A 144,179-nucleotide genomic window follows, 5' to 3' on the forward strand; every position below is an offset into this window, starting at 1 on the left:
TGGCCCTTGGTCTTCTCTCCCCCCCTCCCCAGGGTCTGCCCAGGGCCTGGTCACAGATAAGGTCACAGGGTTGGTGAGGGGTAGGGACCAGCTGCAGGTCTATCTGATACCAAGGCCCCTGCTTTCCTACCAGCCAACACAGCCCTCATCAAGGCTGTCCCCCTGCCCCCCCCCCTCCACTCCGCTCCTTCACTGACGGGAAGGGACATCACCTTTCTTATTCCAAGTGCAAAGGCCCCAGGGAGCTGCCGCACCACAGCCAGGGGAAGGAGGGCTGTTGGGGAGGGCATGAGAAATGGCATTCTTTATTCATAAATAAAAACATAAAATTACCAGAAATAGTTTACATGGCCAAAAGGGGGCATCAAAAATAAGATAACTCAAAGCTGTGAAAAGCAGAGCAAACCAAACAAGACCCGACCAAGAGAAAAAGAACTCTTATACGTATTCTTCCAAACGCCAGTCCGTCCACAGCCAGCCCGGCCCGGGGCTCCACAGAAGGGGTAAGGAGGGCAGCGCATCCGAGTGCACAGGTGCACGGCCTCCTGCCACAGCAGCTGCCGTTCCAACAGCCCAGGCTGCCTTCTCCCTGGGACCCCTCTCTCCCAAGAGATGGCCCAGCCTGGGCCGGGGCGAGAGCAGGGGCAGAGGCTCAGCAGGTGCTTCTGAGGGGAGAGGTATCCCCCTCCCAGTCCCCACGGAGCTCAGTGCCCCTGGGGGTGGGGCGTGCTCGGCAGGGGTTACCCGAATACAGAGGCCAGAGGAGAAACCCAGGGTGGGCGCCGCATTGAGAGTCCGGTCACTCCGAGGCCCAGAGGCAGAGTCTCCTCTTGGTGAGGTGGTGCCGGTGTCGCTGTCTTGCTGCAGACAGCGGAGCATTTCATCACCCTGTGGGGAGCAGCAGGGGTGACCCTGCGGCTCTGACCCTGCGAGCAGGTGTGTCAGCAGCCGTGCTCAGAGGGAGGGGCGGCGAGCTCCCACCGGCCCCGGGCCAGGCAGCGGGGTTGACTTTACCCGTCCCCGCTCAGCCTCTGCAGCTCAGAGCCTTCTTCCAGAGAGGCTAGGCGGGGCAAGGTCCAGAAATAGCAGGGAGCTTTTTGCACAGGGAAGGGAAGGGAAACCACACTGCAGTGAGGTCGCTATAGTACACAACACTCGCACTCTGGTGCAACTGGTGCCACTGTGGACCACCCTGCGGTCTTGGGCTGGTGGCAGCCCAGGGAGGGCTCCGCGAGTTGGCCTGGGGCGGGGATGCGGGGTGCAGGGCACGGTCACACCGCAGTGGAGCCCCTTGGCCTCCTTCCCCGGGCTTAGCACCCACCTCTTCACAGCGTGGTCTTGAGGGCACAGCGACGGGCTTTTGGCTGTTCTTTGTGGAGGGAGGGGTCCTCCAGCCTGGGGAGGGGCAGCAGCCCCTTTCTCTATCCCGTGGGGCAGACTCACTGGGAAGGACTCAAACAAGGCACAGGCTGGTGGAGATGGAGGGACCAAGGGCCGTGGCACACGGGGACGGACATCTTTGACTTGGGGGTTTGCATGTGCCCAGTGGAGGGGACTGGCCCCCAGGCAGGGAGAGGGCTCTTGGCCTGTCGATTCCAGGTTTAAATCTAGCCTAAGACTAAGAGTAACGGCTTGAAATTCCAGAAAACCTCCTCTGTTACCTGAAGGCAGGACAGACACAGCTTAACGCAGGGACTGGAAGGCAGAGCCAGCAGCAGGGAAGGTGGCCCTGCCCTCAGCCCAGACTCAGGGAAGGAATGGTGGCCCTGGAAGGATGGGGGGACAGCAGGAGAAGCAGCTTCCCACTCCCACCCCGGGGCTGGAAGGGCCAGGAGTCGGGGACAGAACTGGGGGCACCGGTCTGGGACTGCTGACTACCCAGACGTCCTGGTCCCTCCTGCCTCAGTGAACCCCTCAGCATGCAGGAGTGAGGCCCAGGAATCCGGCGACGGCTGGCTGTCCCAAGAACAGCAGCTGCGGCTAGAGGCAAAAATAGAACGTGGAACAGCCTGGCTGCCTGCGAGATCGGGCTTGCTTCTGAAAAGAGAAGAAAGGAAAAAAGAAGAAGAAAAGAAAATTCCCTGAACCAAGCAACTGAGGAACCACCTTTTCTCTGCACATCTTCAGAAGAGAAGCCCAGCCTCCTGCAGGGCCTGGGTCCTTGACTACGGGGCTCAGGTAGGGCTGCAGGTGGAGAGGGCCAGCTGGTACCCCCCGGGGCTGTTCGGAGGCTGTGTTGGCACCTCTTACTCTCTTTGGCCACTGGCACTCTGGGGCCCCTCCCTGACCTGTACAGACTCTGCACGTAGCCCTGGAGGTGAGAAGGGGAACGGCGGGCAGTGGGAGGGAGCTGCAGGTGAAGGGGGGAATGCCCAGCCCAGACGACCCTGCGCCATCTCAGGGGACACAGGTTATTCTGCATCCAAGCAAAGGCTTGGCTCTTGGGAAAGAAAAGCAGCTCAAGGTAGCTGCTGGCCAACTTGAAGCAGGTGGGGGAATCCCTACCTCTGGTCCCATGATGAAAGATCTGGAGGCTCCCCTGGGAACAGCTCCAAGTCACACCCTCCCTGTGTGAGGGACAGGGACGTCCTCAATCTTTCCCTCCCAGCACCCACCCCGGGGCCTCGGGTCTATGGCTTTAAGAAGAGTAGTCACAGAGGTCAAAGGCCACCAGCCATCCAGCGGCTGCTTATTTCTGGTCAGCAGGGTCAACAGGGTCTGGCCATTACTACCTAGCTTCTCTCTCGGACCCACTCTGGGTCTTGCTGAGTCTAGATAATCCTGGGCTGGCCCAGCTCTCCCCTCCTTTCTGTGGCCTGCCAGCGTCGGGAAGCTCTGATGTTGCGAAGTCACGTTCTCCACACCTCACTCCAACCCCTACCCCTCCGTGGCCAGGGGAAGACAGCTCAGGTTACGACCAGGTCAGATTCCAAAGCTTCTGGTCACCAATGCTTGTGTTCTATTCCCAAGGCATCCCGATGTGCTGGGGACCAGGGGGGCAGGGGGGCGGTTCGGGGAGGGGGGGGCGAGAAAAGAAGTTGTGGGAAGAGAGGTGGAAGGGAGCTTCCATCCTGGGGAGGCCACTGGCCTTCATGGTAGTCACCACCCTCGCGGGGAGAGGGTATCTCTAAGTAGTTTGAACAAAGGCCAAGGTTTAGGGAGCCCTTAACCAAATGATGGAGATCCGGGGACTCATCTCTTGGCAAAGCTAGAGGTCTGGCAGGCTGCAGGGATGCTAAGCATTGGAATGTGGGCAAGGCGGGGAGAGGCCGTGTAGCAGCCCCTCCCCTCCCCCCCTCCCCTCGAGGTCTGTGCTTCTCTCAGAGGCCTGAGCAGGGGAGATGGGGAGGGGGACCCCCACTCACGGGCTCAGCACCCCTGTCTCCCAATGCCAGGTCCCCGGCTCCCTCCCGGGAGGCCCCTCAGATCTCAGTGGCGATGATGTCCTCATAAGGGATGTCAGCCCCTTCGAGGTCAATCTCAAAGGGCTCCCCTGCACCATCGGCGCGGGCCAGCTGCTGCAGCGTCTTTTCCAGGCGCTGGTTCCGCTGGTACATGGCCAGGTAGCTCTGCTGCAGCTGCTTCTGGTACTGGATCACCTTCTCCTTCTCCTCCTTCCACAGCAGCCGCTCATGCTGGAAGCCCGAGGACATCTGGTCATGGCCCTGCCGCTCCTCCCTGAGCTCGGCCCGCAGCCGTTCCAGCTCCCGCTGCAGGGCGGGCACGTCCTCGGCGGAGGCAGGCCCCAGGGCGGCCGTGTCCCGGCCCCGCGGCAGGGCGGCCTGGGCCTGTAGCTCCAGCAGGTTCACCTTCTCCCGCAGGAGCTCCGCCTCGTTCTTCTTGCGCTGCAGCTCGTTCTCGCAGACCTCCAGCTCCAGGCCCTTGGTGCGCAGCGCGCTCTCCAGGTCCTGCGTCTTCAGCTCCAGGCCCTCCAGCCTGCCCCGCGTATCCTTCAGCTGCGCCTTCAGGTTGAGGATCTCACTGGCCTTAGCGTTGATCTCCGTCTGGGACTCCTTCAGCTGCTGCTTCAGGAGAGAGATCTCGCCAGACTTCTGGCACACCTGCCGCGGGGCGGGGACAAGAGAGAGAGCCAAGGAGTGAGAGGTGGCACCTGGGTGTTGTGTCCTTACTTGTAAACTGAGGATCAGTCATAGTACCTATTTCTTAGGGTTGCTGTAGAGATGAAATGAAAGAACCTAGGGCCTGGCATTAATAACCACTCTGTGAATTATTATTATAAATATGTTTGCAATATATTTCTGTGTTATTGTGAATGTTTAATTTATTTTATTTATTGTTTTACCATACAGCCTGACTGGATAACCTGGGAGTGAGGTCACAGCAATGGCCAGCTTGGTTCCGGATTAGACAAACAAGGATGGATGCGTTGTGAAGCCAGCACTGGCTGATGCCTCTGACATGCCCTGAAGTGTCCCAAGTCCTGGCTGAGAAACCATGGCTGGGGTAGGGTCTGCTGTGCCAACACTGACGGGAAAGAGGAGAGGGAGTGGTTCCATGGCTAAGGTCCTGTCCTCTTCGGGAAACCCAGCAAACAGAAAGCGACACTCCCTTCCCACCCGTCTAGTGCCTCCATCCGTCACTTCCACCGAAATGATCCTTTCCTTCTACCCCTGATAACACCTGTTGCTCTGATTTCCAGGATGAGCACAGGCAGCTCAGTGCAAACAGATGCTGTGTGGCCAAGGGTGTGTCACCTCGACCTCGGGGGGTGATGCTGGTCTAACCAGACCCAAGGAGCCCTTAGCCCCTTCCCAGGGCAGGAGTCTTTGGGGTGAATGCCGTGCACACCCCCTCCCGGTCCCCTGCACCACCTCTCAGGTGAGAAAAGAGAGCAGGGGTTAGGCTGTTCTCCAGCGAGGCCAGGCCCAGGCGCTCCACTTGCAGGTGTGCCTGAGTGGGTGCATGTGTATGTGAGCCCCTTTCTTCCTGTTCTACGTTTCCATCTCAGCTCACCAAACAGAAGCCCTTCTCGCACTTCTGTGAGGAATTCTGTCCCTGAGACCTGCACAGATGCGGCCACTCCTACCAATGGGTGGAGTCCCTTGCCTCAAAAGTCACAGAGGATAACTGTGCTCTCTCGTGGCTCTGGGGCCAGCATGAATGCAGGATGGCCTGTGGTCCTCCTGGGCCTCTGTGAGCAGACGCAGTGAGTTGGCCCTCAGACAGTCCAGCTGGGACTCGGCTCTCTCGCTCCAGCTTCTCTGCCGACGACTCGGTTAGTAAGTTCAATTCTGGCCACGAGGCACCGGGGTGGGGAGAGGAGGAAGCCCGGACTAAGAGCACCCCCAACTTGGTTTACCATGGAGCCCCTCATCTGGGTCATGAAATGGGTACTTCAGCCCAGTTTTCCCGGGCAGTTGTGTTCCCCCCCATTGTCTAGAGCCTGGAGGAGACCTGGAGAAGGCTGGGGGGTGGGGGGCGCTGGCACCGAACCCCTGCCCGCCCACGCCCACATCCTCACCTCCCACTGCGTCTCCTCCAGCGCGGGGACGAAGCTGGTCTTCTCCTTCTCATAGGACCTGAGCTTGGTCTCCAGCAGGTCCTGCTCCTTCATGAGGCTTTCGAGCTCCTGCCGCAGCTGCCGCTTCTCCTGCTGGAGTTGGAGCACCTGCAGGTGCAGCACCTGCTGGGCGCGCTGGCTCTTCTGTGCCGCGGGCTTCAGCTTGCCCTTGGGCTCCAGCCCCTCTGGCTCGTCCTTGCAGCGCCGCGGTCGCTCCTCGTAGGCCTGGCTGGCGGCCAGCCCCTTCTCCTCAAAGCTGCGGTGCAGCTTCTGGAGCTCACCCTCCCTCTCCAGCAGTTTCTGCTCCAGGTCCTGGACGGTGCACTGGTCCGTGGAGATGGGGGAGCGGATGGAGCCCTTGTCCGCCCTGCTCGGGTGGGCCAGCTTGCTGCCCCCGTCGGAGAAAGACAGGGCCTTCAGGCTCATCATGTTGCTGTCCTGGAGGAGGATGCCCTGAGTGATGTTGTGGGCTGAGCCCCCAAAGCGGCTGGCGGGCCCCACCGGTGTGACCAGCGGGTCCAGCTGGTAGCTGCTGGTGGTGCTGTGAGTAGGCAGGCTGGACATGGAGTTCCGGCCGGAGTCGGACAGCGCCCCGGAGCACAGGCCGGGCTTCAGCCCCTGCTCCTCGGGCTTGTCTGGAGGCGCAGGGTGCAGCTGGTGGCTGGCGCTCTCGGGGGACGAGTGGAGGATGGCGCCCGACCGTGGCAGCACCGGCTTGAAGGCCGTGGGTCTCACAGCACCCTTCTCCAAGTCCTGGGGAGGAAAACAGGCATATGGATCCCGCGGCTTCCCCTGATGCACCCCCAGCCGGGTAGGCGTGCCGGCCACGTGGCACCTTCCCGGTAGGGAGCCATAGGTGGCCTCACCTGTTGCTCTGAAGGAGCCAAAGGTGGTGAATCTCTCCCGAGGAGGAGAAATTCCTCTGTGCCTGGGGACGTCCTGAAGGGTCATGAGGCACTCTGTATGGTGAACTACAAACCTGTCACCACCTTGACCCACCTTCCGCCCCAAGATACCAAACGACTCTTAGATTCACTGGCTGAGACCCCCGTGCCAGGGCTCTGGGGCTCTGTGTGGTGCACGTAAGGACACTGGACGTGTGTCCTTGCCCCTCGCAGTCAGCCAGGAGCTGGAACACTGGCCGTGACCTGCCCCGGAGGCTGGGGGAATCGCTTGAAATAATCATCCTTTCCCTAAAGCCGTCATTTTCATTATTAGAGGACTTCACAGTTCACAGGCTCTTTACTTTCAAAAGCTTAAAGCTCTATGCAAACATACGGGGCCATTTCCTAGCACATCAACACCAAAGATTCATCTTCCCAGGTGAGGCCAGGGCACTGAATAGGAACAATGTTTTCAGTGTCCACTGGCGGGACCCATGAGAGCTTGAGCCAGCATGAGGGCTGGACCTCTGAGTACGTGGGACTCTTTGCCCTCATCCCTGCTAGACTGATGATGAGAACAAACCCACAGGCCTTAACCGGTCAAAGATGCTTTGGGGCCAGCTGGAGCTGGAGCTGCTGCCCAAGCAGGGCAGAAAAGGAGGGAAAAGCCCACCTCCATGAATCCTCTAAGGAGCGAAGCTGCCAGCTCTCTCCAAGTGCCCTCTCTACCTGTTCCTCCACACGGTCAGCGAGCCCCCTCTCTTTCCCATGCGCTTGAACATGTTGCTGTCGTCCTACCCTGGCAGTCCTGAGTTATAGCCCAGCAGAGCTCAGGAAGGCTTTCATTTCCCCTTTGCTGTCTACTGAAAGCTCACCCAGGACTTCTGCATCAGAGGACTGACCAACGTGCCCATTCCTTTGTCCAGTCTTGCTCTCTGCTGTGGCTGAGCACTCCTGCCCTCTCTGCATCACTCGGCCTCTTGGAGATGTATGCGTTTAGACCTCCACTGCCACCCCTCCCAGCCCCAGGCCTCTCTCCTGCCTTTCCAGCCCAGCCACCCACACCAGAGACCCCACTTACCATTTCTAGCTGGTTGGAGAAGGGCATGAGCTTGGGTGGGGTGGATGGGCCAAAGTCCACCCCGGCCTGGCCCCCTAGGTCCCCACTGGACAGTGCAGTGTAATCGGGGCGGTGGGAGCCCCGGGCCTTCTGGCTGACCTTGATATAGAAGAAGTCTTCACTCTTGCCCATTTTGGAGCTGGACTTGCCATGACCCGAGTCCTGGGAGAAGCCAAATCTCAGCAGGCCGTCTGAATACCGATTGAGCTTCTTGAGGTGGGAGGACTTGCGCAGTTTGTACTGGGAGGCCCGGCAGTGCTTACTGTGGAAGCCATGGCCGGAGATGAGGCTGCTGACGCTGCCCATGGTGACGTGGGGCCGGGGACAGGCAGGGCAGAGCGGGGGACCTGGCGTGGCTGTGGCAGTCCTGGCTCCGCCAAGAGGCTGCGGTCATAGCAGAAGCCTCACAGAGCCTGGGAGAGCCGAGACCTGGAAGGAGACACAAGCGGGAATCAGCCTGGGATGGGGCCGGTCACTGCACAGTCCCCGCCGGTGACTTACAGAGGAGGCATTCGGACAGTGAGATCTGGGCAACAGAGAAGTGCATGTTTCTCCTAACAGAAGCTCAGCCCTGTCTCTGTTATTGTCTCTGTTATCTCATTCTTCCTTTGTCCTCTACTTCAGCAAACATCCACTGGGAGCCTACATCGGGAAGGCCCTGTTCTCAGCACTGGGATGCAGAGGTGACTAGAACAGTCCCAGTCCCTGCACTCATGGGGCTTGTGTGTAGCCTAGTGTGGACTGGCCACAAACAGATCAATGTGTCCAACCTCAAGTGATCTAGGTGCTACGGGGAAAATAAAGCGGAGTGAACGGGATGGCATTCTGGGAGGTGGTTATTTTATGCAGACGGTACGAGGGAGGCCTCTCTGTTGAGCATCATTTGGAGAGACCTCAAGAAAATGAGGGAGCAAGGCACATGGAGATCTGGGAGGAGAAGGAAGAAGCTCAGCGGCAGCCCCAAGGGCAAAGCCCTGAGTTCCTGTGTGGAGTATGCTGGGCATTTGTGAGATTAGCAAGGAGACCAGTCTGGCTGGAGGGTGGTTAGCAAGGGGGGCGCAGGGGATGTAGACGTCAGAGAGCTAGCAGGTGTCAGGCAACAGAGAACCTGGCTGGCCATAAGGGCTTTGGCTTTTAGTCTAATGAGCTGAGGAGCCCCCAGATGGCTTTAAGCAGCGGACAACCTGATCTGACTTCGGCTGTGGAGGGTCACCCTGGTTGCTGAACGGAGAAGAGGCCATTGAAGGGACTGGGTGGAAAGTGGTGGGCCAGTTAGGGCAGATGAGGGACTCACATGGCTGGGCCAAGGGCGGTAGTTATGGATTCAAGTTTAGATGTAATTTTAAGGTTGAGCTGATAGGATTAGTTAAAAGATTGGCTGCAGAGAGTGAACGAGTGGAGTCTAGGATGACTCTAATAATTTTGTCTAAGCAACTAGAAAAAGTAAGTTGCCATTTATTGAGATGCAAAAGACCACAGAAGGAGCCAGTCTGGGATGAAGTCGGGGTGGAAAATAGGAGTTTGGTTTAAGACATTAAGTTTGCAAAGCCCATTAGACATCCAAGGAGTGATGTGCAGTAGGGAACAGGATGGCTGTGGAGCGGGGGAAGCTGCAGATTTCCATGTACAAGGCGTTTGTGCGGAGAAGCCAGGTTTGAGACTAGATGAAAAAGCAAAGGCAGGAAGACAAGAGAAATGTGAGGACTGGTTCACGGAGGCCATGAAGGTGAGGGGGAATGAGAAGGCTGTGAGACAGATGCAGGAGACCCACGAAAAGCAAGGATGAGGATGGTGTCAAGTGCTGCTGAAATAAGATGGTGACTGAGAATCGGTCAATGGATTTGGCCATGTGGAGGCCACCAGTGACCTTGACAAGAGCAGTTTTGGTGGAGTGGCGGGAAGAAAGGCCTGAGTGGAGAGCGTTCAGGAGTAAAAGAGGGGAGAAATAATTGTATCCGTGGACACTGAAAAGTACGTGATAGACTTGGCTTGCATTCCCAGTTATGCTCCCTGCCAGCTATGACTCAGGAGGTAAACACTTTCACATCTTTAACCTTCAGTTTCACAGACACTTAAAAAATTCTTTTAAAGTAATAGGACTGCATCTTCTAATCAATGCTGAAAACAGTAACAACGACCTTGCCAGTCACCAGACAGAGGAATGCACTGGAAGGCAACGCGGGCACTCTCGCAGACACAGGCAAATCACGAAGCGTCGGTCACGTGATTTTCAGCGCTCGGAAAGGCTGTGTGGCTGTCATGCATTGGGAAGGGGTATTTCTCAGTCAGTCAAAAGACAGATGATCCAATTAAATGGGGGGACTACAAGTTTAATAAAATAGGAAATGCAGAAGGAACCCTGCATTCTTTATTATGCTCTAAATTACCCTGTCAATCCGAAAGGGGCGAGAGACAGCCCAGGTGGGTGATGAGGGTGTATGGGCACAGCTGAGGGAGCCAGAAGGTGAAGGCTCAGATTCAAACGTGCATTGTCATCTTGAAGAATAAAGTGGTTATGTTATGAATGAATACATTCTATATTCCAATCCTAAAAGTACAACACAACAAAACAGCATTGTGTAAGCGTAATGTATTTTTTCCTATGAAAAGCTTTTATTAAACTGATGGCCTCTTAGAATCAGGGAACCACGGTGATGCCTCATGCGGTCATTACGAGCAGTTTATTGGATCCCATCAGAAGCTAATAGGTCTGGTACATTTATTGAAAGCCTAGTACATAGTTGGTGCTCCATAAATGGGAGGTATTTTCATTGGTATCTATGATTTATATAACTATAATTGTTCTCTCCAGCATTCGTCATCCCTGTGTTGTCTTCAATGGCCATATCTCATTTTCCAGAACTAGTTCTCTTCCTTCCAAATGCAACTTTCCTGCATCTCATTCCCTGAGAGCACAATTTAGGAGTATGAAGTTACTCTGCTAATTTAACAGCTGACAATGACAAAATGTGTTTCTCATGCCCCAGGTCATCCGTCTCTTGCTTAGCTGAGGCCTCCAGGTCCTATGAGGCAAATATTCTGTTGCTGTCCATATGTAGGGAACCTATTTTTGGCCAAAGGACTCTCCTGCACTCTGCACATTCAACCAGTTGGGCAACCGGTGACTTACTTTTTGTCCATCCAATTACACATTTGTAAGCATCTACGTGGATAGTGTTGTAGAGATAAGGCCACTGGCTACGGCATCAGACAGATTTGGAGTGGAAAATTAACCTCTCTTGAGTTTTCTTTGCTTACAAAATAGAAATAGTCATTATTTCACAGGATCAGTATGAGGATGAAGCAAACTCACAGAAGTCAAGTGCAATGCTTGGCACATGGTGGGTGTGTGTGATCAATACAAGGACAGGACTAGGGTGCCATCTAGAAGCATGTAACAGTTGGAGCAGAACGATAACACTGGGAAGACATGTAAAATGAATCTGTCTGCAACTCATACAACTCAATAACAAAAAAACAACCCAGCTGAAAAATGGGCAGAAGACCTAAATAGACATTTCTCCAAAGAAGACATACAGATGGCCAATAGGCACACAAAAAGCTGCTCATCATCGCTAATTACCAGAGAAACGCAAATCAAAACTACAGTGAGGTACTGCCTCACACCAGTCACAATGGCCATGATTAAAAAGTCTACAAATAACAAATGCTGGAGAGGGTGTGGAGAAAAGGGAACCCTCTTGCACTGTTGGTGGGAATGTAAATTGGTGCAGCCACTATGGAGAACAGTATGGAGGTTCCTCAAAAATCTAAAAACAGAGTTGCCATATGATCCAGCAATCCCACTCCTGGGCATATATCCAGATAAAACTATAATTCCAAAAGATACATGCACTCCTATGTTCATAGCAGCACTATTTACAATAGCCAAGATTGACAGATGAATGGATAAAGAAGTTGTGGTGTGTGTGTGTATACACACACACACACACACACACACACACACACACAGTGGAATACTACTCAGCCATAAAAAGGAATGAAATAATGCCATTTGCAGCAACATGGATGGACCTAGAGATTATCATACTAAGTGAAGTAAGCCTGACAGAGAAAGACAAATATCACATACATACCACTTATATGTGGAATCTAAAATACGACACAAATGAACATATCTACGAAACAGACTCACAGACATAGAGGACAGACTTGTGGCTGCCAAGGTTGGGGGGGATGGGGAAGTGATGGATTGGAAGTGTGGGATTAGCAGATGCAAACTATTATATATATATAGGATGGATAAACAACAAGGTCCTACTGTATAGCATAGGGAACTATATTCAATAACCTGTGATGCACCATAATGGAAACAAAATGAAAACGAATATGTATATGTATAACTGAATCACTCTGCTGTACAGCAGAAATTAACACAACATGGTAAGTCAACTATACTTAAATAAAATTTTAAAAAATAAAACATATCTGTTTGCAGCTCTCCTGCTGCACCGCCATCTCCTCTCACTTGGGCCTTGAGTCAGCCTCCAAATTTGTCTTTTCCCAATCTGCTCATCCTAAGCATCTGGAGGGTCACAGTCCTCATGCTCCCTGCTGAAAACCTTTCAAGGTTTCCTACTGTTCTTAGAGTGAACAGGCACTTCACGAGTCCTGCAGGCCCCGGCAGGCCCCGGTTTTGCCCACCACTCCAGCCACCTCACTGCAATTACAGCCACACTCATTTCTTTCTGCTGGTAGAACACACCAAACCTTTTTCCAGAGAGGAGGTTTTGTGCTTGCTGTTGTCTCTGCCGACAATTCTCTTCCCTTAGCTCTTCCTCTTAGCACAGATCTCCCTTTCTCACCCCTTAGTTTTCAACTCAAATATCACCTCTGCCAGGTGGTTTTCTCTGGTTACCCTTGGAAAAATCCATCTCCCTCATTCCTCTCTGTTAAGCCAACCTGTTTATTTCCTTCGTAACACTTGCTTTAACCTATAATAATCTTCTTTTTAAATGTGTTTATGGTGTGTATCTCCACCAGAATTTCAGCTCTAGGAGAGCAGGGACTTTGTCTCTAGAGTCCTAGGACAAAAATGAGGGAAATGAGGTGAAAACTCAGAGAGGTTAGATGACTTGACCCTTGTCATTCAACTGGCCAGTGACCAAGGTGGGATTTGAACCCAGACCCAAATTCCATGATCTCCATGTGATAGCAGATTGCTAGGGACTGTAGGTGAGGCTCAGAGATATGAGGGGTCCTGTCCTGGAAACCAGGCCAGTTTCAATGGTTGGCAGAGAAAAAGCCTAGAGGGGAAATCAAGCTGTGGCCTCCAGCCATAGCTTCATTTCTCCTTTGGGCAGGTGACAAGGTCTCAGGTACAGGTGAGCTCCTTCGCTGACCTGAACGGCAGGCAGGATGATGTGCAAAGCACAAGTACTGTGCTGAGCCCTAGGGGACTGAGAGGAAGAAGACAAATGACGCTAGGGAGCAAAGGCGAGGCGTGGGTGAAGGATGCTGGCTGCGATCCTGAGTGCATTCCTGTCCCTTAGCCCCGGATCCCCTGCTCTCCACTCCCCAGGTCTTAACACACAGAGGCGCTTTGAAGTTTGAGATTATCCCCAGACACACTTGAAGCTAAACTAATTACCTTTAAGTGTCTAGACTTGTTTGGTTTTCAACTTGGAGAGAGCATCACAGAAAACTTGGCTGTGATCCATCCTAGTTCCCAAACCCTGGGTCTTCCCACCCCCACCCCACCGGACTTGCTGTCTCTGCTCAGACACAAGGGGAAAGGCACATTTTTATCCTTGGGAAAGAAATCCCCACTGGCCGGGAGGGCGTACCTGGGGTGAAAGTGAGCAATCAGGCTGATCTTGGAGATTCAAGAAGGGGAAAGGAAGAGGGAAGAAGGACTGGAGAGGAAAAAGTAAGGGAGCCACAGCACCTCAAGCGGAGCACGGCTCAGTAACCTTCTGCCTGGCCTCTGACTGATATTACGGAAGAAATCCAGCAAGAATTAGACTTTAGGTCTTAAGAGAAGAGAGCAAAGAGAACAGCCAAAAACAGCTGGTGGAGGGACTTCCCTGGAGGTCCAGGGGTTAAGACCCCGCACTTCTAATGCAGGGGGTGCGGGTTCGATCCCCGGTCGGGGAGCTAAGATCCCACATGCCTCACTGTGCAGCCAAAAAAAACCCCCACCACCAACAAAAAAAACCAGTTGGTGGAAGAGGACCCCCTAGGCTACACGTCTCAGAATCTGGCCCCAGGGAAGTCAGGAGACTTGCCCCCAGACCAGGGCCAGCCTCCCCCTTCCCCACATGACCTATCCCACTGAGTGTGGCTCCTGAACCAAGACAGGCAAGGACCACGGAAGCCTGGGAAGCCCTCGGCTGCGAGCTGCTGCTACTCCCACCGCAGCTGCCCTCTCCCCATCCATCCTGCACTCTCCTTCCCAAAGGGAACCAGGGCTCACACCAGGGTGACACATTCCTCTTCTGTCCCTTTCTGGAATATGGAGATTAGAGGCATGGAGTTGAAAAGGGATCTGTCTGGACTCAGGAAGGTGAGAAATACTACTACTCACCCTCCCATCACAGGCCAGAGGGGAAGCAGCTATGGCCTTGCCCACATCAAACCCCAAACCCACACTTCCGGGCTGGGGAGAGCAAGGATCCCTAGCTGCCCTCCTGTCCGCCCTCCCCGTCTGGAAAGGTCACCCACAAGATCAGGATGCCAGCCTCTGTGGGACTTCCCTGGCAGTCCAGTGGTTAAGACTCCACGCTTTCAGTGCAGGGGCATGGGTTTGATCCCTGGCCAGGGAACTAAGATCCCACATGCTGCGTGGTGAGGCCAAAAAAAAAAAAAAGGATGCTAGCCTCTAGCCTTCATGCCTCCCTCCTCAGCTTGGATCATTTCCCTTCCTGTTCCCGTTCCCTATCTTCTCTCCTTCCTTCCTTAAAGCCCTCCCCACCACCACCCAGGCCAGGCTGGGGGGCATCTCTACACTCTGCCTGGTACTCACCTGCCAGGGGCCTCCACCCAGGGCACCCACTGGGCATGGGCGGTGGTGCTGCCAGTGGAGCAGTGGGAGGGCTAGCTCGTACCCTGAGGGAGCCTCCTCCAGCACCCAGGGCTAGAGGGGCCGGTGCTGCCCACCCTAGAACACACCCAGCCAGGTGTGTCCTCTATAAGTGCCGAGTAATGTCCCCTGCAGGCTGAGCAGAGCTGATGAGGCTGCAGTGTCGGGGTTCATTTGGTCATTTATTCAACGAATATTTCTTCAGCATCTGACAAGTGCCAAGTACCCTGCAAAGTGCAGGTGGAGGGGCAAGGAAGGAAGGAGAGGAGTTAAGGGCATAGAAGAAAAAAAAGAAAAGCCAGACATTTTAAATATGCTTTTGTGTGTGTGTTGTACAGTAGTTAAATTTCTGTGCAGAAAAATAAATGTCCTGAATTCTTATATTGGTATTCTTTATTGGTTAATGAATATCATGCATGTAATTTATTTAGAAATGCAGAACATTCTATTAAATGTATATGCATGTTGTTAGGATTATACAAAGGTTTCTTTCATTAGGAGCAGATAGTTTTGGCATAACTGTAACTTATGAATGAATGTTAAATAAAATACACAGATTTATTTTCATTATAAAAAAAAAAAAAGAAAGAAAAGCCAGAGATAAAAGGGCCAGGTGTGTGTGTGTGTCCACTACTTCAGCTGCGGTGTCCAGGCAAGGCCTCTGAGAAGGTGGCTTTCAAGAAGAGCCAGCCAGTAGAATGGTCCCCTGAGGGCGAACCACAGGTACAGAGGCCCTGAGGTAGGAATGGGCTTGGGCTTGGGGGGTTTAGAGCAGGGGGTCTCCAGTGGGGTGACCTGGCAATATCTGGAGACAAGGCATTTTTGACTGTCACGATCGGGGGGTGTCACCGGCATCTGGTAGCTGGAGCACAGGACAGCTCCCACGACAAAGAATTATCTGACCTGAACTGTCAATAGTGCTGAAGTTGAGAAACCTGGCTTTAGAGAACAGAAAGAAAACATGAGTTTAGAGCCTCAGTTCTGCCACTGAGTGTGGCTTTGAGTAAGTGATTTCAGTTCTGTGCCTCTGTTTCCTCACTTGTAAAATGGAAGTAAACACACTTGCCCTGTCACAGGACTTTATTATGAACACAAAAAGAAGTGAGAGCTCAGAATATACTGGAAAAAATCACCAACGCTGTTATTGTGTTATGTCTCATTGTTCTCCAGGACAATTCTCTGAGCTATCTGATTACACAATGGGGTTTATCTGAGAAGAGAAGCACCCCGGGGCTGCACCCCCAGAACAGACCCTGGCCTGGCCACAGAGGTCTCAGCGTGAATGCCTACCCCCATTACACCCGTGAACTTGGGAGCAGGCACAGACTGGGCTGCAAGATGTAATCCTCCCCTCTGTTGGTGTAAAGCCTTGAGCCCTCTCTGGGCTCAGTTTCCAACCACAGCATGAGGGGCTAGATTCATTTCAGCTCCTTTTTGAGACCTAAGAATTTAATGAGAGTCATCGATCCCTTCCTCCCAAAAATGTACCCCCCCCCACCCTGCCCCAACTTTTTGGCTATAACTTCCTAGCATTCCTTGACCCCGAATACCCTTCGATGGACCCAGTTTAAAAAGAGATTAATACATCCTGCTCTGGGGGATCAAATGTGAGCTTTGGGGTTCCGGGGAGGAACGAATAACTTGGCCTTAGATTATTGACTTAACTAATGACTCCCTGCTTCCTTTCAGGGACCAGGGAGGTGGAAGCAAGGGGAGGAAGTGAACTAAAGAAATTGTGTGTCACCTCAGTGCAGCCCTACCTCCCACGCTCAGACCCCAGGGTCCTGCAGCCTATTTCCCAAGACTTGGACAGACCTCGGACCTACTTCAAAGGGAGTCAGAAGGTGGAAGGCTGGTCGGAGGAGGCAGCGACCTACCCTGGGATGAACCAGGCTCCCTCGGGCAAGGTTTTCACCAAAGCTCACCCCAGTTCCTGATGGGCCACTATTAGAGATTTCTCCTATTTCATTCTAATTTTAATCGATTTTTAAAATACCGAAATCCTATAAAAAATCACCTAAGTAACTCGTGCAGAACTGACAACTGTTAAAATGTTGCCATATTTGTTTCGGAAATAAAACATCTCCAAGTGGAAATCCCCCTTCCCCACTCCTTTTTCCTGCCCTACCTCTCCCTCCCCAAGGGGAATCCCGATCGTGAATTTTGTGGGTATATTTGTTTATCTTTAAATGTATTTTTAACATATAAGGATACTCTACCTATTGCTTTGGGTTTTGCTTTATAGAAATGGTATCCTGTTTTGTGTATCACTCTGCGACCTTGATTGCTTTATTCAACACTTTATATCCGGGGTCCATTCGTGTCCCTTCTTTGCCTGCAGGAGCAATGATCTGATCCTCACACTTCCTTCACCAGTCCCTACTCAGATGTTCCCATTTCATTGCAAGAACCCTCTGGTAGATGATTACTTCTCTACATACGTGGGAGATTTATTTTGAGTCTTGGAAGATGTCTAGTTTTTAGAGCACTCCCCCCTACCCCCTTAAGCTGAAACCCCTGAGGAGAGGAGGCATCTGAGTCCCTTATAGACCAGTACATCAGGGGGCACAAAGAGTGGGAGGAGAGGCCCCAAATCACATTTCACTATATTACCCGGGGGTGGGGGAGCCTTGGCCAAACAGAGAGGTCATCCAGCTGCAGGTGATGGAGGACTTCCTTGCTCTGAGGCAGCCTGGATGCTGAGGACAGCATCTTCCATGGCCGAATCCCAAACTCTGGAGCCATGCAAGGCCTCAGAGATCCTTTACCCCAATTCCTTCACTGCACAGAGGCGACACGGAGGTCCAGAGCAAGGAAGGGACTTGACCAGGTCACGTCACAACTTCTGGACCCGAAACTAGTATCCTTTCCATTTTATCAACAGCACAGGAACAACTGGGTTCCATTTTCCAGATTGGAGGGCTGGGGGCCGTTCCTGGCTCCATGTGGGGCATGTGTGTGAGGACGGGATGTGGGGAGTGTGTGTGAGGCTGCCTGATACACATGGGATTCCATCCTGTGGGCGGGCGGCACTGATCCATTCAGAGATGCTCAGCCGTGGGTGTGGTGCCTGAGAAGACAGAAGAAGCTGCCGCGGGCACTGCGTGGGCCCCAGCCGTGGGTGGCAGAGGTGGCCGGCCTCCAGGAATGGCTGGTGGCTGCTGGGCTGGGACCAGAGCTCTGAGTGCATCACTAGTCCAGGACAACTTCTAATCTTGGCCATGGCAACCACACCTTTGCATTCTCATGTTCAGTTCCATCTGTGGGACTTAGAGAACTTCACACTCACTATTATTCATCCACATGGTCCTCAGGGTAGACCACGTGCAAACATCAGGTGGCAAGAAGGAGAGGGGCAAGTCCTCTCACAGAGAACTTGAATGTGGACCTCAGCTTCCACGCATCATGCAGGATCTTAGTTCCCTGACCAGGGATCGAACCCGTGCCCCCTGTGGTGGAAGCTCGGAGTCTTAACCACTGGACCACCAGGAAATTCCCTCAGCTTCCTTTATTTTAAAAAATTTTTATTGGAGTACAGTTGATTTACAATACTGTGACCCTCAGCTTCCTAAAGGAAGAAAATGACCCTCTTCCAGACCTGCTCTTGTCTCCTTACTGAAGGAAGCCCCGCCTACCATGGGAAGCCCCTTCCTCTGGGCCCTCAGTTCCTCAGTTGCTACTCAGCTCACTTGGCACTCAGCCAGCACAGTCTGCAGACAGCTCTTGCATTACTGAGTTTTTCAGAAGTGAAGGGTTATCTCTCCAATGATCTTTAAACCGCCTTGAAGGCCAGGATGGCGCCAAAGCTTCCCAGTATCTGACATCGTATTGAGTATAGTGCTAAGAACACAATCGGTGCTAAATAGGTGTTTTTAATAAAATCAGCTCACAGGGAGCTCAGGCATTACTGGCCAAGCTCGTGGAAAGGAGGACATGTGACTTCAACTGGGGTCCCACACATGTGGATTGGAAGCCAAGTCTACAAAACTAGATTCCAAATCTGGTTTCAACCCAAACTTTCATCTCTTGGACTTCATTTGAGTCACCTGGTCACCTTGGGAAGAAGGAAATTTACCCTCTCCTTGACCTCCTACTCCTTTTCAAAGTTTTGGGCCAAGACAAAGAAATATCAGGCAGAGTCTCTGTTTTCAGTGGGTTGGTTGAAAGACAAGGCAGATACACTTAAAAAGAGTTTAAAAGGCAGCACCAGTATAACTAAAGATGCAAGATGAACTGGCAAGACTGTGCTGGATTAGAGCCAGCTCTCTGCCTCCAGCACGTGATAAGTTTTTAATTTTTTCTCTTGTTTAGAAGTGAGGTAAAGATTCTCACTCTACTTCCTGCCTGTTATGGACTAAATGTTTGTGGCCCCCTAAAATTCATATGTTGAAGCCCTAACCCCCAATGTGATGGTGTCAGGAGGTAATTAGTTTTAGATGAAACTGTGGGTGGGGTCCTCATGATGAGATTAGTGCCCGTATAAGAAGAGACTGGAGCGCTCTTGTCTTCTCTCTCCCTCTCTCCCCATGCCACTGCCCCCATCCTCCCCTCCTTGCTTCCTCCCTCTCCCTCTCCCCTCAGTGGGAGGACAAAGTAAAAAGACAGCCATCTACAAGCCAGGAAGAGAGGTCTCACCAGAGACAGAATCTGAAAGTGCCTTGATCTTGGTCTTCTCAACCTCCAGAACTGTGAGAAGTAAATGTCTATTGTTTAAGCCCTTCAGTCTGTGGTACTTTGTTATAGCAGCAGAGCCGACTAGGACACGGTGCCCCCCGCCCCCCCCCAGACACCTGGCAGAAGATGCTTATCTGGGCCGACAGGTCACCCTGTTTCTGGCATTGTCCTTTCCTTACATTCGTCCCTCCTGCTTCTCTGTCCACATGGTGCTGATAGCCCCAGAGTGTGCAGATCTGCCATTCTTTGTGGGGAGCTCTATAATGGATGGACACTCGGTGGGAAGTCAGGGACTCAGAGCTCTAATCCTGGTTCTGGGAGACCAGCAACCAGGTCTCTTTCTGGCTCCATCTGCTGTGACTTGCCTGCCCCTTCAGGTAAACTCCCTCGGGGCAGGGCCTGTGCCTGCACAGTTGTGGGTCCACAGGAGGGAACCGTCATGTACGATGCATTCATCAGGTCCCATCCATGGAGTGAGCTCTACCTGCATTATTGCATTAGGCCCTCGACAGAGAATCACAGATTGATGGATCTGTTTTGTCATCTGGCAGAAGAGATAACTTTTCAGCGTCTCAATTTCCTTCTGTGTTAGATAAGCACAGCTGATACCCACCTCACAGAGCAACTGTGAGGATTAAATGAAATCGTGTTTATGAAAATGCTTGACCACAATAAGAAGAACAGTACACGATGGATGAATTTAAACCAAAGTGCTTGTGAAATAATAAAGCAGTACAGAAAGGTGCTGAAACTAGATCCTCCTATATCATGAAGTTAAAAGAGCAGGTCTTTAGGGAAGGACTACATACCCCCGCCCCCCCCATCTCCCTGTGGTGGCAGGCTGGGACTTGGCAGCTGCCAGACGGGCCTCTCAGTCTCCAGGAGGGTAGCTGGGGCTTGCAGAGATGTGACAGCAGTCCCGTGGCATCTGCCAGCTGGGCTTGGGGTGGGGGGTGCTGGCTGTACTACGCTGGTGGGCAGGCCCCCAGCCAGCTCCCAAGCAGAGGTCTCTCTGGGGCTAAATGGGGCGCGTGCCCAGGATTAATTGACTCCCCTTTCAAGATGTCTCTCCCCCTGCCCCTCTGCCCCTCCCCTCAGCATGTTGCCTGATTCAGCTTTCCTTATCTGGAATTCCAGTGCTAGTATTCCTGTCCTTGACCTCTCCTCCCATTTGCTGTTCTAAAGGAGGGTCAGGGCAGGGGTGAGCCTGGGAGCTGGTTAATCATCTCAGCCTAGTCTGCAAACCTCCCAGCGCTTGGCTTGCTAATGCCTGGAGGGCTCCACTTGCAAAGCTCAGTACATTTTCTGTTTTTTTCTTTTTTTTTTTGGAGCGAATGGATGAATGAAAGAGAGGCGAGGATGGAGAAGGGAGAGGGTGGGGAGTGTGGGCAGCGTGAGGAGAGGTTGAGGGTGCGGAGGGGGGGCAGGGGCCCACGCGGCTCTCAATTAAGTGCACTTGGGTTCCGTGGAAAGGCAGAGTGAAAGGGAAATCGCTGGCAGGCTGAGTCATTCCACTGGGGTGAACAATCGGAAGCAATTCTGCTTCCCACTGCTGGGGAGGAATCAAAAGCCATTCTGCCCCGCAGCCTTTTGTGTGCAGGCCTTGGTGCTCAGCTGCTGGCGGAGCCTTCCTTCGACTCGGTGGGCAGCTTGTGTGCTAGCAGCGCTGATTGACAGTTCTCCGCAGGAACACTATTACCCACCGATCCCAACCTGCCCTTCTCCCTTCCAAAAATAAAGCCACAGTTACATGCAAAGCTCATGCAAATTTAACCCCACAGCTGCTAGTGCAGCGGCTGCTCCCACATGAGGGAGCAGAAGGCGAGCCTCATGCACATTCATGACTTGGGTACCACCAGGCACCAGGGCCCTATGAGCTGGGCAGCACCGGTGAGGGGAGCTGCTTCTCCTCCTAGCGAAGGGGGCAGCATCTAAAGAACCAGATCTTAAGTGGGGGAGTGGGTGAGACATCCAGGAGGTCTGGGAATCTGGCTGGACTCCTTCCCATCTCCCCTGGTCAGAGATAAGGAACCCAGGACCACTAGGACTTTGGAGGGCAGAATGCAGGGGACAGATGGACACCCTCTCTGCCTAACCCTTGCCACCCTAGAGTGCAGACTGAGTGGGTACCTTTTGGAAGGGCAATTTGTAGATACTAGGTCTGCATCAGAACCAACAGGGTCTCGGACAGGGATTCAAACTTAGGTTTGACCTATTTACCATCTTGGTGGCTCCCTAAAGGATTCCGAGTTCAGGTTCAGGTTCAGTAGGGACGAATCTGTATTAAATTAGCCATGTGGGCCCTGGGCTTAGGAAAGGGCAGTGGCGACCCACTGTTAGCTATGTGACATCCCTGCTCCAGGTACCAAAGTTGGTACCTGGTTAGCCTTTGGCAAATCCTATGACCCAGCATCTTAAATTCAGTGGGAGGTGTCTCAAGTTCCCTCAGGATCCCTGAGGCTGTGGAATGCCTTTGTGGCTCCACCTCTACAGAATTTTGACCCTTCCTTTCTCTGACCCAGCCCCACACTGTGGTCCTTTTCACTCTTCAAACCAGGTTCCTTGGTCTGAGGAAAACCCAGCAGGGGAGCGACCTCACGTTCCATATAATCACAGGAGCCAGGGAGAGGGAAAGGCAGGGATCCTCTCACTAATGCAGTGCCACTTGAGCAGAAAAAGGGCTCTAGACCCCTTCCATGGCATCACAGAGACACCCACCTAATTACTCCACCTGCGTATGAGGCCTGTCCTAAGGGGGCGGGAGCCCCCGGGCAATCTGCAGGATGGGAAATAAATTGGTACCAGATTACAGGTGGAAAAACAGAATGCAGAAAAGCTCTTAGAGCCCAGAGGTGCTGCTTCAATGTTCCATGATAAGAGGCCATGAGGCCCAAAGAGGTGGGGTGACTTGTCCAAGGCCACACAGCAAGGCAAGAGCAGAGATGGGGCTGGAAGCCTGGTCTCCTGGCTTCCTAGCCAGCTTTCTCCCCACTTACAACTTTCTTTAACAAGAGAGAAGGAAGGGCTGGAGTGAAAATATCATTCTATGCTGCGAGGTACTGCTTTAAAAATACTCAGATCAAAGGATCTGGACCAAAGATGAAATGAAGTCCCCCACCCCGCATCCCAGCAACCTGTGATGTGTTACCATCAGCCATAAACAGGGGCCGAGGGCAGGTGAGAAATGGTATCTTTCCACAAAAACATCAATGGCAAACTGGAGCTCATAAGTTTGGTTGGTGCAGGGGCATGTCAAGGGACAGAGGTAGCAAAACAGAGTAGAAAGAAGCAGGTAGAGTAGAAAGCCCTCAACCACCTACAACATCCCTGGGAGAGCTCTGCTTCAGGAATAGAAGAGGGAGATCTTACAGCAGAAGGCACTGAGTCTTCTAGAAGGCAGGTAGGTGTGGGAGAAGGATGGCGGGTAGGTGGAGGAGGGGAGTGCTTGTCCTAAAGAAGCTCCCCTTCCCTCCTCACTTCTGCCCTCATCCCCACCACAGACTGGCTTTTATACACACTGAGTGTATTCAGTATGTGTGAATGTGTACATGGGGTGCAGTGGAAGGGGGCGGGGGGAGTACCTGGTAGGTTTCAGAACTCAGAAGGGGATTGGAATTGGGGAAGCCCTTGCTCTGGATGCCGGAAATGACCTAGAATAGCTTGAAGAGCTTAAACTGGTCCCTTAGGGAGTGTGCCTTCGGTATTTGGAGTTGTCCATGTGCACCTGAGTGTGTTTTGTGCGCTCAAAGGCATGGCCTGTCTGTTGAGATCTCTGTGCACAGCAGGGGAACACGCCCCCCTCCCCGGCCCCGGCCGCCACCGTTCCTGATGAGTCTCCACATGTCCCGAGTTAATCCTCTCTTGATGCATCTGATGTGTCTAGCTGGGGAATTCTGACTTCTGTGTCACCTCTGCCCTGATTTCTCAGCCTCCTGCTTCCTCCTCCAGGGCGTGCTCCTGGCGGTGAACTGGAAGCCTCACATCCAGCAAAGGAGCCTCTGGTGAGCATCAAGCAGCCCCCCTACCTTCCCGGAGCCTGCGGCCCCCACTGGCCCTGACAGTGAGATAATTAACCTCTCTTCCAAGCCCAGGGATCCCACAGGGCTGGCCCATGGCTGCCCCTAAGTCCTCACTACTGTCCACTCCACATCTGTGACACTTTACCTGTTAGGGGTACTACCTGACAGAGCCACAGGTGTGTAAAGGGGCTCTGAAGTGCCACGTGGAGACGCTGGGCCTTGGAGGTCCCTCCAGCTGCGCTCCTATCCCTCTTTGCCCTTCATGTTCCAGTGATGCTGAAGAGCTCCTGGTTCCCTAACTTGCCTCTCAGTGCTTTCTATCACACTCCTCCCTCTGCCAGGATGACCTCCCTGACCTTGGCTGCTTCGCGGGGAAAGACGGACAAGTACCCTTCCTCCCCCGTTGCCTTCTTCAATGTGTCTGAAGGAAGCAAGGCCAGCTCTACACCCTGCTAGCAAATCAAATCCAAGACCAACAAATACCCACTCCCTGCACTCTGGGGGAGGAAGAGGGCTGGGCACACGGCAGCTGCTGCTGGAGATCTCAGAGCAGATGCTGAGATCTGGGCAGGAAGAGGGCACCTCCACCTGGGGGTTCTTAAAGAGCCCTCTGCAACATCTCCTGTGCTGTCGTTTTGAGCTGGTATAGCACATTGGGTCACCCAATCTCCCAATGCCTCTATGGACAAAAACCATATCTATTTCATTGGATTTCTATGAGGATTAAATGAGCAATGTCAGTAGAACCCTACACTCAGCACCCAGTACATCGTAAGCACTCAATAATTGTTAGCTATCATTGTTCAGTATCTCAAACACTATTCATCTTTCAAGGCCCACCTCAAGTGCCGCCTCCTTCCCAGATGAATTCAAGGCATGTCAATCTCCAGATTCTTTTGGACAATGGATCTCAAAGTGTGGTCCCCAGACCAGTAGCAGCAGCTTCACCAAGGACCTTGTTAGAAATGCACATTCTCAGGCCCACCCAACCCAGACTGCTGAGACCCAACAAACTGTGTTTTAATGGCCCTCCAGAGGATTCGGAGGCAGGCTGAAGTTTGAGAACCACTGTTCTGGTATTTTCTTTGTATTCTATGATCATACTGATTATAGCCTGGCTTGAATTACCCTCCTCGAGGGTAGGCATCATGTCTTATAGTCCAAGGAAGCTAGGGAAGTCCTTGTATTTTGAGTTCCATGAGCATTTTAATTAGATTTTACCTGAATAATTCCTAACCTTGCACCTCCTCCCCATCTTCCCCATCTGCTCAACCTTCCTATCCACCCGAGGCCCTAGGGAAAATATTACTCCACTCAGTAAAAGACTATCTCCCTCCCTTCCTCCCTCTCTCTCTTCCATCTTCCCAGGTGGCCACTTGGGGCTCATAAAATTGACAGTGAGTAGAGAGTAGGGGTGGAGCACACTTCTGGAGTGTCAGGAAACTCCAGATATTTCAGAGTTTGGACGAGGGGTATAAGACATTGTCCCTGCCCCGGGACTGTTATGAAGACTTCTTGGGCTGAGCTGTCCTCTCAAAATGCAAAACCAGGGCACAGGTTCTGGATCTCATTCCCTAGCACACAGATTCCTTCCAGGATACCCCTGAGTAGCTTGAGTATTGTGAGCCATTGCACTGTAGCCAGGTGGAAAAGAGCAGAGGGTACCAGGACTTCCCGATCACCATTGTATTGGCTATGGGGCTCCTTCCCGGGGCTTGTGGGCAGTGTCACTGAAAGACGGGGGTGACTACAGCCAAGGAGACATGCATGAAGCATCAACATGCCAGCCAGACTTGGTTCTCTCTCTGTCCAACTAAAGCCACTGATTCGCAAGCATAAGCTTTCCCAAGGACACAGAAGCTTTGAACACAGCACAGGCTGTAGGTAGGGTGACCATATAATTTAGACACTTTAAAAGCAAATAGGATCACTAGTATTAAATACACCAGGACAGCAGACATAAACTGGGTTGTGTGGTCACCTTACGTATCAGCCATATTTCCTCCCATGAGCACCAGGCCAGGGGTAAGGATGTCAAGGAGGGAGTCTGACATCTCTTGAGCCCTTGTCCCCTCCCCTCAGTCACTTAGCATTTCGTTGACTACACAAGGGACAAGGAATGGGAAGCAGCTAGGAAGTAGTGAGTCCCAGCCAAATGGACCACTTACCAGGTGCTTTGTGTACAGTGGTCCGTAGGGAGCTGTGGCACCATATACTTCAAGCACCTTTGCACTGGGTCCTGACCTCATCTGTCCTCACAGCAACCCTGGGCAGGTATTGAAAGCAGAGGGGTCACAGCTAGAAGAGCTGATTCTAGAACCCAGGACTTGCTGGTCGTGGGCCAGAGTTCATCCGCTGCCTCAGAAAGCCTAGTCACAGGCTAAGCAAGGTGAAGGCAGGATTGATACACCCGGCGGGGCAGGCCCACCTGCATGTCACCTCCCAGTACATGTGTCAGCAGACGCTGCTGGGAGCACCCCTGTCTTTGTTCGACGTTCCCAAGTATTTGGTGAGCACTTATTATGTGCGTATAATGATGATGATGGTGTGTCATCGTCAGGGCCCTGTAGATAAAGCAGTGAGCGAACAGAGTCTGCCCTTACCGACATGTAAAATCATGTCAGGAAGTAACAAATCCAGCTTGCCTTCAAGGCCCTGTACAGTCTAACCTCAATCTCCCTTTTCTCTTCAGCTCCCATTGTGGCACTTCCCAACTGGTCCCAATACACAGGGTCATTGACACTCAGGGGTGCACCTGACATCAAGAGTGACCTTGCCAGCATCCCTGAAGCCCTCGGGATTTTCCTGTCTCCATGCCTTTGCTCTTGGGGCTTCTTCCCATCTGAAGCACAGCCCCTTTCTCTCTCTCTCTCTCTCTGATCCAGCCCTCCCCAGTTTCTTCTGCTCAGCAGACTTTGTATTGTTGGGCAGTGCTTTTGTCAGCTAGATAGTGAACTCCTTTGAGGCCAGATTCTGAGGGACACAGCAAAGGATCAAGATCTCCTAGTAAGCCTGGGCTTTGACTACCGACTTTTGTACTTCTCAAGTCGTATCTATTAAACCTTCTTCACTCTAAGCCCTGTACCCACCTCTGCATCTCACCCCCTGCAGGTGACTTCATTTCTACAATACAGAGCTAAGTAGAAGCATTGGGAGGAAACGCCCTCAATTCCTTCAACTCCTAAACTTACCTCCAATTGACACGATTCCTGCCTCTTTTTGCCTGTCACAGTGAACTGTCCTCGCATCAGGCTAAGCCTTCCAGCCGTGGTATGATTCCATCAACTCCAACCTTCCTAGACGTCTGGTTCTAAGAATTATGTTCTTTTCCCTCTATTTCTTCAAGTTCTTGCTTTCTGTTATTCTCCCCCACGAGCACTTAAGCATGCACGAGTCTACCAACTCCAAAGAAACATACCAGCTCTTGAACTCCATTTTCCCTCCAGGAACCATCGTCTTTCCTCCTGTGCACAGCCAAGCTTCTTGAGAGAGAAGGCTATCCTCACCTTTGCCCCTTGCTCCTTCCCACTTGGCCTCAGTCTACAAACGCCTGGCTTCTGTCCCTACCAATCCACTAGAACTGCTCTCCAGGGATGTTGCTAAGCCAACGAATAACTTTTCAATAATTATCAAACTTGACTTCCCAGTCACTCCATATTTTTTTTTCCCCACTCCATCCTTTTGGAGATACTCTTTCCTTGGCTTACATGATATTACAATCTCTTGACTTTCCTCCTATCACCTTTGACCTCTCTCACTGTCACTTTTATTTCTTTCACCCTGAAATGCTGGTGTTCTTCAAGGGTCCATTGTGAACCCTGTTCTCTTCCCCTGGTTGGCCCATCTTTTCCCATGGCTTCAACTGCATCCACATGGTGATGAATTTTGGATCCAGGTCTGCAGCCCAAACCTTTCTCCCAAGCTCCTGACTTGAATATCCAACTGCCTGCTGGCCATCTTCACTGGGATGGGCTGACACATCTGAAACTAACATGTCCGAAATGGGATTCACCATTCTCTCCTCCCTGCCATTACCCACCTTCCCCCCACACGTCCCTCCTTCTGGGCTCCTAGGCTTGGAGAATGGCACAGCCCAGCCAAAAATCTTGATTCTGAGAAATCTGACCAAGCCAGGAACCCCTGATTCCTTCTTCTCTCTCACTCTTATATCTGATCAGTGACTAAGTCCTATCTTATTACTGATTTCCCTGCAAATCCACTGCACTGTCTTAGTCTAAGTTTCTATTCTAGTTCCCTTGGGATATTGACAGGCTTGTTTTTTGCTCTTTTCCAAGCTTGCCCAAGGATTCCCTAATGTGGCAGAGAAGGCCTTCGAGATTAGGACTGTTTATCTTGTATCTTCATATTATATGGTACTACAGCCCTCCCTTCCCTCACCTCCTCCCATTCTGACCGACTTGAGCTCTGTAATTGTATAGTATCTTCCACTGAGCTTCTCTCAGGTTTTCCCACACTGCTCCCTACACCTAAGTCCCCAGGACTTTGCTGAGACAGGGCTTCCAGTCTGAGGCCTTCCTACATGTCCTCAACATACCCTCTGCTTATTCTTATCACGGCCTCAATCACCCCACAGTGCAAGTCCTCTTCATTCATGTCTCTTTCTCCACAGACTATAAGACTGTTTTCTTCAGTGCTGTATTCCTAACTCCTAGCATCGTACATAGTCTACAGTTCCACAAACGTTTGCTGAATGAATGGAGAAGCATATGTTTAAAAATCGTACTCTATTTCAGGGTGCATGGGTTCTGTGAGCTGCGACACCACAAAACAGTTCACAGCGGTGTTTATGAAAATTTCATCCCTAAGCCCCACCCTGGGGGGGGGGGGTCCCTGGAATGCATTAGGCAACCTGGAGCACAGCTGTGACCATCCCAGCCCTGCCACGCTCTAGAGGAGGCTCCTTTGTGTGGCACTAGTGCCTCAGTGGCACCCTCGTCTGAGTGTCCGGACCAGGGCTAGGGGCGTGTTGGAGTTTGTAGGCCTGTGTGTTAGACCTTCGTCGTGCACTAAGTGAACAGCTTAATGATTTGACCTGCTAATTGTGTGTGTGCGTTGCATTCAGTGCCCCTATCAGTGTTGGGTTTTTCTAAGTCATCTATACTCTGAGCTCCACTTTGTGCAAAGAATCTGGGACTCACAGAGTGACCACCTGTCCTGTTGTGCTAGGAACTTTCCTAGGATGCGAGACTTCAGGCCTAGAACTGGGAAAGTCCCAGAAAAACTGGGATGAGTTGGTGGTCTTATCGAGTCTGGAAGTTGGGATTAGTACAAGAGAAGATTGAATTAGTCCTGGTGATACCCTGACCTGCCCCTTGGCCTCTGAGTCGCTGCCTGGGGTGATGTGATCAGAAACCAAGGTAGCGTGGCTGCCTCCATTACCTCTCAGGCTGTGATTTTGGGATCGTGGAGGGAGCTGTCTGTCGGGCTGTGTCATGAATTGGGGGGCAGGGGGCAAAGAAGAATGTGTATGGAGGGGATAGGTGAATCATTAAGTTGGGGGGGAGAAAGAAAGGGAAGAACTGAGCATATGGGTTGGCCCCCATCCCCATCCTTCCCACAGACACCAGAAAGACAGGTAAGCAGCAAGTGGGGGAAGGGCCTGAAAGAGGTGGAGGAGGTCTAAGAGGATCTGGGAGGGGAAGGGTCCAAAAGGCTGAGGGCAAATCTCAGGGGAGGGGAAGAGCATGGAAAGAAAAAGATGGAGAGGGAGGAAGATGGAAAGTGCCATTTGGTCCAGTCTGCTCTGGAGGGACCAGACAGGGATGCTGGGCTGGGGGTGGGGCTTCATTGTGATGTAAATGCAGTCATAGTGAGGAAGGGTGAGAGTTCACTGCAAAAACAGCAGTGGAGATGAATGTAGAGATTATATCAGAGCTGCTGGTTATGGAGATCTGATTTCTTTTGTGCAGATGTCACATTCCGGGTAAGCTGTTATTAACTAGAAGAAGTCAGGGCTTAGCAGAAGGGAGATGTGTGGTTGAGTGCATCTTAGCATGTCAGGAGAAATCACGTAGGCTGCAGAAATGAAGGCAGCTTTCAGGGACAGGGGCACATTTTAATAGGAAGAGACATCTGTAAAGCTAGTAGCTACTACTCTTTCTTCCATTACCAACAAAAAAAATTTTTTTAAATAGTAATATATAGATAGATAATGACAGCACAATTAAACGAATAAAAAACCAAAAATTAAAACAAAAAACAAATTTAATTAAAAAAATAAAATAATTTAAAATAAATAATGAAATCCTGGGATATAGTTGTTTTGGTTTATTCGTTTTTTTTAAAATTTTTAAATTTAATTTTATTTACTTTTTTATACAGTAGGCTCTTATCAGTCATCAATTTTATACACATCAGTGTATACATGTCAATCCGAATCACCCAAACTGTCCTAAAAGCACCTACCTTCTGCTCTGTTTCTACCCACCGCAGAGCCAAGAATCTCATGCAAGGTTCCCAATGACAGGATGTATCTGGGCCCTCTGTGTCTATTGCCAATCCTGGCTTAGCGCAGGGTTTGGGGCTTCTGGGACTGGAGGGAAGGGGGCAGTAAGAGATTGTGTGTGAGAGCCCCTCCATGCAACCAGGAGCAGCCCGTGCCTCAGCAAAGAAGGGTAGAAATAGCCCCACTGACTGTGAGTCCCTTGGAATGTCTCACCACGGTATCATTTAGCACAGTGCCTGGCACACAGTTGAGCTCAATAAATATTCAGTGAAGGTGTATATAAAATAGATACCCAACAAAGACTATAACACAGGGAACTATTCTCAATATTTTGTAATAACCTATAAGGGAAAAGAATCCGAAAAAGAATATATATACACACACACATATATATACACACATACATATATATATATATATATATCATAACTGAATCACTTTGCTGTACACCTAAAAGTAACAGAACATTGTAAATCAACTATACCTCAATAAACAAAGTTTAAAATAACATGTTTTTTAAAAGTTCAGTGAATGAACGAATGAACTTCCTGACTTAGGTCTCTCCTAGCGCAAATGGATCTTCCCCATTGCAGCAGCTGGAAGTTTCATTTCTAAAACACAGACCTGATTGCTTGAGGCTGAGATCCTTTACAGCCCTTGGCAACAATTGTCCTAATTTCCTTCCTCAGAGACCTGCACTCCCAGGGTGCTCATGATTCCACATGATCTGGTCCCAGCCCCCTTTTCCAGCTCTGTTCCGCCTTTCACCCTCCCCTGGCTGCTCACCATTTCCTCCAAATACCACTCAGCACATCCTGCCCTCAGAGCCTTGCTCAGGCTGTTGGCTTAACCTAGAATCTCTTTTACCACTTGTCCCTGTGACCCCAGCCTTCAGCCTGTGATAACCCACCCTTTAAAGTCCCACTCAAATATCATTTCCTCCGGGAAGCCTTCCTGTGTCTTCCTTGCTTCTTTGTGTGTCATTTCACAACAGGGGGCCTGGAGAGAGCTGATGCCCCACACTGATTTCACCTTCCCTTGCTAAGTCTCTCGTTCTTTACCTACATCCTACACTAGTTTTTGGGTTTCCTGAACACTAATGCTGTTTTCTGTGTCTCCACAAACTTGGCCAAACGACTCTTAAAGGAAGGAGGGAGGGAAGCCAAAGAGGTTGGAAGAAGAAATGTTAGTGGGTTGGTATTTAAAATGGCAGATCCCTAGCTTTTTGCCTCAGAAATTGCTGTTGTCGGCACTGAACTTCCTTCTCCTGATTCAGCTTCTACCCCAAGAAGTAGAATGGCTACTGAAAGAGTGGTGCTGAAGGAGCCCTGGACCACCCTCCTATCACGGCGGTAGTGAAGATGCACTCATTCCCTTAGGCCCACCCCCCCACCCCACCCCCACCCTGTTTCATCAGAGAAAAGAATTGGCCTTGACCCTCTTAGAGCATACCACAATCAGGCTGCGCCCTTCCTCCCGCCTTAATCTGCCCAGTAATAGTGCTAATTGGAGGGACTTGGGCTCCTTCTGCAGCCTTGTTTTGTCAGGCGTAAAAGTCCTCTCTAATTTTCTGGATGCAGATACTGTTCAGGCTGGCACCCTTCCTCGCGAGTTCCACTGTCATTCAGGCCTCATGAAAGGCCCCTGCAGCTCACTCATTCACTGTACTTCATTGTCCCCGACCGTTCATTGACATTCATTGGGATAATTCCTCCCCGGCGGCACATGCATGGAGGCGTGTGCACATGTGTTCAGACCCCATGTCCCATTAGCAGTGAGGACACTTGAAGTAAGAGGGCAGCGCCGCCTGAATGCAGAATCACCCTCCCCCTCTAATGGCTGGGGAGTCCACCGCACTAATGTGATTTCAAGAAGGACCAGGAGAATTGGTGGCCTCTGCGGAGCAGGCAGGGAGGAAGGGTCGGGGGTGTTCCTAGTCTAAAACACTGTCAGCTACATCACTCTGGACAGATGGCTTTCCCCTCCCGTTCCTCCCAGGACCAGCTGGTTCTGGAGACCCAATCTCCACCCTCCTTCTTGGCTGTTAGCCTGGCATTCAAGGCTCTTCAGAAGATGGCTCTCAAGTGCCTTCCAGGCATTTTTGCTGCCTCCTGCCTGCACTGAATTCTACTCCAACCAGCCAGGTCTGTCCCTATGATCCGTAGCTCACACTTGCTTATATATTCTCTCCAATCACTGCTTAGGGACTGCAGTAATTGGCAGAACACTGCCAAGTGTAATGGCAGAACAGTTGTTCCGTCTCCGCAACTCAATGAAAACAGTGTCTTTCAACATTTTTAAGGTAATAGTTAACAAGATGGTTGTTAGGACTATGGAGAAAGTCATTAGAGGCAGCAGAGCAAAAGTAAGTCCATGAAATAGATGATATAAGAAAAAACAATCAGTGGAACGGTGGTGTTTTCATCATGGCCTAATTCTATCACCTGCGCAGCAAACTACAGCCTCAGCCCCTTACCCACCTAGCCCCAGAATCCGGCTCATTTCTCCCTGATGTACTCTCTTGAGTAATGAAATCCCACCACCAGGCCTTCCAGGACCTACTCTAGCCCTGCCCTTCCGTGAAAGACACTCCCTGATTCCCACCAGGATTCACAGTCCTTCTGATGCCCATGGGCTTCTTGGCAGTACCCTCAACCGGCACTTAGAAGGCCTCTGCACGTGCACATATCATAACTACTCAGGTGAGAGCCCCGATTTCTGGAGGCAAGAAGCAGGGGCTCATACCTCTGTAACTCCCCAGAGCAAGCTGTGGGAAAAGTCTGCACAACCAGCAGCTGCTCCCTGGGCTTCTAGCTGGCGGTGCAGATCGGTGCTTGCTTGCCTTGTGAGAAACAATGACGTTTGTTCTGCCAGGACAGATAGGACCCGGTGGGCCATTGCTCTTGAATGGGAGCATCTTGTAAGCAAAAAAGCAGAGGCTTTCAGGTCAGACTGATGTTGACTGTACTGTCACTGGTCATTGACTACTAGCTGTAAGGCCTTGGGGAAGCTACTCAACTGCTTTGAACCCCCAGCTTTTCCTTTTGTGTTTGTAAATTGCAGTTGAATTTCCTGGGCTAAGAAATTCTTTATTATAATCAGTGGCCCTATGTATTGCAGGAAGTTTAGCAGAATCCCTGGCCTCTATATACTAGAGACCAATTGTACCCACTCTCTGCCTCCCTTCCCTGCAATTGTGACAATTAAAAATGTCTTAGATGTTGATGAATGTTTCCTGGGGGCACAAAATGGATCCCAGCTGAAAACCACTGATATGTATACCCTGGGGTGGTTCTGAAGATAAGATGATGTGATAGCAAATGTAAAATAAAGTATCTGCATATAATAGGTGCTCAATAAGTGCTAGTCCCATTTGAAATTTTAAGTAGAATTTGGCATTTCCGCTCCACCCTCTGGGGCTTCGGAAGTGGGTGGGGTGGGGATGGCTCTAGAGAAAAGCTCGGTAGAGGATGTCTGAGCCCAAGGACCTCTCCAGTCGCTTCCCTGGTCTCAGAGGAGAGATTTCATGGATGCTTAGGTGTCTTGGAAGTATCTGATGAGAAAGAGGTGGCGGGAGAACTCCCTGGTGGTCCAGCGGTTAGGACTCCACGCTTCCACTGCAGGGGTCATGGGTTCAATCCTTGGTCGGGGAACTAAGGATTTTTCGGCGGTGCAGCCAAAAAAATAAAAAATTAAAAATATAAGGAAAGGGGTGGTGGACCTGGAGGCCCAGAGGGGCATGCAGGTTCAGCAGTTTCCTTGAGAAGACTTTTCCAAGCAGGCAGCCCATTTCTGCTTCAATTTCTCCTCCCCACCTGGTTGTTCAGGGGAGACATATGGTCCATTCCAGACAAGGGACCATGGCTCACATAGAGAAGCAGTTCATACCAGGAAGGAGTGTAGAAGTACTGCTGAGATGCTAGCTTGGCTGGAGCATCCTGGCTGTACCGCAGGCCCCCGAGGACAGACTGCTGGCCTGCCTTGTCCCCAGCACATCTGGCCTGTGTAGCTGCCAAGTTCTGTCTGCCCAGCTCCAGGCCTTTCCACTGGGGTGGGAAGACGGAGGAGAGAGCTCTCCAGAGGCTGCACTTCCTTCTGGACTAGAATCCATGGAAATCTTCCAAGTGTACAGTTGGGCTTTCATGAGAGGTAAAACTGACCCAACATAGGGAATCTCGGAGTTGCTCAAGCTATAGCTACCCCCTAACTCCTGCATGGGCTTTTCGGTTTGGTTTTGTTTTTTAACAGTGGAATAGTAATGACAATGGACAAGAGGCTTGAACTTGCTCCTCTGGGCCATCGACTAGTGTGGTCTTATATGGTCTTGAGTGAGTCATTCTCTCCAGGGCTCCCCTCAGTCATCTGCTCGTGGCCAGTGTGGTAACTGCTCTCACCAATACAAACACTTTGAGAGGCTCTGGTGAGGTCAGTGACCAAACATGCTTTGAGTGGAAAGAAAGGATTGTTGGTGTACACCCACTGCCAAGTTCAGCCTCATGCTGAGGGAGCACAGGTCACAGCACAGCCATTTAGAGGGAGTCACTGGATGTAAGGACCGAGCTAAAAGGGTGAGCACAGACCAAAGTGGGCCGTCTCTGGGAGGCCGGAGAAGACTGTCCTCTGAAGATTAACGAGGTCACCGTGTTAGAAGCTGGGAGCCCGCAGCCCTCAGCTGGAGAAAGGGGTCCAGCAGAGCAGATTAGGGGGGCCAGCAGAGCAATGGATGAGGGGGAAAGAGTTTATTGTGTTTTGGTTTGGTTTTAATCATGAGAAAGGGTAAAAGATATGTACGTTTCACATTTTTTTAAATGGGAAGTTGAGATTCAGAAGCCCCAGAGGTGTGTTCTTCATGTGGATGTGTCCCATGCATACGGAGCTGTGGTCCTGACCGGGTGGGTACCTGGCGCATCTGGGGTTCCTCCCTCTGCACCCCCTGCTTTGTCCTCCCTGAGTGCCTGCATCATCTCTGCTTGGCATGTGGCAATAACCTTTAAGAGGGCCTGCACCTCTCTTCCCACTAACCCTTCTTCTGCACAAAGGTCTTCTAAACACAGATTTCAACACTCACATCACTTGTCTTCCTGATAACCTTTCCTGCTCCCAGGGCCTATCTCATCAAGACCCACAGCAGCATCTGATAGTGTCAGCAAACCTCTCTTTTAAGACGGGAAATCAAAAGGCTTGTGTTTGAAACCTATCTTACCATTGACTTCCTCATGGACAGAACTTGGCCAAGACTCTTAACTCTCTGAGCCCCCTTCTTATCTCTAAAAAGGGCATAAAGATCTTACATGTGACCTCATAGCTGTGCAGTGAGGATCAATGACACGGTGGATGTGAAATGGCTTTACAAACTGCAAAGTGCGGTACCAACATTCCATCCTATTCAGGTCTCCAGGACCTTTCTCAAGGTTGATTCAAGGTGGTTTTCTTATGGTTCTTGTGCTGTTTCTCTCCATCGGGATTCTCCCTCCTTTAATTGGCCCAGCAAATCCTGCCCTCGAGAGCTCACTGACTTTCCCAACCTGATGTTCTCCTTCCTTTACTAACTGCACCCTTAGTATCGAGTCCCTGCCGTGCCTCAGTTCTTCTGCACACAGGTAAGAGTTAGCAAGTCCCCAACAAGGTGCTTGGGGTTTACCCGTTATCTCAGCCCCCAGAACTGTGAGAAATGAATGTTTGTTGTTTAAGCCACCCAGACTACGGTATTTAGTTATAGCAGCCCAAGCTGACTGAGACACTCAGTGAGAAACTAAATCTATAAACTCGCCCACCTACTCTTTCTCTCCCTCCTTGTACTCTCCTTTCCTTCCTGGCTCTCGAGTGTTCCTGAGCTTGCCTGGTTCTTGACTCAGCCTCCCTATCTGGCGGAGTGATGTCACCTTTAGGACGAGGTTGGCAGTGAGGCCTCAGTAGTGCCCAGAGGTGGAATGGGAGGGAGAAGGGGGAGGGGGAATGCGGTCCTGGCTGTCTTCCTCTCCCTCAGGCTACCTGTGGCTAAGCCACCACCAGGCAGGGTAGGGTCTCCTCCACTCAGCTGCTCCCGGTGGGGTCCTCTGGGCCAGGGGGGGCTGCACTATCTTGCTCAGCTCCCCTCTCCCAGCCTCCAGGGCTTGGTCTTCCGCCTCCACTTCAGCTCTTTTCGTCCTTCCCAAAGAGAAGAGCGGGTGAAGCTGTCTGTGATGACAGAGCACTGAGCAGGGCTTCCTTCCCACTGTCTCCCTCCCTCCCCCATACAGCTGGGGAATTCTTGAGTCTCTGCCTTGCTGAACAATCAGGACCTGGATGCCGTTGGGAGCCTCCTCTGAACAGGCTGATGGCCAGCCTCCCACAGCTCAAGAAGGAGGTCACCGCTGCCCAGGAAAGGCTGGGTGGGGGTGGGGGACAGCTGCCCTCTCCTTTCACCTCCTCTGGCCAGAGGAGGATGCCCAAGCTGGACAGCAGAGTCCAGGGATGTCAAGCAGGGGGACAGAGCTTCCTCTTAAGCTCCCATCTGCTATTTCCTTAGGTACTGGACGGAGCGCTCTATACACAAGACTGGATGCAAGCTGCACCCCAAGGTGCCCTGAGAAGGAGCAATAATATTATCCCCATCTGACAGATGCAGAAAACGAGGCCTCAGGTTTTATACCTGGCGAGTGGCAGTGCTTGGCTTTGAATGTGGCTACAGTCAACAGCGCACTAGTCCTTTATCTCCAGTGGTGTCAGGGTCAGGCACGCAGCCATCTGCCCAAGGCAGACCTCACCACCAGCCGGGGACACCGGCTCCCACGCAGGCTTTGCCAGCTCCTCCAGATATCACCCTAACTCTGGTCCCTCCTTCACCAACCCTTGTGCTCTGGGTTAGGTCTGTAACCCCCTTTATCTCCTTTCAGCCCTAGTCTTGGGCCCCTGCCGCAGCCTCTCTAAGCTTCAGTTCCTTATCTGTAAATTGGGACTGACAGTAGTACCTACTTCATAGGGTTTCTGTACTTACTGAGTGAAGTTTTATTAGTAAAGGAATGAGGATATAATTAAGAGGTCAGTAAATGGCAGCTAGGTTTTGTTTTTTGTTTTTTTTAACATACGGGTCTTGAGATGCTACTGGGGTCTAACCCTAGGCTCAATCTCTTGATATGTTTTCCTCAACTTTGCAGGTCCCTAGGCTCTATTTCTTTTCTTCCATTATCTAAAGAAATGGGGACACTTCCATTTTGGGTCTTTAGAGATTAGATTAAAAAAAAAAAAAGATGAGTAATCACCTATCAATTGTTAGTCAGAATTGCTCTTAAAGTGCTCAGAAATCACCAATAGACAGTAAACTCCCGAGGACACTCTGATATCCCTGGGGACTAGCACAGAGCCTCCCAGGCAGGAAGAACTCAGCATATTCAAGGAGAGAAGATAGTCACAAACACGGTATGTCCAGCCTCTTGTCAGGGTAGTACAGAGGGTTAGAAGCTGGGGTGTAGCTAGAGCCACCTTCTCATGCCCGCCCACCCCCACCCCCAGCCCCAGGTGTGGATGAGATCAGACGCCTCTGTCTTCCCTGGAGGCATTTCTGTGAGTCTCTGGCCCTCGTGTCCATGCTGGCCTCCTCTTATCTCTTGCGTCTACTGTTCAGCCCACACTTTCTGCCACTACCTCCTTGAGGAAGACTGAACAGGACCTCCTGTGGGCATCCTTTTCACCTGAGTCCCGGGAGGAAAGAGGGGAGGACAGAGTGGGGGAATCCAGGGCACCACCTCCACTCAGTGGCTGGGGGCAGGGAGAGCCACTGAGTGGAGGAATGGCCCAGAGGCGAGTCCCATGCTTCCTTTGTTCTGGGCAGCTCACTTAGGTCTCTTCAAGCTCCCTGAGTCCTAGCATCTGACATCCCACAGCTGAGCTGGCATCCCCTCTCCCAGATGTTCCTAAAAGCCACGTGCCTTCTCCCCAACAGATCCCAACATGCTAGAATGGAGAAATTGCTGGACTCTGAAGATAGGATCTAATGTCAGATCAGGTAGAGGAAATCACCTCAGTTCTGTTTTCTGCACTAAACACACACACACACACACACACACACACACACACACACACACATCCACAGAGGAAGAGGAGAAAAAAGGCAATATTGAGCTCTCCTGGAAGGAGCATTAAACACCAGCTTGCTTGTTTCACTTGGGAGGATTCCGGTACGTGATCCTGGAGGGGAATGTGTGTCCCAAACAGGAGCAGCTTCTCCTGGGTCCCCCAGGTTGCCTGCTCCCGTCTTGTTTAAATGCCATTTAGGCAGAATAGATGTCCCTCTGATTTTCCAATGCAGCATTCGATCCCTCAGTCTTTTGCTTTCTCCTATAGGAGCGTCAGCCAGACCTGGGCCATCTCGCAGCTGTACATCTCCCATGAACACAATGCAGAGAGAAAAGTTTCATTTTATTTTTCTTTCTCCCCCTTTCCTGACCTTATGTGCTACCTAATCCAGAAAATGATCCAGATGGGAAAGACATTGGCTTTGAAGCAAGAGGCAGGAGGAAGGAAGAAAGGGGCGCAGGATAAACCCCTCCTATCCAGCCGTTCACCCTGGGGAGAAATCCTCCCCGCCTAAACTCTGTCCCACACGTGTGCTCAGGATGGTGTTGCAGGGTCTTCCTGAGGCAGAGGGAAACCCTGCTGACCGGCAGGACCCCTGAGCCCTCACCTCTCCCCCCTCCTCCCCTGCACACGCATTTGGCGTAAGCCAATGTGAGCCAGAGATCCACTTTCAGTGCTGAGTCTTGACATCAGGGCGTTCAGTGATGTCTTGCTCATCTGTTCTACATAATTTCATTAAGTCAATTTTAATTTAGTCAAATTGACAATGGGGATGGAGACCCAGAGTGACAGAGGTGTCAGGGATTCCCTCCCATATGTTTTTAGCTACAACTAGCCCACTTTGCCAGAGTAAGCAGATAAGGGAAGCTGTCACAGGTGGCATCGCCTGACCCCTTGGACATGTGCCTGGACCGAGGGCTCGTGACCCTCCTGCATAGACAACTCAGCCTCCTGCTGGGTTCCCTTCCATTAGAGCTGATGGAAAGTGGATGAGACTGACATAAATTGAGCTCCTAGTATGTTTCATGTGCTTTCACTTATACTGGCTCTTGTACTTTCCATAAAAATTCTATGTGGGACACAATACATTTTACAGATGAGACAACTGAGGCTCAGACAGGATAAGTGACTTGCCCAATGCCACACAGCTATTAGGTGGCAGAGCTGGGATCCGAACACTGGTCTGTCTGATTCCCAAATACACATTCTTTCTGCTGTCCCCTCGCAAACTTGCCCACAGGATTGGCAAGCATGAAAAAACCCATGTCTCAGCTTTAGGACTCACCTGCTCTCTCTACTAGGACTGTAGGTTGCATTCAGGTGAAGATGAACTGCTCTGGGAGCCTAAGGGCACAGGGCATGGGCTGGAGTGTTTCCTGGAGGAAGGGCCTGTCTCCAGGTATCACCTCACTGGAGACTTCACAGGACATTGCCACAGCTTTGCCCCTCCCTTGGCTAGCTGGGTTTTCAGCAGGCAAAAGGGAAGCTCTTGGGCAGGTACCTGGTTGAGGAAACTTCCAGAGGAAGGTGGGGAATGGTGTTCTGAGAGGTTCAGAGCTGTGGGCAGGGGATTCCTGGTACCCTGTTCTTCTGAGACTGAAGGAGGTCCCTGCTTGATGAGAGCTGCCTCTCCTGACACTGGGATGCACACCTGCCTCCTGTCTGGGAATCTCTCCTGATGTGGCATCAACGCGCTGGGTGGTCAGTGTGGCTGGGGGCACCTGCAACCCTCCCGTTCTGTCTGAGTTTGCTTTAAACTGAGTACACATGATACAGAGGCAAAGACCTTGTTTTTCATTTTTGAAAGGTTTTGAAAGGTGCCAACTGGTAGCAACAGCCACTGGCCTCGTAAACATTCACTGTCATGTCAGCCGGGAGCTCCTCAGAACACTTAGAACAAAGGAACCGGCAGAGGAACAGAAGGAAACAGAACATCTGAAGCACTCAGAGAAACAAGAAGGAAGACAAGAGAGGAAAACGGAGGCCGTGGGTATCAGCTGTCACTGGAGTGCAGGGAGAAACCCACAAAGATGACTGAGAGCATTCCACTACTGACAAGCTCTCATACGTCCCCTGGGGCAAACCTGCCTGACACCCCAGGTTTGAGGATCTGATGAATCCTACTGGCCCCCAGTCCTTGTCCACAATTAGCAGTGGGTGAGTGCAAGGTGTCTGAAGTGGGCACCAATCCTGGTTCTGCACTAACCAGCTGTGGGACCCTGAGCAATTAAGTCCCTCCCCAACCCAGGCCTCTGTCTCCATCCATTAAAACAAAAAAAGGTCCCCACCCCCTCCCTCCATGATTCCTTCCAGGTCCAAAGCTAGGAGGTGTTCCCTATGTCTCCTGTTATAAATAGGGCCTAGACGCAACACATCAACCTTTGATCTTGGACTAGGAGCTTCCCTCTCCTTGAAGCCTTGGCTACCCCACATTTCCAGGCTGCATGGGATCTCTGGGAATGTGTGCTATCAGCTAGGAGATGGGAGGAGGCTAGAAAGGTGTTCTAATAACTAATGGTACTCCTAGAAAGAAGCCTCTCCACCTGAAATCCATCCTACACTCCACTGACAGATGAACTTCCGAAAACAAAGGTCTGTTCCACACCACTCCTCTGCCTATGACTCCAGTGGCTCCCCACTGCCTACCAAGTCACATGCAAACTCACGAAAGGCCCTCCTCGACTTGACTCAACTTGCCTTTGTTTCCCTGCCACTTTCGGTCCCTTACCTGTGCCACCTACTCCTCCCATCTCTTCAAATCACACCCAGCCCACAGGGTCCTTCTCAAATTCTGTATCTTCCAAGAAGATGTTTTAGACCAACTGGGCTTTGTACTGTGATTTTTTAAAATGTGTCTGTCTCTTGTCCCAATACCAGGCCAGTGATGCCCCCCGGATTTCAGCAGAGTATTTGATGTGAACCTACCATTCTATGACTTTAAAAGAATTGAACTAAAAGAGAATTAAGTGGGTTCCTGGGGCCCAAAACGGCAGCTCTTAGAGCTAAGTAGAAAAAAGACTTGAGGAAGAAGATTTTGAGGGGTATAAAATGGTGTTTATGGGGATTCCCTGGTGGTCCAATGGTTAGGACTCTGCGCTTTCACTGTCGAGGGCCCAGGTTCGATCCCTGGTTAGGGAACTAAGATCCCTGCAAGCTGCATGGTGAGGCCCCCCCCAAAATGGTATTTAAGGGTCCTTTCCACCCTGAGATTTTGTGTTCTATGCAGAACAGGGGTGCATTGCTTCAAGGCAGGCTCTTTAGTTTCCCGATAAATCTTGGAACCCTGGCCTCGGAGGTCCTGATACAGCTCTAGCATAGAAATGAGTCCATCACCCAGAGAAGTTTCTAAGTCAACACTTGGCTGAGGCCCTGCTAGGAGGCCAGGGGAAGCTGAAAGCCTGGTGCTCCTGGTTATTCTGGTAGATGAGATGTCATCTCGGGAAAAGCCAAGCATCCTGCCCCTACCCGCCCACAGCCGGTGCAGAGCCTTTGAGCCGGGCAGCTGCAGGCCCTCCGAGGGGAGGAGTTCAGGCAGCTGGGACTGCTTCCTGGGCCCCTTGGGGTGGAGCCCTCCCTTCCCAGTGCAGGTGGAGGCTAGGGGCTCTGCCCAGCGGCTCTTGTTTTCCCCACCTGCCTGCAGTGCGGTTTGTCTACTGGCGCCGCTGAGGCGTAGGGGCTGGGGGAATTTGATCAGCCAGAAGGAGGAGGCTGTCTCCCCAGGATGTGAGCACAGCCTAATCCCTCCCCCCCTCCCTCCTCTGGGTGTACTGCTGAGATGCCCTGCCAGGCGGAGGAGCAGAAAGGAGCCGAGGCTGAAGTATCTGAAGGTTGCAATAAATCAGGGAGATGCCCCGAGTCCTTAAGTGTCCTTCTGAAACTCTGCCGCCCCTGACCCCGTCCCTGAGGTGGTGAGGCGGACACAACCCAGGCATCCTCCAGACACTCGGGACAGAGCTGCCCCTCGGCGACTGGCAGAAGGTCAAGGGTGGCCTCAGGGCTCCTTCGCCCAGACTTGTGCCCCTTGACATTCTCAGTGTGGTTCCCCGGTGTCCCTGCCTCCCTAGATGTGTGGAAGCTTCTGTTCTCAGGGTTTGCCCATTATCTTCCTTGAGAAAAGGGTGGGAGGGAAGGAAGCTGGGTTGGGGGGCCCACCGGGTTTCAGGGAAGCTTGGGTTGGCACTGAGTTCCCCTTCCAGCCTCTCCCTGGGAGACCAAACAAACGTTATCAGGGACTCAGAAAAGCTCCTGTCAAGGTCACTCTGCTCTGCCTGATGCTGTCGCTGCTGTCAGACATGAGAAGCGACTCTGTTGTCCACCCCCTGCCAGCCCCAGGGCACTGCCTGGGCTCTGGACAAGCTCTCCAAGACAGCCCCATCTCCTGGCTGGAGATCACTCCAGCCTTCAGCTCCAGGACGGAAGGCCTCCAAGTTTCTGCTTCCCTCTCTGGTCTGTCCTTCTGTGATATTAACCCTTTCCCTCCCTGAAGTTTCCTCACGCAGATAGTAGACCAAGCCATGAAAGCTCCCTTGTGATTCCTCCTCTTCTCGTGTGCCTGGGATCCCAGACCCCATGGCCACTGGGCAGCACAGGGAGATCTGAAATGGCTGGGTAGGAAGGGCCACCGTAGGCCTCACCCCCACCAGACTCAGCCATGTGGGGGGCTGAGCCCTGACTGTGTCCAGGGCCTGGTGCTACACACTGGAGGCATGACACACTTTCTCTTTCAAGAAGTTTATCATCGGGAATTCCCTGGCAGTCCAGTGGTTAGGACTCCACACTCTCATTGCTGAGGGTCCGGGTTCAATCCCTGGTCGGGGAACTAAAGATCTCACAAGCCACACGGCACGGCCAAAAAAAACCAGAGAAGTTTATCATCTAGGCAGGGAGGAAGGACAGAAGCTAAATTTTAATACATGGGAACAGATGCTCAAGGGGCGTGACAGTACCTATTGGAGAACTAAAGGACCAGACCAGGCAGGGGCAGCCCCAGTAGCGAGGGCTCCCCTCTCACCCTGAAATGCCTGGGTCTCCTCCTGGTCTCCTCCTCGCCACTGGGCCAGCACTCACTCACCTGTGGCCCACTGCCCCACCACCCAGGGTGACTGGGGTCACGGCAACAGGTGTTGGCAAGCCCCAGCTTTGTTTCCCTGCCTCCTTCGATTTCTCTTACTGCCTTCCCTCTCCCCTTTCCTTGCGTGCCTATGCTCAATTCTCTCTCTCTTCAGCAGGAATATAATGTTCGGCTGCTTTCCACCCACTCTCTGAATGCTGCCAGGGAATAATGACTAAGGTGGTGGGTGGAAGTACAGCAAGTTGAGACCAATTTAGCAATCCAGGGTGCCAGGAGGAGGGTGATTTAGCAGCAAATAGCTTTGCAAACAGCAAGGAGAGTGAAGATGCCCCCAGAGCCAACAGACCAGCGAGCCAAGTGCGCAGCCCTGCCCGGGTGCCCGGGGCCGGGATTGCCTCAGCCACCTGGCAGTCTGTGCATAAAGGTTAGGTCAGGCATGGAGCCGGGTTTGTCCTGAGACACGGACTGATTTTCAGAGCCATGTTCACCCCCAATCTCAGCTCTACTCTTGACACCTTTGAGAGAGGTGTGTCCTTGTACACCCCTGGGGCTGGGAGTTTCATCCAGATGGACCCCTCTTCTTCTAGTGGATGCTGGGGCCTGGGAGGATATGCAGCCCTGAAGCCCGAAAGACTGCTCTGGGCATGGCAGAAATGGAGGTTCTGTGGTCTTGGGGAGGGGGCTGCCCAAGCACACTGCCGATCGTGCCCCAGAGAGAGGCCAACCCAGTGGACCCAGGTGTGGAGCTTGCAGGGCCTGCCAGCCAGGAGTCTGAGGACTGGTGTTGTGGGATGTGACTGCGAGTGTGGGTATCAGAGGAGAGCTTCTCTGAGATGCAGAGATGATGAGAATGCAAGGGGTGTGTGTGTGTGTGCGTGTGTGTGCGCGCAGCCATGTTGAAGGCAGTTATCTTCTCCCACAGTGATTAGCTGACATGGAAGCAAATCTGTGGGTGATCTGGGGAGGGCAGCTCTTTACTGCCTTCGTTCCAGACACTGAAAGAAGCCTACATCATATCTGTTCAGACAACCATTTGGCCTGTCACTTAGTAAGAAAAATCACCTCTCTGTTGGATTGATTAGGACAATTAGTTTTAGTTGTTAGTGTGCACGCGCTCACACACACACACACACACACACACACACACACACTCTGTCCTCTGTCTCTTCTATCCTCCCTTCGATCCTCACTGCACCCTCTTGCCACCTTCCCTCCATCCAATTCTGTCCTCATCTGGGAGGCAGCCTCCATGTGTGATCACCTCCCAAATCTGGTTTCCACACTGCTGACATTACCAGCAAAGAGACTGCTAATCTCTTTTTAGTTTGGGACTTATTTGCATATGGATAAGGTGGAAACACTGAATTAGATTATGGAATAAAGTTTGGTATTCTAATGAAATGTCGTTAATTCAGATTCTGTGAAGACAAAATTTGCATAATTTCACTGTGGCGTGGACTAAACCTTGTGAGTTGGCTAGCTATAAAGAGAAAGAACCAACATAGGATACATTACATTCCTTAAAGTGAGTCTCAAGTAGAGACCCCATTATGCCAGATACTTCCTAGTTTATCACTTACTGAGCTTAACCTATATGCCTAACAAGTGCTTAGGGATAAGAAGTGGGGGGGCACAGAAAAAGGGAAGAAAACACTTTAAGACTCTCATCAAGCTTGAATGATAATAATTATGGAAGAAATCGAGTTCTTGTAATTTTAAAAATCTCTTTTCTTCTGCACTTTAGACACTTGTCAACAATTCATTGAACCTAAATCCATTTAATGAGGCCTAATGGTTGGGTGGTTACAGCCCTGACGGGGAGTCAGGATGGCCTGATTCAAATTCCAGCATTCCACTTAAAGTCTTGGGTGAACCCCCTGTACCTCTGACAGGCTCACTCAATTTTCTCATCTGTCAAATTGTTGAAGAAATCTGCGTTGTAAATAATAATATTGATAATAATAATATTCCTTTTAAGATTAAAAAGTGCTACTAAAATCACTACAACAGGAAGCCTAGGGATGGTTAGGCCGTCTTGTGGGAGTCTGTGTCCGGCAGGAAGCAAGCACGTGAGAGAAGCAGGATGGAGATCGCATATACAGCGGCAGCTTTGCCAATCAGCAGCTAGAAGCCCAACTCACCCCTGCCGAACTTTGGCTGACACATCCCTGCCCACTTTTCTGGACCCTGGGAGGGGGCCATCCATGGCCAAGCTGCACACTTGTTCGGCTGGAGGCAGTTATAAGAGGTGAGTGACCACCCACCCTGCATTCCCCAGCTCTGTCTGGTCCGGGTGGCTGGCCAAGCCGGGCAGAAGGAGGTAACAGGCTCCTTCTGGGGCTCCCCTTGGAGAGAGAGAGATCCATCTCCTAGGCTCTCAGCTTGCATCTGGGAGCTATGACCTTGCTGCTGCTACGCTTCCTCTCTAAAGGGAAGGTATAAATCCCTTCCTTAGGTTCAACTTCAAGGTTCCGTTCATGGCCACCTCCACCCTGGAGAGTTCTAGCTTACCTCCCCTCCCGGGGAGCAGCTGCTGTGTTCAAAGTTAGCATGATCCAGTTTTCAATGTACTTGTCACTGATTCATGGGGGCTGGTTCCTCTTCAATCCTCCTCACAAGTTTTAGTCTCAAACCATTACTTAGCCATTTTGTTTATCCCCCATCTCCCTGGCACCTCGCATGGCTAAGACCTTTAGTAAAGAGTGAAATGCGGAGCTTTTCAAACTTGAGCGATGATCTTTGAAAGGAAAACGAAAATTGTCATGGACCCCTGAGAAGGTATGTGAAATCCTGATATGAGAACTAATGGGGTGGTGCAAAGGGCATGGGAAGGGAGTCACCAGACTCTGAACCGTGTGACCTTGGGCAAATCACAAGCCAGATGACCTCCCCAAACATGGTAGCAACTCACACTCCCAACAGCACAGTGAGAATGTCCATTTCAGAACAGTGGTTTTCAAACTGCAGCAGCACAAAGATCTATTCAAAAGCAAACTCAAAGACTTAACCATGTAAATCTCCTAAAGATTCCTCAGGCAGTTGGACATTTTTTTATTGGCCAAACCCCAGAAACACCTCATCATTGCCCTGGAACCACTGCCCCCTGGGATTCCAAGTGCAGGATTTTAAAACCCCAAATCAACATCACATCTAGCACTTCCCACTTGTATAATTGTACTTCTCGGTCGATGGACCTGGAGATAGAGTGCGTAGGTTGGCAGGGTGGGTGAAGGCTGGGTTTTCTTTAGGCTCCTGAACTACTGGAGGCAGGAACCAGGATGGAGAAGGCCCATGTAGGCAGAGGCCCTGAAAGCGTTGGCCCAGTAATAGCAGCAGGAAGTCAGAGGTCACTCCAGCAAAGTGTCCCCAAGCAGAAATCTGCTGCTAGGAAAAGTGCTCTCACCAAGAGTCTCTGACAGCTCTTTTCTCTCCCATTACTTTATTAAACACTCATTTCCTATGGGATTCCTCCTAGCAGCCAAACACCACTCTGAGCTGGGAATTCACGACAAGATCTCTGCCTCTAGGAACTTTGGAGGCTCTTCAGGGGCCCGTGGGTAAATGCTAGGAGAGCAAGGAATGATGGACTCGGAGGAAGGCATGTGACCCAGACTTCAGGAGAGAAGAGGGGACAGGTTCTTGGAGGAGTCGATCCTCATGGTTAAAATCTGAAGTGCCAGCAGCGGCTGGCTGGGTGGAGGTAGAGGAACAGGGTAAGAATATTTTGCACAGAAGAAACATGTTCAAAAGTAGCAGAAGAGGGCTTTCCCTGGTGGCGCAGTGGTTGAGAGTCCGCCTGCCGATGCAGGGGACGCGGGTTCGTGCCCCGGTCCGGGAAGATCCCACCTGCCGCAGAGCGGCTTGGCCCGTGAGCCATGGCCGCTGAGCCTGCACGCCCGGAGCCTGTGCTCCGCAACGGGAGAGGCCACAACAAAAACAAACAAACAAACAAAAAAACAAAACAAACACTAAAACTAGCAGAAGAAAGTGGAAAGAGCCAGAGGCAAGGCTGAGCTGAGTTCAAACCCTTGCTCCCCTATTTCCTATCCTGGCAACGTTATTTAAGTCTCCTCCTCTAATAATCATACACACCCTGTGGGGCTGTGCTGAGCATTAAAGGAGATAATGAATAAAAAGTACTGGACACACAGGGTACTTAGTGAAGGGTATTAAATGTTGCTAAATATTCCCCATTACACTATTCTGTAAGCTGCATAACCACAGGTTTGCCATAATCACCTTCTTTGTCTTTGTAGACTCACTTTCTGCTCCAGAGCCTTGCATTTTGTAGGCATCCAATGAATATTTATTAAATGAATGTTGAAAAAGTGCAAAGGCATATACATACATTTTGGGGACTAGAAAGCCATTTTCCCGTAGCTGGAGCCCATCCACCTCTGTGCCCATACAGGCAGACACATGGTTTCTCGAAATGGCACGGCGCATCTTTCCCTCACACATTCCCAATGCACTGGCTCTCCCCAGCCTTCACTGCACAACAGCACCCCTTTGACGGCAGCCACCCTGACACACATCTACCTGGACACAGGGGCAGACCAGATGAGGGACTCCTCCTACAGACAGAGAGACACACAAGCTGAACTATTAAAACAGGTTCTACCTTGTGAATCGCAGAGACTGCCATAAATGTTAAAAAAAAAAAAAAAAACACCATCTCAAATGTCCCATCCTCCTTCTGGCTCACACACTGATACCTTCAAAGAGACACTCTGCTTTCTACACCTGAGTTTCTTCTCATTACCGGCAGAGCGAGTGTCCCACGTTCACATCTACCCAGCTGAACCCTCGTGCCTGGGGAGTCCACTTGCTACGCCTGACTTTGCTCCAATTAGCTGTGGACCTTGGGAAAGCCCTGCTGCTCTGGGGCCTCACTTTTTTCACTGGCAGAACACAGAGAGTCAGCCATGCTTCATGCTCACCTGGTAGTTATGTCACGAGAGTAAAGGAGATACCAAATGAGGTAACGTCTATGATGCGCAGAAAACACCTCAAGAAGAAAGGCGCTGGATAAATACAAGGTGTAAACCCCACACCTGATTAGTGTGTACGCTTCTGTCCACAGACTTCACCCACAGACTGTGCTCTCTTCAACCCTTGAACGCAAACAGCCTTCCTCCCCGTAAATGCTGTCTCAGATACCCATCTTCACATGCGTACATATATACATATACTTCCAACACCTGTATTTTCCTCAGCATGTCCAGGGAAAATTGTTTTTGAACTTAGAGGAAGCTCAGGTTACAGACGCTCTCCTGCCCCTACCTACAGGCTCTTTTGTAGGGTCTCTGGTGCAGACAGAAGTGCCAAGCAGACAACTCATCTCTCTGTGGCTGGGCGTCTCAGCTCCCATGATTAGGCTGCACTGCTGGCAGAGCAGAAGATCCTTACCTGGCACAGCTCCTCCCAAGGGCTCTGCAGAGCTTGGTACCTCCTCAAACTTGCCAGAACCCAAGACCAGAGCAGAGGGGCTGATGGCAGCGAGAGGATGTGCATGGAATGGAAGAGGAAGGACCCAGAAACTTCAGACGCTCAGCGCCCTAAGTACTCCTTGCTCCTGGGAAATTGAGGACCCTGAAGCTAACGAGTCTGGAGCACTTTCCTAGGCATGACACACCCATGGGCGAGCAGAATGCTCATGTCCTTCAGTTTAGTCCTTTCCACCTGGAGGAGGAAGGGGAAAGCCCTTGGTGTTGTGGTCCTATTGCTGCTGAGTTGTGTGCTCTAAAGGCTGGAGATAAGCATGTGGAAGGGTGTGTGTGTGTGTGTGTGTGTGTGTGTGTGTGTAGGGGTGGGGAGAGGGTGAGGGGCTGGCTGCCTGCGGTGGGTGAGAGAAAGAAATAAATGTGGTGTGTGTGTAGGTGTGAGACTGTGTGTGTGTGTTGCTTTGGCTGAATTGCTCCAGGGGGCCAGGTTCATCACCCCCGCTATCCACCTCATCCCCTGCGACCTACTCCTTCAGTGAAACAATCCAAACCTCTAACTGCATCCGTGTCCCCACCACCAGCGCGGACACAGCCCATCTTCAAAGTTCCAGACAGCAAAGTTCAGTGCCCAGGTCCCAGCTGTCAGACCCTCACGCACACCTCCTGCTTCCTCATCTCTGGACATTGGTGTCACCCAACACCTATGTCCCCCCAGATCAGATTCTGGGCTTGCAGTAGATAAACCCCGTCTGCAGGAGACGGAGACAAAGACGGAAGGACGGACGCACCCTCCTTTCTTCCGGGCTGGTACCAGACCCACCGCACGCGCCCAGGCAGAGGGGAGACCCTGACAGTTACATGCGGAGACAAAGACACCTGGACAGACGCCGGCACAGACAGACAAAGACCGACGGACGCGCTGGCACGCCGCGGGGAGCGCAATTTCCCCGGAGCTGGGGCGCCCTGTCGGGGCCGTAGACCCTCCTCTGGAGGGAGCGAGACCCTCGTCCACCGCACCTTACCTGCCCCTGCGCCTGGGGCTGACTTCAGTTTTTTTTTTTTCAGTGCGTTTTGCGATGTGCTCCCGTCTTTCTTCTCCCAGAACTGCCGGGCCTGGCGGATACCGCGGCTGCTCGCGGCTCCGGCTCGCTGGACTAGGCGGGCAGAGAAACTTTCGGCCTCGCCGCCCTCCCGGCGCCCGCCCGCTCCCGGCGTGCCGGCCTCCGCGCGGGTCCCGGAGCCGCGGGCTGGCGGGAGGGCAGGGCGGGCCGGGCGGGCCGGGGCGGGGTCGGCGCCGTTCATTGGCCAGGGCGGGCCGGGGCTGGGCTGGGCGGGGCCCGAGCCGGCGCCGCTCATTGGCCAGGCGCTGCCGGCGGCTGGTCCTTGCGGCTCGGCGGCCTTTGTTCCCAGCTGACAGCTGGGGCTGCTCTCGACCTCCGGCTCGCCTGCATCCGCCTCCCGCGCGGGGTCCCGGCTCCCCCAACTCTCCGATCTCAGCTTCAGCACATCGCTGCGGACAGACCCGTCTGCTCAGTCTTTTTCCTCCCCCTCTTTCTCTTTCCCCATTCCTTCTTTTTGTCCTTTTCTTCTTATTTCCCCACTTCTTTTTCACGTCCTTCCTTATCACCCCTTCTTCTTACAAGTTTCATTTTCTTAGCACCATCTCCCCACTCCAACCCCCAAACCCTGCAAAAAGGCTGGACTTCTAGGTTCAAAGACGGCACCAGCAGCCTAGTGAGGGGCATTGGTTCACCGTGCCAGGATTGCAGATTGGAGCCTAGACCACTGGCACTCCCACTCCGAAGACAATTCAAAGGCAAAGGTTTCCAACTCCTTCCCAGGGACTGAGTTTCAGGTGAAAGTTGAGGCCTGTTTACAGATTGTAATCTTACGCAGTACCTTTCTAACGCTATCATTTTCTCTACCACCCTCACTTTCAACTTCTAGCATTTGAGCTAGGAGGGGACCTAACCTTACAAGCTTTGGTTGGACAAAGGGTCAGTTAAGTGGGGTTCCAGGTGTTGCATGAAGTTCGGGTCCTGAGGGTGCACTAAGGCTAATGCGTTAAAACCAGGCATGGCTCTGCCCAGGGAGTGTCAGACGGGGGAAGACTGAGGTGGCTGACTTCTGATTATAACTGGAATGGGGGAAGACAGCCTGAAGGGAGGTACACCAGTTTGTTTCTGCCACTCCTCCACTCAAACCCTCTAGGGCAGCGGTCCCCAACCCCCAGGGCAGCACACATGTGCTGTGTGGATGGATGCAGCACAAGAGGCACGGATGGAGCTTTAGAGAAAGGAGCCGTCATTCTACCTGGGATGATCAGAGAAGGTGTGCGTAAGGATTGCATTTTAGGTCTCAAATTTTGGCAAAGAGAGAACGGCTTTTCGAATGAGGGATGAGTGCACAAAAAGGTGGGGAAGAAGTGCTGTTCAGAAGAGGCTGAGTAGCCTTGGGGTTGACACATAGAAATTGTAGTATTACTTGTAATAGCTACCATGTGTATGTATTGGGTTGGCCAAAAAGTTCGCTCGGGTTTTTCCGTAAGATTTTGGAAAAAAATAAACGAATTTTTTAGGCCTATTAGGAACCAGAACACAGAGCAGGAGGTGAGTGGCGTGCAAAGGAGCAAAGTTTCATCTGCTGCTCCCCGTCGCTCGTATTACCACCTGAACCATGCCCCCGCCACCACCCATCCGTGGAAAAATTATCTTCCACGAAACCGGTCCCTGGTGCCAAAAAGGTTGGGGACAGCTGCTCTAGGGGATCCTCACTATTTCCAGTTCTTGCACAGCACAGGCTCCGGACGCGCAGGCTCAGCAGCCATGGCTCACAGGCCTAGCTGCTCCGTGGCATGTGGGATCCTTCCGGACCGGGGCACGAACCCGTGTCCCCTGAATCGGCAGGCGGACTCTCAAGCACTGCGCCACCAGGGAAGCCCTGTCTCCAGTTCTTGACTGTGAAGACTCCATCTCTCAATTCCAGGCTTCCTGGGAGGCAGCAAACCATGAGATTTAAGAGGTCAAACAGGCTCTGCTACTTATCAACTGTATGACCCTGAGCCAGTGCCTTAACTTCCTTATATGTCAGTTTTTTCCTTTACAAAATGGGGGTAACAATTCCCGAATGTAAACTCCCTGAGGGCAGGGACTTTCTCTTTTGTTCATGGCCGAGACAGTTGGTGCATTTTGTTCACACATGTATCCCCAACACCCAGAACTTGGTTGGCACATAGTAGGCACTCGATAAATATTTGTTGAATAAATGAATTTCGTGTTTATAGATTTGTTGTGAGGCTTAAACAAGAATCCCTAGTAAGTATTGGGGTGGCCAAAAAGTTCGTTCGTTTCCCCCGAAGGATCTTACAAAAACTCGAACGAACTTTTTGGCCAACCCAATACATACACATGGTAGCTATTACAAGTAATACTACAATTTCTGTGTGTCAACCCCAAGGCTACTCAGTCTCCTCTGAACAGCACTTCTTCCCCACCTTTGTGTGCACTCATCCCTCATTCGAAAAGCCGTTCTCTCTTTGTCAAAATTTGAGACCTAAAATGCAATCCTTACTCACACCTTCTCTGATCATCCCAGGTAGAATGATGGCTCCTTTCTCTAAAGCTCCATGCATGCCTCTTGTGCTGCATCCATCCACACAGCACATGTGTGCTTGCTTGCATGGTGGTTGTGGCTATAGGGCTGGCATTCCCTGGAGCTTGAGCTATCTGGGGTCAGGTACTGGACTCTACATCTACCTCCAGGGATAGGTGTGGTTACCTCCACACATGAGAGTTTCTCAGTAATATTTGCTGAATGGGTTAATACAGATCAAACATCTCAGCACCTTCAAGAAAGGGTAGATTCTTGGAAGGCAGAGTAAGGGACCCAGGGGTCTTCAGACTTTGATCAAACTAATTTTTGTGTCTTCAGATGTGGAATTCCATGAAAGGGGCAGAAGGATTCTGGAGGCCTGCTTCTGGTTCTGGCCTTACCACTGACTATGTAAATGCTTTTGGACAAGCCATGCCCCTGGCTAGGCCTCAGTTTCCTCAGCTGCAAAGTGGACAGTTTGGATGAAACTCTTTAAGGGTCCTCCTCCAGCACTGATGTCCTGTGGCTCTGTCAGAGACATTCTAGGCAGACATTCTAGGGCTTGACACAGCCCTCTTAGAAGGAATGAGTTAGGCAAAGGGTCTGGGCAGAGTTTTGGTGTGTGTGTGAGGGGTGGAATCCAGAAACAGTTTGGAAGAATAGAAACACCCTGTGCAGGGGCTGCTTCAGAGATAAAGTGGGGTTTATGGACAGTGGGGGCGGAAGTAAGGAAGCAGAATGGGAGAGGTGAGCTGTGATGGTGAGCGTGTGTGTGTGTGTGTGTGTGTGTGGTCACAAGAGCCTCAGGAATGTGGACTCCAGGAGTACAAGGCCACAATTAGCTTCCTGATTCAGCTGTTGGGTATGGTAATGCAATGCCTGGGTGTGTCTGCCCCTAAAACTGCTGGTGGGATTCTCACTGTGGCTCCTCTTCCTTTGTCTAGTGAAAGAGTGCTGCCCTTCTAGGCCCTGGGTATCCCATTTGGCCCTCTGCATCACGCAGGCTCTCCCTTGCCTGAGCTGAGTCTAGAAAGCTGGGTCACAAAGTATGTTCTTATAAAAAATTCCCTGCCGGGAAGAGATATGGGAACACATGTATATGTATAACTGATTCACTTTCTTACAAAGCAGAAACTAACACATGATTGTAAAGCAATTATACTCCAATAAAGATATAAAAAAAAAATTCCCTGCCATCTTCATCTGCTCATTACCTGAGGGCCAAGTAGCTTACTGTTCTAGCTCATCACTCTGTTATCCATCTCTAGGACCTCAGATCGGCCACAGAGGACCAAGCCCACGGACCAGTTAACCCAGCAGCTCGTCTGAACTAGAAACACCTCTGCTTTTTTCAGTGTACTTTTTTTTTTTTTTTTGGCTGTGTTGGGTCTTCGATGCTGCACTCGGGCTTTCTCTAGTTGCAGCAAGCAGGGGTTACTCTTTGTTGCGGACCACGGGCTCTAGGGCATGCAGGCTTCAGTAGTTGTAGCACACAGACTTAGTTGCTCCGTGGCATGTGGGATCTTCTGGACCAGGGATCGAACCTGTGTCCCCTGCATTGGCAGGCAGATTCTTAACCACTGTGCCACCAGGGAAGTCCCTCAATGTACTTTCTCCTATCACAATTTAAATAATTGCCTGGCTTCTTGTTTGTCTTCAACTCTTCTGTAAGTTTCTTGTTCCAAGACCAACATCTTATTTGTTCAATATTGAATCCCCAGCACATTGTTGGTACACAGCAAGCACTCAAAAAGTACTTAAATAAATTCCATGGTGGAAGGCAGGATGATGTTGCAGAGAGAGCAATGAACTCATATACAAAAGATTCACACCTATTCCCACTTCTTCAAACTTGTGGTCTTGTCACAACCTGTTTGAGATTCAGTTTGCTCATCAGTGAAATGGGCATAATAACATTTGCCCTATCTGTCTTGTGGCAGTGACACAAATATGAAAAGAATTGCTGACGTCAAAGTTAGTAAGAAAAGTAAAAAATGTTAAATAATTGTTTAATATTATTTCAAGTCTAAAAATTCAGGGCCTTGGGTTGGGAGGTAAGAAAGGCTGACTATATTTAACTGAGGCTGGGTAATCTCCAAAAGTAGGCAAGAATCTATTATAATGCTAGAGAATTGAGAAAAGCTTTAAGGAATCAACAGGCTTCCACTACTTCTATCTTCCAGCTGCCCCAGGAAAGTAGAGGAAGGCTGGTTTTCGTGTAGGCCAAGCCAGTGCCTCCTGATCTTAGAGGATGCCTAACCAGTATCCTGTCTCCCTCCAGGGTAGAAAACAGTTGCCCTGGAGTTGCCCTGGAGGTTAAGCTCTTATAACCAGAATTTACGTTTCTTACCTGTATGTCCCTGGGCACCTTGCATCTCTTATCTCTGGATATCACTAAACTCCTTTGCTTTGGGAGGGACATCTCTTCCTTGACTTCTCTGGGTGTTAAGAAAACAAATTAGATAAAATGCAAGTAGTGTTTCTCCTTTCCTCGAAAGCACTTCATGACTTTCAGAAATTGTTTATCGTTATCATTATCGCCATCATTATCATCAGTGTCATTATTATCTATAACTTCATTCTGAGTACTTAACCTATGTTCAGGTTCAGGAGACCATGGAAGTTGTAGACAGAACAAACACCCCTTGATGCCCTGGGGAGAACTTGCTGACCTCAGAATTCCTATCCTGGGCTGACTCAACGCCACTAAGATGCTCAAGTTACCTTAAGAAGTATGTCCACACCACTCTTTCACTAAAAGGAAAACTGAGTCAAAGAGCAAGATAGGAAGTTGGCCCAGCCTCACTGGGACAACAAGGTCTTAAGGCATGGGTCCTGTACCTGCCTCAGCAACCGTGTGACTGATACAGTACGTGATGTGCTTTGGTTTGGGCAGTGTAGACCACAGGCAGGCAGCATTCCCCTGAGCAGAGAATAGTAAAGCAGCCACCTTAGCTAATGCAAAGGACTCAAGTGACACTAACTAGCTTCCAGTGCTAATAAGCTTTGTTCAGCCACCAGCTGACAAGGCTCATAAGATAACTGTTTAGCAAACCTTTCAATGTAAATGCAGGGTTAAACTAGATTATGGAAAAACAAGAAGGAAGTGTTCTGATTTGATTCCGCCCACCCCAATACCATTTTCAATAGTACACCATAGGCTGTTTCTAATTCAACATCCTTGCTCTGAAAGGTTCTGGGCTATCACCTGTTATGCAATCTATTTCTTCCAGGGTTTGGACTAGTTTGTCTAAAACTGTGAAGCCGGCGGATGTTTCCACTTACAAGTAATAGAAAAGCTTGAATCAAACTGGTTTAAAAAATAGGAAAAAAATCTCATGAATGAATAAATGAAGTGATCAGCTCCCTGGTTAGTTCATACCGTGGCTTCACAATGTCATCAGAGATCATGTCTCTCCATGTCCCGGTTTGCTATCCTCAGAGTAAGGGTTTTGCCCTTCAGGACTACAGGCTGGATCTATCAGTCTAGTTGTCACACCCAAAACCAGCAATGCTCTGAGGATTAAAGGACCTTTGTTTCTGCATCTCTTTCCTAGGATCAAGAAAACCTTTCCTGGAAGGCTCTCTGCTGATGCTGGACAGGCTTAGCCACAACGGCAAGCAATCATTGGCAAACTCAATGAGATTACTTTGACTGGCTTTGACCAAAGGGTTGCAAGTGGAATAGATATTGGGATATATCTGTATCTCTTGTCTTCAAGGGAGAAGGGGGAAGCTATGGAGAGAACTTACAATCACTGCTTGTCTGTTATGTACCTCAACTTTGCTGGACATTTTATCTACAGTATTAGATATTTAGTATTAGATATTTATCTACTTAATTGTGGAAATCATTATTTCTATTTTCCAAGTGAAAAAATTGCAGCTCAGAGTGCTTAAGTAATTTGCCCCAAATCCCACCACTAATAAGTGGAAGAAAAAGGACTGGAATGCAGTTCCACCCAAAGCCTTTGCTCTCTCTACTCTTCCTGGCCATCTCTGTAGAGGTGATGCTTCTAAGCTCTACCCAAGGTTAGAGACCCCCCACAATGAAGTGGAGCCTTCCAGGACCGCTGTAAGCACGAGATAAAGCCGCTTCCTGTCCACCATCAAGTTTATACTTATTTCTTAGCATTTCTACAGTGAGCCACTTCCTTACCTGTGCATCCCTTTTTCTCCCTCTTTCCAACATGTACGTCTCCTCATTTCCACATGGCCTCCCCACCTCCATCAAGGCCACGTCCACCTCCGTGCCCTTGTCTTCCTTCTAGCCAGAATGGAAGTGTCTTTCAAGGCCCTCCCCAAGCTCTGACCCAGCCCTCCTTCAGCCCCTACTCCCACCTCACCGAAGTCCTATTGAATCATGTCACATCCATGTCCTGATCTTCTTTCCTTCATTGTGCACTTTGTAACTTGTGCTTTATTGTTTCAGGTGAATGCATCTCATTTTCCTACTAGATTTTGAAGTGGTCAGCTCCATGCTTGGCCCATGATAGGCCCTCCACATTTAATGACTAAACAAGGGCAGGGACCACCTCTTATTTTTCTCTCTTATTTTTCTATCTCCCTCATAACACTCAGCCTGCTGCTGCACGTGGGTGGTGAATAATGGACTAATTGGCTTTGGGCTAATTGCTCCCCTAGGCTGAGGAATGACACGCAGACAAAGAAGTTGGCATGACCTGTGTCAGTTCTGAGAGAGGCCTTTGGTAAATGGGCCCTGCCCAGCCCACATTTGCTTGTAGCCCTAAACTCATTTAAGCAAATAGAGCATATGAGACCATGACTTCCGGGAAATCATTTAGTTCCCCTTTGGAGAATGTTGGCACGCTCATTTCCTCCCCCCAGGGGGGTAGAAAAACATAGCAGAGAGGGGGTTTCCCTGGTGGCGCAGTGGTTGAGAGTCTGCCTGCCGATGCAGGGGACACGGGTTCGTGCCCCGGTCTGGGAAGATCCCACATGCCGCGGAGAGTCTGGGCCCGTGAGCCATGGCCGCTGAGGCTGTGCGTCTGGAGCCTGTGCTCCGCAACGGGAGAGGCCACCACAGTGAGAGACCCGCGTACCTCAAAAAAACAAAAAAACAAACAACAACAAAATAGCAGAGAGGCTTTTGAGACCCCGTGTGCTGAAATGGAATTTACATATTTCCTCAGTTGTTTCTGAGGAAGCAGCTCTGGGAGTCCTAGACTGAAAGGCTGATGCTGTCCCCTCAGAGTTGGTGGGATCAAGACTGGTCAGCTGGGACCTGCCCTGGGCTTGGGCTCCTGCTGGCCTGCCTGGCTTTCTAATTAAATCTTCCAGGTCACTCCACTCCTCAGTTAGCACTGCCATTCTCCCCTCATGTCTTCTGGTATTGACTTCACTCCCTTCACTTTGTGTATCAAATTCTCTAGGTGTTCACCCTATATTTTGCCTTTGTTCCCAGACTGTATTCATTACATGTTGACCATTTCTTTTGCTTTTGTTGCCAGACTGATTGAGAAGGCCTCCATCTCACCAGCTGCAAAAATAGAAGAGGAGGGGAGGGGGACAGGGAAGGGAAGGTAGCAGGTGGTTGTACCAGGTACAACCAGGTCTGAGGTCGCTTCTGGCATTTTCTGACTCTGTTTACCTAAGGTTGCTGGGAGCAACAAAGAAGGACGGTCGCAGCTACCAAGAGAGCACCTTGGTGGGAAGAGGCTCCTGGTAATCTTGGACTAATTGTCCCTGTGAAGGAGCCTCAGTTTGCTTGAGGTTCCCTAGTACCAAACCTGCCTCACAGTGTTGCCGTGAGGGTGTAACGGGTCAACACTTGTGCTGTGCCCATCCCAGCATCCATCCTACAGGAAAACCCTTCAGCTGCTGTTGTTCTCTGTGACACCTCCCCTCCCCCCATCAGAAACCCAGGGCCTTTTCTACCGTATTTCTTCCAATTAGAAACCCCCTCATGATTTGGCCTGAAGCCCATTCAGCATGGTGAAGTGGACAAGAGAGCAGCATTTTGAGTCTACAGACTGGAGCTGGAGACTTGGGTTTGAATCAGACTCTGCCCTCAGTCGCTGTGTGACCTTGGCCAAGTCTTTTGCCCCCATCTCCTCTGTTTCCAACACTTTTGAGTGATATTAACAATATAATTCCACAGGGAGGGATGCAGAAAAAAAGTACAGATGATTAAAATAACATCTCCTACAATGCTGGGGGTACCGTGATTGTTATGAAAGAGCACTTCACACTAGGGTGAACATGTCTCCTTGACAACTTAGGGCTGCTTCCTTCCTGCTCCAGTTCCCACCCCCTTCCCTAAGGTCTGAATTGTATCACAGAAGATAACCAGTCTCAATGTATGAGTCAGAGGACACTTCCTGGCACAAGCAGTGAGCAGAGGAGGTGCTCGGGTGGACGATGGGACTCATCCCGTTCTTGAGATCCTGAGGTTAGGTTCCGAGCACAGCTGCAATGCCGAGTGGGAAAGAAGTAGCTGGAAGTCAGAGGGGCAGCCAGGGGAACGGGTCCAAAATGGCAGCTTGAGAGGAAGTCGCCGGCTGCCTGTTCTGGAACCTTGCAGAGCAGTGTTTAGAATGTTCTCTCTCGTTAATCCTATTTAAAGTCTGGCTGCTGAGAGGGAAGTGGAGAGTCCTGTTTCAACTTGCAGTGGTGCGGTTCCCTGCCACCCCCGTACTGCAGGGCCGAGCCCGGCGCTGGGAGGGGGAAGGGGCTCTCTGGGGACACCTCTGCTGGCTCTCACAGCCTCTCAGAGGAGCTTCTCAGGCTTCCCCTCCCCTGAGACCTGCATTTCATTGGCCTGCCCCTGGTCCTAATCTGCGTCGAGGGAGGGGCTGCTTGCTAAGATGTCAGGAGGTGTGGACTGGCTGGCCCACTGCTCTGGTGAGGAAGGGGTGCTGGAGAAGGCGAAGAACACTTCACCGAGGTGCAGATGGGAGAGGGAGGGACAAAACAGCGGGGGCTCTTGTGCAAGAGTGCCTTCCGGGAAGGTCCCTCTCCCTCTGGGCATAGGGAGGTTTCTAACTGGTTGAAAAGCTAAGAACAAACATTCCCAGCTTCTCTCTGAGATTCTCATGGAAGAGCTAGGTCTAGGGAAAAGGGGCCTCCCTGGCCTTGAAAAGGAAAAGTGTGAGTGAACCTACCACTAATAACATAGGGCCAGCCTTTTGCAGAGGGAGAATAATGGACAGTGTTTACCTCTGTGGTATTATTTCTGGGAGACCAAAAAGAGACTTCCTAAATATATCCCTGTGAATGTGAGTCAATCCTTGAGATTCATATATGGACAAAACAACTTCTAGTGTTGTTGTCCAAAGACCAGAGTTCATGGGTAGCTCTTTACTAGCTGCATGACCATGGATGTCATTTAACCTCAACTGATTATCTGTAAAGTGGAGAGTCTCCCCCTCCTCCCCCCTCCCCCTCCCCCTCCCCCCCCATCTAACATACATCTCACTGGGGTGTCACCAAGACCAAATCATGTGACAATGTGAAAGTGCTTTTACTTTTTATTTTATTATTTTTTATTTGGTTGTGCGGGTTTTAGTTGCGTCAGGCAGGCTCCTTAATTACAGCTTGCCAGCTTCTTAGTTGTGGCATGCATGTGAGATCTAGTTCCCTGACCAGGGATCGAACCTGGGCCCCCTCCCTTGGGAGCATGAAGTCTTACCCACTGTGCCACCAGGGAAGTCCCATGAAAGTGCTTTTAAATTGAAAGTCACTGTATACACGTGGTGGGTGCATCCCCTTCCCTCGGACAGACTTTCCTCCTGCCTCAGACAGACTTTAAGCCCCTACCTTGTACTTGTTGCCCACTATTCCAATAAACTGTAAGAACCAAACGCTGAAATTTCACAACAGAGACAAGCTTGCTCTCCTGGTTACTTCCTCCTGTTCTGAGGATCCTTTCTTTGCCTGGGCCTCTCTTGGGTTGTGAGAAGGTGCCATGAGAAAGATCAGAGCCTTTCCTAACAAGACAGGCCAGGGTTGAAAGGTCTGCATGCCATGATCCTAAAAGTGAATTGGGAGTAGAGTCAACCCATGGGAAAGGCAGAATCATCAGAAGATGTCTGAAGATGTAGGAGCAAGAGTAACGGGCCAATAGGAAACCAGATTGGTAAGCTTAGGTCCAGCACTGGTGAGGCCAAGGTATTTTATAAAGACACTTAGTTGTTTTGTATCTTAGTTTTCCTTCTCAGTTAAATAGGGATAATAAAACCCATCTCGTGTTCCCGTTTGGCTTACATGAGGGTGACAGGGGATGGTGAATGAAAGGCTGCAAATGTAAAGTTATTGAGATCCCTGGGATTGTTAGGCTGCCCTTGATCAATGCCCATTTGATGGTGCTCTTGCTGTCTTGAAGCACAGCCAACTTCACGATGATTTGCATTAAACTCCCATCATGCCAGGCACCATTCTCATTGCCTTGAAAGCACTAAAGCAGTTGGGTAGAATATGTTATTTTTAGCACTTAAAACTAAAAAGCAAAAAAAAAAAAAAAAAAAAAAAAATCAATGTGAGCGTAAAGGGATAATTTAACAGGACTGTGTTCATGAGGGAAGGGAAGACATATACTAACTTCTACTCAAATGGAACTTAACATTTATGTAGCAAGTGAAATCACCACAACTAAAAGAACACGTTAACAGCCCTATTATCACCAGGCAGGGGAATAGAGAGAGGAACAAACTATCTCTAAGATGTCTAGGGGGATTTGAGGAAAAACACTCTTGTTTTAGACTGACAGAATCTTGGCCTGGGCATCAGAGATGTGGTCCTTCAAGATTCCCTTTCTCTCAACAGAGCGGAGACTTAATATATTTGTAGAGCACTTTATACTTTTGAACTGCAAACATTATCTTATTTGATCTTTGCCAACCTTTTAATGTAGAAAGGGTATTATTTTTTAAATTTTATGTTATTGAGGTATACTTGACTTACAATGTTTTGTTATTTCCGCTGTACAGCAAAGTAATTCAGTTATACATATATATATATTCTTTTCATATTCTTTTGCATTCATATTCTTTTCCATTATGATTTATCACAGGATATCGAACATAGTTCCCTGTGCTATATGGTTGGACCTTATCGTTTACCCATCCTATATATATAGTTTGTATCTGCTAACCCTAAATTCCCAATTCTTCCCTGACCCACACCCCCCTCAGGCAACCACAAGTCTGTTCTCTATGTCTGTAAGTCTGTTTCTGTTTCATAGATATGTTCATTTGTGTCATATTTTAGATTCCACATATAAGTGATTTCATATGCTATTTGTCTCTCTTTGTCTGACTTCACTTAGTATGACAATCTCTAGGTCCATCCATGTTGCTGCAAATGGCATTATTTCATTCTTTTTTTATGTAAAATCAGCCAGGATCATTCAACAAGGATCCCCGGATCCTTTTATTGCAGAATGATATTAGAAACCAGGATTTGCTCTAATCTGCTCATCATTGAAATTGGGGTGTCATCACCTTTAGGCCCTGTCAGAAAGTAAATGTATATATATTACCCTGTATATGCATACATATCTGTATTATTTCTACTATTACTCATCAGTTTCTAAGCTAAGCTAAACAGGAGTTCCCACTGATGTCTCAGACTCTAGTTCAGAACTACATGGTTCATCTTAGCCTTTTCCCCTTATCTGTTACCTCCCATTCCAACAGTGAGATATCTAGTTTCTACCATTCCCCATATTTTTACTTATTTTTTCAATTCCAGTGTACAGAACTCAGGGCTCTGACTGCCAGTCTGGCACTATAGTCCCTACCACACTGTGCTAATTCTGCTCACTTGAGCAGCCCTAATAAACCTACTCCCTCTTCCACCTGAAAATCTTGCAGATATTTGAAAACCACAATCTGGTCCATTTGAATTTCTCATTTCTAAATTTAACGTTCCCATTTTACTCAGGCAATGTGATTTTCTCATGTATTCAACAAATGTTTCAAGAGAACCAGCCATGCTTGTCATTGTGCTAAGAACAGAGCAGTGAACAAGACATATGTCCTTGTCTTCATGAAGCTTACAGTCTGGTAGGGAATATGGTCATTTAGTAAATAAAATAAGGTGTAGTGAATGTGATGATATAGGAGGTTCAGGGAGGTCTAGGAACTACGTTGGGGAGGCCACCTAATCTGTGCCGCTGCCAGTCATTCCTGTAGTTGTGTGCCCACATGCTGTCTAGTTAGGGGCTCCATAAAGTGTGGGGTCCTTAAGAGGTCATATTAATTCAAATATTTGTTTAAGGCACAATACAACCATTCTTCTGTCTGTCTCTCTCTCTCTCTCCCTCCACACACTTAACTTCTGTTAAGGCAAGCTAAGACGGAGTTTGCTCTTTCACCAGATGCATTGTATTGCTGGCTTCTCATAGATTGAGGTGCCCTGTCTAGTCAATTTACAAATTGACTAGACAAATTAAACAAACTAATTTTTTTAAATTGAAGTATAGTTGATGTACAATATTATATAAGTTAACAGGTGTAGAATATAGTGATTCACAATTTTTAAAGGTTATATTCCATTTATAGTTATTAAAAAATATTGGCTATATTCCCCGTGTTGTACAATATATCCTTGTAGCTTATTTTATACATAATAGTTTGTACTTCTTAAGCTCCTATATTGCCCCTCCCCCCTTCCCTCTCCCCATTGATAACCACTAGTTTGTTCTCTATATCTATAGGTCTGCCTCTTTTTTGCTATATTATTGTATTTTTTTAGATTCCACATATAAGTGATATCATACACTATTTGTCTTTCTGTGTCTGACTTATTTCACTTAGCTTAATGCCCTCCAAGTCCATCCATGTTGTTGCAAATGGCAAAATTTCATTCTTCTTTTTATGGCTGAGTAGTAGTATTTCATTGTATATATATATATATATATATATATATATATATATATATATATATATATATATAAAAAACACATCTTTTTCCATTTATCTGTTGATGGACACTTAGGTTGCTTCCATATTTTGGCAGTTATAAACAATGCTACTCTGAAAGTTGGGGTGCATGTATATTTTTGAAAAAGTGTTTTTGTTTTATTTAGATATATACAGAGGAATGCAATTGCTGGGTCATATGGTAGTTCTATTTTTAGTTTTTTGAGAAACCTTCATACTATTTTCCACAGGGGCTCCACCAATTTACATTTCCACCAACAGTGTACAAGTGTTCCCTTTTCTCCACATCCTTGCCAACATTTCTTATTTGTGTTCTCTTTGATGATAGCCATTCTGACAGGTGTGAGGTTATATCTCATTACGGCTTTGATTTGCATTTCCTTGATGATTCGAGATGTTGAGCATCTTTCCAAGTGCCTGTTGTTGGCCATCTGCATTTCCTCTTTAGAAAAGTGTCTATTCAGTTTACCTGCCCATTTTTAGATTGGGTCGTTTTTGATGTTGAGTTATATGAGCTGTTTGTATATGTTGGATATTAACCACTTATCTTACCGGATTAATGTGTGTTTTTTTTTAACGACTTTATTGGATTATAATTGCTTTACAATGGTGTGTTAGTTTCTGCTGTATAACAAAGTGAATCAGTTATACATACACATATATGCCCATATCTCCTCCCTCTTGCGTCTCCCTCCCACCATCCCTATTCCACCCCTCTAGGTGGTCACAAAGCACTGAGCTGATTTCCCTGTGCACTGCGGCTGGTTCCCACTAGTTATCTATTTTACATTTGGTATTATGTATAAGTCCATGCCACTCTCTCGCTTTGTCCCAGCTTACACTTCCCACTCCCTGTGTCCATTCTCTACATCTGCGTCTCTATTCCTGTCCTGCCCCTAGGTTATTTGGAACCTTTTTTTTTTTTTTTTTTAGATTCCATATATATGTGTTAACATATGGTATTTGTTTCTCTCTTTATGACTTACTTCACTCTGTATGACAGACTCTAAGTCCATCCACCTCACTACAAATAACTCAATTTCGTTTCTTTTTATGGCTGAGTAATATTCCATTGTATATATGTGCCATATCTTCTTTATCCATTCATCCAATGATGGACACTTAGGTTGTTTCCATGTCCTCACTATTGTAAATAGAGCTGCAATGAACATTGGGGAGCATGATTCTTTTTGAATTATTGTTTTCTCAGGGTATATGTCCAGTAGTGGGATTGCTGGGTCGTATGGTAGTACTATTTTTAGTTTTTTAAGGAACCTCCATACTGTTCTCCATAGTGGCTGTGTCAATTTACATTCCCAAGAGTGCAAGAGAGTTCCCTTTTCTCCACATCCTCTCCAGCATTTTTTGTTTGTAGATATTTTGATGATGGCCATTTTGACTGGTGTGAGGTGAAACCTAACTGTAGTTTCGATTTGCATTTCTCTAATGATTAGTGATGTTGAGCATCCTTTCATGTGTTTGTTGGCCACCTGTATATCTTCCTTGGAGAAATGTCTATTTAGGTCTTCTGCCCATTTTTGGATTGGGTTGTTTGTTTTTTTGATATTGAGCTGCATGAGCTGCTTGTAAATTTTAGAGATTAAGCCTTTGACAGTTGCTTCATTTGCAAATATTTTCTCCCATTCTGAGGGTTTTCTTTTCATCTTGTTTATGTTTTTCTTTGCTGTGCAAAAGCTTTGAAGTTTCATTAGGTCCCATTTGTTTATTTTTGTTTTTATTTCCCTTTCTCTAGGAGGTGAGTCAAAAGGATCTTGCTGTGATTTATGTCATACAGTGTTCTTCCTAAGTTTTCCACTAAGAGTTTTATAGTGTCTGGACTTACATTTAGGTCTTTAATCCATTTTGAGTTAATTTTTGTGTATGGTGTTAGGGAGTGTTATAATTTCATTCTTTTACAGGTAGCTGTCCAGTTTTTCCACCCCTACTTATTGAAAAGGCTCTCTTTTCTCCATTGTATATTCTTACCTCCTTCATCAAAAATAAGGTGATCATATGTGCATGGGTTTATCTCTGGGCTTTCTATCCTGTTCCATTGATCTATATTTCTGTTTTTTTACCAGTACCATACTATCTTGATTACTGTAGCTTTGTAGTATAGTCTGAAGTTAGGGAGCCTGATTCCTCCAGCTCCGTTTTTCTTTCTCAAGGTGGCTTTGGCTATTTGGGGTCTTTTGCATTTCCATAAAAATTGTGAAATTTTTTGTTCTAGTTCTCTGAAAACTGACATTGATAGTTTGATAGTGATTGCATTGAATCTGTAGATTGCTTTGGGTAGCAGAGTCATTTTCACAATGTTGATTCTTCCCATCCAAGAACATGGTATATCTCTCCATCTGTTTGTATCATCTTTAATTTCTTTCATCAGTGTCTTATAGTTTTCTGCATACAGGTCTTTTGTCTCCTTAGGTAGGTTTATTCCTAGGTATTTTATTCTTTTTGTTGCAATGGTAAATGGGAGTGTTTCCTTAATTTCCCTTTCAGCTTTTTCATCATTAGTGTATAGGAATGCAAGAGATTTCTGTGCATTAATTTTGTATCCTGCTACTTTACCAAATTCATTGATTAGCTCTAGTAGTTTTCTGGTAGCGTCCTTAGGATTCTCTATGTATAGTGTCATGTAATCTGCAAACAGTAACAGCTTTATTTCTTCTTTTCTGATTTGGATTACTTTTATTTCTTTTCCTCTCTGATTGCTGTGGCTAAAACTTCCAAAACTATGTTGAATAATAGTGGTGAGAGTGGACAACCTTATCTTGCTCCTGATCTTAGTGGAAATGGTTTCAGTTTTTCACCATTGAGAATGATGTTGGCTGTGGGTTTGTCATATATGGCCTTTATTATGTTGAGGTAAGTTCCCTCTGTGTCTACTTTCTGGAGGGTTTTATCATAAGTGGGTGTTGAACTTTGTCAAAAGCTTTTTCTGCATCTATTGAGATGATCATATGGTTTTTCTCCTTCAGTTTGTTAAGATGGTTTATCACATTGTTTGATTTGCGTATATTGAAGAATCCCTGCATTCCCAGGATAAACCCCACTTTATCATTGTGTATGATCCTTTTAATGTGCTGTTAGATTCTGCTTGCTAGTATTTTGTTGAGGATTTTTGCAGCTATGTTCATCAGTAATATTCCCCTGTGGTTTTCTTTCTTTGAGACATCTTTGTCTGGTTTTGGTATCTGGGTGATGCTGGCCTCATAGAATGGGTTTGGGAGTGTTCCTCCTTCTGCTATATGTTGGAAGCATTTGAGACAGATAGGTGTCACCTTTCCTCTAAATGTTTGATAGAATTTACCTGTGAAGCCATCTGGTCCTGGGCTTTTGTTTGTTGGAAGATTTTTAATCACAGTCTCAATTTCAGTGTTTTTGATTGGTATGTTTATACTTTCTATTTCTTCCTGGTTCAGTCTCCAAAGGTTGTGCTTTTCTAAGAATTTTTCCATTTCTTCCAGGTTGTCCATTTTATTGGCATAGAGTTGCTTGTAGTAATCTCTCATGATCCTTTGTATTTTTCAGTGTAAGTTGTTACTTCTCCTTTTTCATTTCTAATGCTATCGATATGAGTCTTCTCCCTTTTTTTCTTGATGAGTCTGGCTAATGGTTTATCAGTTTTATCTTCTCAAACAACCAGCTTTTAGTTTTATTGATTTTTGCTATTGTTTCCTTAATTTCTTTTTCATTTATTTCTGATCTGATCATTATGATTTCTTTCCTTCTGCTAACTTTGGGGTTTTTTTGTTCTTCTTTCTCTAATTGCTTTAGGTGTAAGGTTAGGTTGTTTATTTGGGATGTTTCTTGTTTCTTGAGGTAGGATTGTATTGCTATAAACTTCCCTCTTAGAACTGCTTTTGCTGCATCCCAGAGGATTTGTGTCATCATGTTTTCATTGTCATTTGTTTCTAGGTATTTTTTGATTTCTTCAGTGATCTCATTGTTATTTAGTAGTGTATTGTTTACCCTCCATGTGCTTGTATTTTTTACAGATTTTTTACTGTAATTGATATCTAGTCTCATAGAGTTGTGGTCAGAAAAGATACTTGATATGACTTCAGTTTTCTTAAATTTACCAAGGCTTGATTTGTGACCAAAGGTATGATCTATCCTGGAGAATGTTCCATGAGCACTTGAGAAGAAAGTGTATTCTGTTGTTTTTGGATGGAATGTCCTATAAATATCAATTAAGTACATCTTGTTTAATGAGTCATTTAAAGCTTGTGCTTCCTTATTTATTTTCCTTTTGGATGATCTGTCCATTGGTGAAAGTGGGGTGTTAAAGTCACCTACTATGATTTTGTTACTGTCAATTTCCCCTTATATGGCTGTTAGCATTTGCCTTATGTATTGAGGTGCTCCTATGTTGGCTGCATAGATATTTACAATTATTATATCTTCTTCTTGTATTGATTCCTTGATCATTATGTAGTGTCCTTCTTTGTCTTTTGTAACAGTCTTTATTTTCAAGTCTATTTTGTCTGATATGAGAATTGCTACTCCAGCTTTCTTTTGATTTCCATTTGCATGGAATATCTTTTTCCATCCCCTCACTTTCAGTCTCATGTGTCCCTAGGTCTGAAGTAGGTCTCTTGTAGGCAGCATATATAAGGGTCTTGTTTTTGTATGCATTCAGCCAGTCTATGTCTTTTGGTTGGAGCATTTAATCTATTTACATTTAAGGTAGTTATTTATATGTATGTTCTATTACCATTTTCTTAATTGTTTTCTGTTTGTTATTGTAGGTCTTTTCCTTGTCTTGTGTTTTCTGCCTAGAGAAGTTCCTTTAACATTTGTTGTAAAGCTGGTTTGGTGTTGGTGAATTATCTTAGCTTTTGCTTCTCTGTAAAGGTTTTAATTTCTCCGTTGAATCTGAATGAGATCCTTGCTGGGTAGAGTAATCTTGGTTGTAGGTTTTTCCCTTTCATCACTTTAAATATGTCCTGCCACCTCCTTCTGGCTTGCACAGTTTCTGCTGAAAGATCAGCTGTTAAGCTTATGGGGATTCCCTTGTATATTATTTGTTGATTTTCCCTTGCTGCTTTTAATATTTTTTCTTTGTATTTAATTTTTCATAGTTTGATTAATATGTCTTGGCATGTATCTCCTTGGATTTATCCTGTATGGGACTCTCTGTGCTTCCTGGACTTGATTGACTACTTCCTTTCCCATATTAAGGAAGTTTTCAACTATAATCTCTTCAAATATTTTCTCAGTCCCTTTCTTTTTCTCCTCTTCTTCTGGGACCTCTATAATTCGTATTTTGGTGCCTTTAATTTTGTCCCAGAGGTCTCTGAGACTGTCCTCAACTCTTTTCATTCTTTTCTCTTTATTCTGCTCTGTGGTAGTTATTTCCACTATTTTATCTTCCAGGTCACTTATCCATTCTTCTGCCTCAGTTATTCTGCTATGGATTCCTTCTAGAGAATTTTAAATTTCATTTATTGTGTTGTTCATCATTGTTTGTTCGCTCTTCAGTTCTTCTAGGTCCTTGTTATACATTTCTTGTATTTTCTCCATTCTATTTCCAAGATTTTGGATCAACTTTACTATCATTACTCTGAATTCTTTTTCAGGTAGACTGCCTATTTCCTCTTCATTTGTTTGGTCTGGTAGGTTTTTGCCTTGCTCCTTCATGTGCTGTGTTTTTCTGTCTTCTCATTTGGTTAACTTACTGTGTTTGGGGTCTCCTTTTTGCAGGCTGCAGGTTCGTAGTTCCCATTGTTTTTGGTGTCTGCCCCCAGTGGCTAAAGTTGCTTCAGTGGGTTATGTAAGCTTCCTGGTGGAGGGGACTGGTGCCTGTTTTCTGGTGGATGATGCTGGATCTTGTCTTTCTGGTGGGCAGAACTGCATACGGTGGTGTGTTTTGGGGTGTCTGTGACCTTATTATGATTTTAAGCAGAGTCTCTGCTAATGGGTGGGGTTGTTTTCCTGTCTTGCTAGTTGTTTGGCATAGGGTGTCCAGCACTGTAGTCTGCTGGTTGTTGAGTAGAGCTGGGCCTTAGTGTTGAGATGGAGATCTTTGGGAGAACTTTTGCTGTATGATATTACGTCGAGCCCGGAGGTCTCTGGTGGACCAAAGTCCTGAACTCAGCTCTCCCACCTCAGAGGCACAGGCCTAACACCTGGCCAAAGCACCAACACCCTGTCACCCACACTGCTTGGAAGAAAAGGGAGAAAAAAAGAAATAAAGAAGGAAAAACATAAAATAAAATTACATTATTAAAATAAAAAATAAAATATAATTATTAAAAATTAAAAAGTTATAAAAAAAGGAACAAAAAGAGAGCAACAAAACAGAAAAACAAATCCACCAATGATAACAAGTGCTAAAAACGATACTAAAAAAACAAAATAGACAGAGAGAACCTTAACACAAATTGTAAAAGCAAAGCTAAACAGACAAAATCACACAAAGAAGCCTACACATACACGCTCACTAAAAGAGAAAAAGGAAAAATATACATTATATATATATATATATATATATAGGAAGAGAGCAACTGAATCAATAAACAAACCTACCAATGATAATAAAATCTAAATACTAAACTAAGATAAACATAAAACCGAAGCAAATTAGATTCAGAAAGCAAACCCCAAATCTACAGTTGCTCTCATAGTCCACCGCCTCAATTTTGGGATGATTTGCTGTCTGTTCAGGTATTCCACAGATGCAGGGTACATCAAGTTGATTGGGGAGGTTTAATCCGCTGCTCCTGAGGCTGCTGGGAGAGATTTCCCTTTCTCTTCTTTGTTCGCACAGCTCCCGGGGTTCAGCTTTGGATTTGGACCCGCCTCTGCGTGTAGGTTGCCTGAGGGCGTCTGTTCTTCGCTCAGACAGGACGGGGTTAAAGGAGCCGCTGATTCAGGGGCTCTGGCTCACTCAGGCTGGGGGGGAGGGAGGGGCACAGAGTGCGGGGCGGGCCTGCGGCGGCAGAGGCCAGTGTGACATTGCACCAGCTTGGGGCGCGCCGTGTCTTCTCCCGGGAAAGTTGTCCCTGGATTCCGGGACCCTGGCAGTGGCGGGCTGCACAGGCTCCCCCGGAAGGGAGGTGTGGAGAGTGACCTGTGCTCGCACACAGGCTTCTTGGTGGCTGCAGCAGCCTTAGTGTCTTATGCCCGTCTCTGGTGTCTGCGCTGATAGCCACAGCTGGCGCCCGTCTCTGGAGCTCGTTTAGGTGGTGCTCTGAATCCCCTCTCCTCACGCACCCCGAAACAATGGTTTCTTGCCTCTTAGGAAGTTCCAGACTTTTTCTCGGGCTTCCTCCCGGCTAGCTGTGGCGCACTAGCCCCTTCAGGCTGTGTTCACCCAGCCAACCACAGTCGTTTCCCTGGGATCCGACCTCCGAAGCCCGAGCCTCAGCTCCCAGCCCCTGCCCGCCCCGGCGGGTGAGCAGACAAGCCTCTCGGGCTGGTGAGTGCTGGTCGGCACCGATCCTCTGTGCGGGAATCTCTCCGCTTTGCCCTCCGCACCCCTGTTGCTGCGCTCTCCTCTGTGGCTCCGAAGCTTCCCCCCCACCTACCTCCATCTCTGCCAGTGAAGGGAATTACTAGCGTGTGGAAACTTTTCCTCCTTCACAGCTCCCTCCCAGAGGGGCAGGTCCTGTCCCTATTCTTTTGTCTCTGTTTTTTTCTTTTTTCTTTTGCCCTACCCAGGTACATGGGGAGTTTCTTGCCTTTTGGGAGGTCTGAGGTCTTCTGCCAGCGTTCAGTAGGTATTCTGTAGGAGTTGTTCCACGTGTAGATGTATTTCTGATGTATTTGTCGGGAGGATGGTGATCTCTACGTCTTACTCTTCTGCCATCTTGAAGGTCTCCCCACTGATTAATTTTTAAATGGAAATGAAGCCATTCACAATTTCCCACATTACAGTTCATCTTTTTGGTTTGGGCCGAAGATTCTAGTCTATAACAATTTCTTCTTGTCTGTGTTTCTATTAACAAAGATACGTTTGAAAAAAACTAGAAATTTGGTCAGGTTATCTCAATTTATGGAAGTTTATTGTAAGGACAAGAAAAGCTTCTGCGGGCTCCCAGTGAGGGCTCTCAGAGGAGAGTAGGGGAGGGGACCACAGCAACTGCAAAAGAGAACAACCCTGGGAACCCACCTGTCCCTTACGTATTCTCACTCCTCCACCTCTTCTTCCTTCTGTACTCTCTATGCTCTTTCTTCCTATTTCTGTCTGTGGTTTCTTTTTATTCTTGCTTTTTCCTGTTGCCTTTTCTCTGTGTCTTTCTATTTCTACACTGTTCTGTCAGCTGCATTTGCTGCTTTTGAACCCCCAGAAGATCTGATTAAATCAGCCGTCTCTCTCAAGAATCAAGTGCGCACATGGCCCTGGCTCTTTGGATCAGACACGCCTCCTGATCTAATCTGCTATGGGCAGGACTGTGGCCTTCTGTGGGAACAAGTACACTTACCTACACATAAGGAATCTCTCAGAAGAGGCATGTGGATATGCTGGCCCCAGAGCACAGATTCTTAAAGACGCTAAAAGTGTCTGAGTGCTTCATAATTATCTCTGCATAGAGATTTAATTTACTTTGTTTTCTGTTTTCTGGGTTTCATCAATGTATGTCTCAGTTTCAGACCTTGTACCTCCCTTACAAAATGAGCACTTTCACTTTGCCTCCTCATGTATGTGCTGAAAGCCAGAGCCATGATCCCAACCACTTCTCACTTGAACAGGAGATTTATTACTTTTCATCTAAACGATGCCTGTTATAACAGGAATGTCTTAGGCATTATCAAATATATTATCCAAGGTTGCGGTGGAATTGGCACCCATTCAGTTTCTCTTGTCACTTCATACAGGCTTTGAAGGACAACCGAGAAGAGAGACTCAGAGGCTGGTTCTCTGAAGAGGTGGATATATCTGTGGTCCAACACTGTTTATTTGTCTGCAGAACTTGAAGGCTGCCATTCAAGAACACTTGGTACCTAACCAAGTGTTCATTGGCTATTGCCTGCTTCAAACACGGAATACAGTTACTCCTCCAGTTGAATGAAGGTGAAGTAAACCACAGGCTGGCCTTCATAAATGCTGAGCTTGGTTATAAGACATTATAACATATATTGGGTTGACCAAAAAGTTCGTTTGGGTTTTTCATACCAGCTTGCGGACCCGAACAAACATTTTGGCCAGCACAATATTACGTTCAATAAGGCAAGAGAGGTCCTTTAAGTATCAAATCAAAGTGTTATCTAAGCATAGATGTATCTGTGGGATCAATATACTCTTACTGTTAATGACTCCTGTCATTTTCTAAGAGTGGGAACTTATTCAAGGTGCAAATTCTTAGGCACCACCCCCACCTACTGAATCAGAAACTCTGGGGGTGGGGACCACCAATCTGTGCTTAACAGGTGGTTTTGATGCACACTCAAGTTTGAGAACCACTGCTTTCAGTCTGAGAACTGGGGTCATTTTTAGTTTTGCAAATATTACTAGCCAAGGTGAAGGTCAAAGTCGATGGACATTCTAGATGTTTATAATGGTGAATAACGAAAGTGTTGTGCATAGGTACTGTATGTGTATACTTATTATAATATATTATATTTATATACATCATATATTTCTTATGTATAGTTCATATATGACAATATGTATTTTCATATTTTATGAAATTATTTTGTATAATATATGGAACTATATGATAAAATGTAATATATTTTTATTGATAATATTTATAAAAAATTCATTTTGTATAATACACATGTGTGCGTGTGGGTATACCAATGTGAAATAAGCCTTGTAATACTTCTTTTTTTAAAAATAAATTTATTTATTTTATTTATTTATTTTTAGCTGTGTTGGGTCTTCGTTGCTGCGCGCGGGCTTTCTCTAGTTGTGGCAAGTGGGGGCTACTCTTCATTGCAGTGCGTGGGCTTCTCACTGCGGTAGCTTCTTTTGTTGTGGAGCATGGGCTCTAGGCGTGTGGGCTTCAGTAGTTGTGGCACGCGGGCTTGTGGCTCGCGGGCTCTAGAGCACAGGCTCAGTAGTTTTGGCGCACGGGCTTCGTTGCTCCGTGGCATGTGGGATCTTCCGGGACCAGGGATCAAATCCACGTCCCCTGCATTGGCAGGCGAATTCTCAATCACTGTGCCACCAGGGAAGCCCCGCAAGTATACTTCTCAATATACCAAGAAAGCTTCCTTTGTGGAGATTGAGAGAAAACACTTCATGTTGAAGGAAATATCAAGAATGGGGACAGGGACTTCCCTGGTGGTCCAGTGGTTAAGAATCTGCCTTCCAATGCAGGGGATGTGGGTTAGATCCCTGGTCGGGGAACTAAGATTCCACATGCTGCAGGGCAACTAAGCCTGAGCACCACAACTACTGAGCCTATGCGCTCTGGAGCCTACGTGCCACAACTAGAGAGAAGCCCGCGTGCCACAAGGAAGAACCCACATGCCACAACAAAAGATCCCGCATGCCACAACTAAGACCCGATGCAGTCAAATAAATTAAAAATATATATATATTAAAAAAAAAAAGAATGGGGACTAGTAGGGAGGGATAAATTGGGAGAGACATATTCACACTACTGTACATAAAATAAATAACTAATAAGGACCTATTGTATAGCACAGGGAACTCTACTCAGTATTCTGTAATGACCTATACAGGAAAAGAATCTAAAAAAGAGTGGACATATGTATATGTATAACTGATTCACTTTGCCGCATACCTGAACCTAACACAACATTGTAAATCAACTATACTCCAATAAAAATTAAAATAAAATGAAAAATACTATATTGCTAAAAAAAAAAAGAAAAGAAAAAAAAAAGAATGGGGACAAGTATTTCTTTCCAGTAACCCTGGATGTTTAACCCATAAGGCTTAGCCATTAAACCAAGAGTCAACCAAGAATATGACCCTCCTTGTCAAGGCTGAAGAGCAGCACTAAATCAGGGCAGTGATGTTTCCTCACCTCAGTCCCCACTTCCCAGGGACCAGCTATGGCTTCTCTGAGAACTTTTCTGGAACCTCTGCAGGGCAGTTTACAGTTTATCCTCAAAAGCTCTGTAATGGGTCAGAACAGGCCCCTAGTGGAATAAACCCAAGACTACTCTGTACCTATGGTTGACAACTGACTCCCTTTCCCATCTCAAATTATGTCTGACCATATTTTCTAGTAAAGCATATCAGAGGTTCCTTAATGAAGTTAAATGACCCACTAAGATCTTCCAATTATAAGCTGTGTAAAGACAATTCAATAACAAAATGTCAACAATTTAGGAATGCCTCAGATTTGAATATAAATGCCCCTCATTATCGTATTCCCAGGGAGAATTTAAAGTTCAAAGACTAAATTTCCTTGCCAAGTCAAAGTTCAAAGAAGCTAATCTCCACAATCAAATTCCGCTTGCTTTTATAAGTTAAAGGTCAAGGAAATTAAATTCATCCTCTTCAATTTCTTACTCTGCCTAGACTCACCCAGAAGATGGTTGGGTTAAACAAGAAGTCCTTCAGCAGCTGTACCCAGGACTCTCCCTGGATGGTGTAATTCCTTCAGAGCCTCAGGAGTTTTATTAATCCAGTTCCAAGCCACAAATGCCTCACTTTTAAAGAGCTTGTTTGCTTAATATCAATAGAACACATAGTTTATAACAATGGGGAATTCATATATCCCCATACCACTGACAAAGATTCTCTCCTTGACCAAACTTTAATCAGTCTACTCTGAGCTCCTTTTCAACTAGGCCTGGTCCCCGGGCATATTCTCAAGAGCCCAGTTTTACAAGAATCCTACTAAGTCAGTTTAACCAGAATCCCCCATCCTTGATATCTGATCGCCCTGGCCAGCCTTCAGCAAGAATCTTATTAGGATGACATAACCAAAATCTCCCCTTACTCCTGATGTTTCCTCTTAGTAATTTTCCTTTCACTGACGCCACCCATCCCCCACCAGTCCTGCTCCTTGGCTATAAATTACCACTTTTCCTTATTGTTTTCAGAGTTAAGCCCAATCTCTCTTCCTTACTGCAAAACCCCCTTGTAGTAATTCCTATTACCTATTGTGATAGTCCCTCTGAATAAAGTCTGCCTTACCAATTCTTTAACAACCAGAATGAGTATTTTTTTTCTTTAACATCTCCAATTAAGAAAACCGCTCCACTTCCAGTAGTTACCCTAGGCAAGATTATATACTCAGATTCTAATATTTAGTGCCACAAGGACCATTCTATCTTAGGAGGTGAAGGAAAACCAAGATCTTGGTTTCTACTTCATCATTACATCTCTCAGGTGATATCCCTTGTCTGGAATACACAGCTGATGAAAGCTCCTGGTAAGAGGTTAATTTTGGCACACACAACACATTGATTGTGGCACTATGTGTTTACCTAAACTGGGCAGGAATCCCCTTGTGCACGCTGCCTGCACGCTCAGAGAAGGGCATTGAGATGTCGTTGCCCTCCTGCAGAGCATGCAAATTTGCATTAGCATTGTGCCTCTAGCCCTGGATTTCTGGAATTTCAGAATTTCATTGAGGGTGATCCCCATCTGGTAACATGGCCTCTGCTCTGCCTTGTGAGCAGACATTTAAAGTTTTGGGCCACACAGGAGGCTACTACCTCTTGTTTTGGAATTATTCGGGACCAAGGACCTTCTAGAGAAAGTTTTCACTTCATGCCCACATTTGTTTCAGTTGGAAAATCACTCTCTGCTGATTCTGTCCAGGAGCTACTATGGGCTTCCAAACCTTTTGTCCTTATCGCTTAGAAAGGACCAATTCCTTTACCTTGACTTCTCAAGATACTCTGTTTTCTTCACTTCTGAATTCCATGAATTTCTTGGGTAAATTCCCTCAGGGCCCAGTCACCTATAATAACTGTATTACCTTGTAATTTTTTTTTTTTTTTTTTTTCAGTATACGGGCCTCTCACTGTTGTGGCCTCTCCCGTTGCAGAGCACAGGCTCCGGATGCGCAGGCTCAGCGGCCATGGCTCGCGGGCCCAGCTGCTCCGCGGCATGTGGGATCTTCCCAGACCGGGGCACGAACTCATGTCCCCTGCATCGGCAGGCGGACTCTCAACCACTGCGCCACCAGGGAAGCCCTACCTTGTAATATTTTTATGATTTTCTTCTCTTGTACCTGAGGACAAGCCTCATGAATGCAAAATCAGCCCTTTGAAAAACACCTCCTTGACCCTGAAGGCAGAATGGAATTTGGGGCAAATGTAGCTTTGCCGACTTGGGCCTGACACTGATGATGAAACATTAGAACCTAATTAGTGTTCTGTAGCACGCAGGGAACTGGGCAGTCTTACCAATATTGTTCTTCCCCACCAAGGACTGAAAAGCTCTAATCTCATCTCAGCCTGGCCTGTGATACAAGTCCAAGCTGCTTCTGCAGGGTAAACTACAGCGGCCTGGACAGAGACGGCTGATTCTCTGTTGAGGCTGGGATGGCTACATTTGGTTGGTCAACCAGATGGCCCAAGCACCTTTGCTTAAGATAGCCATAGCCTGAGTCACATTTGCTTGAAACTGCCCATAATTCAATCATAATTCAATTGCTTCTGGATACAGTCACTCTCCTGTGGACAAAGCCATCATAATCTCCTGCTCTGGGTGCATTAGTCAAAAGCTACCTAACTGCACAATGGTAAAAACCCAATTAGCTCAATGTAAGTCTCTACAAAAAAAGCCTAAGTTCCCAGGGCCTTGCTCAGCCCAAGACCTATGTACCTTAGCCCCACCAAAAGCCCCAATTTATTATTCTGGTCTGAAAACTCAATTTCCTGGTCTATGCACCAAGCGATGGGGTCTCTGGGTGAACTCAATCAATGACATTTCTTTTTCCCACCTCAGTTCTGATGCAGATAAAGGCAAAGTCACAAGACATGGCTTATATCTGTGAGCAAGTGTGTTTCCTAATTCCCCGAATTAAACACACATACCTAACCTGTCACAGAGAATGCCAACCTGAGTAAAGACTCCCCACCACTCCCCTCCTCCTCCCCATGACATAAGACCCAACATGGGGGCAGAAAAGACCTGCAATTCCTTATAGGCAGCTCACTCCCAAGGGGAAAAAGGGAAGAAATGAGTTAAGATGAGCATACCCAGTTTATTTTTTAAAATCATTAATCCAATTAAATTATACTTTTTCCCTGGGAAGTAAGAAATAGAGAAGAGGAGTGTCACTCCTCACCATGGAAGAAGCATCTGGAGTGAGGAGAAAGTGCCCATCCCCATCCATGAGGGAGACATTGCATTATATAAGAGTATCAGAGTGGTGCTTAATAAATATATCATGCAGCATAATTCCTAAACAGGGAGTCCATTCTTCCTTTTCCTTAGTTTTTGTTCTAAAGGTATATTAAAAACAAATGAATAAAACCCTTTATACTGTTATGTCTGAATATTGTAAGCTATATAGTTTACTCTGCCTCTAAACCTTCTGCCATTCTTACCATTGCTTAATTTGTCTCAGAAATATTTAATCATCTGAATGTTTTTCCTTAAATCTAACATCAGAAATACCTATCACTACCTCAAGCCTTGTAGAGTAGCTTGTCCTTTTCCATTATGTAACGTGTTTCCCAAACAAGATGGTAAACTGGTTGATTGATTTTCCACATGGAAGTCAAAGCATTCAATGTGGGAAAGAATAGTGTTTTCAATAAATGCTGCTAGGACAACTGGATATCCACATGCAAAAGAATGAATCCCATATCAGAGAAAGGAACTCAAAGGGATAATAGATTTAAGTGTATGAACTAAAACTATAAAACCCTTAGAAGAAAACATAGGTGTAAGTCTTCATGACCTTGGATTAGGCAATGATATCTTAGAAATGACACTAAAAGGATAATTGATAAGACAAAACAAATAAACAGATTTATTTTTGTGTTGGAAAAGATACCTACAAGAAAGTGAAATGACAACCCACAGAATGGGAGAAAAAAGTTGCAAGCCATATATCTGATAAAGGGCATCAGAATATCAGAATCTGTATATGTCTTACAACTAGATAATAAAAGACAGTCCAATTTAGAAACGGGAAAAAGTTCTCAATAGACATTTCTCCAAAGAAGACATAGAGATGCCCCATAAACACATGAAAAGGTGCTCAATATCATTAGTCATTAGGAAATATAATCAAAATGCAATGATACACCATACTCTTTAGAACGGCTATAATCAAAAAGACAAGTGTTGGTGAAGATGTGGGAGAAACTGTAATCTCATACATTGCTGATGGGGAAGTAAAATGGTATATAACTTCTTCGGAAGCCAGTCTGAAAGTTCCTCAAAAAGTTGTACACAGACTTACCGTATAACCCATACATTTCATTTCTAGTTATATAACCAAGAGATATTAAAATTTACATCCACCCAAAAGCTTGTACATGAATATTCATAGCCAAAAAGCAAAAATAACCCACTGTCTGTCAACTGATGAATGGATAAATAAAATATCCATACCATGGAACATTATTCACCATAAAAAGGAATAAAGTATGGACAAGCGAATTCTTAGAAACAGAAAGATTAGTGGTTGCCTAGGGCTGAAGAGAGGGTAAAGGGCAATGGGGGAGTACCGGTTAATAGGTACAGGGTTTCTTTTGGGGGTGACAATATGTTCTAAAGCTGATTGTGCTGATGGCTTCACAGCTCTGTGACTATACTAAAAACCACTGAATTGCACACTTGAACTGAGTGAACTATATGGTATGCAAATTATAAATCAATAAAGCTTTTAAAAAACAAATTGTTGTGCTTCTTGGAAGCAGAGGCCATGGCTCATGCTTCTTTGTGCAAAGGAGTCACTGATTTTGCCCTTGGTTGAGTTCCCACCCAGCAAGGCTTGATAGCACTGAAAACAATGAAAAGTTTCCATTGCTTAATGATAGTTCTGAGGACTGCGCTCTGCAGAGGTAGAGTTCACCTCCCCAGGCTCAGCTTCCTCCTTTGCGGTTTTATTAAAGCACTTGGAGAAAGCTGGGACCAGAAATACCAAGAACAAGCACTGGAAGGCCAGCCCCCTCCCATCTGTGCCCATGGCTGTTACACAGTCCATCACGGTTGAATTAGACCACAGATGGAGCCCTGTCCCCACTGGTCCCCTCATAGTGTCACTATCATTCACCACGGTTCAGGGGCACAGTGTCAGTGCCTTAATTATGTCTAGACAAGTTACAGACCCTCCATGCAGCTTCGAAGCATGAGGTTTCACAGGACCTGCTGACGGCCCTCCATCCCTGGAGAACCTCTGCCCAAGAGGCATCCACAGACATTCCCCTATCACTCTGTGCTGAGCACTGATCCCAATGCCACCTCCAGAAAAGCAAACCCAAGGCTCTTACCATGTTGACCCCAGAGAATCTGCCCTTCTCCTCTTTCTCCCTGCTTCCACCATCATCCTCTCCCCACCTCCACCCTCTTTCTAGAGTTTCCAGCTTCTTTTCTGCCAAGCGGGATCAGGTACAGAAACACCCAGAATTTGAAGTCAGAAAAACCCGCATTAGCACCTGCCCTTCTCCTTTGCGCAGCACAGCTTGCCCACCCCCACCCCCCCCCCGCCCCCCACCAGGGTTGGAACCCGCCCCTGGGCATTGAAAGCACGGAGTCCTAACCACTGGACTGCCAGGGAAGTCCCTGCCCCCCTCCTCTTGTTATCTGTGTAAACTCAGTAAAGTTACTTAACCCCCTCTGAGTCTTTTCTTTCCTCATGGTTAAGTAGAGATAATTATAGCTTCCTGGGGTGAGGGGTGCTACGGGGAAGCAGAGTGATGGTGGTGTGATGATTAAATGAGATAATGTAACTAAGGCTTTTAGCACAGTGCCTGGCCCTGGGAAAGTGATCCAAAATTGGTAGCAGCTGTTATTATTTCCAGCTTGGACTGGGCCGGAAGCTCCCCCGAGATAGTGGATATGGAGGTGCCTTAAGGGGCTCAGCTCCACGGTCTGCGCTGTACCCGGGAGCTGGGCTTGCAGGATCTTCCTTCCCTTTCTTTATGAATTAGCCCTCACCCCACCCCTGGGTGCTTTGACAGGGGAGAGGCAGCTGGCCCAACCCCCTAAACATGAAAAACAATGCTTTCCCAAGTTTGGGGTTTCTAGATTTGTTCCTGGGATAGGGCTGAAGGAGAGCAGAAAGGGCTACATAACCACCACCTCATGTATTTCTGCTGCCCTGCCTCAGGACACTCATCTGTATCCTCCAAATCATTCCAATTCAGAGAAAAGGCCGTCCTCCTGGGACATGTTTAAAAGGGTTAATGCACTGAGGCCCTTAGTCATAGGCGCTTTCTAGCAACTTCCCATCCCAGGACTCTCCCAAGCCCCAGACCCTCCGATGGCCAAAGTGTTTCTTTCTCAGGGCTGGTGGGGTCCTCACAAAGTCCCCAAGCAGCTTTGAAGCCCTGGGCTTGAGATGTTTCTTCTTGTTTCCTTCTAATACACGATCCTTTGGCCATGCTCAGTAAATATTTCTGGACCGATTAGTCACCGTGGGCTTCGTTCCTTCCCTTTCCTCCTCTGAGAGCCCAGCTGAGTATGGAATGAAAGGGAAATGAAATAAACATCTCAGGCCCTGCAGCCCACTGGGGTCAAGATATTCACAGCGCTGCTGAGAGTCAGAGCTGACCCTTCTTTGTCATCTACCGAGGCACCGGAACTCAGAGAATAAACAGAGGTAGAAGAGGACGAGGCATTTCAGAACAGGGGGATTTGTTCCTGGGTAATGCACTATCAAAGCCCACAGTTTTCAACAATAAACTTGCAGGAGAAACGCTTTCTAGGCCAGACCAGTTGGTGAGATTTTGTACACAGCATCACATGAAATCCTCATAATGCCTTAGAGAGGGACGCGTTTTGACAATAATTCAGTCGGAGCCACGATCAAGTCCATCAAATGATCTTTTCCTCTGCTTACTTTCAGAGTTTCACTTCCCTAGAGAGGGAGGTATGTGATCTGTCTGGTCAGATATGTGAGCAGGGTTTGGAAAAGGGGAGCAGATGTTTCACCATTAATTGTCAGTTATTGGACAGTCTGGGGGGTCATGATTCAAAGTTAGGTTTTCAATTTTGTCCATAGGCATTTAATGGAGGCATTTAAGGTCATTTCCTCAGGGGTGCATAATAAATGATGTTGAATTTAAACCTTTCCTTACCCTTTTTGGTTTACAGATGCCCCCCAGCTAGGGTTAGAGAGGTTTAAATGACTTGCTCAAAGCACTGCAATAAATTAGAGTCAGTGGTAAGACCAAAACCAACATTTTCTGATTCCCATTTCATGACTCTTCTCAACTTATCGGGCTGGTTGCTCCCCTCATCTGTGCCCTATTTCCCCTTCAAAGGCTGTGTGCAAAGACTATGGAATGCTTGCTGGCCTCTCCTTGGTGGTAAGGGGGTGGTGAGGGATTTCAAACCTTAGGCCCAACTCACTGTTGTTCAGTATTGGGGGTGGGATAGACATAAAAGAATAGATTAAATCACCTTTCAAGGTGAGCTTTCAAGAACACAAATTGTGGCAAACGGCTCAGAAATGCAGGGTTCTATTAATCTGGTTATTGCCAATTTTCTATAACAAATAATCCCATGCAATAAATGATTCTTTTGGTCCCTGTCTATGTAACGTTTTACAATGAAATAACATATATGTGAGCACTTGTATCTGAGGAGACACGTTTGCACTTAGTCACTAACCAGGCATGGTTAATATCACCTGTATGTTGATCTTGGTTTCCTAATCAGATCATAACTTTTTTTTTTTTTTTCCAGTATGCGGGCCTCTCACTGCCGTGGCCTCTCCCGTTGCGGAGCACAGGCTCCAGACGCGCAGGCTCAGCGGCCATGGCTCACGGGCCCAGCCGCTCCGCGGCATGTGGGATCCTCCCGGACCGGGGCGCAAACCCGTGTCCCCTGCATCGGCAGGCGGACCCTCAACCACTGCGCCACCAGGGAAGCCCAGATCATAACTTTCTTGACTTCAAGGACTATTCCTTAAATTCCTTTGTAATTTCACAATATCTAGCAATGCTGGATGTTATGAGTTTTGTATTGTCAAGTGCTAGATTGTGTTGCAGAGTAGGTGCTGAACAAACATGAATTAAGTGGATTATAAACAGAGCTGAGATGAGCTCTCTTAGGTCCCACTATCAACTTGTGTCAGTAATTCAGCTTCACTTACCTCTCGCCACCTCAGACTTGAAAACAACAGACTAGCCACTTGCAGATCAACTTTAAAAACCATGAGCTAGGTTGGAGGAGGGAAAAGAAAGCTTTGGGCTACATAGGGAGATTTAATGACTGAGAAAATGTTAAAAGTATGAAGACACCATAGGGGTGAAGTAGCTTGAAGCTTCTCATTTTTTTCTTCTGAAGGCAAAGCAGAATAAACATTTCCCTAGGAATTGTACGTACAAATTTCTTTGAATTTGTGTGCTTTTTATTTTAAAAATCATGTATCTATGCCTGCTCCCTTTCTCCACCCACTGGTCCATAAGGCCTGCCTCCAAGCAACTTTCTCACCTTAACTAATGTATTGGCAGACCCCTTGCCCAGGCCACGTTATTCAGATGCTGTCTATTGGGAATTTAGAATTTAAACCCAAAAAGACCAGGAGCTAGAAGGAGTCCTGCTGCTGAGGCTTTCATATTTGCCCTGGCTCCTACGCTTACTAATGCCACCTTGTTCAGACAATGAGATTCTCCAGTGTCCTGTCAATACTTCCCTTTTGGACTTAAGCTAGCTTGATTTGATTGGACGTCTATTCTTTTGCAGGTACCAGCCCTTTAACAGGTATATGTCTGTTTCATACTCAGTTCTGCTCTCACAAACAATTATTTCTGACATTTTTATTTAAGTAGTGAAATCCTTTGTCTTTGATTAATTTAGATATCCTATGATTCTACTAGTGTAATATGCTTTGCTAAAGAGTAGTTCACAAATAATTGGGGGAGAGTGTATCAGACTGAATCATTTTAAATTGCTGAGCTGTGACTATTTTTGAACCTCCAGCAATTTCGTATGGTTCAGACTAATACATTTTAAATTAACTGGAAGGAACAACAATGGGTATATACAGGCATCCGATCAATCATTCATCCTCTCAGTAAACATTCACCGAGTATCCTTATGTGCAATTCAGTCCATTAGAAGCTTAAGAACCACAAAAAGGAATGATATATGGACACTATGCTCAAGGTGTTTACCGAGGAGGTTATAATATAAGGCAGACAGTGATGCATATGATAAATGAGGTTTAGATTGAGTGCTATGAGAGAGGAGAGGGAGACTTCTTTGAAGAATATTAAAGTTTTCATGCATGTGATTGTGTTAGAATTGGGCTGTTAAAGATAGGTGATACTTTTACATTCAAATATTTCAGATAAGAAAAGTATTCCAGAGAGAGGAAAGAAACTGTGAGCTGAAAGAGAAAGAAGAAAGCTGTGAAATTATGATTTGTGCGCAGGGGCCAGAAATAAATGTCTTGGACAGAACGCATGAAAGGAAAATCATGGGACAAAACATCAGAAGAGAAGATTGTGGCCAAATTACATAGAATTTTGTAGCAATGAAGAATTATAAAGGTTTTCCAACCAAAGCATGCTGTGATTAAAGTCAAAAAAATTATAGGAAATATTACCAAACAGCATGAAGAGGGTGAATTGGAGTGGAGAAGGCTGGTGACAATAGTCCAGGGGCAAGATGATGGGGGAGAGCTAGGGCCATAGCTGTGAGACAGACTCTTGTGGCTTAGCCTAGTCTAACTAGACCAAGGGGACCACACACAGTGTTGATTCTCTTTGATGCTTTGATGCTTCAGAATGAAGATTCGTCATATCTCCTTCATTCTATGAGATTCTTAGAGAAGGGAATTGAAGGTACTTGCCTCCAACAGGCAGCTTGCATTAACTTGAAGTTACTTTTTTTAAAAAATAAATTTATTTATTTATCTGGCTGCATTAGGTCTACGTTGCTGCACACGGGCTTTCTCTAGTTGCGGTAAGCAGGGGCTACTCTTTGTTGTGGCGAGGCTTCTCACTGCGGTGGCTTCTCTTGTTGTGGAGCATGGGCTCCTAAGCGCACGGGCTTCAGTAGTTGTGGCACGTGGGTTCAGTAGTTGTGGCTCACGGGCTCTAGGGCGCAGACTCAGTAGTTGTGGCACACGGGCTTAGTTGCTCCACAGCATGTGGGATCTTCCCAGACCAGGGCTCAAACCTGTGTCCCTGGCACTGGCAGGTGAATTCTTAACCCCGGCACCGCCAGGGAAGTCAGTCAAAAGGGCTTGTATTAAACAAGAAAAAATATCCATTTGTAACTCATTTATTATAAATTTAAATACTTATTTAAATATACATATAAATTTTATATCTATAAAAATATACATTTGAACTCACTTCCTCCTTGTGAGGCCTCAGTTCACTTCCTTTATTTGCTCTTGGGCATTTGCAATACAGTGCTTCTCAGAGCCGTGAAACCAAACAGTGTACAGAGAATTCTAAAGTTTTAGACAAGAAAGGCTCTCCAGGTAAAACAGGGTGACAATAAAAACAGCTCTGAATTTTCCCCCTGTATTTCATCTTCTTGGAGGTCTCTCACATTTAATCCTGTTGGCAGAGCCATACTGGATCTTTGGTTGCTTGTTTTGGAGCTCTCTGTTGCTCAAGCCTAGGAAGGTTTTGTGGCTTAGTTTACAAAGCAGATGTAAGACTTCCACATTGGTCCATGTTGGAATAACTGGGACCATATACTTATCTCACTACTGTAAACAATTAGAAAACTAGAAAAAAAATGAGGCAATAGTTTTGTACATTGGACAATAAGTAGTACAGGACTGTGGTCCAAGAAAAAGAGAAAAAAAAATAAGGTAAGCTCTAAAAAAATAAGGTAAGCTCTAAAATTGCTCCAGTTTCCTGCCTGGAGGTTTCTGGATGTCAACATAGGGAAATAATCCCAAACAGAACAATCTTTCTGAGTGGAGCAAAGAGAGACCAGAATTTGGGAAGGCTAAGGTAGTCAGAATTTCTGGGATAGTGTGCCAGAGATGAGGAAGCTGCATGGCAAAAGAGACCCAGAAATCTGCATGGTAATCCCCTTAAATCTGTTGCTTAGTATTACACTATACATGCATAGGTTGAAACTCCACCGGGCCAGTCAAAAGAAAATTCAGGGAAACACTGAACTGAATACAGTCTGGAGGTAATTGAGTTCTGACTAGCTGGAGTTGAGAGTCCTCACTGAGCACTCAGGGCTTCCTATGGAAACTCCAGAGGTGTCCTGTCTTAATAGTGGGGCTAAACTAGTGATAATGTAAGGGCTTCTCTAAACCCACTCTAATAAAGTTTAAAAACAAGCTTTGAAAGAATCAAGCAGACCCACAAGGAACTTAACTGTCTGTCAGAATAAAGTCCAATACTCCCAATACCTTAAAAAAAATCCAGCACACAAAATATAAAACATCATAACTAGCATCCAATTAGAAATTACTAGACATGTGAAAAAGCAGAAATATGTGACCCATAATCAGGAGAAAAATCAGCCAATAGAAATAGACACAGAAATGATGGAAATGATAGGGTTAGCTGACAAGGACTTAAAACAACTAACATAAATATGCTCAAGAATTCAAAGGAACACATAAGTAAAAGAAAAAAAATCTGTTAAAAAAGAAACAAGTGGAACTTTTAGGAATAAAAAATAAAAAATATGAAAGTAAAACTCCACTCAATGGAATTAACAGAAGTTTAGAAACTGCAAAAGAAAAGATTGGTGAACTTGAAGACATAACAATAGAAACTCAGTCAAATAAGCTGGACTTCTACATTGAAGCTAGGAAAAAATGAGCAAATCAGACCTAAAGTAAGTATGTAGAAGGGAAAATAAAGAGCAGAAATCAGTGAAATAGATAATCAGCAAAAAATAGAGAAGATTAGAAAGAAAAACAGAACAAAAGCTTATTCTTTAAAAAGACAAATAAATAGAAAAAGAGACACAGATGTAGAGAACAAGCATTATGGACACCAAGGGGGGAAAGCAGGGTCGGGGTGTGGTGGTGGTGGGATGAATTGGGAGATTGGGATTGATGTATATACACTAATAGGTATAAAATAGATGACTAAGGAAAACCTGATGTATAAAAAAATAATAAAATAAATTTAAAAAAAGAAGAAACAAATATTTCAGATGTGGAAAACACAATATATTGGCTTCAAAATTTTTAAAAAGGCAAAATTAAAATGAATAAACATTAAAAACAATGACTCTTTCCCCCTGTGTTTACTTGTTAATCAAAGGCTAAATTTAAAATTTAAAGATGTTTTGGGACTTCTTTGGTGGTGCTGTGGTTAAGAATCCAGCTGCCAATGCAAGGGACATGGGTTTGAGCCCTGGTGTGGGAAGATCCTACATGCCACGGAGAAACTAAGCCCATGCACCACTGAGCCTGCACTCCTAGAGCCCATGAGTCACAACTACTGAAGCCTGCATGCCTAGAGCCCATGCTCCACAACAAGAGAAGCCACCGCAATGAGAAGCCCACACTCCACAGCAAAGAGTAGCCCCCGCTTGCCACAACTAGAGAAAGCCTGCATGCAGCAACAAAGACCCAAAAAAGCCAAATATAAATAAATAAATAAATAAAATTTGAAGATGTTTTCATTTGAATAGTTTCAATAAATATCCACTTTCTTTAAAAAAAAGCCAAATAAAATTTATAAATCTCTATTTAGAGTTATCTCAAATAAAAAGGAGAAGACATCTGGAATGAAAGAGAGTATATCACTACAGATACTGACAAAACTGGAACATTTCCCTGTCTGATGTGTGGTGAGGAGGTTATGAAGACATTGGACATGTTAGAGGTCTTTGTGGAGAGAGTCTTATGGGGATCTCTGCCATCATGAGGAAGCAGATTGAGAGTAGAAAGAGTGGGTAACAGTAGTGGGCAACAAGCTAAGGATGAGTTAACTATATCTTGGGTCACCCTCATAAAAATCTTAACTTACATAGTGTAGTCATGGAGCTATGTCACATTTAAAGAGTAACAAGGAAGATGTCAGATTCTTCCTGGTGTCTCCTACAGTTGGTCAAGGGGATGATAGTACAGTCTGTAGAATCTCTTATATAACATCCCCTCTCCTCACCTATTCTTTAGCATTCAGCAATTCTGGGAAGCCTCTAATTCACCTAGCCTAAAAAATAATCTTACTCTCCATGCTTTCCTGTTTCCACAATATTGTTCCCTCCTCCATCTCTCTCAATCTGGCTATGTTCTACAGAAATATGTGCTTCAAATACTTGACCCTTCTACCCTCCCATGCAAAGCTCCCTAGGGAGGAGTGCATTTCATCTTCATCTGACTGCTTTTTATTTTTGGAATTCAATTGTTTTGATTTAGTCCATGTCTTGCTCTTAAAATAGAGAAAAACATGAAGCCTATGGTGGTGGTGCTGATAGTGGGATAAATTTTTGAATTCCCACACAAACGTTTTTAATTGACATACTTGTAAAGCTTGGTTACTTAGTTTGGTGTTATTTTAAGCATTTCTTTTTCTTTTTTATTCTTAAACTTTTAGAAATATTTTGTTAAAAATTTTATCATTTGTGCTATTAGAAAAAAAATGTAGAGGAAAAATTAGCATAGTGTATCAAAAACCTTAAGAATGCATTTCTAAGAAAAAATCTTAATGAAATTATTATGAAGTTATGTAAAAAATCTATATACAAGGACATTTCTACAATAATGTTTATAAATATGTATTAGAAAGAATCTGGTGTGGAAAAAGGTGGAAACAAAGTGGAAAAATGTTAATAAAATAAATTATGATAGGGATCACCGAAAATAATGCTATGGAATACTTCTTGATGGCAAGGTTTTAAAATGATCGTAAAATATATGGTTAAATAATTATGGAAAATAATAATTAAAAGGTCTCTTTTTTAAATTATTTTTATTTTTTTTAATTTTTGTGGTACGCGGGCCTCTCACTATTGTGACCTCTCCCGTTGCGGAGCACAGGCTCCAGACGTGCAGGCTCAGTGGCCATGGCTCACGAGCCTAGTCACTCTGCGGCATGTGGGATCTTCCCGAACTGGGGCACGAACCTGTGTCCCCTGCATTGGCAGGCAGACTCTCAACCACTGCGCAACCAGGGAAGCCCCAAAAGGTCTCATTTTTAATTGAAGAATGTAGTTTATCCTTATTCAGAAAAAATATTGTCATGTGCAACAAAATATAGTGGGTGGGTGACAAATGATTTTTCATCTTTGTGCTTTTCTCTGTCTTTGACAATGTACATGTATGTATATCAGTTAGGAATGCTCTTGGCTGCCTATAAATTAGACACCTGACTTCAGTGGCTTAATCAAATAGATTCTCCCTTCTTTAATTAGAAGCCTGAAAATGGATGGCTTCTACTCCTGGTTCAGCATTTGACAATGTTGGGGAGGACTAGCATCTTTGAGATCCTTATGACCTTTATTTCACATTTGTCACCTGAGCCACAAAATGGCTGCTGAAGTTCCGGCAGTCAAGCTTGCATTCCTGCAGAATTCTTTCTGCAGTCAGGCAGAAAGAAAGAAGAAGGGGAAAGTGGCAACACAACAGATCACCACTTCAATTGGCCAGAATTGCTCCTTCTCAGCTCCAAGCAGTGCTGGCAAAATTGAGTGCCTTAGCTTTTCCAACGTTGTAACTACAGACAGACAAGGGACAATTGTCTAGGAATGTTTGGTTAAGCCAGCCTCTGGTGTTTGTACTATTTTGCTCATAATATGTATGTCTGTTAGTATGTATTACTTTGATAAAGAGATTAAATTTTAGAAAGAGGTTACTAAAAATCAACAAATCTTTTTGAATGGAGGCCAAGTAAATAATGTAGAATACAGAATGTGATGATATCATCTCAACAAATTGTTTTGTTTATAATATTTGTTATGTGCACAACATTGTACAAAATGGTGTGAAGGAAAACGACATTTCTGACAGGGTGGGTCACTGGAAGACATAATCTGGTCTAGGAGGTATGTCCTATATTCAGAAAATAGTCTAGTATAGACTAACCACAGGGAAAAAGTGTCAAACCAATGGTAAAAGCAAGTATTCCCCTGAAATGTCAATAAGGAAATAGGTATGGCCAGAGAAACCTCCTGGAGAAGAGAGCACCTGAGTTGGGTTTTAAAGAAGGTAAGAATTCAGAAAGGTGGGCTTAAGGAAGGAGTCTTCAAGCTCGGCAACAGCCCTGGGGAAGACTCGAGATGTCAGTGAGAATGTCATGTATGAGTCTGCGTGGGGTTGGGTGAACTTGAGGAATAGGGAGTGCTATGATGAACTTGGAAATGTTTTCAAACAGATGTTAGAGTATTTTCATTCCAAGGTGATGGGAAGACCACGTCGTCCTTACCTCATTCCTATGACATCCGTCTTGCTGACTCAGCGTCTTTGCTGGCCTATTCCCGTTGTTTCCAAGGGGCCCAGGTGCCAAGAGCTGATTCCTGCCATCAGGCACCTGCCCGCACTTTCTGTCTTGTCAGGGGCTGCCCAGCTTAGGCCTGTGCCTCCTGGCCTCACACACCTGCTTTGCCAACTCTGGTTTTCTACCACCCACCAGGAAGAGACCAGGTCAAGGCTTTGTGAAGCCCCTTAAAGTGCCAGCACCTGGGGTTTGTGCTTTATGCTCTGTCACTGGGATCCTTTACAAGATGCTTGGAGAAGGTGATTTCAGCCCCCCTGGACACAAGACATGAACCACATGTATTGACGCAAGAAGTATTATTTGGCGGGGGCGGGGCGGATGGCCATAAATGTGACTGCCCTGCTGTGAATCCAATACACTTTCACGATGGTCCCTCACTGTTAATACTTTCTGGGTCAATACTGCACCTCAAGTTGCTCCCAGCCTGAGGAGGCAGGCACGTATGTCAGTATTGCAACATAGCGAGGCTGCCCAGAGTTTAGTCAGGGAACCGAGGGCGTGATTTCAGGAGAGGTTCCATAGGGGAGGTGATGTCCGAGCTTAGGCTATTGTGAGGAATAAACATTGAAAAACAGCGTGGTGATCAAGTCTAAGAGAGAGTTATTACCTAAAACAGCTGCCAGGGACACAGAGCATGGACCACTCCCTGTGATTGGCTCTAACTGTTTCACTAGTTTCTTCTTTTACACGTAGCTGAGTGGGAAGAATATGAGACATGGACACCTGGATTCTTGTCCCAGCTACTAGTAATTGATGATGTGACCTGGGGCATTCGCTCCCTCCGTCTGGATCACAGTTGCCTCTGCTGTGAAATGGGGTGTCAATGGATGTTTGCCATTGAATCTCTTCCTTGGTTGTTGAATCCCCACCCAAAGACTCTTGGTCAGAAGCAGAGCCCACATTTCACTAAAGACAGTAAAAATATACTTGTTTCCTGCCCTCCTTTGCAGCTGGGGTGGAGACTGGTGATCTAGGCTCTCCTGGTCAGATATGCACTGGCCAGAATCTGATCCAACGGAAGCAAGGACAGTGGAGGGTCTTCCTGGGGGTGGTAACGTCACAAACAGGGCTGTGTTCCCCGGCAGTAGAGGCCACAGTGAAAGCTGAGAAAGTGCTGGGTCCAGAGAGCGGCAGCGGTTTTCTCACCTGACTGTGATATTGAGCTTCGCTCCAGGCCTGGGTCTCCGGCTCTTCCACTATCATTTTTTTTTTCTTTGGTAGGTAAGAACTAGATTTATTAATATCCTTTGCAAAGAGGTTGCAGGAAAATGGGGCACAAAGAGGATGGTCATGTCCCAGGTCTTGGGCGAGTTCCTGGGATGGGCCGCCAAACAAACATCCTTGGCCTCCTGCAGGAAAGAATACAAGAGCGAGCCACAGTAAAGTGAAAGCAGGTTTATTGAGAGAGATACACATTCCATAGGCAGAATGCGGTCTGTCTCGAAAGGTGAGGGAGGGCCTGGGAGATACACACTCCATAAACAGTGTCTCCCACTAACCTTTTAATAAATTCCTTTCCTGGTCAATTAAGCCTGTGTCCGTTTCTGTTGCTTGCAACTAAATATCCTAATTGATACCAGGGTTTGGACCAGATGCTCTCCAAGGTTCCTTCCAGCTCAGTGTTCTGTGATTCTAGAATTTGTCTTCAGACTGGCAGGTGCAGTGCTGGCCCCTTCATGAATTCTTACTGACCAAAGGACCAAGTGGGCACAGGATCTCAGCTGTAGACTTTCCCTTTCTCATGCTTTTCACTATGTCACTCAGTGATCTAAGTGACACCCATGTGGAGGCAGCAGGAGCCACACCAGCAAGAAAGAGAAATGCTGTCCACAATGCCCTCTACTTTTATTTATATTTTGACAAATCAGTCAACACAGGAGCACTGTCTCCCTGCATGGTGCTCACCCCAGGAGGATGCAGAACATGAGGAAGGCATGTTGTTTGTCCCCAAAGAACTACTAATTAGGGAGATGAGACTAGCCTATTTTAAACTTTTGGTGCTAAGCAATGTGGAAGAGACATAAGGACTCAGAGAGTGGAGAAATCAGTGAATGGAGAGAGAGAAAAAAAAGGTCAGGGTAAAGTGTATATGAAAGTTTGAACGGGATTTAGATTAGCAGAAGGGAGCTTGTGTTTGGTGGGGGATGCAGCACCAACTGGGCTGGGGGCCCAGAGGCAAGAATGAGTCAGAAAAGTATGTAGTTTACATAATCATGGGGCAGAGGTTTCCCAAAGCAGCGTCGCAGGAATAGAGGTGAAGGCTTTTTTCCAAGGACATTGATCTCTCAGCAACTTTGGGGGAAGAGCACATTTTACTTATGTTTCCTTTCTTTCTTCCTCCCTCCCTCCCTCCCTTCTTTCCTTCCTTCCTTCCTTTTTTAATTGAAGCGTACTTGATTTACAATATTGTGTTAGTTACAGGTGTAGAGCAAAGTGATTCAGTTTTCTATATTTCTATATATCAGATTATTTTTGCATTATAGGTTATTTCAAGATATTCATATTGTTGCCTGTATTATACAGTAAATCCTTGTTTATCTATTTTGTATATAGGGGTGTGTCTGTTAATCCCATACTCCTAATTTATCCCCTCCCCCTTTCCCCTTTGGTAACCATAAGTTTGTTTTCTATGTCTATGAGTCTGTTTCTGTTCTGTAAGTAAGTTCCTTTGTATTATTTTTTAGATTTCACATATAAGTGATATCATATGTTATTTGTCTTTCTCTATCTGACTTACTTCACTTAGTATGATCATCTCTAGGTTCATCCGTGTTGCTGCAAATCGCATTATTTCATTCTTTTTTATGGCTGAGTGATATTGCATTATATATACATAAATATATGTATACATATCACATCTTCTTTATCCATTCATCTGTTGATGGACACTTAGGTTGCTTCCATGTCTTGTAAGTAGTGCTGCTATGAACATTGGGATGCAGGTATCTTTTTGAATTAAGAGTTTTCATCTTTTCCAGATATATGCCCATGTGTGGGATTGCTGGATCATATGGTAGCTCTATTTTTAGTTTTTTAAGAAACCTCCATACTGTTTTCCATAATGGCTGCACCAATTTACATTTTCCCAACAATGTAGGAAGATTCCCTTTTCTCCACACCTTCTCCAGCATTTATTCGTAGACTTTTTGATGATGGCCATACTGACCAGTGTAAAGTGGTACCTCACTGTGGTTTTGATTTGCATTTCTCTAATAATGAGCAATGTTGAGCATCTTTCCATGGAGCACGTTTACTTATGGGTTCAGAAAACAAACAAATAAATAAACAAAAAAAATCAACAACAACAAAGAAAAAATCACTAGGCCCAGTTCAGAAGGAAATTATTCAGAGACTAGGGAGGAGAATTCAGTTTGATTCTTTCTATAAGTATCTTGAGTGCCTACTATGGGTCAGACACTGTTCCAGGCAGAGGGGTACAGCGACAAACCAAACGAGTCTGTTCTCATGGAGCTTGTGTTCTATCAGGATCAGATGGATCACACACACATACACACACACAGACATATACATATTAGGAGGCCATGAGTGTCTGGAGAACATGAAGCCGTGCTAAGGGCACACTAGAGTGCCACTGTGAGAGGAATGCCACTGTATATGGGACGGTCAGGTCACCTCTCTGATAAGCTGACATTTGAGCAGAAGCCAAAAGGAAGAGAACAAGTTATTTGGATAACTTATCTATTCTAGACAGAGGAGACAGCAAGTGTAAAGGCCCTGAGGCAGGAGCATGCTTGTGTATTCAAAGAACAACTAGGAGGCTGGTGTGGCTGAAGCAAAATGAGCCAGGGCCGAGTGGTAGGGGAGAAAGTCAGAGAAGTAGTGGGGTGGGGGGTAGATCCTGATGGGCCATGGAAAAACACACTTAAGGAAAATAGCCCACGTGGCGCACCAGAGTGACCCCCTCTGCATTTCAGTGATCTCCATCATTGCGTGAGGTCTTCCTCAGAAAGCCCCACTTCTTTTTCTCTTCTACACTGTCAGCAAATCTCAAACCATCAGGCACGAAGCTGGCTTGGGCTTATGCTATCCCTGGGCCTATCCTTGTCTTTGACAACATGAAATGGGTGCTGATTTTCCACAAGTGACTATAGAACCAACAACTGGTGAAGGTTTCCTCAGGAATTATTGCTTTGTAAATCTATCTGGGCGAAGTCAGCAATCTCCACGTGGCTGGGGTCCTGTCGTTCCTGTATCTAGACCACTTCACGCCTCACTGTTTTCTCAGCCATAACTGATGACAACAGCCTTCAGTCTGCATTAGGGCACAGCCATAACTGCGCCCAACATTACTTTAGGCACAGCTATGAGTTTCTCTCCTCCTCTTTAAGAGGACCCACCAGGGCCTTGATCCCTGTCTGCCTAAGCGGTGGTGGCCCCTTGTCTGCAACCCAGTTTCCTCAGCAACTAACGCTGATGCTACGAGCATCCATTCTTTTCTAGCACCTTCTGATTATCTCTCATGTCCTCACTGGACTTCCCCCTTTGCTTTGCTACCACTCACCAGCAGGACAGAAGAAACAAACTGTGGTTGTTACTAGGTGATTGGAAGGTTGCAGAGTGGTGGTGTCTTTGGGGATTTTACAGGATCAGAGCGGAGTGAACTGCATAGATGTGTAAAGGTGGGTTTTGGAGCCATTGGGGGTTTCTCTTTTGGGGGCCTGGCTAATCTCAGACAGGCAGGAATGCCAGGCTGCCTCTCAGAAGCCCTGTATCAGTTGACTCAAAGTGAGAGCTCTCAGGAGGGGCTCAGGATGTCCTTGTAAGGAGAGGGCTCCCAGCGGTGAGAGGGGTGGCTTTGACTGAGGTGCTGGTACTCTGCAACTGCTCCCCCTCCCCAGGGCTCTGCAGTCTCTCAATGATGTCATGCCTTTCCCTGAGTCCCTTCACCCTCGGGCGCCCTGTGACTCTGACCTGAGAGGCAGTACGAAGTGGAATGCTTAAACACACAGATGGCCTGGCTTCTATCTGACGCTGTAGCTCACTAGCGTGAGACCTTGGGGAGCGACCTATCTCTATGCCTCAGTTTCATTACCTGCAAAGTGGGCATAGTGATAGCCCTTACTTCAAAAGACGGTTACAGGGTTCATACAGGTAAATATAGGTAAACCTCTTAGAATCGGTGATGCATGGAAAGCATCCAGCCCTTATTACTGATATAGATGACTCTGCAGCACTTCTTGTCTCCATCCATCTCAAGGTCTGGGGGACCAGGCTTGTGCCCATTTCTGGCCAGAGTCCTCCCAGCCAGAATTATGCTTGGTAGATACAGGTACTCTCCTCTCCTTTTTTTTTTTCTTTTATTTAAAGAAGATGTTGGGGGTAGGAGTTTATTAATTAATTTATTTTTGTTGTGTTGGGTCTTCGTTTCTGTGCGAGGGCTTTCTCTAGTTGTGGCAAGCGGGGGTCACTCTTCATCGCGGTGCACGGGCCTCTCACTATTGTGGCCTCTCTTGTTGCGGAGCACAAGTTCCAGACGTGCAGGCTCAGTAGTTGTGGCTCACGGGCCTAGTTGCTCCGCGGCATGTGGGATCCTCCCAGACCAGGGCTCGAACCCGTGTCCCCTGCATTAGCAGGCAGATTCTCAACCACTGCGCCACCAGGGAAGCCCTCTCCTCTCCTTAATGAACAAAAAGACGAATGAATGAACAACAAAAAATGAATGAAAATGAATGAATGAAAAGCCTCAGATCTTCAAACAAATGGATAAGTTCTCCTTTGTAACCATCTCCTTGGAGCTATAAGTTCATTTTGCCTATAGTAAGAGAATCAGGATGAGGGACAGTTCAGGAAAGTGGTCTTGTGCAAAGTGAGACCTCTCAGTTCATATTTATACTTGCCTTTGCACTAGGCCACCATAGAGGAGATTTAAAAATAAACCAGATATGACTCCTGCCTTCTAAGAACTTACAGTCTTATTAAAGGACAAGATGAAAAGAAATGAGGTGTTGAATCACAGTGAGAGTTTAGAGATGAATATCTATGAGGATTAGAGTAATCTGGGGGAGAGGCTTCATGGCAGACATGGGAACTGTGGATGGGGACATTCGAACAAGTAGAAGGGAGATCTTTTCGGGGGAGAACAAGAATGGCAAGAATGAACATATAGTTATTCATGAAGAGAGCCAGGGAGGGGCTTCCCTGGTGGTGCAGTGGTTAAGAATCCTTCTGCCAATGCAGGGGACACGGGTTTGAGCCCTGGTCCGGGAAGATCTCACATGCTGTGGAGCAACTAAGCCATTGCACCACAACTACTGAATCTGCGCTCTGGAGCCCACAAGCCATAACTGCTGAGCCCACGTGCCACAACTACTGAGCATGTGTGCCACAACTACTGAAGCCTGCGTGCCTAAAGCCCATGCTCTGTAACAAGAGAAACCACTGCAATGAGAAGCCCGTGCACCACAATGAAGAGTAGCCCCTGCTCACCACAACTAGAGAAAGCCTGCAATCAGCAACGAAGACCCAGCGCAGCCAAAAATAAATACATTTATAAAAAAAAAAATAAAAAGAGAGAGAGACAGAGAACCAGGGAAACAACTTTACCTCCTGGGGATGGTCCCAATCTATAAGAATATGCATCATTTACATTCCTCTCCAGACCTTCCTCTTAGTTTGGGGTAGACCAGAAGTCTGGGAATATAAGATTGCAGAGAACTCTTAACACCCTCAGATTATAAACATAGTATGAAGAACAGATTGAACTAATAGCTGTCAGGCCGGTACCTTTATTTGGCTGCATTGTGTCTTAGTTGCAGCATGCGGGATCTTTCGTTGCAGCATGCGGGCTTCTCTCTAGTTGTGCTGTGTGGGTTTTCTCTTCTCTGGTTGTGGCGCACGGGCTCCAAGGTGCATGGGCTCTGTAGTTTATGGCACGTGGGCTCTCTCGTTGAGGCGCACGAGCTCAGTAATTGTGGCATGCGGGCTCAGGTGCCCCGCAGCATGTGGGAACCTAGTTCCCTGACCAGGGATTGAACCCATGTCCCCTGCATGGGAAGGCGGATTCTTTACCACTGGACCACCGGGGCAAAGCTATACATCCAGGCTGCAGAGCTGGTGAATGGCAGAACTGAGATCTGAACCCAGCCCTCCGCTTGTGTGTTCTTCCTACGACACCTCATTGCCTTACACACACTGAGGTCTCTGACTTCACTTGCTGCAAAGGAGGGAGAGAGGGCCTTTAGGGTTGCTCCCTCTCCCCCAAATGGGGAGCCCTTGAACAGCCATCTCTGGACCATCTCCCACATGCCTCTTGTCCTCCTAGTTGCCTTCCCTTCTTTGCAGCAGACTGTTTCATGCATAGGGAACCTGAGGCCTGGAACTACAGGGGTAATCATCAACTCAGGCTGAGAGAACTTGGCAGTGAAAGTCAACAGGAAACGAGGGAGGAAAGTACAGACCTGGGAGTCTGGAGAGATGGCTTCATGTCCTGGATATGCCATGAGCTGTGACTGTCACCCTCATTGCTGAGGTTCTGTTTTCTCATCTTTAGAATAAAAGGTTTGGACTAAAGGAGAATGTGATTTTTTTTCTTCTCTAGAATTTTAGGGCAGGTGAAGCTGTGTGAGTGAAATTGCAGGATTTCTCCTTGCTCTGTGCTCTCACTACGGACGGACACCCCTTTTGTCCTAGTTGGGGACTGAAGCCTTCACCCTGGTTTCTGTTCCTCAGCCTTCTTTTCATCTCTCCTGTATCAGCAGCCTGAATTGTCTGGATGCCCCCAGGAGCTGTAGAATCAGTAGCCAAAATCTTCTTTCCTGCCCTAATGCAGTTGCATTTCCCCAGGGTGGGGTGCAGGAAATTAGACTGGCTTGGCCCTGGCTCTCTGGTTCAGGCAGGTGGGGGAAGGCAGAGAATTGCTGGTTATATTTGGTGTCGGGGGATTTGGGGGGAGGAGCTGGGGGCTTGGCAGAATTTCCTCACAGCTTGGAGGCCCCCGGAGTCTAGGGGCACTGGCTGCCTGATTCCCAGGGCTCAGACACAGATGGTCCCTGTCAGTCTTTGAATGGGGGCGGGTTCTCACTCCGGTGAGTCTAGGGGGAGGGGTCTCCAGAGGCCTCTGCCCAGCTGGCCATCTCCTGCCTGAAAATGTTTAGTGTCGAAGGAGGAGGGAGAAAGACCAGATGGGCCACAGCCTTTGGGCCTCAAGGTGCAAACTCAGTCCCAAATCTCTGTTCTACTGGGAAGGGGAGGAGAGACACCTCCTTGTTAGGCAGCTGTTTGTTTGTCAATTAACGGGGGGGGGGGGGGGGGCGGGGGGGAGGGGCTTGGAGGGCACTCAGGATTAACACCAGAGTGCGGCAGCCAGCCCTGCTGCTGAGAGCTTTGCGGGGTGGGGCGGGGGTAGGGAAGAACCCTTGCAGGCAGGCTGGCCCATGCTGGGTGCCTGGACACCACAGGTGAGATTTCGGCTGTAGGTGGGAGGGCCACTTGGAAGGGATGCTCTGGAAGGGAAGACAGTGCTCAGGGAGAATGAAGGAAGCACTTCCCCAGACTCTGTGTGTTCTGGCTCGAGGCTTCAGGGGAACGAGTACTCCACAGTAAATGGTCCAAGAGAAGCTTCTCAGGCTTAGCAGGTTAGAACACCCTCGGCAGTCGCTCTCCTCCCAAGGCTGCTGCCGTGATCCTTTGCTGCCTAAAGCAGTCATTCCTTCTGCACAAAGGCTGTTCCCGTGTCTCCTGAAGCCTCTTGGGATGGGAAATAGAGAGCAGAACTGTCCCTACCACCAACAGGGCTGTCCTTTCATGCTGATGTGGCACCTCATAAACCAAAACGGCTGGAGAATGAGGCTGTGCGGGCAGGGACTCAGGCACGTGGGTGTTCCACCCGTGCCAACAAGCCAGGGCCCCTGCTCCGAGCTGGCCAGGAAACCACCATCACCATGGCCATAAGGGAGGCGATGGACAGGGGTGGGGTAGGCTCTAGGGAGGGAATGAAGCACACCAACAGTTCTGGATCTTTCTTTCCCTCCCATGAGCTGAGCATACTTGAGCAAGTTGCTTAAATCTTTCTGAACCTCAGTGTTTTTGAGAAAAATAGCAGTAATAAAACCCACCTGGGTCAATTTGAGTATGAAGGGAGTCAATATAGGTAAATATGCTGTGTAAACTGTCAGGTACTATAAAAATATTGCTTTTGCCATCATGTCATTTATTGCTAAGGAAAGAAGAGACGGTCAGAATAAGTCTGGGCACGAGGCCCTGTGTGTGAAGAGCAGGAGAGGGTTGGACAGCACTGACCGTGCTGGGGGTGCAGTTCTAGCTCGTAATAAAGAAGAAGAAGAAAAAAAAGAAAACCAAAAGGTACCTTGCAAGTACTAGATTTCCCTGCTGGTTCAACAGGTAGGAGAGATTATGGGATGGAAAGCAGTGTCCTCAGCTAGTCCGGACACCTGGGGACTTCAGGATGAATTATTTCAAGGGATTTTCTAATTCAGAGGCAAAGGGAATATTTTAGTCAGTGTGAGTAAATAACGTTTCCCTGCGAAACTGTTTTTCAAGTGTGCATAGATACTGTTGTGATTACTAAAATATAGATGCATTTCAAAGCATCATAGAATTCATGGTGTCTGTTTGGTTTGATGAATGTTCTTAAACAAGAGAGACTGTTTGGTGGGGATAATGGATGATTTGGTAACTCTAAAGGATGGATGGGGACCACTGTGGCAGGATGGGGTGTCTTCATGGAGATAAGACAAGATGCATCTGAGGACAGAGGGGCTAAGGGCCTGGGGCCTGGATGTGGGGTGAGGGTGGAGGCCAACTGGTGGGCTGTGGAGAGACCTGTGCAGCCTCAGCCCAGGAAGAGCCTGGGCTCTGGGGTCAGCCAGGGCGGACTTCACATCCCAGTCCTGCCCCCATATTGGCCTTGGGCAGTAAACAAACATATGCTGTAATCTTCAGCCTTTATAGAATTTATGAGGATCAAATGGAAGATTCTTTTCAAGCCATACTAAATCCTTGAAAATGTGAGTTGAATAATAAAAAGGTGGCATCCTCTCTATGACAGAATATTTTCCTTCTTGTATTTTCTCTAGTCCACTGTTCTTAGATTAGGAGCTCAAAGAAGCAGATCTAAACTTAGAGAGTTTAATTAAGAAGAAAAACAACCCACGATGTTTATTTTCTCTCTAAGAAGCAGGGTTGGGGAGGGAGCCCATTATTTAGCTTTTGTTTCCTTGAAGGAAGGAGCTGCACAATTTTCAGTGGGTTTTCTGGCTCCATCTCAGTCGTTTGGTTGACAGGGATGTTCCCAGGGTTTCAAGGCATGGATTAAACATCCCCCCCAGCATCAGGAGTCCATGAGGCTGCCAGTGGTACAGGATGATCAGAGCATCCCTGCTCTGAGGTCTGGGACTGTCATTCATCTTCAGCTCAGAGTGGGTGCTCATACATTCAGCTGAGGGATGAATAAGTGAAAGAAGGATCGAACGGTCAGCCCATGCCTTGTCTCGCCTGGGCAGCTGCTAGAGCTTTCCTAGTGGTCCTGTCCTCCTTCTCTGGCCCACATGCTCACCCATGCCTCAGAGTCTAGTCTGGGACCAGGACCTGGTCCGAGTTTCCTTCTCTGAGGTGTTCAGATCCCAAATGCAGGCTGCTGGGAGCAGCGCTCTCACTGGGCTGTCTGACCCTAGGACTTCAATCTCAACCTCGTTCCATGAGAGCAGGAGTGGGGGTGCCTTTTTTCTGAGGCAAACTGTAGTTTGAGGGGGGCCGCCAAAATCACAAAGTCTGCCCCTCTCCTACCCCTCCTGCACCCCAGTCCAACCAGAGTGCAATTAACAAAAAAGATGTTAGACTAATTCACATCACTAATATTAAGATGCTAATAACTGGGAGTGAGACCTCCTGGGGAACATTTACATTTTATTTTATTTTATTTTTTGCGATACGCGGGCCTCTCACTGTTGTGGCCTCTCCTGTTGCGGAGCACAGGCTCCGGACGCGCAGCCTCAGCGGCCATGGCTCACGGGCCCAGCCCCCCCGCGGCATGTGGGATCTTCCCGGACCGGGGCACGAACCCGTGTCCCCTGCATCGGCAGGCGGACTCTCAACCACTGCGCCACCAGGGAAGCCCTACATTTTAATAGACTATGCTTAGGGCCTGGCATGGAAGTTTGTGAACAAGGAGCCTGGAGATTTGGATTTGGTCCCCAGGGTACGATAGAGAGCCCTTCAACCTTGCGTGAGTGCTATTGGTGTCTCTCTCTCAGTTCCTCTCTGAATCTCCCCCTCTCTCAGTCTGTAAATTAGAAAAAATTGGACTAGATAAAACACCCAATATAACAGAGTACGGATGAACTGGTGCATTCTTTGTAACACTTTTATGAGAAAGGTACTATTAATGGCACCATTTTACAGAGGAGAAAACTGGGGTCCAGGGAAGGGAAGTGCCTTGCTTGAAGTTGAGAGAGGTTTAGGAGCAGAGCCAGGTTGCAAACCCAGGCCATACTCTGCCGGCATCTACCCACCGCTCACACCTTCAGCCTCTCCCTCTCACATTCAAAAAATAAACAAACCTGTGTCGTCACAACAAGGAAGAAATCACAGTGGGTGAGGGCTGAGGGAAAGTTTGCTTAGAGTCTGTCAGGTGCCTCACCTCCGCCTCCCTTCCGGCCCCCGCTGGAGTTGGGTAGCTTGCTGGACGTAGGTCCGGTGTTTACAGTTTCATGAAAGGCAGTCCCAGGCCTTTTAACCATCTCTGTCGCCTGGCTCCTCTTTCCTGTATCAGGTAACGTCTTGCACACACCGTCAGATCTGCATTTTTGTCAGCAACAGTTTCTAATGATGATAGTGGGTTTCATGAAAACAAAGATCTCCCCCCAGATCCTGTGTGTGAAAATGAAATAACAAACTATCAGAAATAACAAATGGAAGTAATCAAAGTAGAATTAGATTATTGGGTATGCTAATGGTGTGGGATGAAGGATTGAAGCTGAGAAGTGTGTCCAGCAGGGGTGGCCCCCTTCCCGGCAGGGGCCTGGAGACCCAGGACAGGAATGAGCACTGGGTGGTCCTGATGCTTGGAGGTGCGGGTGGGAGCAGGGAGGTGCGCACACCTTGGCAGGGGTGGTGGGAAGGGGAGCGAGACAGGGAGGGAAAGTCGAGGTCCCTGGAAGATATGTGCCGGCTCCTTAAGAAGCTGTTTCAATGGAGTTCAGAAGTCCATGAGCATAGGTTTAAACTCAGAAGCTAGTGGCCACCTAGGGGACAGACACTGTCTGAAGACCTAAAAGAGAATATGCAGTTAAACCAGAAAGGAACATGGAAGACATCTAGTGTAAACCTCCCTGGAATAGGACAAAAGTGCTGACAGTTGTGGATCCTTCCAGGAACAGGCAGGGCTCTAAGCGTGGGCACCGCCCCCCCAGTGGCTCTGTGCTCTTGTTATCCCTGCTTTAGATGGGGCCGCAGAGCACACAGGGTAAGACGCTTGCTCTTGGTCAAGGCTGGAGCCTGCACTTGAACCACATGGGCTGACTTAGAGCCATGCTCCTGAACTCTCTTCTGTGCCTAGAACAGCTGGTTGACAACGTGGCAGAGGAAATGACAGTGGATGTTAGAGGAGAGGCCCAGGGGACCACAATATCCCAGGCAGGGCCTTGGAGGAGCGCTGCCCTCCGCACAGGGCAGTGGGGACATTCTCCCGCAAGCACTGAGGCCCCTCAGGCTGGCTTCATTGGGGTCCTCTGGGCCTCCTTTTGTCAGATTTCTTAAAGATGAGGAAATCCTGATGAGCTACACAGATGGACAATTGGGTTTTACCGGCTTTAAAGATCACGCTCATGGCTTTTCCTCAATTAGAATACCTGAATCTAGCCTCCCTGAGGGACCTCGGGCTGGGTCATTTTGTCCTGAGTCCAATCTTGGAGGAGCAGGTACCACGGTGGATGAGGTAGGGTAGGGACCTGGGGGTCCAGGTGCTCTGTGTATGGACTTTTGTCTACCCCGCTTCTCAACCCTGCTTTTTGGGTTCCTGGAACCTCTCAGGAAACTAGAGGCAAATTGTCTCTTATCTTCTGGGTATTCCTCTCTTCAGGCCTTAAGCTGTAAACACTTTACTCTGATAAAACACTTATCATTCCTGCAGCCACTCCTTTCCAACAGCTTTATTGAGCTGTAATTGACATACAATAAACAATACCTGTTTAAAGTGTACTCCTTGAAAGATATGGTGTGTGTATATATATATATATCTATATATATATATATCTCAATACGATGGAATACCATTCAGCCATAAAAAAGAATGAAATAATGCCATTTGCAGCAATGTGGATGGATCTAGAGATTATCATACTATGTGAAGTAAGTCAAAGACAAATATCATATGATATCACTTATATGTGGAATCTAAAAAAATAATACAAATGAACTTACTTACAAACAGAAACAGATTCACTGAGGTAGGAAACAAACTTATGGTTACAAAAGGGGAAAGGGGGGAAGGATAAATTGGGAATTTGAGATTAACAGGTACACACTTCTATATATGATAGATAAACAACAAGGACCTACTGTATAGCACAGGGAGCTGTATTCAGTATCTTGTAATAACCTGTAATGGAAGAGAATCTGAAAAAGAATATAAATATATATAACTGAATCACTGTGCTGTACACCTGAAACATTGTAAATCAACTATACAATTAAAAAAAAAGTGTAGTCCTTGATAAGATTTGCCAGATGCATACACCTGTGAAACCAGCAGCACAATCAAGATGGTGACCATGGTCCATCACCTCCAAAGCCTCCTCATGCCTCTTGTAATCTGCCGTCCCATCTCTCCCTGAACCCAGTTGTCCAGACACCATTATCAGCTTTCCCTCACTCTCCACCTGGTGGCATTTTCTAGACTTTATGTAAATAGATTCATACAGTAAGTACTTTTTTATCAGCTTCTCACTAAGTGTATTACTAATTCAAGTATGTTGTAGAAAACAAGTTCCTACTTAAAATAAAAAAGGAAACAATGCATCCATTCAGTTGCTAAGAGATTTTACATCTCCAGCACAACTGTGTCTGCATCCAGAAACAGTCCTTCGTCCTTGTCGTGACTGCTCCCGGTTAAGAACAGCATATTACTTTGAGATTCATCCAGTAGTTGCATGAATCCATAGTTCACACCTTTTTATTGCTGAGGAGTATCCGCTGCATGGCTGTACCACCTAATCAAGGCATCCGGACCCCAATCCAACCACATTCCTTATCTAGAGGCAAACTACAGTGCCCTGACATCCTCATTTTATTATTTTATTTATTTATTTTTTACATCTTTATTGGAGTATAATTGCTTTACAATGGTGTGTTAGTTTCTGCTTTATAACAAACTGAATCAGTTATACATATACATGTGTTCCCATCCTCATTTTAAAAAATTCAGCACAATTGTATTTGACAGATAAGCTCCCAAACACACTGCTTTAGATGGTTTTAAGATATTTAAAATGGCAGTGTTCTCTTAGTAATAATAATAAATTATACTGATTGGCTCCTCCCTCATTATTTTCAAAGCCTGGATGCTTTGTTTGGCTGGTTGACACCAGGCAGTTTCTTCCTGAAGGCAAAACGTCGCTGGATGACGCACTAATCTTTTTTCCCCTGATTTTACCTATTTCCAGGACGATGATTATAAAAACAAGGGGTTTTATTATTATTATCATTATTGTTATTATAGGGCTTTTTTTTTTGATCAGTTTTAGATTCATAGCAAAATTGAAAGGAAGGCATGGAGTCTCTGTAACCCCCCTGACCACCCCACCACATGCATAGCCTCCCCCATTAATCAACATCCCCATTAGAATGGTACATTGTTCCAACTGATGAACCTTCATTGATACATCATTATCATCCAACGTCCATAGTTTATATTAGGGTTCACTCTTGGTGTTGTACATTATACAGGTTTAGACAAATGCATCATGACATGGATCCATCATTATAGTATCATACCAACTTTTTCACTGCCTTAAAAAATCCTCCATGCCCCACATGTTCATTCCTTCCTTCCCTCAACCCCTAGCAACTGCTCATCTTTTTACTGTCTTGATAGTTTTGCCATTTCCAGAATGTGATATAGTTGGGCTCATACAGAATGTAGTCATTTCAGATCAGCTTCCTTCACTGAGGAATATGCTTTTAAGGTTCCTCCATATCTTTTCATGTCTTGATAACTAAATTCTCTTTAGCGCCAAATAGTATTCCATTCTCTGGTTGTGCCACAGTTTGTTCATTCACCTGCAGGATGTGCTGGTTGCTTCCAAGTGTTGACAATTAAGAATAAAACTGCTGTAAGTATCCATGTGCAGGGTTTTGTGTGGACATGTTTTCAGCTCTTTGGGGTAAATACCAAGGACAGCAATTGCTAGACTGTTTGGCAAGAGTATGATAAGTTTTGGGAGAGACCACCAAACTGTCTTCCAAAGTGGCTATGCCATTTTGCACGCCCATCATCAATGAGTGAGAGTTCTTCTAGCCTCACATCTCCACCCGCATTTGGAGTTGTCAAGTTTCCAGATTTTGGCCATTCTAGTAGGTGTGTAGTGGTATCTTGTTGTTTTAATTTGCATTTCCTTGATGACATATGATTTGAATATATTTTCATATGCTTATTGGCCATCTGTTAATCTCCTTTGATAAGGTGTCTGTTAAGGACTTTGGCCTATTTTTAAAATTGGGTTCTTTGTTCTCTTATTGGTGACTTTAATGTGCTCATTTTTACCAAGAACTGTTCATTAAAGGGATAAATGCCTAGCCATCAAATGCGTACCTTCCTTTCAATTTTGCTATGAATCTAAAACTGATCTAAAAAAGTTCCTAGTTCACCATCAGAGATATCAAATGTCAGAGCTGGAATGACTCTAGAGACCAACAAGCCCCTGATCTGAGCTGATTTAGATCCTCCCCAAATTTCTATGTCAAAGACCTAACCCCCAGTAGTACCTCAGAGCATGATTATAGTTGGAGATAGGAACTTAAATAGATAATTAGGTTAAAATGAGATTAGTAGGGTGGGCCCTAGTCCAATATGGTTGGTGTCCTTATAAGAAGAGGAGATTAGGGCATACGTGAAGAGAGAAGAGACCATGTGAAGACACAGGGAGAAGTCAGCCATCTACAAGCCAAGGACAGAGGCCTCAGAAGAAACCAACCCTTGCTGACACCTTGATCTTGGACTTCCAGCCTCCAGAATTGTGAGAAAATAAATTTCCATTGGTTAAGGCACCCAATCTTCAGTACTTTGTTATGGCAGACCTAGCGAACTAGTACAGCCTCCTAACCCCCATTTAATTCAGCCAGCATTGACCAAATGCTTTCTACGTAACAGGCTGGGCAGGAGACATATTAAGAGAGAAAAGATGAGGTTTCCATCCTTAGGAACCTATGGCCTAGTTGTTTCATATTGCATTTGAAGAAACCGAGGCTCAGATGGGTGAACTGATTTGCTTGAGTTAATAACACAAACCCTCTTTACTTCCTCTTAATCCCTTTGGTCCCTTCCCCTGACATCACAGGCTGACTCTGCTTGTGGGCTTGGAGGACACTGATGTAGTGGAAAAGTGCCCTGAAGTAGGGGTTAGAAAAGCGAACGTCTAGTCCAGATTCGGTCCTTATTAGTTGTGTAGCCTCTAGTTTTAAACATGCCTCCATGAAAAAGACATGATAATCCCCACCCAGCCTTCTCCCCAGGAGGCCATGTGGACCAGAGGAGATAATGTAGGCAAAGCAGTAAGAGGAAAGTATAGTTACTGGGAAGGTGGATGCCTGAGGGGCAGCCTCTTGGGTCTTGTCCAAGATGTAGGGCCCCAAGTCTGCACTTGCCCCCAAAGCAAGTGTTTGCCATCTGGCTTCTGTGAGAGCTGCTGCTCTGAATGTGCTAATAACACAGGCCTGGGCATCCCTCTGCAATTACCTTCTGCAAATCTAGATGCAGGAGCCCCGGCTCCAGAGACAGCGTTGGTCTTTGTGGCATTTTAAGTATGTGGCGTGTGTCTGAGGAAGTGTGCCCAAGGTGTGCACATGGGGACCTGTACACTGCTTACCTTCAGTCCCCCTGTGATGGTTAATTCTACATGCCAGTATGTGTCAACCTGGTGAGGCCACAGTACCTAGATAGTTGGTCAAACACCAGTCTAGATGTTTCTGTGTAGGTAGTTTTTAGATGAGATTAACATTTAAATCTGTGGACTTTGTGTAAAGTGGATTAATCTTCATAGTGTGGCAGGCCTCATTCAATCAGTCAAAGGCCTTAAGCGAAAACAGATTGAGGTCCTTGAGGAAAAGAGAATTCTGCCTCCAGCCTGTTTTCCGACTCAAGCTGCAACATCAACTCTTCCAGAGGTCTCTAGCCTGCCATCCTATCCTGCAGAATTCAGACTTGCCAGCCCAAACAATCACATGAGCCAATTTCTTAATACACATACAACACACACACCATATTGGCTGTCCCTGGAGAACTCTGACTAATATGCCCCCTGTATTAGTTAGCTTGGGCTACTATCACATAACACCATAGACTGGTGGGCTTAGACAACAGGCTTTGATTTCTCACAGTTCTGGAGGCTGGAAGTCCAAGATCAAGATGCCAGCAGATTCTGTTCCCAGGGAGGCTCTTCTACCTTCTCACTCTGTCCTCACATGTTGGAGGGACAGCAAGCTCTGGTCTGTCTCCCTCACAAAGAAACTAGTTTCTTCATGGGGTCTCCAGTCTCATGACTCATCTAAACTTAATTATCTCCCCAAAAGCTCACCTCCAAGTCTCCTAATCTCCATCACACTGAGGGTTAGGGCTTCAACTTATGAATTTTAGGGGGCCACAAACATTCAGTCCCTAGCACCTCTTTATCCCCATTCTCAAATAAATTGCACTTATTGAGCAGTTACTACACTCACTAGACATTGTTCTAAGCACTTCATATGTATTAACCCTTTTAATTTTCATAGCAGCTGTATGAAGTGAGGATTAAATCGTCCCTATTTTACAGTTGACGATGCTGAGGAACAGAAAGGCTAGGAAATGTGTTCAATGTTGCACAGCTAGTGAATACCTCTGGGGTCTGCTTTCTAGACCTTTGTGCTGTGCTGCCCCTCCAGTGCAAGCCCACATCCTAGACGTGGAATGGGCGCTCACATCTGCCCAAACAGCAGAGACTGCATCGTCCCACAGGTGAATGCATTAGTCATCTCAGCCACGTGGGACACACACACTGCTGGGAATGGTCCCCTGTGATGTCAAGACATTCCTGCTCAAGGTATATCACCTCAGATCGGTCTGCGGCTGTTCTGTGCCTGCTCCTGCCTTGGCTCACGGTGGCTGGATGGTGCCTTGCATGGACGCCGGCACTCAGGGGTTGCTGATGGGCAATCAGATGGATGGCCTGATGTGACACTGCAAAAGCAAACCAAGGTGCTGTCTCACATCTGGCCTTCCAGGTGTGGAGCAGTGGGAGGTTGACATAACCTAAAAAATGTGAGGCGCTTCTGGCTCCAGCCTGAGTTCACATGCTTGCCTCCCCTGCCTCCCAAATCCCACTGAAATGACAGCAAAGCTATAAAAAGGATATCAATCCATGACTGTGCTGAGAACAGCATGTGTGGCTCTCTGTGCCCAGAGATGTTGATGAATCTCTGAAAGACAGGAAGGAGATGGGAGCATATGGATGGGTAAGCTAGAGAAGAACTAGCTGTAGCTTAGAACATGCTCAGGAAAGTGCTGTACATGACCCTCAAGTACTGCTTGAAAAATAGACCCTGTGCAGTATTACTTTTGTGATGATCCTGATAAATAGCAGAAATAATATATTTCTTCACTTTCAATCTGCTGTGGTTCCCAGTAACATTGAGATACTCTTTGTTAAGGTATATTAACCGAGTCTGGGCTGCAGGAATTGTACGCCTGCTTCTGGGGGCGGGTGCTTTCAATCTAGGGGTCTAGGGACTTGCTAGAGGCCCACAGATAGGCCTAGAGAGGTTGGGACTCTTCTGGGGTTGTGTGCAAACATTATTGACTCCTTGGGTATTTTTCTGGGGTCTTGAGTCCATTACTTTGGTTAGATTTGCAAAAACTCTGTGACCTAAGGCCATAGTGCACTATTAGAGTTTTAAGACGACTTTCCCAACTTCCCACAGCTGGTTAGTTGGTAGCTGAGCAGCTCCTTTGGGCCCTTAGTCAACAGTACCTTTGGTCCCCACTATTAAAATTGTGCTTTTCAAAATGCTTTTGTGTATATTGTCCTATTTGAGTCTCACAATAGCCCATAGAGAAGGATCAAACATGCATTGTTATCATTACTTGACAAGTGAGGAATCTCACACACAGTGAGGTTAAAGTGTATCTCCAAGGTCACACAACAAGGTGATGGTAAAGCCGCCATGGGGCCAAAGGTCTCAAGACTCCAGGTCGGTGCTCTTGGCTGCTTCCTTATTCTCCTTAATAAATGAAAAAAGCACTTCTCTTCTCTTAATGTACACCAGTAGCTCTATGTTCAGACTCCTCCAAAAACCTGGTCCAGCAACCCAGGGTATGACCTCAAAAATCCTCTCCAGAGCCCAAATCCTTCACATATGCCTTTCCTCAAATAAGAACTATCATTACAAAGGGAGTGGCAGAGGCAAAGGAAATGCCATTTCCTTTTTTATCCCCTATGGCATCCCAAAGCACTTTCTACCTCCAAACGCCCAGGAGGAGATGGCCATCCCCTCCTTCTGCACTCCCTCTCCGAGAGCCAGTGCATCCCACTGAGCCCTTTCCTTGGCTTTAATTGATGCCATTGGATAATAGTTGATTACTGCCCATAGTCCCACAGCATGTAAGGAGCGGTGAGCTGGTGCCACTGGGGTCAAAACAGCAGTCCTTAAAATCTGAGCTGCTCTCCTCCTCTCTGCCCCTCCCTGTCTCAGAGCTGCATCAGGCCGGAGAGATTTGTCCCATATCTGCACCTTGACTAGCAGGGGCTGCCGATGCACCTCTGTCAGCTATCCTGGCCAGAAACCACAGCAATCAGCTGGAATGGGCTTAACTGACCCTTCCTTGTCTCAATCTGTAGGCACATCTAAAGATTTGGCTTTGGAAGTTTCCCAGCTAATTGCCTGACAGCTGGCCTTTGGATAGACAACTGTCCTGTGTGTTTATCTCATCCCCAGACTAGGAATTTTCAAATTCCAGCTGAGCTTTCAATCACTCACAGGCTTTTGGTGTGGATGGAGAGGCATTGTCTAAAGTGCCATGTTCGAAGTTCTTGTTGAAGGCAGCTTGGTGCTAGAGGAAGGGTATGGGCTTTGGATTCAGACATCAGCTTGTTGGGAGGATTAAATAAGTTAATACACATTTAAGTGCTAGGAGTATTGACTGGCCCATAGTGAGCTCTCTGAGTGTGTTAACCATTGTCATAGAGATTAGAGATCATGCCTCCAAAGCCCAGTGCATATTGGTTATTATTATTATAAGCCTAGTTCAATGCAGGAAGCCTCCAAAAACAAAATCATCCTTCTTCCCCACCCTGAGCTTGGAGCCAGGTTGGTGCTCATTAGAGACATATAGGTGCCTTAGAAATCAGTCTGGATGTGGAAGCAAAAGGCCTGAACTACAGTCTTAGCTTTGCCATTAATTGGCCCTATAATCTAGACCAAGTCACCTTAATCTCTAGGATTTATTCCCTTCGGGTGGGTTGGACACCGAGGACCCTATATGGGATTGAATATTGTCCCCCTCCCTCCAAATTATTGTCCACCCAGACCTCAGAATGTGACCTTATTTGGAAACAGGGTCTTTGCAGGTGTAATTAAGAGGAGTTCATCTAATATGACTGGTGTCCTTATAAGAAAAGAAAGGACACAGAGACTCAGGGAAAGAAAGACCCATAGGGAAAATGCCATGTCATGGTAGAGGCAGGGATTACAGTGTTGAGTCTATAGAGTAGGAAGCCAGGGATTGCCAGTGTCCACCAGAAGCTGGAAAAGGCGAGGGGGAGTCTCCCTTGAGCTGCCAGAGAAAACACAGCCCTGCTGACACCTTGAGTTCAGACTTCTGGCCTCCAGAACTGTGGCAAAATAGCTTCTTGTTGTTTTCAGCAAACTGGTCTTTGGTTCTTCGTGATGCAAGCCACAGGAAACGAATACACACCCCAAAGAGCCTTCCTTCTCTAATAGACTTAATTTAATGAGACACACAAATTCCTGTCCCCTTATTTGACATCATCCACCTGTTTTCACCAGCTTGATCCCTAGAAGTGCCTGAGACCTGGCTGTCCCTTAAAAAGCAAGGAGGGGGACTTCCCTGGCGGTCCAGTGGCAATATTGTAACATATTCAATAAAGACTTTAAAAATGGTCCACACCAAAAAAAAAAAAGCAAGGAGGGGGAAGGAAGGAAAGGAAGCAAGTTTGAAGGTGGAGTGGGGGTGGTGGGCAGCAGAGGACAAAACGCCAGAAGAGGCCCTGTAGAGCTTGGAGAAGGGGGATGGAAGGAAAGAACTCCATGGCTGGGGGGAAAGCCCTGCTACATTAGTGGGGTCCTTCCCAGAGGCAATGCGTCACCAGGGAAAAATGCCTTAAACGGATCAGTTAAGCACAGATGGCGATCTAGGAGCCTCATGGTTTGGGGAGAGCTCAGGCTTTGCCATTGAATCAGCTTTGAGAATTTGGGACACATGGACCTATATTTGCCAGTGAACTTGTGGGACTCCTCTTAGCAAAATGCTTAATGGGCTATTTGTCTCTGGAATGTGGGGAATGAAATGACGTTTTACCCCTAATATAGGATGGACATTGCGCTGGGAATTTTTACAAACGTTTTGTTCATTTACTTTTGAGAATAACGATGTGGTAGTTACTAATAATTCTAGTTTGCAGAGGAGACTCAGAGCTGTGAATTTGCTCAAGGTCACAGTGGCTTGTCAAAGATCTGTCCTGGGGGGAAGCTAAGGTCTGTACGACTACGAAGACCAGCCTCCTAGCACTCAAAGTGGCCATTTCCCATTTTTGTCCCCATCCATCTCTCTTTCCTCTTCTTCAAGCTCTTATCCATCCATTTAGAGTTCCCACAGTGCCATTCTCACTTGCAGAGAAAAATTCAAAGAATCATAAAATGTCATAACAAGAAGGAATTTTACCACCCTTTCATTTTAGAAATGAAACTCTTTTCGTGCTTTGGTTTCCCCAAGGTAAGCTGTCTTTTTTTTTTTTTTTAATTTATTTTATTTTTGGCTGCGTTGGGTCTTCGTTGCTGCGTGTGGGTTTCCTCTAGTGCGGCGAGCAGGAGCTATTCTCTGTTGCAGTGTGTGGGCTTCTCAGTGCGGACCACAGGCCGTAGGCGCACGGGTTTCAGTAGTTGCAGCACGTGGGCTCGGTAGTTGTGGCTCATGGGCTCTAGAGCGCAGGCTCAGTAGTTGTAGCGTACAGGCTTAGTTGCTCTGCGGCATGTGGGATCTTCCCGGACCAGGGCTCGAACCCGTGTCCTCTGCACTGGCAGGCAGATTCTTAACCACTGTGCCACCAGGAAAGTCCTGAGCTGTCTTTTTAATTCTTGAAATCTGTTACATCTTTGAAGTGTCTGATTTCCCATAGACACAGTGAGAGGAAATGACCACACGAAGGATGCTCAGCCAGTGAGGGTGAGCCAAGGTTGGACCAGAGAGGTCTGGTCCCCTAGACCACAGTAGCTCTGGAGAAACTGTGTCATCAATGAAACGGCAATGGACAAGTCCCTTCTTGGCATCCCTGAAGTTTCTAGGAACCAGAAGAAATTCTTTGAAGGCCTCTTCCATCGATGAGAAAATAATGACAGAAAAACAGAGTTCCGTTTGCCTGAATGGTCTATAAAGGGACTTAGGAGGCAATGTCTACAAATGGAGCCTATCAAGGCCCTGAACTCATTCACTCATCTGTTTACCAACTTTGATCATCTGAAAACCACTGATGACCAGAAACATTAATCAGAGGCAAGCCAGGCACAGATAGCTCATCATTTTTTTTTTTTCCTGGAGAAAATTTCAGAATCTCTTATTTATTTCATTTTATTTATTTAAATTTATTTTTGGAATTCTTTTGAGATATTGCTTATATGCAATAAACCATACATATGTAAGTATACAGGTTAATGTTTTGATGTATGTGTACAGCCATAAAATCATCACCACAATTAAGATAACAAACATTTTCATTACCCACGTCTAAAGATTTCCTGGTGTCCCTTCCCTGCCTCTACTCCCATTCCCCAGGCTACCCCTGATCTGTTTTCTTTCACTATAGCTTAGTCTGTATTTCCTAGAATTTTATATGCGTGAATTGTATAGTATGTACTTATATTCAACATGATAATGTTGAGATTCATTCAAGTTGTTGTCTGCATCATGGTTTACCCTTTCAATAGATGGGTAGCATTCCACTGTATGGATATACCAGCTTGTTTATCCATTTTTCAATGGATGGACTTTTGTGTTGTTTTCCGTTTCACCATCATTTTTAAACATATATACACAGGACACTCTAATACGTCTCCCCTTTTGTACCCAGGTGTGCTGAGTGCCTCTGACCGGAGCACTCTGATTCTATATCCCTCTCTGGGGACAAGGATGTGACTTTTTAAGTCTCCGGAAACCTGTGATTCAAAAGTCACCTAGTTCCACCCAGAAACCTGGTCATTGAATCTCTTTATGAGTAAGTAATGCAACTCTATATAATAAGATTAGGACAGAACATTACCAGGATGCACTAAAACAAAAGGATCAAGCAATAGGTCTTGAAAAATCACTGAAAAATTTTCAAATTTATATCCAAAGACAGAAACTGGAAAACCAGCCCCAAAAGTAATTATTTCTCAAAGCTTTATGTATAAAACACTGGTTGCTCAGGATGATAATAGATGTTTTGTAAACAAACAAACAAAAACAAAGCAAACTAACAAAAAAAATCAGATTTCTTGATTACTTAAATTTTAGAAACACTGAGTAAAATTAAACAAATTTAAATTTCTTTATTGCAAGACTTTTGAGAGCCTTTAACACATTAATGTTAATGTTCATATACATTCAAAGGGAAGTAGTATCGATGGGGCATGAATTTAATTTAAAATTTCCCAAATGTATTTAACCACCAAACATTTTTTTTTCCTTGTAAACTAGTATTCCACAAGAACATACTTTGAGAAATGTTCTTCTTGAGACTTAATCATTCCTCAAAGCAATTTTATGTAAAGGAAAAAGAAAGCAGATAATAAAATATAAAAAAAGAAAAACTAAAGTGAGTTTGATTCAAGATTGTTTTTAATTGGGGGACCCCGTTTCCAGGGAATCCCTTGAATCACAAATAGATGACTCTGTTAGCCACTAAGTATCAACTCCTTTTTCTAAGTCCTTTTTTGCCCCCAATATGACAATCTTAAAGATTTGTATTATTTTTAATCATAATAAATGACTCTTCAGTGGAAGTTTTTCCCTGCGAGCTCAGGATGGTTCTATGCCGTGTCCTCTCGGGGAGCTCCTCTTGGTCCTGGTCCTTCCTCATCGCTCCTGGAGGTGAGCGGCACTGGGAGGCCATCTCTCAGCGGGTGGGGGACCCACCGCATGCACTGGTTCAGCTGCATACAACAGGTGTGCTCTTCGTGATGAGAATGTGCTAGTGCATATGGAGATCCATAAAACACCATCTTCTCAATTTATAAGGTCTCTACTGTAATCTAGACTCCACAAATGAGCAATTCGCTTGCATAATGAATGGAGGAGGATGTTTTATGCACTTTTATGTTGTTCCAAGTCTGTGGTTTCACTAGATTTCCACCTCAAAGATATGTAATTAGAGCCTTAACAATCTGCTATCTTGGTCCTCTCCACCCTCCTCTGGAATCCATAGCAATCTCACAGGCTGGTTTCTGACAGGAACAAACACAAAGCGTGTGTGTGTGTGTGTGTGTGTGTGTGTGTGTGTGTGCGCGCGCGCGCGCACGCACGTGCACATGCTAGAAAGTGAGATGGATGGGTGGATGGGGCCTGGGTGTCAAACATCTCCCATTTGCTGACCTCTGGCTTTCCCTCCCACTATGGGGCCACTCACAGTTTCCTCCTGCTAGGTCCCAGACCCCAGGAGGTTTATATCCTACTATCCTCCCCATAAGCCTGGTCATTCCTCCCCACCAGGCTTTCCCTCATGCTGTTCCCACTGCTAAGTAGGCCCTTCCTTCTTCTCTGGCCCAAACACTTTTTCCTTCAAGGCTCAGTTCAAACTCTTTTTGTTCCATGAAAACTGCTCTTTTCCTTCCAGTCCTTCAGGATCTTTCTTTTCTCATTCATCTTGTAGTGTAAGTTAGTACCACAAAGCTCTGCACTTATGTTTTGAGTGTTTTTATGTTGACTGGAGGTTACGCTCCCTTGGGTTAAGGACTGTGCCCTATATTTCCTTCTCCATGTGCCCAATATATAGTGATTCTCTGACTGCTTTTGGTTCGGGGGGAGGGACTGAAGCCATATTTTAGGAGGCTTCAGACAGAGACTCCAAGCTTCTGTAGCCATTTATGTATCTTTATTCACTGGAATTATACAGTATCTCAATATTCTTGAGGGATAGAATTTGGGATGAAGTGGATGTAATCCAGGTTCTGGGCAAGGTGGATATGAAACAGCCACATCAGGATGGTCCCACTCATAGCCCTCAGTTCTCACAACAGCCCTCTGACTTAGGTGCTAAGCATGTTCTTCTGTGAAAGTCCCTGTCTTCTCTTGGCCTTAGCTCGGCAGGAAACAGAAGACTCTGGATGGTGCCAAGAACTGTATGATATGGTGAAAAATGTTGTGTTTTTGAATCAGATACATTTGGCTTTACTCCTTGGCTTTAAGTTTCTTAATTACGGAACACTTCACAATTTTTCTGAGTTTCGATTTCTTCCCATTTAAAGTGACGTAAATAATGTCTCCGGTGTAAGGTGGCTGGGAAGACAGACCTTCCATAATGGCTGGCCATAATCATCATCAGAAAAGTGATGGCAATAGATGGAGGGTGGAGAAGGCAGGCATGATTTGTCCTCTGAGCATTCCAATCAGACTTACATAAGATGAAGAGTCATCTTTTCCCATAACTGTTTCTGAAGCCTACTCAGGATCTTCTTATAAACCATCATCCCCTGCAAATTCCAGCTGAAGTTTGCTAGCCAGACTACATAAGCATTCAAGATATGAGACCCAGTGTAACCCAGGTGTCCGAGCCAATGTCCAAAATGCAGCTCTTGTGCCTATATCCTAACTGAGGCTCTCCTTCTGCTTTATGGTAGAATCTAAGGGGTCTCAGCTCCCTTTTCTGAGTCCTATTTTCTGTCCCCCCAAAGACAGAGGCATCCAAATAATGCTAATTGGAAACTAGTCCTCAAAGCAACATTTCATGGGGTGAATGAAAAGGGTTAAAACATTCTCAGCAACAACTTGGGTAATGTTACGGACGAGAGAGGACCTTCAGGCTCTCTAACTGAAGCTTTCACTTACAGAGAGGGAAACTGAGGCCCAGAGAGAGGAAACTGATCATGTTCAAGGACACAGCCAATGAGGGGTAAAATTAGGCCCCCAGCAGCCATTTCCTGGTTTCTGGTTCATTTTCGTGACACCACACCTTGGAGGCTTTCATGCATTGAAGAAAATCCAATGGGCTGGGCCCTTCCTCTTCATCCCTGACGTTCCTAAGAAGCAGGTAAATTTCTTTCAAGTCCCAATTACTCTTTTCTCTTGCTGAGAGAAAAGAGAGAGGGGGAAAGTCAGCTCCACCAAACAAATTCTATACTAATGGACTCAGAAGTCAAAATCTAGAAGTGGAATATATTAAGGCTTTGAACTCATCCATTCATTCATTTAATTCTTTTTTAAACCACTATTTAAAAAATTGTTTTATTGAAGTATAGTTGATTTACAATGTTGTGTTAGTTTCAGGTGTACAGCACAATGATTCAGTTATACATATATATATGTATAGATCTATTCTTTTTCAGAGTCCTTTCCCTTATAGGCTATTGCAAAATATTAGGTATAGTTCCCTGTGCTATACAGTAGGTCCTTGTTGGTTATCTAGTTTATATACAGTAGTTTGTATCTGCTAATCCCAAATTCCTAATTTATCCCTCCCCCATTTCCCTTTTGGTAACCATATGTTTGTTTTCTATGTCTGTGGGTCTATTTCTGTTTTGTAAATAAGTCCATTTGTATCTTTTTTTTTTAACATCTTTATTGGAGTATAATTGCTTTACAATGGTGTGTTAGTTTCTGCTTTATAACAAAGTGAATCAGTTATACATATACATACTTTCCCATATCTCTTCCATCTTGCCTCTCCCTCCCTCCCACCCTCCCTATCCCACCCCTCCAGGCAGTCACAAAGCACAGAGCTGATCTCCCTGTGCTATCCGGCTGCTTCCCACTAGCTATCTACCTTACGTTTGGTAGTGTATATATGTCCATGTCTCTCTCTTGCTTTGTCACAGCTTACCCTTCACCCTCCCCATATCCTCAAGTCCATTCTTTTTTAAGATTCCATATATAAATGATATCATATTATATCTGTCTTTCTCTATCTGGCTCACTTAACTAATTCTGATGCCAATATCTGCATAGCATTCAGTTATTCTCACAGACACATGAAACCACATACACCTATATTAATATCTTTGCTTTATACTCCCCCCAAACTTGGTGCTTTGTCCCAGCTTACCCTTCCCTCTCCCCATGTCCTCAAGTCCATTCTCTATGTCTGCATCTTTATTCCTCTCCTGCCCCTAGGTTCTTCAGAACTATTTTTTTTGTTTTTAGATTCCATATATATGTGTTAGCATATGGTATTTGTTTTTCTCTTTCTGACCTACTTCACTCTGTATGACAGACTCTAGGTCTGTCCACCTTACTACAAATAACTCAATTTCATTTCTTTCATGGCTGAGTAATATTCCATGGTATATATGTGCCACATCTTTTTTTAATCCATTCATCTGTCAACAGACTCTTAGGTTGCTTCCATGTCCTGGCTATTGTAAATAGAGTTGCAGTGAACATTGTGGTAACTGACACTTTTTTTTAAATAAATAAATTAATTTAAAAAATATATATGTATATACACAAATATACATACACATTCACAACAAAATATTAGTCATAAAAAAGAACAAAATCTTGCCATTTGTGATAACATGGGTAGACCCAGAGGGTATTAAGCTAAGTGAAATAAGTCATACAGAGAAAGACAAACACCGTATGATTTCACTTATATGTGGAATCTAAAAAGCAAAAACAAATAACAAACATAACAAAACAGAAACAAAATCATAGACACAGACAACAAACAGGTGATTGTCCAGGGGGTAGGGATGGGGAGTTGGGAAGATGAGAGAAATAAGTGAGGGAAATTAAGAGATACAAACTACCAGTTATAAAATAAATGAGTCACAAGTATGAAATGTACAGTGTGGGGAATATAGTCAATAATTATTTAGTATCTTTGCATGGTGACAGATGATAACTAGACTTTTCATGATGATCATTTGAAATATATGGAAATAGTGAAACACTATGTTGTGTGCCAGAAGCTAACATAGTGCTGTAGGCCAATTATACTTCAAAACAAATTCATAGAAAAAGAAATTAGGTTTGTGGTTACCAGAGGCGGGAAGGCGGGGCAGGGAGGAATTGCATGAAGTTAGTCATAAGGTAGAAACTTCCAGTTATAAGACAAATAAGTAGTAGGGATGTAATGTACAACATGGTAAATATAATCAACACTGCTGTATGTTATATATGAAAGTTGTTAAGAGAGTACATCCTGAGTTCTCATCACAAGGAAAAAATTTTTTTTTTCTATTTCTTTAATTTTATGTCTATAAGAAATGATGGATGTTCACTAAACTAATTTTGGTAATCATTTCATGATGTATTTAAGTCAAATCATTATTCTATACACCCCTTAAACTTACACAGGGCTGTATATCAATTATATATTAATAAAACAAGAAGAAAAAATAAGTAAAGATGATCAAAAGGATATGAGTGACCATCATGCTAGGAATTTACTCTAGGAAATAACTGTGAACTTGCCAAAATGTGTACTACAAAGTTGGTCAATTAAATATTATTTATAATGGCCAAAAAAAGCGAGATTTCAGTAACTGTGCCATAATCATAAAATAAAATTTGTATTCATTAGAAATAATGTTAGAGGATATGGAACATATTCGTTGTACACTAAGAAGTAGAATAAAGTAGATTATAAAATTTTACATACAATATGGTCCCATGTGAAAAAAGCTCAAAGGATTTACCTCAAAATCATAAAGTGGGAGATAAAATTACAGATGGGTTTTGTTTCTTTTTTTCTTATTTACATATTGAAACTTTCTATAATTAATACACGTTGCATTTATAAGACATGATATTTAAAATACAATTCAGAATTGCATAACAGGTATCAAAAAATACGTATTCATGAGGAAAACTACTGGGAAATTCACACCAAAAGTAAAAATAGTAGCATTAGAATGAAGGAGTATAGGTTTGTTTCTTTCCACATTCCTTCAATGTTACTTACATTGAAAATTAATAATATAATTTTAAGAGGCTAAAATATTTTAAATCTGGGGATTATAAAATTTAATGCTTAATTTCTTTTTCTTTTAACAACTTTATTGGAGTATAATTGCTTTAAAATGGTGTGTTAGTTACTGCTTTATAACAAAGTGAATCAGCTATACATATACATATATCCCCATATCTCCTCCCTCTTACATCTCCCTCCCACTCTCCCTATCCCACCCCTCTAGGTGGTCACAAAGCACTGAACTGATCTCTCTGTGACATGTGGCTACTTCCCACTAGCTATTTATTTTACATTTGGTAGTGTATATATGTCCATGCCACTCTCTCACTTCGTCCCAGCTTACCCTTCCCCCTCCCCATGTCCTCAAGTCCATTCCCTATGTCTGCATCTTTATTCCTGTCCTGCCCCTAGGATCTTCAAAACTATATATATATATATATTTATATATGTGTTAGCATATATATGTGTTAGCATACGGTATTTGTTTTTCTCTTTCTGGTTTACTTCACTCTGTGTGACAGACTCTAGGTACATCCACCTCACTACAAAAAACTCAATTTCGTTTCTTTTTATTGCTGAGTAATATTCCATTGTATATATTGTGCCACATCCTCTTTATCCATTCATCTGTAGATGGACACTTAGGTTGCTTCCATATCCTGGCTATTGTAAATAGAGCTTCAGTGAACACTGTGGTACATGACTTTTTGAATTATGCTTTTCTCAGGACATATGCCCAGTCTTGGGATTGCAGGGTCATATGGTAGTTCTATTTTTAGTTGTTTAAAGAACCTCCATATTGTTCTCCATAGTGGCTGTATCAATTTACATTCCCACCAACAGTGCAAGAGGGTTCCCTTTTCTCCACACCCTCTCCAGCATTTATTGTTTCTAGATTTTATGATGATGGCCATTCTGACTGGTATGAGGTGATACCTCATTGTAGTTTTGATTTGCATTTCCCTAATGATTACTGATGTTGAGCATCCTTTCATGTGTTTGTTGGCCATCTGTATATCTTCTTTGGAGAAATGTCTATTTAGGTCTTCTGCCCATTTTTGGATTGGGTGTTTGTTTTTTTGTTATTGAGCTGCATGAGCTGCTTGTAAATTTTGGTGATTAATCCCTTGTCAGTTGCTTCATTTGCAAATATTTTCTCCCATTCTGAGGGTTGTCTGTTCGTCTTGTTTATGTTTTCCTTTGATGTGCAAAAGCTTTTAAGTTTCATTAGGTTCCATTAGTTTATTTTTGTTTTTATTTCCATTTTTCTAGGAGGTAGGTCAAAAAGGATCTTACTGTGATTTGTCATAGAGTGTTCGGCCTATGTTTTCCTCTAAGAGTTTTATAGTGTCAGGCCTTACACTTAGGTCTTTAATTGATTTTGAGTTTATTTTTTTGTATGGAGTTAGGGAGTGTTCTAATTTCATTCTTTAACATGTAGCTATCCAGCTTTCCCAGCACCACTTATTGAAGAGGCTGTCTTTTCTCCATTGTATATTCTTGCATTCTTTATTAAAAATAAAGTGACCATATGTGCGTGGGTTTATCTCTGGGCTTTCTATCCTGTTCCATTGATCTATATTTCTGTTTTTGTGCTAGTACCATACTGTCTTGATTACTGTAGCTTTGTATTATAGTCTGAAGTCAGGAGCCTGATTCCTACAGCTCCATTTTTCTTTCTCAAGATTGCTTTGGGTATTCGGGGTCTTTTGTGTTTCCATACAAATAGTAAACTTTTTTGTTCTAGTTCTGTGAAAATTGCCATTGGTAGTTTGATAGGGATTACCCTGAATCTGTAGATTGCTTTGGGTAGTATAGTCATTTTCACAATGTTCATTCTTTCAATCCAAGAACATGGTATATCTCTCCATCTGTTTGTATCGTCTTTAATTTCTTTCATCAGTGTCATATAGTTTTGTGCATAGAGGTTTTTTGTCTCCTTAGGTAGGTTTATTTCTAGATATTTTATTCTTTTTGCTGCAATGGTAAATGGGAGTGTTTCCTTAGTTTCTCTTTCAGAGTTTTCATCATTCGTGTATAGGAATGCAAGAGATTTCTGTGCATTAATTTTGTGTCCTGCTACTTTACCAAATTCATTGATTAGCTCTAGTAGTTTTCTGGTAGCATCTTTAGGATTCTCTATGTATAGTATCATGTCATCTGCAAACAGTGACAGCTTTACTTCTTGTTTTCTGATTTGGATTCCTTTTATTTCTTTTTCTTCTCTGATTGCCATGGCTAGGACTTCCAAAACTATGTCTTGAGAGTGGACAATCTTGTCTTGTTCCTGATCTTAGAGGAAATGGTTTCAGTTTTTCACCATTGAGAATGATGTTGGCTGTGGGTTTGCCATATATGGCTTTTATTATGTTGAGGTAAGTTCCCTCCATGCCTACTTTCTGGAGGGTTTTTATCATAACTGGGTGTTGAATTTTGTCAGAAGCTTTTTCTGAAACTATTGAGATGATCATACGGTTTTTCTCCTTCAATTTGTGAAAATAGCTTATCACATTGATTGATTTGTGTATATTGAAAAATCCTTGCATTCCTGGGATAAACCCCACTTTATCATGGTGTATGATCCTTTTAATGTGCTGTTGGACTCTGTTTGCTAGTATTTGGTTTAGCATTTTTACATCTATGTTCATCAGTGATATAGGCATGTAGTTTTCTTTCTTTGTGAAATCTTTGTCTGGTTTTGATATCAGGGAGATGGTGGCCTCACAGAAGGAGTTTGGGAGTGTTCTTTCCTCTGCTATGTTTTGGAAGAATTTGAGAAGGATAGGTGTTAGCTCTTCTCTAAATGTTTGATAGAATTCGCCTGTGAAGCCATCTGGTCCTGGGCTTTTGTTTGTTGGAAGATTTTAAAATCACAGTCTCAGTTTCAGAGCCTTGATTGGTCTGCTTATATTTTCTATTTCTTTCTGGTTCATTCTCGGATGGTTGTGCTTTTCTGAGAATTTGTCCATTTCTTCCAGGTTGTACATTTTATTGGTGTAGAGTTGCTTGTAGTAATCTCTCATGATCCTTTGTATTTCTGCAGTGTCAGTTGTTATTTGTCCTTTTTTATTTCTAATTCTATTGATTTGAGTCTTCTCCCATTTTTTCTTGATGAGTCTGGCTAACGGTTTACTAACTTTGTTTATCTTCTCAAAGAACCAGCTTTTAGTTTTATTGATCTCTGTTATTGTTTCCTTCATTTCTTTTTCATTTATTTCTGATCTGATTTTTATGATTTCTTTCTTCCTGCTATCTTTCAGATTTTTTTGTTCTTCTTTCTCTAATGGCTTTAGGTTTAGGGTTCCGTTGTTTATTTGAGATGTATCTTGTTTCCTGAGGTAGGATTGTATTGCTATAGACTTCCCTCTTAGAACTGCTTTTGCTGCATCCCGTAAGTTTTGAGTCATTTTGTTTTCATTGTCATTTGTTCCTAGGTATTTTTTGATTTCCTCTTTGATTTATTCAGTGATTGCTTGGTTATTTAGTAGTGTATTGTTTAGCCTCCATATGTTTGTATTTTTTCCATATTATTTCCTGTAATTGATATCTAGTCTCATAGTGTTGTGGTCAGAAAAGATATTTGATACCATTTCAATTTTCTTAAATTTACCAAGGCTTGATTTGTGACCCAAGATATGATCTACCCTGGAAAATGTTCCATCAGCACTTGAGAAGAAAGTATATTCTGTTTTTTTGGATGGAATGTGCTAGAAATATCAATTAAATCCATCTTGTGTAATGTGTCATTTAAAGCTTCTGTTTCATTTTTTATTTTCCTTTTGGATGATCTGTCCATTGGTGGAAGTTGGGTGTTTAAGTCCCCTAATATGATTATGTTACTGTCAATTTCCACTTTTATGACTGTTAGCATTTGCTTTATGTTTTGAGGTGCTCCTATGTTGGGTGCATAAATATTTACAATTGTTATATCGTCTTCTTGGATTGATTCCTTGATCATTATGTAGTGTCCTTCTTTATCTCTTGTAATAGTCTTTATTTTCAAGTCTATATTGTCTGATATGAGAATTGCTATTCCAGCTTTCTTTTGATTTCCATTTGCATGGATATCTTTTTCTATCCCCTCACTTTCAGTCTGTATGTGTCCCTAGGTCTGAAATGGGTCTCTTGTAGGCAACATATATACAGGTCTTGTTTTTGTATGCATTTAGCCAGTCTATGTCTTTTGGTTGGAGCATTTAATCCATTTACATTTAAGGTAGTCATTGATATGTATGTTCCTATTACCATTTTCTTAATTGTTTTGGGTTTGTTATTGTAGGTATTTTCCTTGTCTTTTGTTTCCTCCCTAGAGAAGTTCCTTTAACATTTGTTGTAAAGCTGGTTTGGTGGTGCTGAATTCTCATAACTTTTGCTTGTCTGGACAGGTTTTAATTTCTCTGTCAAATCTGAATGAGATCTCTGCTGGGTAGAGTAATCTTGGTTGTAGGTTTTTCCCTTTCATCACTTTAAATATGTCCTGCCACTCTCTACTGGCTTGCAGAGTTTTTGCTGAAAGTTCAGCTGTTAAGCTTATGGGGATTACTTTGTATGTTTTTTGTTGTTTTTCCCTTGTTGCTTTTAATATTTTTTTCTTTGTATTTAATTTTTGATAGTTTGATTATTATATGTCTTGGTGTTTTTCTCCTTGGATTTTTCCTGTATGGGACCCTCTGTGGTTCCTGGACTTGATTGACTATTTTCTTTCCCATATTTGGGAAGTTTTCAGCTATAATCTCTTCAAATATTTTCTCAGTCCCCTTCTTTTCCTCTTCTTCTTCTGTGACCACTATTTCAAATGTTGGTGCAATTAATGTTGTCCCAGAGGTCTGTGAGACTGTCCTCAATTCTTTTCATTCTTTTTTCTTTATTCTGCTCTGTGGTAGTTATTTCCACTATTTTATTTTCCAGGTCACTTATCCCTTCTTCTGCCTCAGGTTTTCTGCTATGGATTCCTTCTAGAGAATTTTTAATTTCATTTATTGTGTTGCTCATGATTGTTTGTTTGCTCTTTAGTTTTTCTAGGTCTTTGTTAAACTTTTCTTGTATTTTCTCCATTGTATTTCCAAGATTTTGGATCACCTTTACTATCATTACTCTGAATTCTTTTTCAGGTAGACAGCCTATTTCATCTTCATTTGTTTGGTCTGGTGGGTTTTTTCCTTGCTCCTTCCTCTACTTTGTGTTTCTCTGTCTTTTCATTTTGCTTAACTTACTGTGTTTGGGCTCTCCTTTTCACAGGCTGCAGGTTCATAGTTCCCATTGTCTTTGGTGTCTGTCCCTGGTGGCTAAGGTTTGTTCAGTGTGTTGCATAGGCTTCCTTGTGGAGGGGACTGGTGCCTGTGTTCTGGTGGATGAGCCTGGATCTTGTCTTTCTGGTGGGCAGGACTGCATCTTGTGGTGTGTTTGGTGGTGTCTGTGAACTTATTATTTTAGGCCGCCTCTTTGCTAATGGTTGGGATTGTGTTCCTGTCTTGCTAGTTGTTTGGCATAGGGTGTCCAGCACTGTTGCTTGCTGGTTGTTGAGTGGAGCTGGCTCTTAGCATTGAGATGGAGATCTCTGGGAGACCTTTTGTCATTTGATTTTACATGGAGACAGGAGGTCTCTGGTGGACCAGTGTCCTGAACTCAGCTCTCCCACCTCAGAGGCACTGGCCTGACATCCAGCCAGAACACCAAGACCCTGTCAGCCACATGGCTGACTGATGGAGACTCGGCTCACCCATGTGCAGGGGTAGGGAGCCCAACCCTTCCATCCTCCCAGGCTGCATCTCCCCGACCATGCCCTCCAAGGAAAGTTCTGCCTCTTTGGGCCTCTTTTTGCTAGTGTTGACCAAGTATTTTTGCAGTCATTTGGTGGCTCCTTGGATCTCGGGGTGTCTAGGATGGCCTCACTCACATGTCTGGTTGTCGGTGTGGCTGTCATCCAGGCTTCTTTCTGCACATGATCTCTGATCATCAAGAAGGCTAGCTCAGCCTTTGCCACATGGCAGGAGCGGAATTGTAATCTCAGCAAGTGAGAATGGAAGCTGTAAATGCTCTTGAGACCTTGCTAGGAAGGCATACAATGTCACATCTGTCGTATTCTAGTTGTCATGTCTAGATGTCAAAGCAAGTCACAGGGCCAGCGAAGGTTCAAGGAAAGGAGACATAGATGCCATTTTTTGATGGGTGGAGAAAAGTCTTATATAAAGAGGAATGCACACAGGGTGGAGAGGTTGTTCTTGTGGCCATTCTGTGTCTCTATCTCTATCTCTGTCTCTATGTCTATCTCCAGCTCAATATCTACCTATATCTGGATATTGATATGGATATAAAAATGGATATAGACATAAGTATATAGATAGGTCAGTGTTCTTCAATACATAGATATTCACATATAAATGTAAAAATAAGCACACACACATATTCTTGTCCCTGTGGAGCTTACATTCTAGTTGCAGAGACTCAGCCTCATATTTGAAAAGTGACATTAAAGAGGGATAAAATGAGTGGGGAAGCAAAGTACTAAGTTGGAGGAAGAAAGAGATCCCTGAGAGCCCATGTGAAGGTGAGAAGGAGCTGCAGGGCCTTGAGTGTTTGTTTTCCTGCACCCCTGAAATGTGCTAGGCCTATCCAGGTACTGATGAGCAGACTGGTCCAGAGGAGATGAGGGATGTGGGTGAGGAGGAAGAGAAATCAGGGTGAGGAGTTAGATTGGGTCAAACCAAGGGGGCCCTCAAATGCTGGTTGAGTAATTCAGATCTGGATGAGTGGGAGCCATTGAAGGATACTGAACAGAGGTTATTTAAAAAAAAAAATTTAGTGAAGTACAGTTGATTTACAATGTTGTGTTAATTTTTGTTCTACAGCAAAGTGAGTCAGTTACTCTTCTATTCAGTTATTCTTTTTCATTTTCTTTTCCATTATGGTTTATCACAGGATATTGAATATAGTTCCCTATGCTATATAGTAGGACCTTGTTTTTTATCCACCCTATATATACTAGTTAACATCTGCTAATCCCAAACTCCCAATCCATACCTCCTGCCCTCCCCTGCTTCCCCCTTGGCAACCACAAGTCTGTTCTCTATGTCTGTGAGGTGTTTTGTTTTGATTTTTTACATTTTTTTGGCAATGAGCTTTTGGATCATCCTTTTCCTCTTTTTCCTATCCATAATCTTCCCCTCCCCCAACCAAGCCCCATGACTCAGGGAAAGTTTCTTCCCCATTCCTTCCAGAGGATTAACAGGTATTCCTGGTTTAGCCAGATGAAAACTGCTGTTAACTGGGGCCACCTCCAGTTTGCCCCAAAGCTGAGCTCTTTCTGGTCCTGATATTTGAGGATCATTTATCCATTCCTTTATTTAGTTCACATTTATTGGGCCAGGCATTGTTTTATACCCTATATTTATATTTCCTTATTTAAGCCTCAAAACAATCATTACCTTGAACATAAAAAAAAAAAATCAAGGTCTAGAGAGTTGAGGAGCATATTCAAGGTCACACAGGATTCTAGATTTCAGACTCAGCCCTGGCTTCAGTCCCCACTCCCTACTCCAAGTCCAGGCTCTGTCACCTTGCTTGTCACCCACAGGGAGGGACTGGCTCTGCCAAGTGGGCTGTCCAGGGTGGCTTCACGAAAGGGGATCTCCTTGAGCAGGTCCTACTCTAGAATGTTCACAGACATTGAGGGGCTAATGTGTTCAGCCTTTCCGACCTCTTCCCAGATGCTGGGAAAAAGCCCAGGGGTGGCATCAGCCAAGCCCCTTAACAAGGGCAGGTGGCAGCAAGCCTGCTTTGATGGGTGGAATTTGAGACCTTGTGAAGGCTGCCTATCTCCAGGACCAACGGCCCATCCAGACATCCCTGAGGAGACGGTAGCAGCCTTTCCAGTGCTTGGAGGAAACTGTGAGAGTTTGACCAGGTGGGGCGGTGGAGTGAGCCCTGGAAGGAGGCACCTCTGGGACAGGCAGGACTGAGGAGATTCTGTCACCTCTGAGGATTTGCATTAGCTGGCCTGCTCTATTCTGTGTTAATTTAAACTTGCTTTTGCATTTTTTGCCTGTAGACTTTATGGGGTTTTACATCTCTTCTTTTACATGGTCTTCACAATGTCCCCAGGATGAGGCTGGCATGGGCGCTGCTGTCCTCGTTTCTCTCCCATGAAGAAACTGAGGGACGTCAAAAGATGGTGAGGGAGGAGGGACAGGGACATATTTATTGAGCACATGTTATGTGCCCAGTAACTCATGGAATCTCCTCATGACTCCATCTTTAGGGATTAGGAAACTGAGGCTCAGAGAAGGAGGTGGGGCCTCAAAGGAATTCAAGCTTATTAGTTACAAAACCAGGGCAAAATTCAGCACTTCATACACCCCAGGTCTGACTCTTGCCTCCCTGCAGGCCCTGTCCTGGATCTAAGGTCTCAGGAGCGACGACTCAGGGTGGTCCCCAGTCTTAGCCCCATCGGGCTTGGACGGAAGGAGAAGGACGTTCTCAGAGCTGCCTGGGCTGGATGTGGCCAATGGCCTTCTACTCCCGCTTCCTCCCCTCCCCCCTCCTGAGCAGCCAGCTCCACTCCCACAGTCCCCTCTTTGGCAGTGGGTGGGGTCTGCCCATCCACTGGTAGATAGCTGTGGAAAACTTAACTCACAGGATGCTCAAGCCTGGGGCTTTCCTCTAGACACAGCTGGGACATTCCCCCCAATCCTCTGGGCTGGGACCTCTGGGGTGCTTCTTCTAAAGGCCACGTGGTCTCATTGATTTGTCCCAGGGGCTGGGATCTCCAAGACGCAGAATTCAGACCCCCAGACACTTTGATTTTCCATGGCTTGGTGTTGCTCTTTGCATAAAAGAAAGAAGATTCCTACCCACTCCCCAAAGTTGTCAAATGATCAGGAGTGAGAATGAAGACAGTCATAGACTTACCATCTCATCACATAAACTACTGAGCACCTGGGGGACACCCAGCACTGAGATGGGCTCTGTGTGTAGGAAACTTGCAGGGAAGGCTCCTTGCCTTCAAGTAGTTTACAGCACACAAAGAGAGCAAATGACTGAAAATAATGAGAATATAGTTATGAAGAAGGCCCACCACTGTCTCACTGAATGTTACTTTATTTCTTTCCCCTTTTTGATTTGTGATCTCCAGGACCCATTCATTTGTTCATTCTTTCATTCATTGATCTGTTCATTTGTCCATCTACCCACCCATCCATCCATCGACCTGTCCATCCATCCATCCATCTATCGATCCATTCATTCATCCATCCATCCCCACATTCATCCATCCACCCACCCACCCACCCATCCATCCATCCATTTGCCCATCCATTCATCCATCCATCTATCCATCCATCATTCATCTCTCCATCCATTTGGTCACCCAGTCATTTGAGGAGCACAACAAGGTACTAGTCTAAATACTGGAGATACAAAGAGGACATAACAGACCCTGCTCTAGGGAATGGGACTGATCATGTAGTAGAAGGCAGCAAATATAGTGAAAGAAAAAGCCTTAGCTTAAAGTAAGACCAAGGCTGTAATTCACATTACACTCACTAGTAATAATCTCTGTGTCTATCTGTTCCACTCACCTTAATGTTACTTTATATTCTCAGTATCCCTATTGCTTAGCATAGTTCCTGACCCCAAATAAGAGCTCAATAAATGTTGAATGAAAGAACAAGAGAAATAAAGCAAAGAGTGTTGTAATCCCTTTCGAAGTCTACTTCCTCATGGGAGAAAATGGGTGTTAATGATAGCCTGGTAGAGGTTAAATAAATACAGTACTTTATTTGCCTAATGGGACACAGTACCTGGATCAATAAATATTTCCTTTTTGCTTCCTTCTTTAACTTGGGCATGCCTCTTTCCTGCTCTCAACCCTTTTTCACAATTTAACAATGAAGGGGTCAGGCTACTGTCTGAGGGCCTGACCTAGTTTGATTCGAAATACTAGATAATAGTCTAGCTCTTGGCATTTTTCCTGGGAAAGTTCTGCATGCTTTTCATAGATCTTATGCGGTGCTCGCTGTATATTACCAATTAAATATGAATCGTCTGTGGGATGCGTCAGGCTCCTCATGGATAGTACCTTAGTTGCTTAGAAAAGTACAGTAGGGAGGGTCCCTAACAGTGACCCCAGTTTTCTTTTTTTCTTCCTTCCCCCAAACACAGGTCACTGTTTATTTATTTATTTATTTTTGGCTGAGTTGGGTCTTCATTATTGCATGCGGGCTTTCTCTAGTTACAGCGAGCGGGGGCTACTCTTCCTTGCAGTGCACGGGCTTCTCATTGTGGTGGCCTCGCTTTTGCGGAGTATGGGCTCTAGGCTCGCGGGCTTCAGTAGTTGTGGCACACGGGCTCAGTAGTTGTGGCTCTTGGGCTCTAGAATGCAGGCTCAGTAGCTGTGCTGCACGGGCTTAGATGCTCCGCAGCATGTGGGATCTTCCCGGACCAGGGCTGGAACCTGTGTCTCCTGCATTGGCAGGCAGATTCTTACACGGCGCCACCAGGGAAGCCCCAGGCCCCTCTGGATTTCCGTATGGCTTTTTAACTATTGTCTCTGTTACAGGTCTGAGAAACAAAGCTGCCCAGGTGAGATTTTGATATTAACGACTGTGCAGGGAGGGGCTACTCTATTTGGTGGTCCAAAATGGCATTTGGGGACCCCCTGATGTCAGTCAGACACCAGAGGTTTGGACGCTAAAACGCTGGAATTTGGTTTGCATTGCCCCCTGGTGGCAAGACTAGTATTTGGTCTGCATTGGCCCCTGGTGACAGCTGGGGAGGCGGCGAGGGAGGGGGCAATGTTACTGGGCCAAGCCCCAGAGCCACCGGCGAAAGGTAAAGAGCAAAGATACAGTTCCAGTGAACTTCCTGAACACTTCTTAGGCTGTCTAAGACACGTGGAGGTCATCCAAGAAGAATAAGGAATCCATTCTGCCCCCAGGGATTATGTTTTCTGGCCTTCTGAACTTCTCCTGGAGAATACCTGTTTTCTGGACTTCTCGTCATTCATTTACCCGTTCATTCCTTATTTTCAACATTTATTGAGCACCTTGTATGTTCCAGGCACCATAGTGGGTGCTGGAGTTACAGAAGTAAACAAAACAAACAACAAGCCTTCACCTCATGGATTTTTACACTCTCAGATCCCTGCCTTAATGCCTGACCCTCAAAACACTTACACAGTCTACATACTCCTGTAAAACTTTGCTTACATCTGACGGCCAGTGAATCCTTTGCTGAGGCATTGACTGGTTGGAACTTAAAGTGTTCTTCTAATGAGGTATTTAGAGGGAACTGCAAAAGAGAAAAACCTCAAAGACGGAAAAGAATGTATGATTAATGATGGAATTTCAGGTACTGGAGGTGGGACATTTGGAGGCACAATTGGGAAATTCCTTGCATTCTTCAAAGCAAACCAGCCAAGTCACTTCCTGTTCTGCCTGTGTATAGGACTGGCTCTTCCAGCTGTCTCCCCATCAAGGTTGGTTGGGGTCACATGAGAGCAGTGGGGGCTATGAATGTATCCCTGGACTCCAAAGAAGAGGTCTATGGAGTTTCTCTTTCCCATATAAAGAAGAGGGCTTCCCTGGTGGCGCAGTGGTTGAGAATCTGCCTGCTAATGCAGGGGACACGGGTTCAAGCCCTGGTCTGGAAATGATCCCACATGCCGCGGAGCAACTAGGTCCGTGAGCCACAAGTACTGAGCCTGCGCGTCTGGAGCCTGTGCTCCCCAACAAGAGAGACCTCGACAGTAAGAGGCCCGTGCACCACGATGAAGAGTAACCCCCACTTGCCACACTAGAGAAAGCCCTCGCACAGAAACGAAGACCCAACACAGCAAAATAAATAAATAAATTAATAATTAAAAAAGAATAAGGCCATATAAAGAAGAAAGAAATCCCAATTGTGTTTGTTCTTAGCTCTGTCCTCAAGGATTTTATCGTCTTCTGAAAGAAGAGAGAAGTTATAGATATATAAACTTACAAGAGAGGCACAGATAGGGACTAGGGGAGTTCCAAGAGGGGAGAGGCAATTGTATTTATTTATTTAGGCCATACTGAGGGGCATGTGGGGTCTTAGTTCCCCGACCAAGGATCAAACCCGCGCCCCCTGCACTGGAAGCACAGAGTCGTAACCACTGGATCACCAGGGAAGTTCCCAGGGGAGAGGTGATTTATAGCTGAGGCATCAGGGGAGATTTCATGAAGAGAGGTATTTGATTTGTTATATTATTATTGGGAAAGTCAAGCCTTGCTGCAACAGGAAACCTGGTGCTAGAAGAGGATGTTTGGACAGCCATTGGGGAAGTGAATCTCAGTTAATTCTCCAGGACTAGAGTGTTGAGGGAAGGATTCTCGTTTGGCTTCTGGAGATGTTCTTGGGAATTACTAATCTAATAAACCATCATCTAGTCTCTCCCCACCCGCTCCTTCACCTCCTGGGTACTAGCAGGTCAGATCACTGAGCTAAAGGTCAATACCCTGGATGACCTGTCCAGCCCTCTGCTCCAGACCTGAGCAGATGCATTAAAGCTTTGAGTCTCTATAAAATTTGCAGATGGTGGCACAGGTCAGCTCAGTAGCAAGTTTCTTTCAAACCAGGATTCTCTTTTTTTCTCCTTCCCTGGGTATTTACCACTCTCCTCTATTTCAGATTGGCAGCAAAGTGGGGCTTAGGTTTTGTTTGCAAAATGCTACTGCTTTATCTATGCCTTCTATATTTTGAAGCTGTGCTGGTGCTGGGGTGCAGTCGTTTTGTTGTGCATCTTATTCAGCCTTTAGGAATTTGGAAAAGCGGGACACTTTAAAGACTTGTGGTTGGATTAATTCACTTTTGGAGTGTGGAGGGAGCCACACTCAACCTATGGTACCCTTAACCTGGGGTATTCAAGGTACCCCAAACTCCCATGCTGGAGAAAGAGCTCTGCTTATGATTAGGATTGTGTCAGGGAGCACAACGGCAGACATATCACAGGGAAAAACTGCGGGGGGGGGGGCAGAATGTCACTCTTTGTGTGGGACTTGGAATAATGTTTCATTTCCTCTGTCACCACACTAAGGTCCCTAGCGCTCAGGTTTGCTGCTCTTCTCTCTCCTGCCTCCAGAGGGCGATCTAGCGCCAGCTCTTTTGGCAAAAGCGGCAGAGGGGGAGTGTTATGGCAGGGCCTGGCCACACTATCTTTTCTTACTTTCCCTCCACAGACATGCCCATGTGTTTGGTCCAGAAAGACCCACATAGGTCTGTGAGCCTAAACCACATGTTCCATTCAAACTTCTGGCGAGTCTGAATTGGGTAACACAGGGCTTGCACCACCAATAATCACGTCACTTGTGTGCGAGCTCCTTTGTAAATGTCATGGGGAGGACAAATGATCCGCTGGGTATAATTAGACGTTCCTAGGTCCTTGGTCACCAGATGTCACCATCTATTTAATTCTTTTATTTTTATTTATTTTTAATTAAAAAAAATTTTTTTATATTGGAGCATAGTTGATTTACAATGTTGTATTAGTTTCAGGTGTACAGCAAAGTGATTCAGTTATATGTGTATCAATACAGATTCTTTCAGATTCTTTTCCCATTTAGGTTATTACAGAGTACTGTAATACAGAGTATTGTTCCCTGTGCTCTATAGTAGGTCCTTGTAGATTATCAATTTTAACGTCTATTTATTTCTAATGCACTGCTGGTTGTGTCTCTACCTTGCTCAGGATCCCAGGACCCCTTAGCAAAGGCCTTTTGTTATCTGTCCCCAACTGACCTGGCCACTTTCATCTTCTCTGTCATTGCTGCCATTCATGGGCATTCTTGAGGTGCAGGGCAGTATAGGCAAGGGACCTGGGGTGAGAAAGAACAAGCTGGGGCCCTGGCTCTTTAATAGACTGCATCCATGATGGTAGTCACTGTGCTTTAAAAGCAAATAAGGAGAGTGGAAGCTGCCATCTGCGTCTAAGCACAGGGAACACTGGCTGCTCTGTGACTGAGCCAGGCGGCCCGGGCACGGCCTGACCGTGAATCGTTGCCCACCAACCAGGCTCCACTGGGCTCCTGAGCAGATGGCTATCATTTGGAACTATTCCAGCCTCTTTAGAGGAACCTGACATTCTACTAGCTGTCGGGCCTGCTTCCCCCACTTCCTGGGTTGGAGAAGGCGCCAACTTCCGGGCTGTAAGACAGCAAGTTTCCACCAGAGGCTGCTGCTGCCCTTGTCTCTCACATTCTGTCCTTTCCTTTCCATTTGGGAGACCCGACTCCACTAGCCACTGCCCTTTTCTGTTACCTCCTGCTTCCAAGTGTCCAGGTGTAGTTCAGTGACCTGCTGGGGGATTGGGCAAGATTCTTGAATGCTTGGATTTTGATGTATATTTGGTGTGAAAGGGCCGCGTTCCAGCAGCACCGTGAATGTGAAAGGGAAAAGGACTCACTTCTTCCTTTATTCTCCACTGAGCATCTCCCCACACTCCCTGAAAAGGCTGTGAGGCCGTGATTGGGTCCTGGCTGGTCTTTAAGTCTCTGTTTATCAAGGAGGCTGTTCCCCACAGACAAGATGCACTCGTGGCTGCCGCAAATGCCCTGGGAAGGACCAGGAATTCTACTTAGATTTACAATCTGAAGGAGATGCAGAATACACACATTGGCCCAGGAAACCTAGCCAACTGCAGCTGAAAACTCCTGTGTCCTCTCCAAGCTTCAGTAAAGCCTGCTTTATGGGCTCGGGGCTGAATTGCTTTCTCCTACTGACCACCGCCCACCCCCCACCCCCCACGGCCCGCCACCTTCTCCTGCCCTGTCCCCTCTGGCCAGCTCTGAGAGCCTCTGGCACAGCTGTATTTCTTTCTAGTTTGTCCAGACTTGGGCATTGTTCCCCACAACCCCGCCCACAGAGAGGGTAATTTAATGAATCCAGTGCTTAGACTACTGTCATTCTACCCAATCTGCTGTCTCCCGTGTTGTGTCACCCACCTCCGGCCCCAGACCCTCCAAATTCAAGACATACATCACCCGCTGCCAGCGTGCCACTTCCCTAGACAAGAACCCGTGATGGACCTCTAGTGCTTTTCGAATCCAAACTACTGCCTGGCATTCAGGATGCTTCACATTCCTCTCCTGTTTTCATATTCAACCAACTGTGTCTCTGTTCTCTGCTTTGCCAACACAGTTGTCTCTACACTTCACCTGAAACTCCCACTAGTGAAAAGTATCCCAGAGCCAAAAAGATAAAAAAGCAAGAAAACTTTAAAGACATACCAGGCTCATTTGTATGTCCTGGCCTAGAATCGCCTCTCATGTTTGTTTCTCAATCCCAATGCTACCCGTATTTGGAGTCAAGTTTCAAATCCCACCTCTTAGACAATCTGAATCCACAGTGACATCATTTTTTTTTTTAGTCCAGAGCATTTTTGTCTGCAGCAGACGTGTTGGCATGTAATTATGTGCAAGATGCTGATGTTGAGTTGTTTTATACTCATTTACCCAATTGTTCAGTAATCGTTCACTGAATGCGTACTATTATGTTCCAGGCTTTGGGCTGATTCATTCATCTACGAATCGTCCCTGATTTTTTTTCTCTCACCTCCACGACCAATCAATCAAGTGGGCTGAAGGATGCTTCCAAAATGTGTGCTATGCTTGGCCATGTGTCCATACCTCCACTTCCCCCTTGCCCGCTCTGCACTGCTCCTGTCTGCACTGCTGAAATAACCTTCCAACTGGTCTCCCACATCTGTTCTTGCCCCAGTGCTGTTCATTCTCCACAAAAGAGATTGTATTCTTAAAAATTTTTATTTTATATTGGAGTAGAGTTGATTTACAATGTGTTAGTTTCAGGTGTACAGCAAAGTGATTCAGTTATACATGTACACGTATCTATTCTTTTTCAGATTCTTTTCCCATATAGGTCATTACAAAGTACTGAGTAGAGTTCCTTGTGCTATACAGCAGACCCTTGTTGATTATCTATTTTTTCTTTTTAACATCTTTATTGTAGTATAATTGCTTTACAATGGTGTGTTAGTTTCTGCTTTATAACAAAGTGAATCAGTTATACATATACATATATCCCCATATTTCTTCCCTCTTGCATCTCCCTCCCTCCCACCCTCCCTATCCCACCCCTCTAGGTGGTCACAAAGCACCGAGCTGATCTCCCTGTGCTATGCGGCTGCTTCCCACTAGCTATCTATTTTACATTTGGTAGTGTATATATGTCCATGCCACTCTCTCACTTCATCCCAGCTTACCCTTCCCCCTCCCCGTGTCCTCAAGTCCACTCTCTAGTAGGTCTGCGTCTTTATTCCCATCCTGCTCCTATATATAGTAGTGTGTATATATTAATCCCAACCTCCTAGAGTGTGTTTTAAAGGAGAAGATCAGATTGAATTGGTTAATCACCTTGGTTAAAATCCCTCCATGTTTAAAAACCTCCAGGGGTGTTCTACCGCACTTAGAATCAAATAGAAATAGAAAATTAAATAGAACATCCCACCCTGGCCTATAAGGTTGTGTGCCATTTGGCCCCTGCCCACTTCTCCAGCCACATCTCCTGCTTCTGTCCCCATCAGTCACTGGCCTCAGCCTCCCTGGTCACCTTTCCATTCCTAGGGCGGCATGCCAATACGTTCCTGCCCCTGAGCCTTACTCTTGCTGTTTCTGCCTGGGGTGCTCTTTCCAGATGTTCAGGCCACTAACTCTGTGTCATCCTTTGGGGTTTAGCTCAAGTATCACCGACTTAGAGAAGCCTCCCATCACTGTATTATTAAATGTTGCCTCCTGGCCTCCCGGTTAGTCTCTTTCCCAAGATTTTGTTTTATTTTCTTTACAGCGCTTGTCTTATTCATTGGTGTATTTATCGCTACCCACCCTTACCCCCTCTAGAATGTGAATTCCAGGAAATCTGGGGACTTGTTAGTCTTGTTTTCTGTGGCATTGCCAGCACACAGAACTGCTCTCAGCACCTGGGAGAGACTCAGTATTTGTGTAAGTCAAGGAATGAATGAGTGATTAAATGACTGTGTGAATACATGGATCCAAGGTGAATAAACATGATCTCTGCCTTCAGATAGTTCACAGAATGCTTGTAAAGGAGAGAGACTAATAAACATTTCCAATCCAAGGAAACAAAAGCTACGAGATGTATAAAACCACTATTTGAACACAGATTAGGGAATAACTAAATCTACCTCAAATGAATGAATCTTACCTCTTTGCTTATATTATGGTTCCATAGGGACAAACTATCTTACACTTCTATTATACTCCGCACTGCAGTGGTTTCTAAATGTCAGTCTCTGGACCAGCTGCAACAGAATCACCCGGGGAGCTTAAAAAACATCACAGATGTCTAATTCTGACTCTGCAGGTCTGAGTGAAACCCTACGGTCTTTGTATAAAAGGTCCCTGGGGGTTTCCGAAGCACACAGGCTTGGGGACCACAGTGCCACTTTGCCCAACATAGGGCTGAGTGCATGGTAAGGGCCCAGTGTTTCTGCCTTAACCAAAATAATTCCATTTCTGCCTGTCTCATTCTTTTTCTGATGAGCCCCAGCTGAGCCTGGGGTAAATCACCAGCATGTCTGAGGTTCCTGGGACCAGGGGCGTGATGTGAGAAGATACAGGCGATCGTTCCTTTTTCCTTGCCTGATGGCTCAGTGTTGCTCATCTCTCTTCACAGCGATGGTTATTAACAACCTTATGGGTTTTTTATTTTTTTAATGAACAGCACACAGGTGTTCTCCCATCAGTTCCTCCCCTTGTGAGTATTGCATGGCGGCAGAGATCCGCAGCCTGGAGATATGCCCCCCAGGGTTGGAAGCCTCCTCTCTCTGTAGGTAGTGGGCCTGGGGTTGAAGGGCAGGAGGGAGTCTGCCTGTTTGTGCTGAGGTCAGAGAAATGTTTGTAACTCACATACACAGTGCTATATATAAAATAGGTAATTAATCAGGACACTGTATAGCACAGGGAACTCTACTCAATGCTCTGTAATGGCCTATATGGGAAAAGAATCTTAAAGAAGAGTGGATATATGTATATGTATAACTGATTCACTTTGCTGTACACCTGAACCTAACACAGCACAGTAAATCAACTATACTCATAAAAATTTAAAAAGAAAGAAAAATAAAGAAAATTCTTACCTTAAAAGAAGTTTGTAACTCAGGCCACAAAGAAGGATCCATGGGCTTCCACTGTCTCTGGTGTTTATTCACTGGGGGCCTGTGCTCAGCAGGTTGGTGGCCTGGAGGCCAAGGTAGGAGGTGACTTTCCTCCAGCATTGGGAAACCTTTGGGGATCTTTCACTTGTCTTCGTGTCTTGACCTGTCATTGGGAGGACCCTAGCAGAGAATGGCTGGGTAGCCAGGGCTTAGCAGCAGATTTCTTGAATGCTGGTGATTCCAGAATTTTTATGTAAGAGGAGCTTAGAGGTAGCAATATTTTGAAGTGGGAGCTAGAGGTCTTCTCTGGAAATTGTTTTATAGCAGGCGCATTGTTTGTACTTGGATTGTGTGTTGGCTAGGGGTAGTGTAGGGGTCAGACAAAGATTATAGAGGAAAAACACCAGAGATCCCCCCATCACCCTATGCCACATACCTATGCCTCTCATCAGTGTCACCTCTACTCTCATGGCTTAATCTTGGAAACAAAGTTTCTCCAAATCTCATCTCCTCCCCCCACTTTCTTCACTCCCTTACAGCAGCTAAGATCATTGCAAAACAGTACATTCTCAGCTAGGCTTGCTTTTAAGTATTCTGGCTACAAATGGACAGACTCGATGTGCATCATAGTTTCCATCAACTACTTGGAACAGGGCTGGGAATGAGGAGGGAAGGGAAAGGGCTCCAGAGCAGGCAGTATCACCCCAGTGACCATGCACTAAGGCTCACGTCTTTAGGAGAGGGAATGCCTGAGTTCTGCGCACAGACACTCTTTCCTCTTCTCCTATAGCAGGATTCGTAGAGAGTTGATGTTTGATGTTCCAGCCCATGATACAGTAGAAACAGCAAATTTAGGAGAGAGCAGAAGTTGCTAGGAGCAGGTACAATGATAGTGGGAAAAAGAGACAGACAGACAGATAGACAGATGGACTGACTCTCATGGAAGACACATTGACTGCCAGAGCCCACGGTGCCAAGTGGAGGGTATGGAGGTCTAGGAACCAGAACACCCAAGTTCTCACTCTTGTTCTACCACTAGCTCTCTGGGTGGCCTTGGACAAGTCCATCAAGCCTTTCTAGGACTCGATTTTCTCATCTGTAAAATGGCAATAATAACAAACCCAAACACCCCTGGCGCCTATCCAATGAGGGAACAGGTGCTATTTTCTCATTTTTACTTACTGGTTCTTTTGTTTGCTTGCTTGATAACAAAAATAACAAACTTGTTTGTTGTAAAAACAACTTGTGAAAAAGAAAAAAGAAATAGAACAATTCAGAAGTACATAGAGTCAAAACAGAAAGTACTCTTTACCTCTTCATGCATCCCCTTCCCCCCAGATCTTATTCCTCACTGTTCCTAGAGTGGAATGTATCCCTTTAGACTAATAGCACTTTGTAAAACCTAAACAGAGTACAAATATAAGGAATGAAACCAAGGGGACAGAGCCATTGTATCTTGACAGCTCCAAGGGCCTCTCTGTACAGAAATTCAGAAAAAGGTCTTCAAGAAACTGAGGGAAAAGGTTAAATGATGTGCAGCCCATTCTATTTACTAAGGCAGGTACACATATAGTGCTTTTTATAAAGACTTCCATAAACATTGTAAACATATGTAGAAGTTCTGGTGCTGAACGATGACCTTCTGTCCTTCAGACAATTCACTTTCGTAGAAAAGATCCTTCTCCACCTACGCTATCCTTCTGCTTCACACTTACCAGTAAGTTTACAATAGGTATCACTAGGCTGAGAAGTTAATCCCTTGCAGGCATGCAGAGTAGATACCAAAGGCAACAGATGAAATAGTTCTCATCAGTTTCCTTTACCAGTTGGTACACATTTGTCTTGATTTTTGATTTGTGTTTGTTTCTCTTTTTTTTTTTTTTTTTAAAATTAATTAATTAATTTTCGCTGTGTTGGGTCTTCTTTGCTGCGCGTGGCTTTCTCTAGTTGCTGCAAGCAGGGGCTACTCTTTGTTGTGGTGTGCGGGCTTCTCATTGTGGTGGCTTCTCTTGTTGCAGAGCACGGGCTCTAGGCACGCAGGCTTCAGTAGTTGTGGCACACAAGTGCTCAGTAGTTGTGGCTCGCGAGCTCTAGAGCACAGGCTCAGTAGTTGTGGCGCACGGGCTTAGTTGCTCCGCGGCATGTGGGATCTTCCTGGACCAGGTATCGAACCTGAGTCCCCTGAGTTGGCAGGCGGATTCCCAACCACTGTGCCACCAGGGAAGTCCTCGTTTCTGTTTGTTTACGTTGGTAACCACCCCCTCCCCAAATTTTCATTAACTTGAGCATAGGCTAAATTAGCTAAACAGATTCACCCCTCCTCATTTTTGGCTCTGCCTTTTCTGGTTGGACTTTGTTTTTTCAGCCCACTGTATCTAGCTTTAGTCATTCTTTTTTTTTGGGCCACGCCCTGCGGCATGTGGGATCTTAGTTCCCCGACCGAACAGGAATCAAACATGCGCCCCCTGCACTGGAAGTGCGGATTCTTAACCACTAGACCGCCAGGGAAGTCCCTAGCTTTGGTCATTCTTGAAGCCAGGAATGTCCTCTTGTCTCCATGTGGGTGGCTCAGGGGGGAATACCTTCCTCGTTTTAGCAAAGTCAAGGTCGCATCGTGGAAATTCTCCCAGACTCAGAATCAGGAGTCCAAGACCCAAGACCTGTGATATCGTCTTCATTTCACTCCTTTAGGTCTCAGATTTGTCCTCTGCAGAGCCATCTTTCCAGCTCAGAAGGTTTAGGGTTCTGGGATTCTGTACTTAGATACGGTTTGCCTGCTAACCTTTGCCTACAGTGGGACTCGAAGTTTCCGTCTCACCCCTTTGTCCTCTTTGTCCTTCTGGAGACTCAGATGCAGCCCATAAGTGTGGGGTCCCAAGGAGAGGGACCAGTTACTCCCCAGGGTTTATGTATCCAGCCCTGCCCGCAGTCTCAGGATGGAAAATTACAGAAGAGTCGGCGCCCGGGGGACCCAAGGGTGTAAAGCTTTGACCATTTCTCTTCAAGAAGACAGGTTTAAATTAGTCTCAATTTGGGGCTCAAGAAACCACAAAATTATAGAACTTGAGCTAACAAGGCTTTCAGAGACCTTTTAAATTTTTAGTTTTCTTTTTAATTATAAAAGTAATGAGCCGGTAAAAATAAATTTTGATAGTACTTAATGGTGTAAAATGAAAAGTAAAATGGCCTTTATTCCCATTCTTAGTGACACTTTGCAAGAAATTCTCTGTGAAGAGTTTCTTATAGATGTGCTAGAAATGTGCTGTGTGTTATCACACATCAATATACATCCTTGTATCAGCTCACCTCCACTCGCACTTAGGCACACAGACACACGTGGGGCTGTTTCATCAATACAAACTTTGCACCTTGCTTTTTGTGTTTAATGAAATATGTTGGAGCTTTTCCATGCCAACACCCATGGACGTTCCTTGCTCTCTATAAGGCTACCTAGCATTTTCTGAGGGAGAGGACATTGGCCGCAACAAGTAGCAGACAGCTGGGTTATTTCTACTTGTAGCCGTTGTGAACCGTGCCTCTCAGAGAGCCTTTCGTTTAATGTCTTCTAAAGTTTGACCCTTGGAACACAAGTTTAGAAAATCTCAGTGACAAAAACAAACAAAAACAGCCAACCAGCCAACCACCAGTTTAGAGCTGAAACAAATATGGGAAACATTTTATTTTATTTATTTATTTAGGTCATGCCATGTGGCTCGTGGGATCTTAGTCCCCCGACCAGGGATTGAACCCAGTCGTGGCAGTGAAAGTGCCGAGTTCTAACCACTGGACAGCCAGGGAATTCCCAGCATTGCATTTTAGATGTCTCCTTCCCACATCCTATGAAAAGCTCGAGGAATTCATTCAGGAAGGAAACCTGAAAAATACGGCTTCACTCTGTTTGCCAACTTGTTTTTGATCAATTTCACTCTGAAAACATTCTTCCCTAAATAATTTATTTATATCTGAAATGTAAGTCGATGTTAATGTTCTGTATGAATATGCAGTAGTGCTCTAGGAAGACATCTGGGAAAGGCTGTCCTTCACGTCACAGGTGAGGGGCCCGAGGCTCAGAGAGAGAGGAGTCCCGGGTCCAAGGTTACTGAGCTGATGATTAGCAACAGAAGGAAGACCAGAACCCAAGGCCTGTACTTTTTCTACCGTGCTGCTTTCAGAAGCCCCTTCTCAGGCTGTGAAACTTTTGCAACAGCGTTCAAAGAGATTGGCAAGAAGGCTGAGCGTCATAAAATAAGCCTGGGCATCATCTGGGTTAAAAAAAAATGAGTTTGAAGTAAGCAATTACTTTAATAAGAAGAGTTTGGTAAATTCATTGGTTGGTAACTAGATTCGCACTCACTGTGCTTTGTGTCATTTTTATAAAGGTGCAGCGTCATGCCGGGAGTTGCCTGATGAGCTGAAGTCTCATCCCAACAGTATAGCCCTGAGAGAGATGAGGTGGGCATGGCACTGGGGGCTGGGGAAGGCTGTGTTGGGGAGGGAACCATCTGACTTCCTCTTTCAAAGGCTTCCAAAAAGTTGAGATCAGGGAGGTATATGAGGCCTGGGATAGTTAATTTTACGTGTCAACTTGATTGGATCACAGGGTGCCTGGATAGTTGACAAATCATTATTTCTGGGTGTGTGTTTGTGAGTTTTGGGGTGATGTTAGCATTTGCATCAGTGCACTCAATAAAGTAGGCTGACCTCCCCAATGTGGGTGAGCATTGCCCCATCTGTTGAGGGCCTGAGTAGAGCAAAGTGCAGAGGAAGGAAGAATTCCACCCTTCCTGCCTGATTGCTTGAGCAGCAACATTGATCTTTTTTTATTTTTTCACATATTCTTTTTTTAATTGAAGTATAGTTGATGTATAATATTATATAAGTTACAGGTGTGTAGTGTAGTGATTCACAAGTTTTACAGGTTACACTCCATTTATAGTGGAGTGTGGCGTGGGGGCTTAGTTGCTCCGCGGCATGTGGGATGTTCCTGGACCAGGGATCGAACCTGTGTCCCCTGCATTGGCAGGCAGATTCCTAACCACTGAGCTACCAGGGAAGCCCCTGAAACATTGATCTTATACTGCCTTCGGCACTCCTGGTTCTCAGGCCTTCAGTCTCTGATTGAATTAAACCACTGGCTTTTCTGGGTCTTCAGCTTGCAGATGGCAATCTCAGATTCCATAATTATGTGAGCCAATTTTATAATACATGTCTCTCTCTCTATATTCTGTTTCTCTGGAGAACCCTAATAGAGGGCCTGAGGTTAACAATATTGAAGCCAACAAGTCCTCAGTTTGTTCTGGTGGCATCTGGGAAGCTTAAGAAGCTTTTCAGGACAAACTGTTAACCCCACTCAAGGAGACAGCTCTTCCATGCAGACTTGATTGAGGGTACCTCACGAAGAGTTGAGGAAGGCATGAAGGAATGAAGAAGCTGCTCTGGGCCAGGAACTCTCCTAAGAGCATTCATGGACACTGTCTCATCTAAGCATCACCATCTTCAAAGGAGTTCTTATTCTCATTTTATAGAAAAAGAAACTGAGGACACGAGAGAAAATGACTTCTAAGTGTCACACCGAGCTGAACTGGTATCTCTAAGGGATGCTTCTGAGTTACCAGCAAAGCCACTTATGAACCTCTCTTGTATTAAAACTTGATTTTGGATTGTCTGTGTGTCTTCCAGGGCTCCTGAGAGTCTGAATGAACCTGACCTTCCTGGACCCCCAGCTGCAGAGAGGCCACTGTCCATATACTGTTGGGTAAAGACTAAGCCTGACCTTTAGTTCAGTCCTGTCCCAGCCCTTCCTAGATGTGTGATGTTGGACAGCTTATTCAACCATTCTGTGCTGGGGTTTCCTCAGCTGTATGACAGAAATAATAAAACCTACCTCCCCACATGGTTGAAATTTTTTTTTAGATTTAATTAGTTAATTAATTTATTTATTGGCTGCTTTGGGTCTTCTGTGGCTGCGCACGGGCTTTCTTTAGTTGCCGTGAGTGGGGCTACTCTTCGTTGTGGTGCGCGGGCTTCTCATTGTGGTGGCTTCTCTTGTTGCAGAGCACAGGCTCTAGGTGCGCAGGCTTCAGTAGTTGTGGCACACGGGCTTCAGTAGCTGTGGTACACGGGCTTAGTTGCTCTGCGGCATGTGGGATCTTCCCAGACCAGGGCTCGAACCTGTGTCCTCTGCATTGGCAGGCAGATTCTTAACCACTGTGCCACCAGGGAAGCCCCACATTGTTGGAATTTAATACAACAAGGTCGGTGAGCATGTTTTCAGCCCAGTCCTGGAATGTGGTTTTGATCCATTCCCTTTACCATGCTGGGCCCCACTGGGTGTCCCCATTTCTGATCTCCTCTACAGTCTTGCTTAAATATTACCACTCTTCCAGTACATCAAAATCTGCTGTGGGTCCTGGATGTCTTTTGCTGTCCATGTTAGGTGGACCTGACCAGACAGTGAGTATTTGCCACTAAAGGGCCTCATGTGTAGTGGGTACTCATAACCATTTGCTGGATGATTTAATTGATCTCCTCTCTCACTAGTGCTTGCCCCCCCCTTTTTGTCCCCTCAAACTGCCTGTCTATGTCCTGGCCCTGGAAGCCCCACTAGTATCCAGGGACAATGAGGTGACCCCCAAATTACCCACCTGCTTCTACTGTTGTGGCTAAGACAACAGCTCTTCCCCGGATCAGCTATGATGTTTTACCCTTGGGGTCTCAGGTTCTTTCTTCGTCCTGTTTTCCATGGGTTGGCACCTACTGAGGTCACCTGGCACTCCCTCCCAGGAATGATGGCACTCACTGCCCTAGTAATTTCTCCCATCATTTTCCTGTATTGATAGCTGTGCGATGCTGGGTTGCCATGACAACTGATTGATTAGCATCCAATTCCCAGACTGGGAAACATGCAGCCATAAAGAATTTCAAATGATGCCTGATTGTCTGCTGCCAATAGCCTGATTGCTGCCATTTTCTGACAGGTAGCTCAGCCCTAACAGGAAACCCTGTGCTGTGCAATTATTGCGACGTGATTGATGCATCACTATAGCTACAATCGGCAGTGTTCCCAACTCAGGAGATTTTTTTTTTAAAAGAAAAAAAACCTCCCCCTTTCAGATGGAAATGCTTATAAATGAGGAAGAAGTATGGAGTGGGGGAGGGAAGTGGCTCTGGCAAAGGAGGTGAGTATAAACTAAGCAAGAGCCCAGGTGGAGGTTCAGAGGTAACGAAG

General features: G+C 46.2%; 1 protein-coding gene and 1 long non-coding RNA gene across 4 annotated transcripts; one reads left to right on the top strand and one right to left on the bottom strand.

Moving 5' to 3' along the window:
- Positions 1-275: 275 nt before the first annotated feature.
- LZTS1 (leucine zipper tumor suppressor 1) lies at positions 276-49,552 on the bottom strand. Of its 3 annotated transcripts, none has more exons than XM_067745064.1 (4): positions 49,319-49,552; positions 7,487-7,954; positions 5,483-6,274; positions 276-4,061 (listed from the first exon to the last, which is right to left on the bottom strand). In XM_067745064.1, exons 2-4 carry the CDS (start codon positions 7,829-7,831, stop codon positions 3,423-3,425), a joined length of 1,776 nt encoding a protein of 591 aa, XP_067601165.1. In that variant the 5' UTR covers positions 7,832-7,954; positions 49,319-49,552; the 3' UTR covers positions 276-3,422. The 3 variants fall into 3 exon arrangements, with proteins under 3 accessions (XP_067601165.1, XP_067601166.1, XP_067601167.1); XM_067745065.1 differs by having other exon boundaries at positions 49,314-49,552; XM_067745066.1 differs by lacking the exon at positions 49,319-49,552 and adding an exon at positions 48,262-48,582.
- Positions 34,126-39,957, top strand: LOC137227130 (uncharacterized). Its single transcript, XR_010944715.1, has 4 exons — positions 34,126-34,294; positions 37,648-37,710; positions 38,049-38,115; positions 39,589-39,957. It is a non-coding gene; the product is annotated as an uncharacterized lncRNA (long non-coding RNA).
- Positions 49,553-144,179: the final 94,627 nt, after the last annotated feature.

This window comes from Pseudorca crassidens, chromosome 7, assembly GCF_039906515.1.
Source record: "Pseudorca crassidens isolate mPseCra1 chromosome 7, mPseCra1.hap1, whole genome shotgun sequence".
Lineage (NCBI taxonomy): Eukaryota > Metazoa > Chordata > Mammalia > Artiodactyla > Delphinidae > Pseudorca > Pseudorca crassidens.

Excerpts from the sequence above, each read along its gene's own strand:
- LZTS1 (XM_067745064.1), bottom strand. The coding sequence starts at position 7,831 with ATGGGCAGCGTCAGCAGCCTCATCTCCGGCCATGGCTTCCACAGTAAG. Across the intron at positions 6,275-7,486 it reads TCTCCAACCAGCTAGAAATG|GACTTGGAGAAGGGTGCTGT; the intron begins GTAAGTGGGGTC and ends TTTCCTCCCCAG. Across the intron at positions 4,062-5,482 it reads TGGAGGAGACGCAGTGGGAG|GTGTGCCAGAAGTCTGGCGA; the intron begins GTGAGGATGTGG and ends GCCCCGCGGCAG.